The 127205-nt window shown below is 35.1% G+C and overlaps 5 protein-coding genes across 12 annotated transcripts; 1 reads left to right on the top strand and 4 right to left on the bottom strand.

The window, feature by feature from the left end:
- The first annotated feature begins 6140 nt into the window (after positions 1-6140).
- Positions 6141-51714, top strand: LOC136798483 (SRC kinase signaling inhibitor 1-like). 8 transcript variants are annotated; one of them, XM_067055098.1, is made up of 16 exons: positions 6141-6300; positions 6609-6659; positions 7157-7287; positions 24845-25119; positions 33958-34321; positions 35491-35689; positions 36601-37137; positions 40799-41012; positions 46283-46979; positions 47868-48392; positions 48843-48936; positions 49504-49634; positions 50403-50478; positions 50838-50921; positions 51123-51240; positions 51520-51714. In XM_067055098.1, exons 1-16 carry the CDS (start codon positions 6191-6193, stop codon positions 51553-51555), a joined length of 3642 nt encoding a protein of 1213 aa, XP_066911199.1. In that variant the 5' UTR covers positions 6141-6190; the 3' UTR covers positions 51556-51714. The 8 variants fall into 8 exon arrangements, with proteins under 8 accessions (XP_066911199.1, XP_066911200.1, XP_066911203.1 ...); XM_067055099.1 differs by lacking the exon at positions 6609-6659 and having other exon boundaries at positions 6143-6300; XM_067055102.1 differs by lacking the exons at positions 6141-6300; positions 6609-6659; positions 7157-7287 and adding an exon at positions 13827-13917 and having other exon boundaries at positions 51520-51713.
- On the bottom strand, positions 51191-81588 carry LOC136798516 (uncharacterized). The gene is made up of 9 exons (XM_067055146.1): positions 81329-81588; positions 80537-80649; positions 80106-80296; positions 74351-74539; positions 73722-73886; positions 73003-73134; positions 72330-72502; positions 71350-71454; positions 51191-51282 (listed from the first exon to the last, which is right to left on the bottom strand). Exons 1-8 carry the CDS (start codon positions 81355-81357, stop codon positions 71382-71384), a joined length of 1065 nt encoding a protein of 354 aa, XP_066911247.1. The 5' UTR covers positions 81358-81588; the 3' UTR covers positions 51191-51282; positions 71350-71381.
- Positions 81589-82063: 475 nt separating this feature from the next.
- LOC136798527 (SOSS complex subunit C-like) lies at positions 82064-83031 on the bottom strand. The gene is made up of 2 exons (XM_067055158.1): positions 82713-83031; positions 82064-82422 (listed from the first exon to the last, which is right to left on the bottom strand). Exons 1-2 carry the CDS (start codon positions 82945-82947, stop codon positions 82331-82333), a joined length of 327 nt encoding a protein of 108 aa, XP_066911259.1. The 5' UTR covers positions 82948-83031; the 3' UTR covers positions 82064-82330.
- A 132-nt stretch (positions 83032-83163) lies between these two features.
- On the bottom strand, positions 83164-84564 carry LOC136798521 (ankyrin repeat domain-containing protein 54-like). Its single transcript, XM_067055152.1, has 2 exons — positions 83796-84564; positions 83164-83617 (listed from the first exon to the last, which is right to left on the bottom strand). The coding sequence occupies exons 1-2, from the start codon at positions 84549-84551 to the stop codon at positions 83546-83548; spliced, it is 828 nt and encodes a 275-aa protein (XP_066911253.1). The 5' UTR covers positions 84552-84564; the 3' UTR covers positions 83164-83545.
- Positions 84565-115305: 30741 nt separating this feature from the next.
- LOC136798421 (uncharacterized) lies at positions 115306-120292 on the bottom strand. Its single transcript, XM_067055029.1, has one exon. The coding sequence runs from the start codon at positions 120279-120281 to the stop codon at positions 115347-115349; it is 4935 nt and encodes a 1644-aa protein (XP_066911130.1). The 5' UTR covers positions 120282-120292; the 3' UTR covers positions 115306-115346.
- Positions 120293-127205: the final 6913 nt, after the last annotated feature.

The following is a 127205-nucleotide window of genomic DNA, read 5'->3' as shown; positions in this document are numbered from 1 at the left end:
CGCCTTATAAACTGATTGTTAATTTTAACGTTTGTAAACCAAACCCTAACTCTCTTTTACCTTCGTTTTTGTGTTCCAGATGCCGTGTTACAGATGCTGCAAGACAAAAGTGTAGTTGGGAAATGTTCTACAGTCAATGCATAAAAGCAGTATGATGTATGAATCTTGAATTATAAAGTGTCCTCTTTTCAGGGTTTCTTCTAAAATTTAGTCTTAAGGCCGGCCTCCACTTACGTGCGCTGCGATCGCACCTTTTGGCTTCAATCCTTTTTGCTTGGAAAAACGATTACGTCATAAAAATGTAGCGTGCGCTCGAAATGAATTGAATTCATTTCAACTTTTTTAAACCGTTACGTCAGATCGCGCCAATGGAATTGTTTCATTTTTTCTTTTGACCAATAGCGTGGAAGCTTTGCTTGAAAAAGTATGATCGCAGTGCGTGCAAGTGGAGACCGACCTTTACACAATTCTGATTCTTCTATATGCCAAAGTGCTCGTGGGGAATAGGATTCGGCGGATGATTGCCATACGGATGGCGTGGACCAAGTTATAAATTACACATGTCTATGACTTAGCGTTTCCAACGTAAATTTAGTCGTAGGATCTTTCACTCAGTTTTTAGGATTATATGTTTCAATCTCGTTAACGTTAGTTAATTTATAGGATAGTTCCTCCAAGGCCATTTTAACATTCTTAAAATTTAAATTTTTAGAAGTCAAGTGCATTCCGGTGGTATCATAACCCTGTAGAACTCTCAAAGGTTGCGACCTTCTAGTGCTGTTCATTTCTTTAAGTTAAAAAATAGAATAACCCAAACATTTCAACTTCAAGAAAAGCCGTCATTCGCTTGACTTTGTTACCCTTTCGATGACGTCACAAAATATGAAATTTGCGATTTTTCGAGTTTTGATCGGTCTCAAGTGGCAATTTTTCGTTATTTGGGATTAAATCAGTCTATAGTTTCCCCCTTTACTATCCAAAGGGCTTATGATGCGTTCAGCTTATCTACTCCTCGCGGCGGGTGCGACGCCGGGTGACTTCAAGAAAAAACCTAATCGCCGTGTCAATTCAAGACAGCCTAAAGTCCATTTTTTCCATTTTGAGATAATTGACTTTAAAGGTTTCATTTGCTGATAACTAAAACATAAATAATGCCAAGAGTCCATACTTTTGATATAATGGGGGTATTAATAGTTATCTTTTTGTGGTTAAAAAGAGGATTTAATAGCTTGTTTCAGAGGCTCTAAAATGGCATTTATTGGACTTAGGGCTGTATTGAATTGAACTTAAAATCTTCACACTAAGCAAGTTTCAAGCTAAAATCGAGCTTTAAAATGCCTTAAGTCTATCAATCAGATGTGTTGGACTTAAGCCTACACATATGTTTCATAGAAAAATAAAATTTGGACATAAGGCTTCTCAAGACTTTTTGCCCTAAAATACAGGGCTTAAGGCTGCTTATGGTATTATGGAACTTTCTAAATTCCTATTTCTTTTTAATTGCAAAATGCACCACTTTCCTATGAGAAGTCTGTGGGCTTGAGCCCATTTTTGGAAAGCTTGCATGCTCAAATAGGGGGTTATGGTCTTAAGTCTATTTTCGAAAGAATGGACTTAAGTCTGTCTTGAATTGACACGGCGTAATAGAATTATGAAGTTTGTGATGTTGACAAAGTAACATATAATGCAAACTGTTTGCATTGTGCGCGTGCTTTTTTTTGCAAGCTCACATTTTTGAGCTCTAAAAGTTTTTGAATAAAAATCTGTTGTGAGCTGTGATCTGCATCGAATCAGTTACCACCTTTTCTCCCCTCCTCTCTCTATCGTCCGACTGATTTGACCCCCTCCTCCTTTACAGTAACAAGAAACGTTTTTTTATAAGACCAAACTATATAAGCCTTCGATGGCCAAAATCTTAAGAACATTTTAAGGCTTTGCGGACTGTAAAACACCCAATTTCTTGAAAATGGACCAAAATACTCACAAAATGTTGAAATTAAGAACATGTTAAAGAACATTTTTAGGCTTTAAAACTCCAAAAGTTAAGAACATTCAAACATTTTGGATGTTCTTATAAAAAAAATGTGTATAGTTTCATTGTCTGTTGTATGTTATGTTTTTGTCATTCGTTCTTGTATTTTGTAAGAACCACATAAAATCTAGGACAGTTTTCCAAAACCCTTTTTTCTGGACCAGACATACTATCTATTCAAGGGATTTGTTCAAAACATTGGGTTTTCAATCATGTCGAAATGACGAACATCTTCTTGGTCTTTTCGATTTGCATTGAATGGATGCTGATGTTTATATTCTTTCTGATCTCTCATTTTACTTCAATAGGAAAAACGAAGCTTTGGTTGGTTACATGAAATCTTGCGCGAAAATATGGCATACCTTTTGAGAAATGCGAGAGAAAGATGAGGTATATAGTTTAATTTTTGGCCAGGACAAGGAGACTGACAAATGACGCTCCCAATAATTTACTTAAATTATTGAGCTAACTACTTACTAATTTTGTTGTTTCTTAAACCACCTCAAAGTCTTCATCATATTAAATATTATCTGTGATGGTGTTCTTAATTAAAAAAGAAATATTCAAATCCTAACTGCTCAATTACGATAGTTTTCCTTGTCGGAAATTGTGCATTAAACACTGTCTTCCATTATGAAGTGTATCTTTGTTTCCACGATATAGTTTGCTCTACAGTGAACTAGGTCGAGAAGATAAAATGCTGTTTTGACAGGATTCAGACATGTGTTGCAAATTTATGTTGAATAGTATTTTGAGGCTGAGTAGAGAATTGATACTTTATTTCCAACTCAATTTTGCAGACTATAATTTCCTTTGAGTGTAACTATTTTTTTTTAAATTGTTTTTTACCCTACATAGTAAAAAAGCGTTTTACCAAAATTAAATGTTACCATGGTGGGTTGATGGAACGTTACTTAGATCACGCGGGAGGAAAACTACTTAAATCCAAGCAATAGATGCTTGAGACCTCAGTTTAGGAATTTTATTAGCCGAAGACGTTGATATTGTGGAGAGTCTACAGTGTCTTTACTAACTTATTTCCAACTCAATTATGAAGAAATTCAAGTACTATAGTTGACGCTCTCTAATTCGATTTTTTAATGGGAATTGGATTTTCATCGAATAAGAGAGCTTATCGAATGATAAAGCATCCCGAGTTTAGAATAGCAAGTTTATGTATTTGCACTTTGAGGACGGTAAAGTAAATAAAAACCTGCACTTCTGACCCGCAAAATCGAGGACGGTAAAAGTGCTGATTAACCGTCGTCCTCAGTTGGTCATGATCTAGTCAAATTAGAACCTTACCGTCTCCGTCGCTGAAAAAAACACATACAAAAACTCGGTAATATCTTGTCGATGGTAACTTTCAATAATCGAATAATGGAGTGTATCGAATAATAGAACGTCGAATTAGAGAGCGTCAATTCTGTAGATCCTCGAGGCAAGGTTCGTTTTTTGAGAGTTTGTCCAGTAGAAGTTGTGGAAAGTCAACAATATCTTTTCTGCGAAACCCAGATCTCTTTTTTGTGAATTATCTGAATGGAATATTCTCCCCTGGATATCAACAGACTAGTCATTCCTACAAACAACATAACATTAAGAGTAAGAGGGTTTTAATGAAATATTTCTTTATATAAAAATGGCTGTATACTATATGGACGAAGTTTTATTATATATTTTGAAGGTTTTTTTTAATCGGATATTTGATTGTCATTCTTGTCATTTTGTGCTTGTGATCAAACTTCAGTCATAAAAGAAATGGAGTTTTTATAATGAGAAAAGAGTTTATAGTTTGTTGTTAAAACATAAATACTATATTTATGATGAAACTTATACCATAATTGATATGTAATGTTTTTAAATATACTCAAGAATCGATCAATAATTTTTATAAAATTCGAAGTCTAAAAAAAAGAAATTTTATGTTTTGACTAACTCAACATTAAGAATGCATCATCAATAATAATTATAACAGGTCAAAGATATGTTGTTGACTACTATGACTACATATTGTATGTCTTGACTGCTCAGACAAGAAGATATTGAGATTTTATTTTGGCTTGTTGTGGTTGGATTATCGACATTACGACTTCGTCTCGTTGATGACTGCTTTTTTATCTTGTATTTTTTAGGGAATAAAATGAATAATTTTGGTTAATACATTTTGCTGACGGAAATCACAGACAAACCGACAGGTATGTAACCCGATTTTCCCGATTTCGGGGTGCCCAAAACAAAGTCGGTTAATTTTTAATTAACTGGATCGGATTTCTTGAAAATCTCGAATAGCGAAATCTCGACCTAAACATCGGAGATAAAATAAGAAAAGGGTAACGGGTGACAGGTGACTGGCTCGGGGACTGGCTTGAACACAATTATCTGCATCTTGTTTTCCTAATAAACTCTGGATTCGAATTGTTCTTTCCAAAGATAAATCGTACAATTTGAAAATAGTATGATTGGTTTTTATTGTCGAGAGGTTGATGCACTCTCCTGCAGATTCTGTAAGACTAGGTCACAGTGTGGATGTAAACCACACTGAAACGACCGCCTTCCATCACGCATCACGCTCGCGAGAGAGCGCGCGCACATTATTAACGCCTACATGTCATCTCCAGTACATTATAGATTATTCATTGAAAATAGATTACAATATAGTCATTTTTCATGTCTCGATTACTCAATTCCGAATAAAAGACGTTCAGGGGAAAAAAAGAGACACACCTGGGTAATCTAGTTAAAAAACCGAAAGTAAAGAACCAGAACCTCTTGGGAACTTGTTTTTGATCGATATTGAAGTATTTTGCAAATATTGCAGAAGTCTACAAACCTTTTGTCCATGATTGTACTGTACTTTCGACTTCCCGATAGGGTAAAGGAACTACAGAAAATCAGCTTTCTATCATTAACTAGCGTACCTGGGGGGTACTCTCCGAGCCAAGATTCAAAGATTGACACTTGGAGAGACTATTTTAAGGGAGTCGAATTGTGACTTCTTTGGTTAAAAAAAAGGACCCATGTGAGTACATACCCTACAGCAATATTCTTTTCTAAGTACCCCTTCCCCCGGATAGCGTATCATAATAATAGCTCACGAGGTATAGATATTTATTTAGATTGTAATTCTTGGATTTCTAGTAAAAAGTATTTAAAAGCATCAACCAACAACTTTATTGACCTATCCCTCTTCAATTCAACGAAATCAAGACAACGAACCTTTTAATCAGATTTCGCTTGGTATCAAACCTTCCAAATTATATAGTAATTATACAGGATCACTTAGATTCTCTCTTTGCACACATTGATCCGATGTCTGCAGGAGTGCTGTATGAGTATTTATAAGTCCATATAATTAAGCCGATGATGAGTTTGTTCGATAAAAGATGTTCATTTTCTTGATTATAAATCAAGCTACTTATTAAATATGATCATGGTCATCAACTAGGAAAGTTATCGCCAGATGTTGTCGAGTTGAGATTTCAGTACGTAATTTCAAACGCGTATTTTTATCATCAGGATTATCGTTTCAAAAACATAGTCTTCCCATATACGAGATTACCATCAAACTAGTAATTTCAGAGTTTTTCTTTCGCTCAGATTCTTAAATTGGTGTGTGTTTTAAAATACAGTTTATGTCTCTTGTTGGCTATTAAATATAGTTTAGATAGTTGATTTACACTTTATAATGTGTGGTCGTGTGTCAGTTTAGTGTTATTAGACGATTGGAAACGATGTCAAGGAGTCACGATTTTTGATCATATACAGCCGCGTTTATTTTGCTCTCCAAATGGATTGAGATGTTCTTGAGAACATATGTTTTATTGAGGAAGGAATAGAAATTGACTATATCTTCTTTTTTGACAAGACTGTGGTGTTTTTTCTCTTGATTAATTTTGGATTTTTGCTTGAAGAGAAAGTTGAACTGTATATCTACCAAAATCTTGTTGAAGAGAGAAGAAGTTTGTTCTTAAGTTACAAAGAGAACAATTTTCAGGATTGATAAAATTTCTTCAATTGAAAATCTTTCGAGGAAGAACTTGAAGATTGGTTTTGATGGTTCTATTGTTTCATAAAACAAGATTAGTTCAAGACTTGACAATAAACTTTCTTGGAGAATTATAAAGACGTGTTGCTATAGATTTCAACAAAAGTTAGAAGATGACAGCCAATGTGAAATACCCTTTCCCTCGAATGGAAGAAGATAAACATTTACGAAGCAGAGCTACTGTTTATGGTATTCGAAAGCCTGGTCAAGAAATAAGACAAAGGTCAGGATCATATATCAACTCCAAATCCACCATTGGAATACGGGGATATTACGATGATGGTTATCTGTTTTAAAGTGGAAAGATCGCATAGTAAAACTGAAACGAAATGTTACGAGCGTCCAAAAAATAATACAGTTTCTAGTTTGATTTGTTTAAGGTTTGATGAAGTTTGTTAGAACTCAAGGATTTAAGGATTTCTATTTTGGAAGATAATTTTGATGCATATTGACACTTCAGAAGTACAGATTTAACTAGTTAGTCATTTACAACCATCTAGTCAAGTTTCTAGTTTTCTTTTTTCTTTCAAGGTTGAACAGTGAGATTGAAGCCCATTACTTACAAAGAGAGAAACATCCAAGGTACTTAACGCATTTTCACCAAGTTTTGTTTCAGATTCCAAGCATTTCCCAGACTACATTCTTTATTTACGGACGAAATTTTTAATGAAATAGCATAACAATACTCATAAAATGGTGAAAATAAGAATATTTTAAGGTTACAACTCAAAAAGTTAAGAACATCTGAAGGCTTTGAAAAAATTGAAAGTTCTTATAAAAAAACGTAGATGTAAATATGAAAGGATGTTTAATTTGGCTGTTTGAGTGAGTGTTGGTCTATAAGCGAAGGCAGTGCCACATTTGGATCATAGTTTTACAGTAAACTTATTAGAATCTTTTTAACTCGAACCAATTTCCAGTCCCCGTCAAGGAAAAGCCCTCGTAAAATAATTTTTATAATTCGAATCGCTCTGTAATTCGAACAAATAAGATTCCCTGTCCGAGTTCGAATAAGGGAAAGTTAACTGTATCAAGAACTTTTCACCAATATCCTTTTCCATTTTTTTCATTTCTTTCAGTTCCATCACGAAAACAGGGATGATCAAGAAATGGAAAGTGACTCCCGTCTCTTCTACAGCACGTGTGCAACGTCACGTGACTTATGCTGATCAAGCTTTCGACCAATCGACGTTTGGCAGATCCAAAGATGGTATGTTCTTTTATCTTTAGCCTTCAAATAAGTCACGTTTTTGCCAGTCAATCCTGGTTTCAATTACTTGAAAAATCTAAGCCAGAATAAAGTACTTGTTTCTTAAAAATGCATGTTTTTTTTTCAAATTTCGTTCAGTTCGCTCTGAACTTTTCATATAATTGGACCCAAATCTGTTCTTGAGTATGATTCAAAGGGTATTATTGTTTTAAATTGTAAACAGTGATAAAAGTTGTTCCGTCTCAGCGAAGTATATCAAGTGGCTTTTCCGTCTCAAATTTCTCCATAATTCACCAATATTTCAAGACTATGCTAATTTGTTGTGTAAAATTGATGAAAAAAAACCTTGCTTTGTCACTGTATAAATCATGAGCCGGATAAAAGGTTGTCTGTACACACAGACTCTGTATCTACGGCTAATTTCAAAATTCATTTTCGGAGAGGTGCTACGAAGCAATAAACGCGAGGTACACTCTGAGTAGATAAAAGGAAACTATCAAATAGATGCACGTTTGTAAAGAGTCACTTTGGACTGTAAACTTTTAAGCAGAAGAGTGGCCTCTTTGATTTGAACCACTGAAAGTAAGAGAGTGTAAGATTCCCGTACTACTATCAGCCTAATCCGCTAACATTGCGCTTTGGTCCAATTTGTTATATGATCTTATTTTGAATCTCTTATTCAAAGTCGGCCCTAAGTGACTAAATTTTGGCTTGGTGACTAAAATTAGGGCCGATTAAAAATTTGGGCCAAATTAGCTGTAAATAGAACCGCTTAGTCGGCCCTTAGTGACTAAATTTTGACGAGGTGACTAAGATTAGGGCCGACTAATAATTAAGGCCGACTAAAATTAAGGCCGACTAAGTTTTGGCCGATAAGGTATACCTTTGTAGTGAACCGTAGTGCCGTATTCGAATACGGCGCGCAAGATTGTTATCTCGATTGCCAGCTGGGTCATACAAATGACTTTGTACGTTACAAAAATTGGTTTTTGATGCTTCTTTGCTTGCTACTCAGCAATTAATAGAAAGATCAAGGCTGAGTGTAGCAACCCAGGGAGAAAGAGTTGCGCCCTCGCCCACCTTCGGGTAGACAGCTACCTAAAGAGGAGCCTTTGGGTCGCCTCCGACTGCGGTCGCAGACTTACTTTCTTCATATCTTTGTATAAGAGTTGCAACCCTGTAAAGTCGATTTTAAAATGCCTTATACCAATTTTTGTTTGAGTAATATAATCGGTTGGAATTCGCTCCAACAATAAACAGGTGTATGTGTATATAGTCACTTCAATTTCCCACAATCCCTTCGTTTCGAAGTCGATTGCGTAACTTATAACATAGCCTATTCAAAAGTGTATTCGATTAATCATATTATCGTTTTGACTATACCCATCTAATTAAATGCTCATTAAAAAGGTACTAACAGCACAAACTTTTTAATTAAATTCATTAAATACCTTCGCCCGTTGATGTGTTTTTTTGTAAGAACACATAATTTGCACAAGAGTATCAAATTCTTATAATGGTTTTGCTAAATCTTGATATGGTGTATAATTATTTTTTTGCGATTAGATCTTGGTTGAAATTATCCAGTTACACATTTTCTTTAGAAGAGCTAACTATATGAAAATATAATGCTTCGATGGCCAAAATATCAACAACAAGCTTATAACATTTTAAGCCTTTGCTGCTTCAACCAACTTCTTTAAAAAATTGACAAAAGTATTCACAAAACATCTTCATCTTGAGAATATTTTTTTAGGCTTAAAACTCAAAAAAGCTAAAAATAGCTGAAGGCTTTAAAATTTTGGATGTTCTTATTAAAATTCGTGTAATCTTATGGATGTTTCATCTCTCAATTATCTGTGCTTAATTACGTAGGACTCTATAAAAAGTTAGTCAGTTGGGACAAGTGTGTCCTTGCTTACTTACTTTTTTTAATCATTGCTTCTGTTTTTGAAATCGTTAATCAAAGTTGATTAATTCTGTGTCCCCAGATAGAATATGAGAAAACGGGAGCCTTTACCCCGAAGTATTGTGTTAAGGGGGCTCCAAAGAAAGAGAGAAGAAACGATTTCGTGCTCAACACGATAGCAGCGTCCCGTAAATTGAGTTCCAAATTTGTGTGCTTAATTAATTAGGACTCTATAAGAATAGTGGGAAAGTATGTCCTTACTTACTTTTTTTATTTACTTAGTTTTTTAAAATCATTAATCAAAGTTGATTAAGTCTCATAGCAGGATACTCAATAGCAGCTCTCCTCTGACTTGCTAATCCTCTCCAGACATGTAGTGAATTAAACATCTGTTGATTAAATCCAGAGTTAATAGATCTATAAAATAACGTTTTGATATACAAATATTTCCATGATCAATGGAGTCATTTACCAATGATATGCTTTGCATCCCACGTCAAACTGTTGGGAAAAAATTTATCTCCCTTTTCGTTGTAACTCAAGCTCAAAGAATCGAATTCCTTGATGGCCTAGGCTTGTAGAGACTAGACCATTGAGTTTGAATACCATCCCCGAAGGGGCTAGACACGAACCTTAAACCTCGCTCAATCAAGAAAAAGTGAAGCCTTAACCCTATTCGGCCTAGGGGGGGGGCTCTTTCTGTTCGGAGGTCAAACTATTGGTAATAGTTCCTGAAATAATAGAGCTTTTGCCGTGAAATTTTCTGTAAATTCCTAACTTTTATTTAGCTTCAAAATAAAAAAAAATTTGACACGTAAATATTTTCACACCTTGAGCATGATGACATTTCTGACAGTAAGGTGTCACAAAAATTGACACTTTTCTAATACAAATTTATTTTTGATGTCAAATATATCTTTTAAACCGTAATTTATTGAATATTTAAGATAAAATAAGCATTTTAAACTCAGACAACTTTTTTCTAAAGCCTTTGTTAGAATACAATAGCTATTTATAAGAACAAAGGAAATTTTCGGTTTTTGCTCACTTTCGGCATGATGAGTGACGTCATCAAAAAAAAAATTTGTCAAAAGTTACCTTACGTGACAAGGATCTTGTATGCCAAATTTCATCCAAAAAGACCCACTAGATCAAAAGTTAAGGGGTGGTACAGGAAAAGCCCCCCCCCCCCTAGTTCTGAACCGCCCCTAAAAGCCTAGGTTGAATAGGGTTAAGTTTCCCCGAATTTAGCAATTTTGTTTGAAAAACATGCGAATAACGTGTTTTGGACGTGAAATAAGTGCCTCCATATCTAGCGCCTTCGGAGCTTTGAAATCATTAGACATCGCAATTTATCCCAATAATCGCTCTCATTAGAAAATGAACCAAGATGGTAAACTGACTTTCGATGCCAGTCCTTTTACAAGAGACTAGAATAATCATTTTATGACATAGCTTAGCTCTAGTTTAGACGGCCGACTTTCTGCCCTGTCTATACTTAATGTTGGATTAAACAAATAACGGGCAGAAAGTAGGCAAGTAAAAACTTTTGGTTGAAAACGATTGAAAGAAGTTTTTAACGTCAAAATCAGGGGAACTTATTGACTTCAGACAGCTATTTTATCCCACTTGCATGGTGAGAAATGGGCCGTCTAAATCAGAGGTAAAATAAAACTGATTGCCAAATATTATTGCCCCCTTTAACAAATTACGAATTAGATTTGGCTGATTAAAACATTTTGGATAATTAAAGAGTAGATTTCCTTCATATCCATATTTGCCTAACCCAATAAAATATTCTTCCTTTTATCAGACCAATTTTCTTTTTGTTTCCTTTTTTCAAACGGTCGTCGATAAAATGCTGGTCGTAATTCCGCATTTTTTGGTCGATCTTGTTTTCCGCTTAAATCTTCTGTAACATTAAATGTAGCGGCGGTTATTACACGCTTCCTCCCGGATGTGCGTTTACGTTTTTGTTCAAAAAAGAAAAATCAATGTCTTGAAGCATTGTTCAACGTTTTTTGTCTTTGGAGATTGGAAATAAGTTCCTGGAGATGATCACCTCGTCTTTTTGTGAGGAGTTGAAACAAACTTTGTTTTTAATTCTGTTTAATTATAATGTTCTATTTTGTCTATACTTACTTGCTTTTTGAGCTCAATATCAAATCATAAAATCCGGAAGGATCGTACGGGTTTGATGGTTGGATGATATTAGTCCTTTTCTGTCGGTGTTTCGGTGTTTGAAGAAAAATGTTCGGTGTCAAAAGGGGCCCTGCGGTGACAAAATAAGGATTTTTTTAATATGTCCTATCGGTGTTATCGGTGATTCAAGAAAGATGTGTCGGTGTTTCGGTTTTGGCGATTACCGTACGAAACTCACAATAAATGATTGTAAGCCTTAAAAATTTGCACCGAATTTAGGATGGCGGATTGAATGTAGAACTTTCTGCGTTTTACATCCCAGCTGGCACACAACGTTCTTTCAACGTTTATCTAACGTTCACAGCGTCCATATAACGTTAGATGAACGTTGAAACAACGTTGTGTGCCTGCTGGGATTATTCAAATTCTGACGGTAGATGGTACTTTTCCCAGCATTTGTATGAAAACCATATGGACCGAGCAATAAGTGGCTTCAAACACCACAAAGGAGATTGTACTCTAGTCTTATCGGCTATACCTTATTGGCTGGCACTTTATTGGAAGTTTTTAATTTAATTCAAATTTGGTAAGGCTGTAATAATCTTTAACGGTCAATACAAAAATTCTTTTCCTTAAAATGATATATATCTTAAAAAACGTAAAATATGTCGTTTTTACGTTGAACATTTTGACGTTAATCCAAAATATTGAGTGATAAGATTTAGTGATATCTTTTTTTCTTAAAACGTCCGTTTCAAAATACCTTTACAATTTGTCAGGCACTTTGTATTTTGGTGTTGGATGATGTTCTTTGTCTTTTAATGAAAGATTTTGGCCCTTGCAGGAATTAATTTGTAAAATCTCCAGACAAGTTGTAATGAGATTTTGAGCAAGACTAGACGATGCTATCGTCCGTTAGAGGGTCCAGTAACACGGGAAAATATACCTGCGCAGAGTTGGGGCGTGAGGGCGGTTTACGGGAAAAGATTGGCGGTAGAGTGGGAAACAAACATTGTAAACACTTCCGCCGCTGCTTATTCTGTCCCGTGCTAACCACTGTTTTCAAATTTATATCGCCTCCAAAACTATTCCCTTTTTTAGTGATCTTGTGTACAGACGATATGCGGTAGAGCAACAACTTTTTCTTAAACAATTTTGGTAGTCAACCAAATAATCCATGCTTATTTACTTATAAATCATTTCAGTGGCATTCCTGTTTATCCAAATACATTTTGTATACTCTCTAGTACTTTAAGCCAAGATTAGCCATTCCATTTTTAGTCTCATCATAGATTATAACACGAGTTTTTATTGAATTGTTGTTTTAATTTTTTTGCATTGTCTTGCTCATTAATACCTTTATGCGAGAGGGAGAAAAGTTGACGAGTAAAATGATTATATGTTACGTGCATATAGTATAATTCACTCAAAAGCCTATTGGTATTATAAAAATTCATCTAACATACTCATAGATTGTAAAGATCTCTCGCTCGAAGTTTTTTTGAAACACTTTGTGATTCTATTTTTTATTTCACTAGATTGTATAAAGAGATTCTTTAAATTTCAGTGGTGTCAATCATTTGAGTGAAAATGACGGTTTGGTTTTACTGGAGATTTGGGAGGGAATAATAATGATAGATCCTTAGATAAAGACGAACTGTATAAAAGAACACGTGACTAAAATGATTCAAAATACAGACCGGAGTCGCAGTGATGGCATCATGGAGCCGTGGCACGCGAATCACCCTACTTCAACACTTTTAATAGAATAGTCCAACACTGCTTTGTCTATTTCTCTATTTGTCATTTTTGGGATTTTTGTTTTCATTGTTTAAGATGACAACTCAAAGCATAGAGAATGCATTCAGTTCCGGATTTCGTACTCCATACACTTGTATATAAAGAGCGGAAATTCATCCGATTTCTCTTTGTCTCCTACCTTCTTAGAATGTATTACATTTTGTGTGGGTTAGGATCTATCTACAGTTACTAATTTAAAAACATCTACAAATATTGTCAGTTTTTAAACAATAGTCCTTTACTGTCAGGAGTAGTATCTCTGTAATGTTTACTTTCGCACTGTATGTTTTCAAAGTTTAATTTGATATTGCTATAGTTAGACTATGCCTCTTGCATATACACAAGATGCATTGCTGTTATTTTGGAGTTTTAAAGATGCATTGCCGTGTCAATTTTCTTGAAACTATTATATAGGTTATTGATTCCCGAGGATTTGTTATGATCTAATTTATCATGACTTATAGATCCTCGGGAATCATAACCGTTCATGTTTTAACAATGGTTTCTTCTCAATTCACGATATGCACCACTGGAGAGTTTTCTAAAATTGCACGGATTTTTATGGTTTTAAAATTACCTCAACAAATGAATTTTACCTTTCAGCTGTATCCTGAATTTTTCTTTACTAATTTCTTTTAAGATTTTAAAACAACCGAAGAAATATTTTAGAGCTTTTGTATATTGTTTGGTTCACCTGAAAACAATGGTTGTTCATTTTGATTTGGGAAACGATTCCTTTTCAAGAATATTGGAATTATGTAATAGCCCAGACACAGAAGGTATGTTTTTGCTTGTATTCTGGTCATTGATAATAAGTGATGTCATTTTGGCTCAGCCATATTGCCCGAATTGAAAGTGTATCGATTTGTCTCATACTATCATACTCTCATTATATCCAATAAGGAAATAAACAAAGTTATGTTTCAATTTAAATGCGTTTTTTGCATAATCGTGTCATCCAGCACTCAAGTCATCATTTTTTAGACTTAAAATTGTCTTTTTAATTCATAAAAATGGTATTCATTTTGTACCCCCTTCGATAATCTCTTTATAATTAATGTTCTTTCATATCTAATAAAATCGGTATATATTTCTTTACCAAAACGATCATCCGAAATGGCTTAACAGTCAAAGAGATTTAATGTCTAAGAGAAAAGGGATTTTTTTGAAATTTTTACCGTTTTTTTTTGGTCACATTTGTTGTTTAGTGCTGGCTATCGAGTCAAAGGTAAATCTCACTTTTTCGCGCATCTAATTCGTGTGCTACCTCACTTGAATTTGGTCTATATTTCGGATCGGTTTTTCTGATAAGTAAGTTGCACACGAGCATTTATTTCCCTTAGTTGTTTCTCTTCTGAAATTTTGAGCTTCCTTACTCTGACCCAGTCTTGACTTTCATCATTCATCAATAATGATCGTGTAATCTCAGCAATCACAACTGCTCTTTTATCACTGTAACGTTTCATTAACCTACAGTAGAAAGTCCCACCCAAGTTCCATCTATGACCTTTGCCACTTACACGCAATGTAAGATGACTTACTTTCCCTTGAGCGTTCACGTGCTTGAGTATTCGATAAATTACTCAGGTCATGCCTTTTCACTCAGTTGATGATCATGTGATTTTATAAAAAAAGAGAACTGGCTGGTCAATGCAAGGTTGGCCCAAAATTCCTATATATTTTAGCAGAGATGTGTTTCTCTCCAGATTGCAAAATCAAATTTCAGGCTTATTTCGCCTATTTTTACGTACCAAGAAATGATTGTGAAGATATTTGAGGAATAATGAATGGCTTTTGTTAGGAAGTTTCATATCTTCAAAACCTAAAAAAGGGTGCGAATGGATAAATTAAAAAAAGGGACTTTTCTTTATGGTACAATTTCATCGGATAATTTCATTGATTTTCTGCACCTTCCACGTTTTCTGATTTTAAAAGTCTACATACTTCCAAAGTTGCGTAAAAACTCGCTGGAAAGAGGATAAAAGTTTGGTTACGTTATTTGCACATGATAAACTTCTCACAATTAACATATATTGGAGATATTTCATATTTATTTTCTTCCTTCTCATAATTTGTTTGTTAGTTGTCTAGTATGTAACTTTGACTGTACATTATATTAACAATAATCAATTTTCCTTTACAGTATTTTGAAGGAAGACTCTGGAATCTTTTCTACAATTGGTCTTTCCAATAAATAAACCATAAACCTAGCCCGAGGTCCACTTAAAGCTTTTATATAGACTGGATGGCGCGAAATTCAATGGAATCAGCGTCATAAAAAATTATCAGAAAGCAAAGTTCAGTCAGAATTAGACTCTAGTCTACCATAAACTTGACATAAGTGATTTTTACATTTTTTGATAATTTGATCAATGACGCTATATCATGATTATCAGCTGATGACTTTTTATCTGTTCAATTTAAGTCCTTTTAAATCTCATTGGAATGACATTCTTTTTTTTCAAAATCTGATTCATCGCAAGATTAATTTGAAGAGTTTGAAATTTTAAGCCGTTTTTATCACCCAATATGTCACACTCAAAAGTATTTTTTCAAGGTAATGATTGGTGCAAGCATATTAGCAGTATTATAACACCCAAGGTCAGTTAAAGGTCTAGTTTTAACCCAATGTTACTGTTTTCAACTTTTTGAGTTTGAGCTTAGAATGCCTTAAAATGTTCTTAACTTATTCTTGATCGAAGCCTTATGTTCTTATATAAGTTTGTTCTTATAAAAAAAAACAGTCAATCTACCAATTATTTTGAATGGTCACTTCTAATCAAAATACCTCATCTTTAGATACTTTACTACACTGTAAATGCTATCATTGGGAAGTCCCCTCGAATGCTTTACATTTACCCAAAATATTTTCTTTAGGTTACACTTACAATCACTTTGACCGACCTTCTTACTCCAAAAAGTGATATCTAGTTAGCTAACGGTTACGTAAGACTTGTCAAAAAATGGGATGAGCTGGAGTTTTTACAAGAGACTTCACTAATTGGTTATTTGAAGTAATAGAGATGGCACGCTCTTTAGAAAAAGTAATAAAATTTTTTTATTACAGGTTAACGATCAACCAAATCAAACGAGAGCTTGGAAAAACTCCAGCTTGTCCCCAAAAAATGGTTATTATAATAAGATCCCTTTCAAAAGGTGTCATTCACATTTGTTGATTATTAAGTCATCTTAAAGTTTGAAATTTGATTTAAAACATTGGTATCAAGTAGTAACATTAGTTTTTATGTATATTTACAATCATGAAATCAATTTGAAATACAACCCCCATTTTCCTGTTACCCCTACTCTACTTTCAAAGGAAGCGATGTATACGAAAGCTTAACCTTTTTGGTCTCTTCAGAATCAATGACATCGAAAAGTGATGCAAGTATTTACAATAATTTGTACAAGAAACTTTCATATCTGTTATACCAACGTACTACAAATTGAGGACTTGACTACCATTTAAAAAAATGAAAAGAACATGAAATTATCAAAAGTTACAGAATGGCTTGAATTCATCCTCCTTTTTGGATTTCAAATTGAGATATCTCACACTTTACTTCGTTTTTGAATCTCCCGATTCATTACCTTTGACTTTCCAATCCACCAATCAGGATTGTACCTTATGAAAAAACCTAATCATCCATGTCATCCTTCTGACTGTTCGAAATCGTATTTCATTGACGAATCTTAATAGAAGATTCAATGATTCAGTCTTCAATGAGCATCGTACTTAAAGCTGCCACTATAAGTTTGAAAAATATATTCGACCACTGACTTAGTTGTTGAAAAACAAGATATTTCGTCTTTTAAGCAGACACTGAGAAGATCTTTCTCCATCAAGAAAGACAGATCCACCATGAACCGCTACAATGGGAAAGGTACGTGTTGGCTTTATTGGCTCGACTGTTGTAAGGTTTTCTATTTTATATTCCCGAAATTATTTATGACCCTATATATCTGTTGTTGTGGTTCTCAGTTTTTTGGCTCAGCATTGAAGAAATTCATCGGAAACGTTACCATATAATGTATACCGAGTTCATCGTTCTACATCTGCAAATTGAGCTTAGCTAAACTCAATTGACTTCAATTGAAACTACGATCATCAGCTGGCTTGAGAGAGAGATATTCGAGTGAAGGTGCACGTTTTTTTTTATAAGAAGAACAAGCTATATAAGAACATAAGGCTTCAATGGCCAAAATGATAAGAACAAGTTTTCACCATGTTTCCCTAAAGCCCTGTCTAGGGTTGGGTTTCGAACACAGTCCACTGCGGTGAAAGTCTGTAAACAGATTCTTCATACTACTAATCGGCAAAATATTAGTGATACACAGTGATAGCCTTATCCAGATGGTTAGTGAATGTATAGCGAGTCTATCGTTCTACAGCTACAATTTGAGCTTTACTAAGTTCAAATTTACCACATTAATCGAGTTAGAATCTCGCCATTCACCAAATACTCTTTCTTGAAAATGATCCATGAAATAATTAACCAGGAAACATGAAATGCTATAATCAGTTGTGTGGTTGGTTTAGTGGTATTACTAAAAGTAATTTAAGACTTCCCTAATTAAGATACATCAATGAGGTGTAACTAATTATGCTAATTATGTCGTCATGGTTACTTGATTAAGGAAGGATTGCTTTTAAGTTTTGGTTTGGCAGTTTGTACTTTGTGCTAATTATTGCAGGTAATTACTTGCAGGATATTAAAAAAACAATTTTTTTTGAAAAATGTTGCTGATGCCTTTGTTCCTGTACATTATAAAGTTTGATGTATTACTTTGTTACAGTTATTATTCTACTTTGATGGTTCGTTATTCCAAGTAACATTTCAATGTACATTTTGACAAATTAATGTGATAGGTAGGTATGGCTTGTGAAAAGTTCAATTATGCACTTACAGTGGTTAGTCTAATAGATCTTATCGCAGTTTTTGATTTTTCTAAAAAAGCGATGCATTGTGGGATTGTTTTGGGAGTAAATTACAATAGAATTCCCTCGAGGATTGATTGATTGAATTATCGATTTAATACATACAGCATACACCAAAAGCAAAATACAAGAGGTGCTTCTTAGAATTAGTTGTCATGACGACCCAAGATCCTTTGCGATTATGTACTCGAGATACTTTGAACTAAATAGGGATTGGAAATTTCGTAAGACCCTCTTAGGAGATTTTGGAGGTTTTTCAAGAATTTGATCTGCTTGGATTAATATGAAAGTTGTTTATGTAGCCCTCTCTATGAAAACAGTTCGTCTTTTCTTGACGACGTGAAATGATGCATCTCTAATGTAATGAAACTACACCCTAAGCACTACTTTATTTTAAATTCTTGTAGCGTGCAGTTCACACTGTTTTTGTTTTACTCGAATTTGATACTGTTTTGAAAAGTCATTAATTTTGTTTTTCGAAATTCGCTTTCTAATGCGACATTATCCGTAATGTTTTAGACCATCTAATTGAATCAAAGCTTTGGGATTATCTCCCAGTTGTTTGACAATTTCTTAAAAGTTTTAATAAGTTATCTTTCAAATGGAGGTTTTGTCAATGAGAGCTTTTCATTTTTTGTGTACACAGGTATTAACGAAATCAAGTGTACGTTCAAGCTTATTTGGGTCTCTTATATACTGTTGTGTTTAGAATTGACGCAAAAATAATAGCGGAAATTTTTACAATGATTTAGTCAATCGTTTTGTAGTAATCGTTGTGAGTATTAGAAAAACATTTCATATCGTCTACAAATTTCAGTCAATGGCTTGCAATGTTTTTACTACGATGTTAACAACAAGTTTGAATTTACTCCTTGTTTAGAGTTTCTATCCATTTTGAGAAATAGATTTTACTCACGTTGATTGGTTAATATCGTACTCAACTTAAAGGTCACAGTCTCGAGGGCAACTTTATAGATTTTGTATTTATCTGGTAATAGCAAAGCATTTGAATATTGATTATTCATTGGCAATATGCCTTTCCTTCGAACCAAAAGTTTCACGCGACTTTCGTTACGACGGAAACAGTCTAGTCAAGAGAGTGTGAAAAGTAATCAAAGTGATGGCAATAAATCGGTCGGTCAATCTTCAATCGCCTCAGGTAAGTCAATTTAATGTCGAAACTTTGCAAAGCGATTACATATTCTACTTCTAGCAATTGTGTAGTATCTATTACTCTGTGCCAAACGCTCTTACTTCGAAAATCGTATAGTTCATCCAAAGACACATCTCTGGTTTATTTGAAAAGGAAGTTGTATTCAAAACCCTTCAAGACTTGAATAGACCCTGATATCCACAAAATTCATTGGTGTCATCCACCACTTTTGCACCGGGGAAACTTACTCCCTGTTGGCTCTTAGATTTAAAGACACGGAGTTAAAACATAATTTTTAGAAACTATGTCATATCTCCTTTTCTTTAAAGCGGTAACTCCTACTCGGGTTAGGAATTTCAAGTAGAAGTGCTTATAGTTATAGACCGAGAGAAAGGCCTTACAGACTAGAGCTGTTTGTTGTATAAACTACTGGAATTCATACTTACATGTAAAGCTTTCCCAAAACGCATTCTGAAAGGCTTTTTCCAGACTTTTTCTATCAAAAATCTTGTGTTTCCTTAAACGTTCCTTATCAAAAGAATCATATTTACTTTAGACCTGCTATTCGCAACATTTTTCATATAAGAATTTATCCACTAACTATTATTACTTGAGTCTTGTAACCTTTTGTCTGATAAACTAGGTCTAAGTTTGACTAAAGTCTACTTCTGACTGAACTTTGCTTTCTGATGTCTTTCTGAGTCCAGTGAAGTAGAATAGAGGATTTCGCCATCTTGAATTTTTAGGGACTGGATCTAGTGGTACGGATTTGCTACCACCTCAAGCGAAACCAAAAAATGGAGCCTACCAAAAATTACACCGAGCCACCTATTAGCGTCATTCAGTTTATCAAAAAGCTATAAGTGGCCCCCGAGCTAGGTCTAAGTCCACTCGAAATGCAATAATTTACATTTATATAATTGCTGTCTCGTGAGTAAAGAAAAATGTTGTATGCGCATATCCAAATGCTCTGGATGATTTCCCTTCAAGATTAGTCTCGATTTCTAGACCACTGTTCTTTTAACACAAAACGTAGGAGCAGTACTGCTTCAAAGTCAAAAGGAAAAAAGAATGTCGTACGGGAAGTTGGAATATTAGTCTTCTACGTCATCATCTAATTGGGCCCTTCTTTATTACTCGATTGATAAAATTCTTCGAATTTTGTATAAGCCATAGAACAATTCTAAGTGACCGTGGTCAATTACAACGGATTGTAAAAATTCATGATACAGGGTTTTTAATGGATTATTAAACCTCATCTTTTTGGCCAAATTGTTCATTCCAGAAGAACTTCCTTCACTACCTTACAACTGCATTAAGCTTGTTTAGTTGTCTGTTGGTAACGTATTCTTAAGTATCTATTTTTGACATCAGAATTCGATGGAAAGAAATCGTATATCATCATCTATCTTTGCTATATGATATCATATCTCTTTATAATCAATTAACTATTAGCAGTTATCGTTGCTGTTACAAGTCGCATTGGCTTATCCTATGGCCTATGATTTTTATACCACAGTGTGTGCGTATTGATTTGTGTTTGTGGTAAAGCTAACTCAGCCTGACCTGGCTTTAAAAAACGATTGATCCACTAAAGTTCATTTGTTTTAAATGTTCACTCTTCTTTACTACCATGTGGGAACCATTTCATAGTAATTAGGAGTAAAAGCCTTGATTTTGGTTTTCACATAGCAGAAATAGTGCACACCTCAAGTGAATATGGACTTTATTTGCAGAGGTTTAGTGGAACAACTCTAAATGTGGTGTTTCTTATAAAGGCTTCTCTACACATCCGACCATCTCATGTTTGTTTATGCTCGTATTCAAGACTTCTTTCCTCGTTTCGATGTCAAGTCAACTCTACCATACACAAATATGAAATGACAAAATGTCAAACTTTACTACTATTTCTTGATACGCCAAAAATTGACAGTAGAACTTAATATAGTAAAATGATATTTTTTCAACAACGTACTTTTTAAATCATATTTGACGTGTTTAAGGAATCTTTCTTCGAATTTCTAACATTTTTATGTAAAACGAGTATTTTCATGTTTTATGGTTACAAGGTTTTATATGGTCGTTTTTTTTGCATAAAGTTTTGACGTTTTTTTCGATGTTGATGTTATAATAGAAACATGTGTATGGATTTTAACTTGCTAACTCGAAAATGATACAGTATATTTTGTTTTACTTCAGTGAATAAAAACACAGTCGTTTTTTTTTTGGATTCAAAAAAGATCATTGCTGTGAGGGATTCTGAGATTGAAAATTTTTTTCGTAGGATCATTATTTTTTTGATGGATTTCAAATGGGAGCTCTGGATGAACTTTGATAAAGATACTTGATCATTTTGACCTATCAGAAAATTACTGGATAACCTTGAGCAGTCTGATTTATAGACGGAGTAAGGTATTTTGATGAAATGCATATGCGACCAGTCTTCACAATACTATCCTAAAAACTTCAGACGAATCACACAAAAATTCGATTATTTGGTTTAACCAATCAGGAACGATCATTCGATCAATACTAACCAATCAGCATTCAATATGATGAAACACGTAACCAAGAAATCAACCTCTTCATCAATGAGGAGGCAACGGTCCAAAGAAAATAATACAAAAATAAGTATGTTTGTTGTGACAGTATAAACCTTTGTCTGTATTTTTATTCAGTGCTAATGAATTTTGGCATTATACCTTTTTAAGTGAAATGATAAAGTTGATAATATTGCATTGGTCTCTTAGTTTGTTTTTATCCACTATGTTATGGCGTTTTGAACATGCTTGAGTGGCATGGAGCTCAAATTTTAAACCAGACAGACTAACTGCGCACTGGTTTTTTATACTAATGGCGATATTGGTGACATGAAAAATGAGCTATGGTAGCATATACTCTTAGATGCCTTCTGCGACTTCAGAATGATATGCAATTTATGTCAAAATTTCAATAGTTTCAAATTGTTTTTTCTAAGTACTGTCTGTTCAGATAATAGCTGTCCGTCTCTATAAAAATTCAGTACTATGCTATTTCTTAGTAAAAACTGTTTGGGAAGACTTAATTTGGATTTTCACCGTCTATACAATCTCTCCTTAAAATGTGAAGCATCTGTATGTTAATCCTGTATTTAAGTTGGAAATGCCATAGTGATGGGTTTTGCATATAGATTCAAGATTTAAAACTTTCACTTCACATTTTACGATGTGATTGATTAGTGTCTTATATGTCCGCGTCCTAGTAATTAGAAATGTTGGTTTACAAGTTTTCCGCAAAATCGCAAAGAAAAGCTTGTTCCTTGGACCTTGTAAGATTGTAGCGTTGAAGTTGGATCAACTGTCTTTCCCCCGTGGTAGATTCTGTTTCAATAGATACTGTAGAAAAGTCACTATACATACCAGTGGATAACTTTGCATCCCTGGTTAGGACTAATCTTACCATTCGTTTCAACTGAATTCAACACCACCTAATTTAGCCTAAAAATCTAAGCCGGATTAATTCAGTCACTTGGTAAAATCTGATGGTAAAGTTGTAGCTGAATATTTGTTTTCCAGGTTAAAATTCCGTATAAATCATAAAAATCATTAAAGCGCCGATAATGCTATATTGCCGCCAGCGGTATCCTGACATTTTAAAAACTGTCTTGGTTAACCAGGCTACACTGTGTTTGCAAATGTTTCTCTCTTCATTCTCATCATGCTCTAGATTTATTACTTCCGTATTTCACTGACAAAATACTTCAAAAATTGTTCTCCCAATTTCCGCATTAATACATATACTGACATCTTCGTGATTGATCGGTATAATTGCATTAATAAGAAAGTTTGATGCTAAATGTGTCTGAAATTCTCATCATAATTCATAATGATTCTTAATGTACTGACCTCAATATTTTTATAGATTTTTTACTTTGTTTGTGTGGACTCAGAGAAGTGTATTTTTTTTTGATAACTTTCGGTTTTGTAGTCGCATCACTATCTCATTGACCCATAAGAATCGTTAACCACTGGCTGATAAAACGAAGGACTGTATGTCTCTTGCTTACACCTTAATCAAAATATAATGACGTATATGGGTGCCCCTGGATATGGGTGCCCCTGGATATGGGTGCCCCTGGATATGGGTGCCCCTGGATATGGGTGATTCAGCTGTGAAGTTTTTCTCAGTTAGGTTCGACTGAGCTTACTGTAGTTCTTTTTCACTAGGGATGGTTTTTTGACATGCTTTTAAAAGGTTTTATTTTTACATAAGTGTTCCCGTTTCATATCAGACACATGTTTCATATCAGGACAGTGTCTTGCTATTGTTATGTTATGCTTATATATAAGCAAAAAAATGTTTTTCTTTCCCTCTTTCTGACGAATTTTGCTCCACACCCGTGTCAATCTAATGTTAAAAAGCTTGTGAATTTAAATTGATGAGTAAGCAAACGCTATCACTCTTATTTAAAAACAAAACCTTTAAATAGTTCAATGGTTTCTTCCATTAACTCGACATGAGTGAAAAGGGTTCAAATTCTAAGAATTCTCCTTAGCAAAATATTTTGAAAATGTCTAGTTGTAACTTGTGAGACAAACATCATCGCTTGAAAACTTTTCATTCACCCGGAATTTCAAACCCTTGCTTCCGTAAGTGAGAGAAAAAAATACTTTAAACGTATGTCTGATAACTCCTTCATGAGGGATTTGAGTGTATCAAAATAACTTTTTTTGCTGTTTTTTTTTTCATTACCTTTTTAGCATTAGAACGTCAATGAATCAACAAATACGAAAGTGTTGTCATCACTTTGTTGACTTTGTCAGCCAATCAAGAAGTCCATTTGTTTACTGAAACATTGATCTTTTATAAGAATTTTAGATAAAAACTTTACTTTAAAATACCTTATCGGCACTCCTGGTATTGATAAGTTTAACCAGAATACTATTAATAACAGCAAAGTATGATATATTCAAAGTTTGTGTTTCTGACTGTATTGCTGCCGTCTTTGTAACCAATGAAAAAATTTCATGATGAGATAATACATCATTGATGATGATGGTGATTTGTAGTTCTAGTGATGGCCTATAGACGTTGGTTTGTGTCATACCATCTTCTATAATAATAAAGTTGTTTCTTACAAAAGATTGTCTGATAATTTTGAGGCTTTAATACTAACGAGAATTACGTAGTTGGCTCTCTTATCTCTTGTATGTGATGTATAATATCATGAGCAGTTCCATATACACCAATTTTGATACTGTTTTTTGTCTTGTTTTGAGGATATTGGAACGACGTGTAATTACGTCATCAAGACGAGCTAGCTTATTTACGTGTTATCCCACATATTAGTAGTTAATTAGATTTTCTCTTTGATGAAGTTTCAGTTTTTGACTACTAACTTATAAGACATATTAACTTATTGCTTTTATTGAATGCACTTATTGCTTGTTTTTTTTGGTATTAAAGTAAATTTGGCGGTCTTAAATCTTATAGTATCAACTGAATCAAGGTGCATATACCCATCTTAATACCAATCTTAATAGATTTAATGTGGTTTTCAGACTTCTTGCTTTACCCTTTTGGTCATTTTTGAATGCCCCAACCTTTCAAAGAATTTCATTTCATTTATTTATAGACGGTGCAGTCACGCCAACGAGCCGAACAGACGCTCGCCCTAAGAAGCCACGTCGTCACACAACTGGTAGCAGTAAAGAAGCACAAGAAGACCTTCTTATCGCAAAGCATTTCAGTACCGAGATGCAACAGAATGGCGGGAAAGTTGTCAACGAGCTTGGTCAAGAGATCGACCCGAACAGCACTCTGGGTAGAAAACAACTGATTGGAATGTTGAAACAAAGATATGGACAGGATATTGAGAATTATAGAAGCTCCATTTCCCCTGGTGAAAAGGTACCACAGATTTTTTACACTTAATCCTACTAAACTCATAACTGTACTGATCATCCATTATGCACATACCACGCTCTGTTCTAAAAAAATATGGCGAATGAAAATCAAAACCGTTTTGATTTTGCTTGAAAACGAAAGTGAGAGCGACTTTGTTCTAATGTTTATGTTTGATTGGCTTTTGATTTTGGTGCGATTTTTTTTGCTTTTGCCAATCAGCGTGCTCAAAAGATCATTTAATATTCATCCCAAATCTGGATGAAAAAGATCGAAGCGGTGCGCCAACCTTACCAGGTTCTCTTAAGTAGCCTTGGTTTTTAGAGTGAATGCATGCCATGCGCAAAGTATCCGAATCTGCTTGGGGATAGGCCATTTCACAGTCGCAAAGCGTAATGGGTAATCAGGACCACTGCGCGCTAATGACGACTTACTATTGGTCCAAAGTTTTGAAAATTTTTGAAGATTTTTGCGTCTAACCAACGGGAAACCGTTATCGGGGCGCAATCAGTCCTGATTACCCATGATCCATTTCGACTGTGAAATGGCCTATGAACAACAGTACGTTTGTTTAACGTTCATCTTGTGTTTTTGATGTTTCAACTGTTAACTGAACTTTCGCCATTCGAGCGTGTCATGCATTTTCTCTGAATAGGCGAGAAGGCTTATAAAGAATTTTCCGCCACCGCTTTTTCCGAGTGCTCTGTCTTCTAAGCGTTATGGATCTACGGAATACCTTATCGAGGAAAACTTCATCGGGAAAAATTTTTGTCGTCGAAAAATATTCGTCACTTGCTAGTAGTTGGTAAACGCATTAAGGCAAGGGGAAAATTTTCGTCACTTGGCTAAAATTTCGTCACTTTTCCCCGACGAAGTTTTCCCCGACGAAGTTTTCCCCGATAAGGTATGCGCCAAAATACTGCTTCCCGAGACAGTGTTGATTATTGCTAGAGATTTGTGTCTAATAATTGTATCGACAACTCATAGTGGGAATAATTCTCAAAATTCTTCAAGCAGTGTCGGTCTTGGTCGATGCTACTTTTAGAAAATATTTAGTTCCGAGACAAGAACAGATCATTTTTGCCTTTATAATCACTGATATAATTGTTAAGTTTTTACGAAGCTTTGATCTTTCCCGCTTTTTGTATAAGATCTTGAGAACAATCCACCGTTTGGGGGAGTTGTATAAAATGATTTGCAGATCGGGAGTCCTTTATTGACAGTTTATTCTTGAGGTTTATACAACCAGTGTTTTAAAATTCAGATTAGGTTAGTAGTATTGTAGCTTATTAAAGCTTATGGTAATCGAATCTAATTTCTTTAGGACTCTTTGGGATTAGATCTCATTCTTTTTAAGAGCTGTACAGGTCATTTTAAGTTCCAGTGAATGTCTACCTCGCTTAAAAACACCATGAAAATTCAGCTCCAAAAGTTTACAGTGAAAACCTAAACTCGAATCCAGTCCCTTAGTTGGCTTTTTGATGATTAAAATAGCGTCACGAATGTGTCACGTCCATCAGTAAAATCAAAAAGTGGTACTGGTGGCTCTGGGTACGAGATTGAGACCACGTTCGCACGTAACGGTTTCGTTTCGCCTCGGTACTAAATGAAGCCATTCTATTGGTTAGAAGTGATGTAAAGCTTTAATGTTTAATGTAAAAGCTTTAATAGAATGACTTCATTTCGTTTCGGAGTGAAACGGAACGGTATTGTGTGAACGAAGTCTGAGTGAAAACCCGTCTTACCATGGAGTGCGGGAGTAATTCGAAGGGTGGAAATACCTGCTTTTTCGCATTATCAATAAATAAGGCTACATCATTGCAAATCCCTCTATACACGTAACTGTCGGCGAAGCACAGTCACTTCACAGAGAGTGTAATCTTCACTGAGCTTTAAACTTCTTTTATTTTTATCGCATGCATCAACCCTTTTGATTTTGTATCAATGCTTTCAAATTGATTGCGTGCCCATTTAACTCTTTTATACAGCAATCCTGCGGATTAGTCGCATTGGAATTAAACCATGTTACTTTTATGTAGTACACGTTTTTTATAAGAATATCCAAATTTTTTGAAATCTTTGGATGTTCTTAACTTTTTGAGTTTTAATTAAAAAATTGTCTTAACATGATCTTATATTCACCCTTTTGAGACCATTTTTGTAAATGTTCCTGAGAATCAAGTAGTTTTTCAAAAAATGAAAATTTTTGTTGTTTGTGATCTGGCTCCGCATAGATTCATGGCAAAATCAATTTTCGGATTAAGTTTTATCTGCTTTTACTGAAGCTGTCATATGGTCAGAGTTTTTCCTGAGAAATCAGGTGTTTTTTTGAGTCCGCAAAGCTTTAAAATGTTCGTAACTTGTTCTTAAGACTTTGCCCTTTGAAACAATAATCTTTGCAATAATTTGGCTACAACCAGGGACGTACTAGCTCTTTCAAGTGTTCTTATATAGTTTGTTCTTTTAAGAAAACATGTAATCATGCTGTGTTTTTGTTCTCACTCTTTCAACAGTCTAATATTAAGATAAAACCTCAAAACACTGCCCATCTTTCACCCTGTCTATAATTGAGTTTTGGTTGCGTGCCATCAATGCTGCATAATGGACTTTTCTTCTAAAATCAAGATTCAATGTTTTCGTAGACACAGTGTTGTTGTTTTTGACTATGAAGCTTTGGTTTCGTGTTTATTGGATACTTTGAGGGATTTACTTGCTATCTTGATCTGTGATTTTTAGATTTAATTCCTTAATTTTATCGGTGTGAGGTTTATTGTTTGGTGTTTTGATTTATTACATAGTCATAGTAGTTGTTGGGTCAAAGTTAGGCCCTCATCGGATAAGTATGATATTAGAGTGTTAAAGTTGGTCAGCCTGCTTTAAATAGGGAACAATATGGGGCTTTACTTCTATTGGACTCTTCCATAATTTTTTTTTACATGGAGGTGGAGCAGGATATATTGTGGTGGATACTTTGTCCAGGGGGTAGTGAAAAATCTGCAAAATTTGCCTTGTTTTGGGGGTAATTTTGAATATCCGGGGATCAACTTATGCTTGTCCGGGGGGGTAAGATCTGTTCTCCGGGGTCATAAATTCACTATGTCAAGGGGGTAACTTTCCAAAAAACGTTGTTTCCTCTACTCCCCATATTTAATTTTTTTCTGGAAAAGCCCATCAGACTCTCTGCTTATACATTCAGTGAATAAAAACTGGTAGACGGGAAATAAACTTGTAACTTTTTCTCTCCTTGAAATCATGGTTTATTATCTGTTTGCTGTGTTGTATAAAGATAATAGGGCGGGTACAAGGATATCCAAATCAACCAGATCTAAAAAATCATGCTATGCTTATTGAGTTAAATTTCATTGAAAAAGTAATGGATTCGAGTTGAAATTCTCATTTCATACAAATGTCTGATCAAGCTTCAATGATCTAATGATGGCGGTACTTTAGATTATCTTTTATCTGTTATTTTTGGTAATATAATTGAGTCTCTCTAACTCGAACGCACTGGGGACAAGCAGGTAAGGAGGCATTTAAGTTATAGAAGTTCGAGCTAAAGAGACTCCACTATAAATTGACCTTCAAGGACTATTATCTAGTCGTGTTGCCCTGTTTAATATGGATCAATTGTTGGTGCTTATGCTCTTATATATTAAAAGGATCAACGATAACTGATAATTTTACACCAGTCTGTACTTGAGAATAGGTCTACGATGAACATTGCTGTAGCTACAATATTTTGATTGCATTTTCCGGCAATCTTGAACTTAGATTCTCAAAAAAATACCTCTGGCAAAACCATGCCCTAGCGGGGTCACTTAACCTCAGCTAATATCAAAATGGTTCCTACAGTACTGTCTGATTCATAGAGAGACACCCCTCATTACTTTCAGATTTCCTTTAAATCTTAAGCAGGGATCAATAAACTCCATTGCAATTTGTCTGTAAAGTGTTCATACTGTGTCTTCATTGATTGTATTTTCTCTTTAATTAGGTATTTAAAACAAAATGACAAAAGGGTATTGAGATAATTAGTTTATTGATTTATATGAACTGATCCTCCGGTATCCCTTTCATTATTTCTTGTGTGCACTGTAAGGAAATTATGCTTGATTGCTCAGGATTTATTTTTGTTTGTAGCACCACTGTGTTTGTGTTTGAATGAAGTTGATCGTTGAAACCTTTTTCAATCAACATTTTTGACGTTATGTATTATGACGTTGTGGTACGAACTTGGAACTAAGAAATAGTTTTATTTTTGGATTTTTAAATACAGTTGACGCTCTCTAATTCGACGTTCTACTATTAGATACTCTCCATTATTCGATAATATTGAAAGTCATCGTCAAAAAGAAATTCCCATAAAATACGCTTTACTATTCTGTACGCTCCCTTATTCGATGAAAATCCAATTCACTTTGAAAATTTAATCAATTAGCGGCAACTGTACCTGGTATTTTAGTACCGACTGCAGCACTTTCTTGTTACCCGGGGAGACTAATAACATTTTTTGAATCTTCTTTAAACTTTCTTTTCATAGCTTCCATGAAATAAGATTTAACTAAAAATAACAATAACCGTGTAATTGAATTTTTGTGGTTTTTGATTGGTTGGAATCTGTAGACCAATCAGGAGAAATTATCCAATCAGAGAGATTAACCATACTTGCTTCACGATGACACTGATAAGTGCTGACCAATATTGGGTAAAATGTATTTTTTTCTCCCACGGTTTATACAATATTAAATGTTGTAGTATCATCAACACAACCGACCCTAACTTCACGCCATCACGCCAATTTTTTTCAAAATTCACGCCATCGTGCTACGAAAAACCATGGATCACTCGATCACGCGAATGGCTAGGGGCCGTGGGGCTCATCAAAACATAGTTTTGAATTGTATTCGAATTCGTTTTTGTTATTTATGACGTCACTGACAACGGTTTTATTTATGATCTTTTGTCAAGATATCTACCGGGGGTAACGGAAATGGTATTCTATCTCTCTCTCTCTCCCAACATAGAATTAGTCCAAAAGAATTCCGGACAACGACTTTTTTGTCTTCAAATTTCGGGGTTTAATCCAAAAGCCTTAGATATTGCTTTCTTGTTTTTGACCTGTATAACAGTACGCTCGGGAAGAAAAATTTGTTCCAGTAATGGAAATTTTGAGTTTTGAAGTAAGGTTAAGGCATTGTTAACTGAAATGACCACAAGATTTGTTCGATTTGAAAAGGCATTCAAGTTACAGAGGCTCGGGTTAAAGAGACTAGAAGCTTAAAGTTCTATAAATGTCAAACCAGTTTAGCTTAGAATTCAGGACGATCGAAAGATTGAAAAAGGGAAAAAGTGATTCCAAAGCAAACCAACAAGACTTTTATGAGGATCTTTCTTTTTTCATTGATGGTTTTCGTAAAGATAATTTTCGCAATAATTTGACTACGGAGTAGCTCTATCTATCTAGTATAGGGTGTGGGTGCAATCTCTTATATAAGATAACTGTGATCCAACAATGGTCTCCGAAACATTCAGTGATAAGCTTAATAGCATGGTCGAACGGAGGCGATGTTTAAGAATCCCTTTAAAACCTACACTTGAAATTCACCACACAGTAAAAAACCACTTATTTATTTAACATATTTGTCAACTCTATACCTTGCGGCTTACAAGTTTGATCTCAAAGAAGTTTTAAAGCCAAGTTTCCCACTTTTTATATCAACATTACGCAATGTTTTGGTCACGTGATGTTTTAAAGCATTCGATTTTTTGATATAATGTGGTTTTACTTTGATGAAAAAAAAGTCGTATAAAATGATAGGGAATAAGGGTTCCTTATATATTCTTTCTCCTATTTGACATATGTTTTAGATTAAAATCTTTTTTTTCGCTTGTATGGAGATTGGTCGAAATTGGTCGAAAACTATGAGTTTGCTCCATGAGCTTTTCTACAATTTATGAGGAGCGAAGAGCAAGATGAATCTTAGTTTAAGCTCTTAGGAAAGAAGGTTAATAGTAACCTTATATAGCTTTTGAAGAGAAGGATAACTGTTATGATGATGTTGAGATGCTGTTAGCATGGTTTCTGCCCCCACCCCCTTAAAATAAGGGGGGAGTAAAAAAATTGCCTTTTGAAAAGGGGGATTTTTGTATTTTTTTTCAAGGAGGGAGTTTTTATCAAGGGCTGCAAGAATCGATCAAAACAAGAAGAAAAGGGGGAAGTAAAATTTGAAAAAAGTTGATTGAATTGCAAATGTTCTGTCTCTGGTTTTATTGATGATAATTTTATTTATCTAATATCTTCTTTCCCGTTTTTGTGCTCAAAATCTGCATCCTCTCTCCCTCTCTCTATTGTAAAAAATTGTTTGCTGAAGGGAATTAAAAAATCTAAGGGGGACTGCTTCTTTTTAATTTTAAGGGGGGGGGCATTTCTAACACTGGTAATTTTTGTTCGATTTAAGGGTGAGTTTTCTTTAAGGGTAAAATTGCACTTTAATAAGGGGTACTGAAAAAGTAGGCAGAAACCACGAGTTAGGGTTGAAGCAATTTTCTCCTTGATGCTGCTAATATGGTTGTTGTATGTTGTATGTTGCTAGTACTACCGTAGTATTAAACAGTTAATAAAGGATTCTTCTTGTGAGTTAGTCATTGAAAGGTGAATAGTTGACACGTGAAGTGACTTTACATGCTTAATATCAAAGTTAAAATAGCTAGGTACCACCTTATTCTCAAAATTTTCTCATGGGAAAGTATGTGACATTCGTTAGGAGTGTAACAATTCGAAGTCTTAGGTGGGTATCATAAGCTAAGTGTCCTCTTTTCAAAACTTATAAGTTCTTATGCTCCACAAAGCCCTTAAGACATACCCATAAACTAGGAAAAAAAAGTCAATAACAATAGGATGAACCAATGTAAATGGGCTTTAAAAGACATTTACTCTATTTGTTTTTAAAGTCTAATGATATGTACTATGTTAAAGCTTCGCGACAACGTTTTTGACATTTACCAGGAAACTCTGACAACTTTAGAAATAATCACCTGTCAAAAATTCTCATGATGATACTCATGACGTTGTGTTTTCAAAGAAACAAACCAGCATCTGTGATTTTCTGTAACAGAACTACCTTATCGGCCCTTTTTACGCTGGCCCTAATTATACGCCACGAGCCCAAAATAACGCCAATAAGGGCCGTGGTAAAAAGGGGCGATAAGGTATAATATAAAAAGCCCGTTTCATAGGCCTGGGAATGTGTTCTTCTGATATCCAAAAATTTGAATTTTTTTTGCTACTATGAAACAAGCTCAACAAAAGGCGACAGTTGAAACCAATCAATCGCTCATGGAGGAAAAAAAAACTTTTTTCCTGTCAAATTTCTTTTCACAACAAAACCAATGTCTACTACTAAACCGCCTCATTTCAAAATACATATAAACTTTTTCGACCCCTACTTTTCATTTTAAACCGATTTTGTCATCAATTTTGATGATCATTCTTGGAGAGTGGTGAAAACCACTAAAAAATTTTCATCGCACATGAAAAGACGAAGCTGTTTAGGCAAGGATATCCTTATAGTACGGAAACCTTCAATTCTCAAGATCGCATTACATCGATACAATATTTTCAAGAATTCAAGACATATAAGGTGTTAAAAAATCGTCGTTTTCTCTCTCTTATATTTACTTGTGGTTATCAACTTTGCGCATCCTGTTTTGAACAAAATGTCAGTAAAAACATATGTATTGAAAAAGGGGAAACGATTCGTACGCTACCTGAAAAAACATCCTGAAATTTCGAATAGTATGATTTCATTGACTATATTGGTTGTCATTGTTGTTCTATTCGCACCTTAGTATCCAACGGTGATGGTCACGGCTTAGAACTTAGTAATATATGTCCTTTAGAATTATTTGTCAGTTATTAATGGTTATAGAGAGTGTATATATTTGAAAGATTTTTAGTCAATTTGTTTTCACAAAGATTCGTCAAGAAGAAAAAAACACTTTATAGTGTACAACTTTATTTTTTTTGAATTTCATCCACATTGGGATTTTTACTGACAGTTGCGTTAATATAATTGATTTGAATTTCCACGTGATTTATGATGAATTGCGAGCCATACTGTCAAGAAATGGGTATGGATTATCGTGCTGATATGGCGCGTGATTATAAGGTATCTTTTTGATTGGTATGGCGCCTTCATTTGTTTGTGTCGATAACGAATGTGAATATGTATAAATCTTCCATATGAGATATTAAATTTTTTTGACGATAGACAATTTTTATTTAATTTGCTGGATTTGTATTTAGTTATCGGGTGAATCTCGGTGGGCTCAAACTTGTCTACCTAATACCTAATGCGGGACTACACTTTTTTTAAAGAAAACTGCTTTAAAGAAGAGACTGCACCTAAAGGCAGCTACAATCATGGTTGAAATATATCGAGAATCTCACTTACTTTAACGTTTTTCAAGATTTAAAGTTCCGGCGAGAAAGTCGATTTTGGGCTATCTCTTTAATTTAATCGAATATTTCAATTTGGGAGGGATTGGCAGACTTCCAGGCTATATTTTGAGCCTTATTGGACTATTTTTGAACTTTTGATCGTATTTCGTAAGTCTAGCGTTAAAACTCAGAGTTAAAACTCTACCCTTCGAACCTACTTTAGAGCACTTACAAATCGATTGTTTCAAAACTTCCCGGTGAATTTCCCTTTTTTCTCAAATATATGACCTTGATTGTAGAACATAAAGAAAGTATTCCGGTAAAATATACGAGATGGTAGAACCGCCAAAACCTTTCTTTGGTTTAATAAGGTTTCAGAATTTTTTTGATTTTTAAAATTTTAGGAGCGGATGAAAAGGGAGAGACAAATGGAGCGTGATCGTCGCCACGAGCAACGCTTAAAACATGGTCTTGACAACGACGACGTCGACCATAGATACATCAAAACAAACCCCGTCATCCATACCAACGGTATTGGGCATCATCGGCGCCATAGCGGTGGAAGTGCGGCCAGCGCCACAAGTGAAGGCTCCGATGGGTCGGCCTTCGGATCGTCACCTCAAGTCAGACGTACCACGATAACGAAATCTTCAACAACGGTGCATAATTCGTCTTCAAGACACCAATCATCGGACGATGAACAAGGCTATTATCATCGACAAATACCGACGTCGTCTCAAACGCCGAAAAGTAAAACACCGTCAAAAGGTTTGTTATACTTCTTTCAATTTTAGACGGTTGAGAAATTTTTCAAATAAAAAAACAATGGAAACTTGTCAAACACAAACAGAACAATTCATGATATGCACCATTACAATGTCTTCTAAGATTACATAACGGACCGAATAGCTGATTGGTTGTAAGCGAAGTAAAATCAGTCAGTACGTCACTTGCAACCAATCAGCTATCATGAATAGTTAAAGGCGCGAAATTTGAAAATTGTCAAGTGATTGTAAAATTTGGGCTGACTTATTTCACAAAATGCAAGAGAGTTTATAACGAATACGCTTTCTAACCGTGCCATTATCCGTCTTAACGGGAACTTAACATACTTACTTAAGCGCCTTTAGTTTTTACTTAGTATACTTCGACTGCAAAAACAAGCTTTTAAATGAAAAATTCAAACTTCTAGGAGCTCGTTTTTGAGACATTGTGTAAATTCGTATAGCGCCTCACGAGATTGATGTTACATTATGAACACTTTAAGCTTTATAAATGACGCTAGCTTTAATAACGGCCGTTTTGAAAGTCAATTTTTAGCTAGCGTTTCATTCAAAACTACCCAGTCGAATAAGTTTGATATTTTAAATTCTCTGCAAATATTTTATCTCTCAGATTTACAACATTAGGCTTTTTTACAAAGCAAAAGTTGTGTGTATGTAATAGTGCACGAGAAATTTTACAGCAAAGTCTCGTTTTCAGTTTTTTGAGGACTTGTTTTAAGCTTGGAAAATTGGCTTGAATTTTTAATTTTGTTGGAAATTAATGGCCACATCAAAGAGATTGAAGAAACTCTATCTTGATCCAAAAACGTTTACTGGTCCAAGTAAAAATTTATATTGCTATTTTTTTTCCGTTGAAATATAATTACCCCATTTTCCCCCCAAAATTCATGCGTTCATGCACTCTTTTTTTGAAATTGACGCAATTTCTGTTCATGCTTTCATGCAAACTGCTGGGAGTCATTGGTGTCTGACTTTAGAGACTCTTTCGTCAGTGTGAATGCTTCCCATTTGTCTTGAAGACAGCTCTAAAAAGGCTATCCATAACTGAATCACCTCTCTATAAAACTTAGTGGATAGAATCGAAAAAAATTAGAAAGTTTCGGTCAAAAGTTGAGATTTTGTTATTTTGTTATTTTATTTTCATTTTTACAGAAGTCGTGTTTCTTCAATTCCATGACGAGATGAGGCGCGTCAACCTTCCATCCAGTGTCAGCAGTATCGATGCTATCAAAGTTCTCTTTGTCAATGCGTTTCCTGGCAAAGTCTCCATGCCAGATTTCGAAATGAACGAAAAAAGTATTTATATCAAAGATCTGGAGACTGGCGTCTTCTTTCAGTTGGATGACGTGAGGTGAGTTGGGAAGAACGAGTTTGCTGTTTTGTTCTTGTTTGAGTAGACGATTTTCTCTGTACTTACTAGTGCATATATAAAGCTAAAGACCCTTCTACTATTAATTTTTACATTGATTGTACCTTTTTTCTGGCTGATTGTACCTTTTTCTGGGTGGTTGTGGCTGGTTGTACCTTTTTTCCTGGGTGGTTGTACCTTTTTCTGGGTGGTTGTGGCTGGTTGTACCTTTTTCTGGGTGGTTGTGGCTGATTGTACCTTTTTCTGGGTGGTTGTGGCTGGTTGTACCTTTTTCTGGGTGGTTGTGGCTGGTTGTACCTTTTTTCCTGGGTGGTTGTACCTTTTTCTGGGTGGTTGTGGGTGGTTGTGGCTGATTGTACCTTTTTTCTGGCTGATTGTACCTTTTTCTGGGTGGTTGTGGCTGGTTGTACCTTTTTTCCTGGCTGGTTGTACCTTTTCCTGGGTGGTTGTACCTTTTTCTGGGTGGTTGTGGCTGGTTGTGGCTGGTTGTTTTGGCTGATTTTGGTTGGTTGTGGTTGGGTTGTTGTGGCTGGTTGTGGCTGGTTGTGGCTGGTTGTGGCTGGTTGTGGCTGATTGTGGCTGGTTGTGGCTGGTTGTGGCTGGTTGTGGCTGGTTGTGGCTGGTTGTGGCTGGTTGCGTATTTTAGTATTACCCGTATTTCACAGCTTTGACTCTCATTTCTTGGATGGTTTCTTGACTTGAGAAACAACATTTCTCTGCTGTCCCTGCGTTTTTATTTACTCCTTCATTTAGCTCAAACGATTTCGATTTAAATGATAAATGACAAGATGCCACGTTTATTGTTCTTACTGTGACAATGGATTTCGGAATTTCTCTAGATAACAGGTTTGTTAACAGATAAAACTAATGTCTGTTCAACTCTCTATTTTCAGGGACGTTTTGAACCGCTCGTTCCTTAAAGTGCACGAGCAAAACAAACCGCTGAGTGAAGAACCACCACACCAACAACAACCAAACAATGATATCCATTCCTTCTCTGAATCAGAAGCTAACGATCTCCAAAGATACCACTCGTCATCCAACAATCATCAACAAAAACAATCCACCAAAATCAATTACGCAGAATCACTTCAAGACGCTGATCTATCGGCACCACGCATGCGCACTAGAACAAACTCTGGCTCCTCTTTACGGTCAGATAATGTGTTAACGCGACCAACGCACATGCAAAACTCTGCAACTTCCTCCTACACGTACGTTTCAGATGATGGTAACAGCCGCGTTCAACATTCTAACGAATCCTCCGCCATAAACCACCACGCCCCCGCCACCAAAAAATCCACCTCTTCCTCTACCAATATCACACCTTCCACATCGGCAGTGCAATCAACACATTCGATTAACTCTTCAACTTCCTACAATGCAGCACCATCTTCGAATTTACATCAACACAAACTCGAAAAAGAAAGGTATTTTGTTTTTCGATTACTTGCAGTCAGCTTTTTTAATACACCTTTTCGATCGTAGCCGCCAGTTACCGCGCGGGAAATTTTTTTGTCCGTTTTACCACCCTGAAACCGTCCAACTCTTTTTTTCGCACCTAAAAACAATAGAAAAAAGTGTAAAAAAAAGAATTTGATCGAGTAAGAAACTTGGATCGAGTTTAGGGTGGTAAATTAAATAATACTGTGACACGCGCCTGACCGCGCGACTACGGTCGAAAAGGTCCATGTTGCAGTTTATTAACGAAGAGATTGAGATCAGAATGGGTTTGGGTCAAATTACAAAGTTCACTATTAAATATTTTTCATAAAGGTGGTCGATCTGCGAAATTTATTGCTATGGAATGAAGAATAAATGACAAGATAATGACTGACCTGGTAAAATTTGATACCATTCTCCACATTGAGTTTCAAGCCCGGGCTAGAGGCGAAACTTTAACCCTTCTCAGGCGATAGAAATTGAAGCTACTTATCTCCCATCCAAAACGCGCATAGAAGGCGTCGTTATCATGACGACGGTGTGTATCTAGTGGTTCCTTTGTTTTGGAGGACTGCATTTTTTGGAATCTAGCGATAGATTTTAGTTTCAATCCGGCGTTTGTGTAAAAACTACCGCGTGGGAGTTCTAAATGGGAAATAAGTGGTTTCATTTCCCATCCAGGAGTCTCGCCTCTAGCCCTTCGGGCTTGAAACTCAATGATTCTCGGCCATGTTTTTCATGAAGTGAAAATCATTAAAGTGAATAGCAACTCTGAAAAAGAATTACGGCAATATTTTATGACATTACATGAATTCATAACATTGATGGGATATCTTAGGCAGGCCAATTTTGAAAGAGTCAGAAAAAGATTGTTATCAGCATAGATGCGTCATCTTTATTTCTTCATAGTCTCGCCTTATCTTTTTACTTGTGGTCAAAACTTTCCAGTCAAGTCTCTCTTTCCTTGTCTGTTTATTCAATGAAATGTAATTGTCAAAGCTAAATCATATTAAGAGTTTTATCTCGTGAGAGAGAGGCGATGGTCACTTTGGATATAAACATGAAGATCAATATTTCACAAAGTTTTCTCAAGTATGTTTAGATTTCGATTTCCAAAATTATTTTTATGTATAAAGGGTATTGGTTCGGTTTTAGCATATTTAAGGTTCACTTTGGTGTACGAACTATTTGCAATGTTAGCATCCTTCGAATACAATTTTTAGTTAGTTTTAGGGCTTGTGAATAAATGAGGCTCCTAGTCATTTGACATGGACTAAAACTAAGCAATTCCTAGCTGTCTTTGGAATTATATTTTTCTATCATATATGAATTTTGCACAGTTCGTGTAGCACTTCATGACTTCCTTGCTCTTCTGCTGTAAGAAAATATTTTACCGCAAAAAAACGTTTTGAAGTCTGAACAGTGTATTTTTCATTGAACACTCAAGAGTTTGTGGGTTCTACCTTTGTTTACTTTGTATTCTGAGGTGACGAAAACGGTTGTCATTTGTTCGTTGGCTTGACTGCTTGTGTAAAAAGCTTTTAAACTGTTTGCGTTTGCTTTTGAATTATTGGCATGGATGTGCTACGTTTGATTGAGAATTTTATCTTCTTTGCCAGGACTAGGAAACTTTCGCGAATTATCAAATTCGCGATACATTTTTGCACTTAATGCGTGAATTGATAGTTTTAGGTTCGTGAAGAGAGATACTTGTTTTGATTTTCTTTTTGTCCGAATACGACATATTTTAGACGATTCTTCCAATAGATAGGCGGATAGGCCTACCGGATCAAACTCATTACATACGTAGTGAAAGGGTTCAATGGGCCATTCCATTTTATGATGATACAGGGGGGTGGACGAACATTTCCAGGGGGTAATCTGAGAAGGATTTCCAGGGGGTCTAAGGAAGTATATTTTTTCATTTTTGCAGGGGGTAAAAAGTTATTCTTGAATTTCCAGGGGGTGAACAACTGATTTTACTTCGTCCATCCTCACTTTAAGACATGAAAAAAAATTTTCCAAGGGTTCTTTTGCAGATTTTACCATTTTTTAGGGGTATCTACACTTTGCCAAGAAATTTGTTTTCACTTGAAAAGGTTCGTCCACCCCCCCCCCCTATATGGAAATTTTATGGAATAGCCCAATACAGGCTTAATTTGCAGTAAATATACAAAGAAAAGTTGTACTGAAATCTCACTGAAGTTTTGTGATGCTCAAGTCTCCTCTGTATAGACCAATTCGGCAAACTCCAGTTAGGCACTATCTTCAAGCAAACCTCAAGCAAGCTGGCTGTTCCTAACTGGCATAAATTTCACCCACGAAACATCAAACTATGTGCAGGTCCAAGCGGGAATCATTTGAAGACTTTGAGTTATCAAATTGTTACTAAACCATCATGTACACAATCTTTCTACTATTTCTAATAAAAATGGCTGATCGTGGGTAAAAATGACGTCACACGGAATCGGTATATTTTCGGTAACCAGGCAGAAAGAAAGAGAAGTTATAATACCCGATAATACCTAATGAAAAGACAGAAAGACTTATAGTCTAGATAGACTTGAAGTCTAGATTTTATTCTTTTAGTCCATTATTCGAGACTTATCGTTTCAATGTTAATAAACTTTTCATCATGTTTTAATCAGACATTTCAATCCTGTAATGTTTTGTTCTGTTAAAACCGAAAAGTAAAAGAAATTAAAAACCGCAAAAGTCATTGCATTCCTCAAGGTATGTTCAACACAGAGTAACTTCCTTATTTGGAATTTCTCGTAGACTGTCCTGATAACGAAAGATCGTTTCAACAATAAGATGTAGACATTGACATAAAATCAAAATCTTTATGACGCTATCGTGACGGGAATTAATGTCATCGTTCTGTAGTTTTTATGTCGCTCTTTGTATATATTATCACTCCACAGAGTTGACAGTTTAGATTTTTTCTGGACAGGGTCATGGTTTTGATATATTTTAAAAATCATAGTAGTTTAGAAATGTTATAATTTATTGTAGAGTTCGTTATTTTAAAATGTTAGACAAGTAAGTTTTATTGTATTATTTCAAACCATGTCAGGAATTTCTATCCATAAAATAGTCACAACCTTAATTCTAACTTTACAAATGTCACGCTAAAAATTGATCACTTGTCGTTGCTGCCTTGACGATTGACAAATACTGTAGGATCTGAATAATTGGAACGCAGATTTGTTCGATTTATCGATAATTGTGTTGAGTTTATTAATTAAAGTGACTTGAAAATATGTTCGAGTAAACTGGAAATCAAGTTAAAAGAGATTTGAGTAATAGTATTTAGAGTTTAAGAAACTACAGCTGTCAATCTCTAATTCGTCGCTCTAATATTCGATACGCTCCTTCATTCGATAATATTGAAACCTTACCGTCAGCAAGAAACTCTCATAAACGACGCTCCAATACACCTTTTCGACCCTAGCCGCAAATTGCCGTGGCGAAAGTAAATGTCGCAAATTTCGCGATTTTTCGACCTCGCGAAAGTTTCTGCTTGCAAAAGTTTGTATACCTAAAGTATTCGATACGCTCTATTATTCGAAGAAAATCCTATTCCCGATGAAAATCGAATTAGATTCAATCGAGTTGTCATTTTATTTATCGTTTTTTCCCCAATAGAAGTATGAGCGACTCATCATCAGTGCAAGACCAATTGGATGATCTAACCGAACTTCTCAAAACAGCTCTTAACGATGAACAAAATACCCATAATGCACAGCAACCACACGACGATCTCTTCCATGCTCAGTATGGTGACGCAAAGAATCCTGGGAAATTAAATCCAACCTTTGTTGATGATTTACAAGTGAAAATGCAGTCTGCTGCTAAAAAGGTGAGTTTTATCATATTCTATCCTTAATTTGTGATTTGTGATTTGTTTGTTCTAACTGACTTGTTAATTGTCTTTTCTCTTATCTTACAGTATGTGGCCCCCATAACGGCGATCAAATTTGAAACTTCTCTCAAATCTAGAAGAAAAGAGATTTTACAAAAATTTTTGCTGCATGAAAACCTTTAACATCTTTACTTTTATTCCTGGAAGTTCTTTTTCAAAATTTTCTATCTTAACAATATTTTTCAATCGCTTAAAGATAGGTAGCTTTTTTCTAATGGCCCCCAAAACGGAGGTTTGAAATTTTAGCGATTTCTCGAGATATCTTTAATATATGAATACAAAATTTTGACCATAGTTTTGAAATATGATTTAGAGGGTCTTGGGCATAAATTTATTTGATAAAATTTTTACAGTATACCCCTGGTTGTCAAAATGCAGGTTTGGGGCCCCCAAAACGGAGGTGTAGCTAAAATCAAATTATTAAGCCCGGTAGTAAAAGGGGGAAAAATTATGAACATATTTGTGTTTTCCCTTAAATTTACGACACGATGGATGTAAAATTTATGATTTTTATGAAATATTTCAAGATTTTCAATATTGCAAAGTCCAAACTGAAAATTTCGAAATTTTCAAAATGACAATTTTGATTTAACAACGTCTTAATCAAGTTTTTGAAAATAAATCTCTTTTGAAAATAGTTCTATTCATGTATGGAATAAGCTGTGAAAATTTTAGAAAAAAAGCTTAACTGAAACTGAAAATATTAAGCTTTAAAGATATTTTTCTCCTATATTTTGCAAAAAAATGACAGAATTTGCCGTTTTTGCTGATTCAGCGAAAATTTTTATATATAATGTTAATTTTTTGTTATAAATTATTAACTCAAGGTGATAGGAATAGAATTCCAAGATTTTTTGCTTTTTCTCATATTTAGAATTTTCGGTTTTGTCAATGCTGATTCTAGGGCTCCAAAATACTGGTTGACCTTCAAGATGCTATATCTTTTACCCAGCCTCTAAAGTCACAGATGTATTTGCATTTTCTGAACGGCATTAGGTGTAGAAAGTTTCCTATACCCCGTTTTCATAACTTATTTTCAATATCCAAGGAGCTAGAGTGAGTTATATGCAATTTTTATCTAATTTTGGTGTTAAAATATTTCCTTTAGACGCAAATATTTTATTTTGCATTCGTCTCAAACCAGCAAAAACATGCTCATTTTTAAGTATAACCATCATTCTTTCAAAATAAACAAAAATCGTTTAATTCTGATAAATTTACAAGTCAGAATCTTCATTTTAATGAAAATCTGCGTTTTGGGGGCCGTTTCCGTTTTGGGGGCCATACTGTAAAGCTAAATCGAACAACCTTTTGATCTCGTTAGGAAGTTGGTAGGAGGGATTCACATCACAATTTGAATTATTATCTTAAGAGAAGAAATTTTGGCGAATGACCTACATTTCGCCAAATTCGCCAAACTTTCTTTCCGCCAAAATTTCTTCCCTTAAGGTATCTAAAGTACCTTGGTTTGTTTACCCCCATTTAATAAGTTAACTTTGTATTCTTTCTTCGTTTTTGTTTCGTTTTGGGAAAATGGAGAATAAATTTCAAAGGGGAACAGGCAGAGCTTACAAAACTAAACCTTTCCTTATAATCATGTGACGACGGTACAAAGATTTTCATGTTACTTTAATTCACAAAAATCTTATCAAAATTCTGTGGTTTTTTATTCACTTCGTCGTCACACATAACCTTATTTGATAATTTCATTTCATAGTTTATTAGTGCCCTACTCTAGTCTGTATGTTTTTGTGATTATACAAGTCAATAATGTTTCATCAAGAAGCTTGGTTTCATTGATAAATATTGTGATGTGATGTTATCTAGTTATACCCTGGAGCCTTGGTCTTCTCTTTTTCAAAGGGTGGGATAGAATTGGATTCTAGATTTGGGAAAACTGGCAACGAAGACAATGTCTTTATAAAAAATAAACAAGACGACTTAAAGTCGAAAATTTCGCATAATATTTGAACATAAACGATCAGCATTATGCATTATATATTTTGAATGAAGCGTTACACAAAAAATACACATTGTATTTTACATACAGGTCGTGAATACCCTGTTTTCTTATGAAAAATCTCAATCCATTAAGAACAAAAAGATTCCTAAAAAAATGCGACTAAAAAATTCCTTTTTATATATAAGCGTAAAAAAATCTTTCAATTCAGAAGAATAATTCAGAGAACTGTAATAAACTTGAGAAAATGAATTTTAAAATTCTTTGAAAATGAAGAAGAAAAAAAGAACTTTTCATTCTTTGATGCCAGAAACTTCATTTTGTGCTTCACTTGGGCAAAGTTTATCAACTTCTTTCTATAAACAGTAGAATTTTCTAAAATTGAGAAAATGGCTTGTCAGAAAAATCTGTTGTATACTATCTTCGCTTTTTGATATGAATGATGGCGCACCACCATCAAAATCATAGGCAAAAAAACAGTTGAATTGTTGAGCTCCAGCTTCTGGACTAGAAAATAGCAGGGTAAAAACTAGCCAACTTTATAAGCTTTAAAGAAATAATACTCCTTGAGATTAAAATTTGGCTATTTTTGCCAAAAATTTCCAAAATCTCAATATGCAATATCCATATGAAAATATATTAAGAAAAGCTTGTAACTTAAGGATACAGACTTCGGTCAAGATTTATTTACCACTGTTACTCAAATTTTCTCACCAGATACAAATTGACTTAAACCTCACTTATAAAGTAATACAATTATTCTTCTGATGCTGTAATAGACCCTTAAAATTATTTAATTAATTATTTCTAGGTTGACCGTAAACCTTACAAAATCATAAAATAAATGTTTACACACAAGTGAAAGTAGTAAGTGCTAAAAACAGTAAAAGAATCAATATTATACGTAATCGATTAATGGCCCTTCTAGCAAATCACAACAATGACTCCTTTGTACCGTCAACTGCTCTAACTTGAGACGATTGGCCGAAACATGGGACTGTTGCATATCTGGTCTGTATTTTCACTTACTGTAAAATCGAAAGAGAAATCCTGTATTTTTTAATACGCCGTTCCTTAACTCAAATCAAATGACTTTGGAGGTTTGGTGAAATGGTGGCCGAATTGCCGTCCCATGCTTTGACAGATAGTCCTAAGTTAGAGCAGTTGACGGTAACTATTTAAAATGCATCCCATTAAACAAACCCTCCCCAATCTCTTGCTGGTTATCCCGTAAAAAATATATAGGGGAAAGATTCCAGAAAAGCAACAAGAATCTTAGTACGGAAATGGGAATCTTATACAAAACAACGGTACCACTGGAGTTTTTTATATATCAAAATGAAAATCCAGATTAGCAAAAGGTGTATCAAGATCGGTGAAGTTTGATTGAAGCTCGATTAGTTTGATTTATTACCTTGTTGCTCATTCTTCTTTACATTCCGACGGCTTATTAGCAGACGCCCACGCTAAACCATAAAGAGCAGGGCAATATCTATCATCCCATTGGGGAGGAAAAGCTGGAAAAACTTACTTACCAAACCCATCGAACACCGATCAAACTTCATCGGATAAAAAAACTGTCATCAAACTTATATAATCAAACTAATCAAAAAAATTTCTTACCAAATAAGGTTCGGTAATCGAACAGCTATCGTTTGATTTCGATGGATACTGTGAAGTCCCAGTGAAGTCGGGTATAACTTGCATCAGTGGAGGGAAACTTACGATAGCCATCAAAATTTCAAAACAAAAGAACTGCACAGCTCTGCTCGAAGCTCTACGCTACCATTTAACTTCATTTGAGGGGCTATGCATTAGCCTCCACTGACGCAAGTTACCCGATCTCACAGTAGTTTGACAGTTCGATTACGAAAATGATCGCTGAATTTCAATTAACTTCTAAAGAATACTTGCTAAAACTGACTGTTTGTCACAACTGGTTTCACTATTAACACATTACTATCTGGTGAAAAAAGGAAAAAAATATCATACCTGCGCTGTTCGTAGTTTTAGTGAAGAAGAGGCAGGGTTTTATGTTGTTGTTGTGAAAAAGTAACTCTTTTTATTCTACTTACTGAGCATTATCAATTTATTGGTGCATTCAGTAACTACACAAACATAAAATACTTAGTAGTAAACGAATAATAAACCTCTTTAAATACTCTACAAAAGGCAAGAAAACATGATAAAAATTGATACAGCAGCAGCAAGTTTCAAAAGCAGCCATTATAATGATTAAAAAGTTCTCACGATGAATGTTTACAAAAATGTAGAAAGTTATGGAGCCGTACGCTCCAAACTGTGGAGCTAATAATACAGTCGTCAAAAAGGCTTGATGTAATTTATTATCTCCACAGTTATCGGACCACTATAAAAACGCGCGAAAATCGTCCGTGGCTAAACGAACGTGTAAAGTGTTAGTTAAATTTAGTAAGTTCGTCCACCGTATCGAGTACTTTCGTTTTCTAATTTTTTTTCCGAGGACACCGCCGCCGCCACCACCGCGAAAGGCTATCGTAATACTTCGCTAAGCGAAATTAAAAATATACTTTGTCAAAACCTCTTGTCGTAAAGTTGAGATTATTTGAATCGCATAAGTACTTTGAACATTGATATTATAAATTTGTTATCCAAATTTACAGAATTATTTTTTTGTGATATCAGGTGCAATGTTGTTCCTCTGCTTATGAGATCGTAGACAGTGTTATATCTAAATGAAATCGAACTCATACTATGAATCTCTCATTATCAATGTCTCACTGTTCTAGATTAAGCCTTTAGAAGTTTAAGCGCATTAAAAAACAGCACCCTTTTATATTGAACAGATGTAGGCACATCAATTATCTGCTTAAGCTCATCAAATTTGAGATTTTTACAAATGTTTTTCGTTGCTGCACTATAATTTGTTTTTTGTTGATGTACAACACTGTTACTTGAAGGTTGATTAAGTTTTTGGATCTTTCGGTGCATGTTTACGGTATTTTTTCAAGTCATGGCTTTCATGGATGGGTCAGGGATTAAGGCGCCTTACTTTTTTCTACGGAAAGCAGTTCATCTTCTACCGCCTGGATAATAGTTTAAAAGTTTTAAGGGAAAACCCTTTTCTAGCGAAAACAGTGAGAACTAAATACTTAAATCAAGGGCTGTAAGAAGAAGCTATTACCTAGATGATAGCGACATGCTGTTTTCAAAAGAAGAATGTAAATCATTTTTTTCACTTTTTAATGTTTTTGTTTTTCCCATACAGAATCAAGCATTACCGAAGCATTTCCAACCAACCATCATCGTCAAGGCACAGCAAGAAGCACAACACCGTTCCGACGTCACTGAAGATTTCAACGAACGTAAAGTATCTAGTAGCGGTACCACAAACAATTCCCCGCACGAACCACAGCACCAAAAATTAAACAAATCGAAATCCGTTCGCGTCACCGTACGTTCGAACGCTGCTAAAACGAACGCGATCGCTGATGAAAAACGCGCCCGGGACGATATGAGTTTGACGCACCAACATAAACCGCGCGTGACCGAAGGTTTTTTTACGCCGCCTAACAAACAGTCTTACGTCGAACACAAACAAACGACAAAGACAGTCATGCAAAATGGTAGCATTAATCTGCATCCGGCCGTTTCTACGGCTGCCGAACCAACCATCGATTTTGACATGTCTGAATTGGACGATTTGATGAATTACGATCCAAATTCTTCACCGGCGCCGGTGAAAAAGAAAATCTCGGAAACAAAAAATACGACCGAAGTTGCTTCGGACCTTTTGGACCAACTTCAATCTTTGGAAGACGAAATGAAGATTAATTTCTCGAGTATTGAGGACTGTGTACAGGAGAGTTTGAGATCGTCCAATTCCAGTGTGAATAGCAAATCAAGTGGAATGTATGCTACTGTACAGAAGAAAACACCAACAACCAGCGTATCCAGTGTTCCAGGTATGTTCCTTTTTGTAAAAGTATTATTATAATTTCGGCTTTTCTTCGCTAAGTTGGACAAATACGTTCGGACGTTTTACCAAACTCGAACCCAGTCTGTTTTCTCGCGTTTTGATGATTCTAATAGCACTCAAGAAATAATTGTACCACCTTCATCAGTAAAATCTAAAAGTGGTGCTAGGGCTTCTGGGTAGGAGATTGCAAATACTTATTCAAACAATATTGTTGTTTCGACGTTTATCTAACGTTCATAACGTCCATATAACGTGAAATGTGAAATGGCTTGACTGTGAATAAAGGATTGTATCACCTTCATCAGTAAAATCTCAACGTGGTGCTAGGGCTTCTGGGTAGGAGGTTGACATTTGACTTATTTTTGGTTCAAAACCAGTCGATGAAAGAAAAATCAGGGAATAAAGTCGTTGGTTTAATGCTCAGTTTGATTTGACCTTGAGATATATTTTTCAATCAGTGAAAAGAAAAAATTATCAGCGGATTGATTAGTTGATTAAATCTGATTCTCGCAAACTTGACATATGCTTAATTCTCAACAATGATAAGTAATTAGCAAGGATAACTTTTGAAAAAGCACAGCAGGGTGGCGATATTAAGCTTTATCCTTGACAACCTTGCTGTCATTCGCTGATCTAGGTTCCAACCTAAAAAAACTTCTAGTACTTTTTAGGAATCATTTTACACTAAGGTCGCAAAATGAAGATCGAGGTTGAATTTGCAGTTCATCAGTTCATGCACTAGGAGATTGTAATGAAATTTTTATTTTACTGGACGTCTTTCTTCTCGGTTATGCTAGGGTCTCTTTTGTTTATGAGTTATAAATCAGTTTTTTCCATAATCGATATTTTGTATAACAACTTTCATTCTTCTTAGAAACTCCACCATCGCCTCGTAAACCACACGCAAATACTGTTTCTTTCGATATGCATTCTGAAGCAGAAGCTGAAATCGCAAAATTACGAGCAATGACCATCAACGGGCCGTCTGCACCGACATCCAATAACTCACCGTCTTTGAGGACGAAAGCGAGACCGTTGGAGAATTTGAGTATCTCCGCTTCTTCGAGCTTTAGCGATCACACCGATGGTGTTTTTACGACGTCGGGGTCACGAAAATCTTCGTCGTCATCGTCAGCGAAAAGCCCGACTCGTAAAATGTGTCAACGTCCTTCAGTTACGGCACCCGATTTCGTTGAATTGGAAACGGCCGCAAATTTAGTACGCGAAAATATCGCAGATTTACGAAAAGATTTAAGTACATTACGAAAAATGCATGTTGATAATACGAGGCATTTTAAAAATGATATACAAAAGAAATTATTGGAGTTCCGTAAAAAAGCAAGCAAGGTGGATGATACTTTACAGAACAGAATGGATCGAAATAATAATAACATTTTTGGTAAGTCTTTCAAATTTTCTACAAGACATTTTTTGAACCATTATGCCTACCTGTTCAAAAACATTAGACTTTCATTCGTTAAAAAGTGATCGAATCTACCTTACAGAGTTTCAGGATTCCAAAAAAGAGATTAACTTTTCAACATTTTATTTTACGATTTACGTTGAGGTATAGAGGTGATACTTTGGGGATTTGCACACCCCTGTTTCAGTGACCCGGTGAGAATGTTTAAGCGAGTGAGGATAAAGTGAAAAAATTTAATGCGGGTGGAAATCTGTTGTTTTTAATAGATTGGAACTCTAAATTCTAAATTTCAGCTTATAAATTTGGCAGGAGCTATTAAAGCGTTAATGTATTGTCTTTTTGCCGGTGGGTTTCTGATACATCAGTGCTTTCTGTCTACCTTGACTTCACAAAGAAATTATCAAATTCTATTCTCTCTTATTTCAGCGAACGATCACCCGGTGCGTGAACAACGACATCGATTGACCAATGATCAAGGCGATTACAATAAAAAGACATCCTCCACAGAATATCGACTACAGTGAGTCCCTTTTTTTAGTTTTTTTATCCATAATTTGAAGGGTTCCACTATATAGTTCGGTTTCTGCGAACACTTTTACCTTTAGAAAGAAATACCTCCGTCTCTTCAATGTACCATCATGGACATAATATATGGCAGCAAAAGGGGGGATTCCCTGCAAAAACCAAAAATGTTAAGTGCTTTAACTTATGGGATATCGAGTTATAATTCAGAGACTTAAGAAGCTGTTTATCTTTGTGTTATGTTTGAATTTCCTGCAAATTTTTGAAAACCACAAATGACTTTTAAGTGCTACCTACCTACTTCTGATTTGCAAAGTTTTATCACTAGACCTTAATTAACAGGTAGTTTTATGATACAACTAATTTCCTTCATGTGACATTGATTGACGGTCGAACTAAAGAAATGTTAAAAGTGAATCGTAGTATCGTAAAATTCGAACTACTTCGCCAATCTCTGAACATTAATATGCTTCACCTTTGATATTCACTTTGATACCCCCTTTTCGGCACGAAATCTTGTCATGGTAGACGCCCTCCAATTGAATTTCTCTTCATCTTTGTACAGGACATTAGAAGGTGTTATGGAGAACGTTCGTTTGGAAGTAGTCAACAAGAAACGAGTTGACGATCCCAACAAACTTTTGGAGTTTGAAGAAGAGATTATCAACATAACGCGAAGTCTCACCGATGTGCGAAGTAAGTGTTTATCAAACTTGGAGCATTGGGCTCCAATTTTGAATATGGGGGGGGGGTGTAGGATATAACCATTTTGGAAATTTACTCCCCGGATATTGTGAATTTTAACCCCCCGGACAACAGATCTCATCCCCCTGCATCATCAGTTGACCTCCCGGACACTCAAAATCACTTCTAATTAGAGCAAATTTGCCCCCAAAACAAGGCAAATTTTTACAGATTTTTCACTACCCACGGAAAATATCCAATTTATCGAGATGCCTTGGAGTTTTTACAAGATACTTCACTAATTGGTCATTTAAAGTGATAGAGATGACGCGTTCTTTAGAAAAAGTAATAAGATTCTTTTATTACATCTTAACGACCAACCAAATCAAATAAGAGCTTGTAAAAGTCCAGCTTGTCCCAATTTATCCTTCACTGGGGGTGTACAAAAATTTTCTGAAAGAGCTCATTTTACTTTTTGCTGATTTTTTGTGTTATAGTTGACAACTATAAGAATCCGTATTATTATTTGTGGGACGCATCATACATGTTTTTTTCAAAAGCAGATAGGATTTTGAGACTTTAGGACCGACCTGCGAATAAGGCTAGGAAAAAAATTTTGTGACCGAAAGACTGGCGTGCGTGATAGGCAAAACTCTCAAATAATGGTTAAAAACTTGGTATTCAAATTTGCAAATTGAATGAAATTTGGGTATCTTTTCATTGGAAACGGTGATTTTTCTGTGACACATGGTTATACAAATATTTTTTTCATCTTGTCAGATAAATATCTTGGCATCAGTGACACAATGAAACGAGTCATGCATCTCGAAACTGAAATCATCCTCAAAGAGGAAACGTAAGTCTTTTACTGAACAAAGATGACTTTATTTTAGGCCTTAACGACCAGCAGATTTTTATGCCACTTGTAATTATATATTCATGGTATTAAAAGATCATTATAAAATGACATAAAAATCTGTTTTCTTATTCAAATTTTGTGTTCCTCTTGGCTACGCTACTGTAAACCTTTTTCGGGAGTTATGTGCATCGGAAACAAAAGCAGGCCGTGTTGTTGCGTGATTCTCAGTTAGAATATTTGTTTTGTCTTTCCTCATAACATCATTAGAAAAGCCTGCAAAAGTTGAACTTAAATTCAAAATTTGAAAAAAATCTGTTAAATTAATATATTTATTGCTTAACTGCCTTATTTTACAGGTTTTTGAAGGAAGAACCTGAAAAGTTGGATACATTAATCGAACGATGTAAAACACTATCAGGAACTCTGCAAACACTTCAAAAGTAAGATTTGTAGGCCTTGCTAACCTTTTTATAATGTGACAGTGACAGACAAATTCTTCTCTGGTTTATAATTTCTCATGTACCCTTTGTCTCCAATTTGTGAATTACAATTGTAAAGATATTTCTAATGTTGTGTAACATTTATTACAAGATAACTCGGTGTAATATAAATTCTAATTCTGTATAAAATTCTAAATTTAGGTTAGCAAAGATGCAAAGTGAAGTTGCTACGTCACGAAAACCATCGTCCAATCAAAATCGACAACGTAATCCGACACACTCGTCACCAGACTACCAAGAAATTGACGATGTCAATCATGTAAGTTTTTGAGCGGACGCGAAATATCACATCAAATTCAACCTACAAAATTAAAAATTGAATTAATTAATACCAATACCTATTTTTAAACCGGGGGGGGGGTACTCTTGCAAAAATAGGGGCAGAGTATAAGCGTAAGGGTTTGTATTTGCGTTTTTAAAAACAAGTTTGTATTTTTTGCTCCACACTCCCAGCAAAATTCTTTTTTAAGTATTTTTACCGTGAAACATGAACATACTATTAAAATTAATAATAAATATATTTTTTTTTCATTTTCAGAATAATATGCAAAGAGGAGTGAGATTTCATCGTTGAAAATTCAACCATAACTGTACATAATCAAATGAAATATTATGTGAAAAAATACATCGTATTTTGTATCCGAATTCCAAATACTGTCAGAACAGATAGGTCAGAGAAAATACCTTGAAGGAAGAAATTTTGGCGGAAAGAAAATTTGGCGGAAAGAAAATTTGGCAGATTTGGTGGATTTGACTGAAATCCACCAAATTAAGTTCCCGCCAAAATTTATTTTTTCCGCCATTCGCCAAATTAAATTCCCGCCAAATTAAACATTTTGAAAATATGATCTCTTTTAAGGGCTCTGACCATAGTCGGAAAATTGATTTTAGTATTTGAACATAAAAGTTATATTTTAGGTTCCTTAACACTTTTAACAAAGAATTGCCTTTATAAATTGCTTTTTAATCGAATCCCTTAAGAGTAATTAAGAATTTAATTACAAAAATGACGTTATGAACTTTAAAAAGACGTTAATAATGTGTTGCATCACCTTCTTTTATAAAAAGTGCTAAGTTTTAATAGGTAATTAACCTTTTTGTTTCAAAATTTCTTTACACTGTCCGCAAAGAATTGAACTATTTTATCTTTTGCGGAAAATTTTTCTAAAAAGATGTGTCAAAAGTTATGACTGTTTTTTTAAGCAAAATCCAGATGAAAAATTGATTAAAAACCACTATTTTGAAAATTTCGAGACAAAGAAGCATTTACAAAAATTTTCCGCAAAAATTTTTATTGTTCGGTAAAAGATACACCATCTACTGCGAACATTTTTTCAAAATGTTTTTTCTTCACCGAAACTAAGCTCTTCAAAGTTGAAATACTCTTCCTCGCAAAAGTCTTCATTTTCTTCTTCGTCAATTTTTTTCATTGCAATTTTTTAATTTTCAGATTCAGGAATAGTTTGTCTAACAGAAAATGTATAACATGCCATAGTTTTGTTGGTTACATCAGTCAGAAAACACATTTTAAACACGGCAATTATGAAAAATTCACTATGGTCAGAGCCCTTAAGGTGTTTTTGCTATTTTTTCGCTGTTTTGACGCCATCCTAAGGTTAAATTTTTAAGCGACCGCCAAATTAAATTCCCGCCAAATTTAGTTTTTTCGTCCATCCGCCAAATTGAATTCCCTCTGAAAAAACTTTTTCGTCCATCCGCCAAATTAAATTCCCGCCAAAATTTCTTCCTTTAAGGTAGGTTTTTCAATAATAGGCAAAAAACATGTTGAAGAAAATCGTTTTGAATTATTTTTTAATTCTTCTATTGTTAAATTTGCAAATCACAACTTTATTTCGATATGGATTTATTTACTTCGGCAAATCTTGTTACTTACTCTCGGGTACCTAATAGCCGGGGGGTTTGGAATAAGCGGGGGGGTTGGAAAAAATCTCAAAACTTAATAAGCGGGGGGTTGGAATAAAAATGTCCTGGGTGGAAAATTTTTGAAAAGGAGGCTAATACAGCAGAATTAGGACAAAAGAGGGAACTTTCAAAAACATTTTCCCAAAAATTAATAAGCGAGGGGGTTGGAATAAGAATGTCCTGGGTGGAAAATTTTCGAAAAATTAATTAGCGGGGGGGGGGACGGCTATTAGGTACCCGAGAGTATGTATTACGATATTACTTTGATAGAATATTTTTGTAAATTTTAGCGCAAAAAAACATGTATAGAATTTTATTCCAGTTGTAATATAAAAACTGCACAATATTTTGTTTATGCAAATTAACTTTTTTCACTTGACGAAAATAAAATCTTAAAATTCTATTAAGCACAAAACTTAGATCATTGCTTGTTCACTCTGAGAATTTTAAATTTATTTTGAAATCAAAAACTTCGTCCTTATTTATATTTTACTATCTTTTTTTATTTTGTATGAATTTAAATATTTTTCTGTGTATTTTTTAGTTTGATGTTTTATAAATATTTCACATTAGAAAGCAACGTCGTCTGCTTATATTTCTAGTTATTTTTTGAAAATAATGATAGGTTGAAATCATGACCCGGGGGAGGGGTCGATTTAAAAAAAGACCGTCCCAAAAAGTGCAGAAAAGATTTAGCCAAATTCGAGTAAATTTGGGCAAAAAATCGACGCATACATTTTCTTGAAAATATCGTTGGAAAGATACTTCCAGCAGAATTTTGACGGATGGTAAATTTGTACACGACACGCATATCAGATAAGATGCGCACAAAACAATTTTTTAACTTTTTTCCGTAAATTTTAATATTCGGTATCATTGACATATAACTGTTTTTAAGAGTTAGCGGGCAAGTGACTGCTCATTCGATTGAGCTTAAAGAAAATAAGCAGTCACTTGCCCGCTAACTCTTAAAATTGGCATTGGTGAAAAAGTTAAATGAGAGAGAGAGAGTGGTCCATCCTATCAGAGGAACTGGCCTAAAAAAAAATATGTTAAATATAAATTTTAGGAAATCACTACGCTAGGGACAAATAAAAAAAAAACACTATTATCAAAGATGTAAAAGCTATAAGAAAATCTAGCATTTCAACATTAAACATTTATCAACATTTTCCATACACCACGATCAAAAACCAGATTATACCAAGATGCTCTATTAATATCGAACCATTTAAGAGATTTATACACCCCTCTTCCATATGTAAACTCAGGGGAGCCTTTCAAACGACGATTGTGCACCCAACAAGACAACAATTTCCGAGGTGTTCTATCGAAAGACATACGTGCCACATGGCCCAACCAGGACAATTGACGATTGAAAACATAATACTCAATTGGCTCAATATTTAGCTTCTCAAACAGTGAATCGGTTGTTATTCTGTACAAAAATACATGTGAGCGATTGATGCGACACATCGAACGTAAACAAGAATGGTGAAAGTTGCGTAGTAGACGTAACAGGTATTCAGTTAAGCACCATGTTTCTGCCCCATAGATTAGAATAGGAAGAATCAGTGACTTGTAAACAGTGCTTTTAGCTTCTTCGGTAATAGAGCGAGAAGAAAAGATTGACTTTTTTAGAGCGCCAAAAGCGTTGCCAGCCTTTTTGATGCGATTGGTGACATCGGTTATATCTTTACAGTCCCTGGATATGTAACAGCCAAGGTAGCAAAACTTGTCACAAATGGGGAAGTACGTATACGTGGACAACTTAATTGGAGAAAGATCAGTGTTGTCATAACTTGTGGGATCATTATATGATTTAGGAGGTTTCGAGACGAACAGGACTTCAGATTTTGAAGCTTTATCAGGGCAACGGATATCACCAACATGGATTTCCATTCCAAATTTGAAGAAGTGGGTGATGAGTAGCGGGGAGTATGTTTCAACATCGGATCTACTATCAAAGAGCACGGCAGTATCGTCTGCGTATTCAGAGTCGTCAACAGGGAACTCAGATCCCTTGGTATTATACCTCCTTCCTGTTAACACAGAATCATCTTTGGTGCGGTAAACACACAATGGCCGGCTATGTATTTTCCTCCAGGTTTGCATTATTGCGGCAATGTAAATAACAAACAAGGCAGGCCCAAGAATGTCGCCTTGCTTTACACCAATGGTACACGGCATAGTGTTATCAACAGTTTCAACGACAAAGTTTACTACAAAGTAAAAGTTTCAAGATTGAGATCAATTTCTCTGGTAGTCCAAATTTTGACAATACTTCCCATAATAACGACCTTGGTACTCTGTCGAACGCTTTAACGAGGTCGAGAAAAAGTACCCAAGTTTCAAGGTTATGTTCTCTACGTTTTTTAAGGGCAAGTTTGACAGAGAAAGCGGCATCCATGCATCCTCTACCTTGTCGAAAACCACATTGGATTCGTGGTCAAGACTTTCTATAAATGGTTGTAATCTGCTGTGTATCAATATTGCTAAGACTTTATACGCGGTTTCAAGGAGCATTATACCCCTATAATTTCCTGGTTTTGAGAGGTCTCCTTTTTTGGGTAGGATCACAAGTTTACCCAGGTCCCATTGAGAGGGATAAATGTTCTTTTCCCATATATCGACGATAATCATAGCGAGATATTCGAAACAGAGTTCATCTTCAACAAGTGATTTAAACATGGCTGCGGTTAGACCAGAGGCTCCTGGTGCTTTATTTTTTAGACGTAAGACTGAGTTTTTAATTTCATCAACAGTTGGGGTATGACTGAGAGAGTTATTCACCATATGTGGTGTTATGTGGGATAAGACAGAGTTATCGAATACCTCTTTTCGGTTGTACAGTTGTACGGTTGTACGGTTGTAAGTTAAATGTCAATGTTGAAATTTACGGAAAAAGTTAAACAACTGTTTTGCTTTCCCACGAGCAGCTTATGCGATAGCTGTCGATAAGAAATCTTCAAGAACAAGACATGATTTTATTGGAAAAGTAAAATCAAAGTGATTCAGATTCCTTTAATAGGGAAGGGGTACAGATTTTTGACGATTTCTTTTGATATTTATCTGAGAGTTAAAGTCTCAAATGAACTGGAGAAACCAATGGTTCAAGGAGAAGGGAAAGGTCTAATCAATTGGACTTTAATTGATAAAAATGAAGAAACTCTGTGGTAAAAATATCAATCAAAAGTCTAATTAGGGTTGATGAAAAAACTGTAAACCAGAGGTTACTTAGATATCAAGAAAGGGCCTTTAAGGGGGTAGTCATATGAGAAATTTGAAATGTCATTTTTTAAACTTTTTGTTATATCTTCTGAAGTAGTAAATATTTTTCAATGAAACTTTCCACAATTGTAGCACAACTATAAAGGATTTGAAAAATTAAAAAAAAATTCTAAAAATAGCAAAGACGGGGGTAATATCGTCCAGGGGAAAAGCTATAAAAATATGTGTCAACCTTTTAAGAAAAGCTAGAAAGCTATTCAAAATTTCTTCTGGTTGAAGGTTAGTATTATGAAAGTCTCCAGAATGAGTGGAAAATTTTTTCAAAATTTCAAGCCAGGGGGTCTGGAACCTAAAATTTGTTACTTTTTCAGTTAAAAGTCAAAAAATGATTATTTTAAAAAACTGCTTCATTCATCCTGAGGCTCCCATAATGGAAAACTACCCTGAAAATTCAAGTCGATAGCTTTCTCAATCCTGAGAAAAGGCTGACAAGGTGCGCGAAAACCCCCAAAACGTGTTTGAGAAAACGGCGCAGAAAGTTGAAAATAGTGGTTTTTCTCAATTTTTCTGCGATACATAGACCGTTTTACAAAATTTTTGCTGTGGTTTGACTAAAAGGATTGACACATACTTTAATGTTGAAAGGTACTGGAAAATACTAAAAAAGTCCAAATTTTTTGAAAAAATGGCCTTCCCCGTGCCTCCGGGAATCTCCAAGTATTTTGCGTCAACTCTGCGTATTACGACGCGTAAAAATGGCTTTAAAGTCAATAAAGTGCATTTTTCATCAAAAACATATTGCCACAAAATATATCATCCTGTCTCTCTCGAATCTGTTTATATCATTTACATGTGAATTTCAGTGTTGATCTTAGGGAAACGTGTCTTCGGGTTGAACGTCAATCATGATGCAATGCATAGTTTTACTCAATTTTCCAGGATCGCCTCTGGCGCCATGATTCATCAAAGACTAGATTTCCACTGGATTTAAGACTCACAATGGATACATCATTGAATACGTTTGGTTCCTTTTATTCATAGTCTATAGTCCATCACTTTGAAAAGTTTTTTTCGGTGTACAAGTTTTACTGCTCGAAAACATCAGTTCGCAGAATCAAATTGTTGCTTTCACTCAAATTATAGGCTTCCAAAGCTTTCCAAGATGTGAGAAATTAAATGAAACATTCAATAATATCATAATTCAATCCAAAACAAGACGACTGAAGTCGAAAATTTCGCCTAGAGTTTGAACTACATGGGAAAAACAAGAAGTAGATGAAGCTAATCTGAAATCTACTTTACATCGAGCCTTGATGAAACAATTTTACAACAAGAACAACGAGGCTTAAAATCGCTAAAAAAATAAGACCAATTTAAGAACAATTGCTGTTTAATTTTTAAAAAATCTCATAAAGTATATGCTTATAAAAAATTGATATGCTCTTATTGCACGCCATCCCTTGTTTACTTTGTAAGAACTAAGTACCGAAAGGTATATCACCATCTATCAAGAGTTATTGATTTGATTCTTATAAAGTAAATGCTTATAAGAAAAATCAATATGCTCATATTGTGCGCCGTCCCTTGTTTCCTTTGTAAGAACTAATTACCAAAATGTATATCACCGTCTATCAAGAGCTATTGATTTGATTCTTATAAAGTAAATGCTTATAAGAAAAATAAATATGCTCTTATTTTGCGCCATCCCTTGTTTACTTTGTAAAAACTAATTACCGAAATGTTATCCCCCGTCTATCAAGAGTTATTGATTTGATTCTATAAAAGTATATGCTTTAAGAAAATAAATATGCTCATATTGTGTGCCGTCCCTTGTTTACTTTGTAAGAACTAATTACCAGAAGGTAATCACCATCTATCAAGAGTTATTGATTTGATTCTTATAAAGTAAATGCTTATAAGAAAAATAATATGCTCATATTGTGCGCCGTCCCTGTTTAATTGTAAAACTAATTACCGAAAGGTATATTACCGTCTATCAAGAGTTATTGATTTGATTCTTTAAAGTATATGCTTATAAGAAAAATAAATATGCTCTTATTTTGCACCATCCCTTGTTTACTTTGTAAGAACTAATTACCGGAAGGTATATCACCGTCTATCAAGAGTTATTGATTTGATTCTTATTAAAGTAAATGCTTATAAGAAAAAATAAATATCTCTATTGTGCCCCATCCTGTTATTTGTAAGAACTAATTACCGAAAGGTATATCACCGTCTATCAAGAGCTATTGATTTGATTCTTATAAAGTAAAGCTTATAAGAAAAGAAATATGCTCTTTTTTGTTGTTTACTTTGTAGAACTAATTACCGAAGGTATATCACCGTTATCAAGAGTATATGATTCTTATAAAGTAACTGCTATAACAAAATAGATATGCTCATATTGTACCCCAATCCTTGTTTACCTTGTAAGAACTAATTACCGAAAGGTATATCACCGTCTATCAAGAGTTATTAATTTGATTCTTATAAAGTAAATGCTTATAACAAAAATAAATATGGTCATATTGTGCGCCGTCCCTTGTTTCCTTTGTAAGAACTAATTACCGAAATGTATATCACCGTCTATCAAGAGTTATTGATTTGATTCTTATAAAGTATATGCTTATAAGAAAAATAAATATGCTCATATTGTGTGCCGTCCCTTGTTTACTTTGTAAGAACTAATTACCAGAAGGTAATCACCATCTATCAAGAGTTATTGATTTGATTCTTATAAAGTAAATGCTTATAAGAAAAATAAATATGCTCATATTGTGCGCCGTCCCTTGTTTACTTTGTAAGAACTAAATATCGGAAGGTATATCACCGTCTATCAAGAGTTATTGATTTGATTCTTATAAAGTATATGCTTATAAGAAAATAAAGAAAAATCAAAACTGTGAAGCTAAAGACACAAAGATATAATGACGTAATCCAAAGAAAACCTTCCGTGGTTATACGAGCGTGTAATTTGTAAATTGATTTTAGTGAGTTCGTCCACCGTATCAAGTACTTTCGTTTTCAAAATTTTCTTCCGATATCGCCGCACCATGCCTATTGTAATACTTTCGCTAAGGCGAAATTAATAAAACATAAGCTCAGTTTCCATGTCAAAAACACAGCTGATTGCCTCCAAAATGTGAATGTTTTGAAAATATCAATTCTTTGGTTACCATCTTTAATTACGTCATATTTAGAAATCCCGGGGAAAAAAGGCGGTATTGACTTAGACGCCCGAAAAGGGCGTAAAAAGAGCTTTCATTTGATATGTCATGATGCTATGTTTAGAGCAGCCATACGGAAATGAGGCCCTAGCAACGGATGCGATTTCCCGTTGCTAAGGAGAAAATTGTATACCAGGGCTCATAAGAAACCCAATATCTCGGCAGATATTTATGCTACTGTCTTGAAATTTTCAGGGTATGTTCAGGAAGGATAAAGGATCCTAAAAAGCTCTAAATCCCGAAATTGATAAATTTTTCACCAAATTTCAAAATCTCATATGACTACCCCCTTAAGGATTATTTTATTGCTACTCATAATCAAAATAAGTAGAAAAGCCTTGACAGATCTTTAGAAAAGTGTCATAGGGGCCAAAATTTTTATTGAAATACTTTTTGGTCATTTTGTGGTTCATTTTTCTTGATTTGGACCGAACAAAATATGGAGAAAAAGTGTACAGACAAAATTATGCAACTGTATGAACGAAAAATGGAGAAGAAGAGAGGAAAGGAAAAGTAACACTGGAAACAACATTGAGAGTTGAATTGAAGAATTTTTAAGATATTCTAAAGTCGGGTTGAGAAATCTCTTTTGGACTTCCTCACTCTGTAAAACCTAACAAAATCAATGTCTACCACGGATGAGTGACGTCAGATCCTGTGTCAATGTCAGTGAGTACACCATTTTACTTCCATCATCCTAGGTAGACTCCTAAACCTAACGTTTTTAAGAATTTATAGGCATCGAGTTTAAAACAAATCTGTATATTATTCTTTGGCGCATCCGGATCATACTCTAAACCGTTATATTTCTTAATGAGTGTTGATAATCAGATAATGAGTACCTGTTGAGAAAATCTAAGAGTATTTTTTGAAGGCTTTTTCCTGTCAAACTACGTTTATTTCAAAATTTATCTAACGTCATATGGATGCTGATGGATGTTGAAACGACGCTATTGGGACAGCAAAAAACGATATAAGGTGGGAGAATGGGGGAGAGGGGATTTAAAAAAGCGTAATTGTTTAACTGATGTCAATCCTATTATTCTCTACGTACAAGGGGGGGGGGAGGTGGCGGAAATCTGTGAAAATCTTTTGCGTACGTACTATGTGAATTGAGCCCCGAATATTTAATGACGAGAATTTCAAAAGATTTTTGCTTGGAATGGGTTACACTGTGGTATGATGATAAGAACTCGAGGCTATATTTTGCGCGAAAAGATAGATTATTGAAAGTTCAAAACAGTTGTAATAACCTTAAAAATTATAGCAGAATTAAATCCACTGATTGCTAAACACAGATCAGTACTATGAGGGTCAAGTCCATAGATTTAAAAAGCCCGAAGGGCTAGATTATTTTTTAAGATGTTCGTCTACAAATATTTTCTGAGAAGGGCCTTAAAAAGAGTATTTTCTGGGTAATTCCCTGAGCTAAATCAAACTCAAACTTTTCAGTAATTTGTCTTGTTAACGGGATAATGGTTTGAGATCTTTGGCATGCAAAAGTTGAAATATTGAAGTTACAATTTTTGACTTTTAGCAAGGAAAACCTAAAATTTTAGCGGTTTGCGAATTCATCATTAGGGATTTCAAATTTTCATATCTCATCTTTAGGAAAAAGTTCATTCAAAATATTTGGACCTACACAAGAATATAGAGGGTTCCTTTAAGACAAAAATCACGGACCAACTGATTATCCCTTGGAGTTTTTACCGAATTGCAGGTACAACTTTACAGTTCATGCAGCCTAATTCGATTTTCAAGGGGAATGAATTTTCATCAAATAAGAGAGCGTGGAATACACCTTTTCGACCGTACCCACCAATTGACGCGCGAGTATCTTTTTGTCCGCTTTATCCCACTAAAACCGTCCCAGTCCTTTTTCGCACCTATAGACAATATAAAAATGTATCAAAAAAGGATTGGATCGAGTTTAATGGGATAAATCTTGTTCCTAAGAAAAATCTGTATTAGTGATGGATCCGTTTTTTTAAATGCTTATAGTTCAAGTCGCTACCAGTTTAAGACAGGATGCGACTGCGAGCATTTTGGTTGTTCGGATTAAATAAAAGTCTATATTCAAGAAACTCCCAGACATTTCGAGTATGCCACTTTAGCTTTTAAGTATATAGTGAGGAAGAAATTTATTTGAGTTTTGTTGAGTTATACAGATCATTAGTAAAATATCATTTTGGATTTTTATGGATTGCAATAATGACACTCATGAGGCTGGACTTAAACAATGTTGGTTTTCCGTCAGCCGACCGACTCTTCTCTAAACTTGACGACCTAAATAGGAACTAACTTTGAATAACAAAAATTTTATCTGAAATCTTAGTTTACTTGGTCAAAGTATCTTAACGAAGAAATTTCATTATGTAATTCGCACGCTCAATCGATATGAAGCCGACAAATAACCCCCGAAAAAATGTCTACTTCTTAGAATTTTTTCGTCCCAGGAAAAATGTGATAAGGAGTACTTATATGCCCGAGAAATAACTAGTACTAGGGTATTTTTGACATTGCTCCCCGATATCCATTTTTAATATATTTTGTTAGTTTTTCTGCTTTTGAAGTGTTCACGTCCACGGCAACAAAAACTTTGAAAATATTCGACGGATATTTGATCACAAACTATGTTTGCATTTCGCTAAGTAACTGAACCTACATATAGAATTTCTGTTATCTTAAATATATCTTGCCTTAGGTAAACTTTTTTTAAAAGAATATTTCAGCTGAAATCTGATCATACTGATCAGTTGAAATGCTAAGATTCTATGGTGCGCATATTAGGTTGAACCAAATTTCTGCGCACATATGCTTTACAAATTTAAGGGAAAAAAAGTAACGAACTCTTTAATTATACGAAAAAAGTTAGCCGTCTTGTTCGTCAGGACATGATATATCAATAATTACGTAGCTGTGCGTTTTAGGCTGAATCTAAGCGAACAAAAGAGGTTTCGCAATTCCTTCAGCATATGACGATCAAAGATTCAATCTCATTAAACTCCGTCACTAGATATCAAGACTAACTTTCCCTTACAATTCACTCTAAAACAAGATGCTTGGTTTGCTCCTCGTGCTTAGACTAGAGTCTACTTCTAGTTTTACTTTGCTTTTTGATCATTTTTTGCTTGTGTATTTTAAGTAAAAACATTGCTTCATCTTAGAACAACTAGAATCGACAGTTCGCCTTAAAGCAAAGCTCAAAATTGAGTACTAATAACCTGAGTGCTCAATCGCGTCATCCAGCCTATCAAAAAGCCTTACCCCATAATTACTGTGTCATAAAAATCTGCTCTCCTACACAAATTTTGCGCTCCTCCTGTCTACGCTAGTGTTCTTTTGCCACAATTAAACTTTCATAATTCACAGCCCTTTAAGTGTCTTTCGAAGAGGCTTAAGGCTTTTAAAGGTCCGAAAAAGGGAGCCTTGATAAAAATACCTAGTATCAGCTTTGCTTAAAATAATTTTTGACTTTTGTTTGGGCAAGTATGATCGGAATTTTTGCCTTATAAACGGAATTTGCTTGGATAAGAATTCCATAAAGTATAAAATAACATTTCCTTTCTGTTAGTCTTGTAAGCAAAGATGTGAAAATAGACATCTGCTAATCAACTGATAGTCGAATGACGGTCGAAATTATCGGTGGTTTGTGAATCAATTACAAGAATGCGGGCAGACAAACTTTCTAATTATCATGTGCCATCATCTACTTTCTCATTAAATTGCGTCAACAATCTTCCTTATTAGCTAATCTCATTGTCCTTTGACAAGATATTGACTATTGATTAAAATCTATAATTTGCGAGTAACTTTTGTTTATTGCTTGGTCACAGTGGTTGTGAGATAGGCAAGACATGCACTGATATATAATGTCATATGACATCGAAGAAAATGAGTTAAGATAAACGATGAATGCAAATTTTGTCAAGAAGTTTTCGTTTCGACTGGTTTTGGCTGGTTGCAGAATATTATGAAAAGGGAACAAAGGAAATTCTAAGTTCACATTTACAAAGCTAAGGAATTCCAACAAAGTCTACAATAATTGTAAGTTTAGTAGTTGAAAAAGGAAGAATGAATCAGATGTTTCTAAATATATTCTGGGAAACCTATTTTAGAAAGCTTGTTTAAAAGTTGCTAAATTAAGCGTTTGATATTTATCAAAAAGCTTCAGCTACAAGCAACTCGATTCTAATGGTTTCTTTGAATCTGAATTGATTCTATATTCTTTAAGTAGTGGTTTATTACCAAGGTTGCCCAGTTTGAGTTAAAAATTGTCATTTTTGGTCTAAGTCGTAGGAATTGGATTGGGCTTTATGGTCAAGCAAAAAAAAACAATCAAAGTGCTCAATGAGTGATCCAAGAACCTCCAAATTTGGCCCTGCTTTACTTGATTCTGTTTTCCAGCGAATTGATTTGAAGTTTTACCACGGGGCACTTTTTTATCATTCAAGCAGGTCCGCAGCGGACCTGACTGCTTTGATTTCCCTTTCCTACCCATCTCCATCAAGTTTTGGTCGTTTATTTTTACCCCTCCCCCCTGGCTGAAAAAATCCTACCGGGTCTGTGAGAAGGGTGTGTTCAAATCGAAAGTTTGTGAATGGAATAGTTTTGTGGCAATCATTGTTTTCCGGCAGATGTCCAAAAAGTGAATTCTGAAATTCTGAGGTTTTTCTTCCAAAAATTAAAAGTAATGTCAAGCCTACAAGTCACCCTTTCTAAATCGTACTATATTTAGAGTCACAACTATAAAATCTTAATGGAATTCGGATCACCAGTAAATTTTCCAAGAAACCTGTTTGATAATTTAAGGCAGATCTATTATGAGGCAGTTTATGAACCTTTTAGGTTATGTAAGAGGAGACGGAATTTTCTATATATAGCGAGAACGAAAGAAAAAACGGTTACGTAAAATCAAACTGGAACTTACATGTTCCAGAGACTAAAATCTGAAAAATTAATATGATCCTAATTTTGAGTCAATTTTTAAAAATCTAGTCCAACCCATTTTCATTTTATTTATATTTCAAGAAATTTTGAAGAGAACTTTTTCTTGTTTTTAACCTGTTTTAAATGTTATCAGATAATATACAAAAAGTCCAAAAAGAAAGGGCAAATAATAAATAAATGAATATTTATCTGATTTCAAGTAAGGGGGTATAATATAGAATGTGTAGGAAGAAATTGAAGAAGAAGTGGGTTTAGAAAGTCACGATAGAGAAGATATGATATATAAAGAGTAGATTATCATGAAGCGGCAAGAATAGTCAAGGAAACAAACATAGGAAAAAAATCAATCATTTTGAACGATGGGATAAATTATTCTTGAAAGTCGTGTGTTGAGAAAATGAAGCTCTTTCAATGAGGTCTACTAATACGGATTTGAATATTTGATCAAGGAGGTTGAAAGTAAGTTCAACACAAACCTTCTTTAAAACAGTCAGGTCTTCGTTAAGAAGTGCTCTGTATCGCGAAAGAGTCTCGTGAGTTGAGTCTCGCCTGAGAGTATTGTCTGAGGGTATTGTCTTATTGACAATGCCTGTACACCTTTTCCTTTTCCGCCACAGTCGCGCGGTCAGGCGCATGTCACGTAATTATTTAATTAGCCCCCTAAACTCGATCCAATCCTTTTTTTACACCTTTTTTTATTTTTATATTATCTATAGGTGCGAAAAAAGACTGGGACGGTTTTAGGGTGGTAAAACGGACAAAAAATGCCCGCGGGCGGCTGAATACGGTCGAAAAGGTGTATTAGGAATGGGGAGAGTGAGAAGGATCGTACTGACCGTTAGAGCCATTACGTTTACAATTTATTAAAGTGGCCTTTGGTGCACGAGTATATATAGTCAAATCATTTACCTCAGTAAATTGGCAGCATATCTGTCGAGTGAACTGTGATAAGTAAGTTGCATGTTGTGATTCTGTATACGTTTTTTATAAGAACAAACTGTAAGGCTTATCGGACTCTAAAACACCCGATTTCATAGGAAAATAGACGAAAATGCTCAAGAAATGGCGAAAATAAAGTCCAAAACTCAAAAACTTAAGAGCATCCGAAGGCTTCAAAAATTTTGTATGTTCTTATAAAAAAAACGTGTACATAACGGTAAACTCGTTGTCATTAGCGCGTTTCATAATCTTGATTGTCTATTTCTTTATAACGCCTCAGTTTTTTGATAATCCGGCCGTAAGATTGCCGTCCGCCGCCTTTGAACCTATTTAGTTTTATTCTAAATATCCTGGAGTCAGGTAATGGTTGACGATGCACAGTTTGATTATTGGTGATAGTGTGAGTAAAGAAATGAAAGGATTTGATCGGAAATATCGCTTACAACAGATTATCACAGATTCGGCTGTTTTTTATAGCTTATAGGTGTTTTTATATTATACTTAAATGTTTTTCTTTGGTTCCGCTCACGTCATTTATGTCTTTTCTGTGAAAATGATGAATGTCTTCTAGAGCCTAAGAAAGAGGGTCAATGGTTAGGTCCTCCATCAATCACAGTTTGATATGTGTCAGTGGTGAATAAAAATAAAAAGTATCTGACTTCATATATTTACAACGGATTATCATAGATTTGACTGTGTTGTGCACATAGTAAATAGCTACTTGGCAGGATTCGTATCGTTTTTTAATGCGTTGTTTGTCTAAGTTTTATAATCATGCTATATTGTTTATTGAATAAAAATGGTTGCAGTAAAATAGGTATGTAGCAATTGTGTCGCTGTGTCGTTTTACGATTTAAGAGACTTCCAAGGTTGTTGGAAGCAATAGCGCTGATTGAATTTTAAGAGTTTCTAAAGAAGGATAGAAGATAGTATTACAAAATCAGTTCAGAAAGGGGAAGAAAATAGATAAAGAAAATCTTCCAAGAGGTCAGGGGCCGACTCGAGTAAACGGGACAAACACGCCTATGACGCCCAATATTTGACGTGGGCGTCCGAAAGGAGCTATCAAAGTTTCGACCTTTTATCGGAAGTTTTCTTGATAAGAATTGATCAATGATATACCTACATCGTTGTATAAAAATACACCATTCATTTTTATCATGAAGTGAAAAAGAAGTGTTTGAATATGATTTATTCAAAAGGTTCTATGCTAGTAACCCACTGTGGCAACCCTTTTTGTTTCTGCGGTTTGATGATGAACATTATGAAATTTTATTATAGTTCTGTTTGGAGAGAAAGCACTGTTTATTTTTCAATCGGCTTCCAACAAGTAAAAGGGTTTCTCTTTCATGAGAAGATTTTTTCATGAACTTCTATTTTCCTATTGAGATTTCTTTTTGGTTCAGTCAGTCAACTGTGCTTGTAGAAATGAAGAGGATTCTGAGGCGTATTAATCGAGACGAATGTGTTCTTTATGTTTGGAGATTTTTTTTTTTTTGCTCAAGTTGGACAAATAATCAAGGAGGATTTCATTTCAAATGGGTTGGTGCTCAACCAAAGTAGATGATTTTTGACATTGTTCGGTTTTATGCTAGAACCAGAAAAAGTGAGATTTATGGTTCAATTCCTCCCCCATTAGCTATTGTCAACTCAAATTTAGATTTTTGAATTTTTTTTTTCAGGTAAGAAATATCAAAGTAAAATTAAAAGAAACAACAGCACCAACAACGACATAATCAAAATGGTGTCGACAATCACTTCACTGACAACGCTGTCAACTGCAATCTTCAACCAAACATCAAATAACGCTACAACAACACAATCTTCATCACATAGCCATGGAACTTGTGAACTAGAAACGAAAACATATGTTGTGCTTCTAGGCTATGTGCTCATCTTCTTCATCGGAGTCACGGGTAACGGTCTTGTTTTGTTCTCATTCCGCAGTTTCTGGAGACGTGGACCTGTTATCGAATTACTTATCCTGTATCTGGCATTTTTCAATTTCTTATCATCCATGTTGGACCCAATGATGTTCGGCTACTGGCTAGTCACGTGTTATAAATCATGGCATTTGGGATGGTATGGCTGCAAGTTTGTATCACCACTATGTCGTATTTTCACCAATATCTCAATCGGTATAATTCTCATCATGGCGCGATCGATCGGTGTCGCGCGCGATCGTGTTCCCTTTCCGGAAAAGGCTAAGTAGAGGACAGGTACATTTGTTAGCCGCTGGTGCTATACTGCTTGGTTTTCTCAGTGAAGTTCATCATATAGTTGGGTCATACATTAATGATAACGGCTTATGCTCAATTGTTCTAGTACGGACTCCGACCTATCTCTACCCGTCACTCATCTCCATAAGCGGCCGTATATTGATCATTATATTTGTTTTCATCTCAACCACCTTGTTAGCACATATCAAACTGAATAGATCTCAACATCGGCGCTTTTTACAAAGAAGTTGTGCAAATCCTCATGGTATGACTCGAAGAGGTCGCAAAGTGACGCTCATGTTAGTGGTCATGTCAAGCGTGTTCAGTATAACCGTTCTACCACGTGATTTCTTTCACTTGATCTATAACGCCAGTTGGGGACTGGGCTCTGGTAATGGAATCATATTATCGTAAGTTTTTAATAATTTCATTTCACCAAATTTGGCACTCAAGCATCGCTTAACCTACAACATATAATGATTTCTATTCGTACTTTTGACCCATAACCTCACTCGGCTATTTTGGAGAGATTGTTATGAACTTCCTATCAACAGTCCGGATCAGAGGAAAAACTTTGTACGGACCATTTTCCCGTAGGATAATTGTCTGATCTTTTGTACACAAGGGAAGCCTGCTTATTTGAAAATATCTCTCATGAAAAGTTTCCATTTGAATTTTTCAATTGGTTTAATTTTTAAACATCTGTATAATATCAACCGTTCTCTATTTTATCATGACAGGCCAACCATGAAGTATATCAACCAACTCTTAAAGCTTCTTCAGACAAGCAATGTCGTGTACAACGTCTTCATATACTCACGCATGCATGAAACGTTCCGAAGATTCATGCTGCTTACCTAAGAGATATCTACGCAAGATGTTCACGCGGAGAGGAAGTGTTATGGTACGCCGGGACAGCGAGACGACAACGATGACGACTCCAGTACATTTGTGAACAACCAGATAAAAACGTGGACAGTTGATTAAACACTCAAATGAACAAAAAACCCTAAACCTTCTACTCACTGTGTGGGTTTTATGGAGAAAAAACTTTTTCAGAGTCCATTCATGAGAATTTAAACTCTCACGTCTCACGGGTGAAAATAAATCAAAATACACGTTTTTTTTTTATTAGAAACACCTAAAATTTGGCTGAGCCTGGGTGTGCTTTTTTTTTTAGCAATTTTCAGCCTTAAATGTTCTTAAATGCGTTCTTTTTTTCAGACTACTCTAAATCGATAATATGATACAAAATAAAGAGCACTTAAATTGGCAAAATTTGGATAATATTTGACTCTCGAATTTTGAAGATCTACCCCTAAATTCGGTTAAAACTGCTTAAAAAGAGGAAAAAATTGTAGTTTCTTGTCATTTTTCCAAACTGAGGCTGGGCATGTTCTTAAGATGTTCTTAATTTTTCGACGAATTTCAGCCTATATGTTCTTATAAACTAGGTTCTAATAAAAAAAAAAACGTGTAAGTGAAGTGTTTTTCTTTTCTTAAACTGTCAAAAGTTTGAACCTATGGCAATGCCACGGATTGTGCTTAACTTTTTGATGATGTAAGCAAGAGAGTTTGGGCAACATTGGAATTGGAATAGTTGATGTTTATACACCCGTATTTTCGTCTGGTTTATTTTGAAGAATGGGATGAGTTTTAAATTTTTTGTTTTATTATTCAGTGTTATCACAGCAATCTAAAAGTCATCATTTAAGAAAAAAACTTATGAAACTGGAAAAAGACCAAAAACATCGAAATAAAGGTTGAAACAATAAATTGAAGTTGAGATAAGAATTGTTTGACATAAAGGTTTAAAAAGATAATCTTCGAGAGATAACCATCCGTCTTTAGAGAAAGGAAAGCTTTTAAAATTTATCTTAAAGGAACTAGAGAAGATTAAGTATCATGGCGAGCAATCAGTTTCCTGAGGAAATTCTAAAAGCATCCTAGACTTTCTTTGTTCATTAATTCATGACCTATCAAAGGCAAAACAGACGGGCAAACGAAAGCATTTTTTCTCAACTATGATTGCTTCCATAAGTGTTTATTCACCTTTTGGACACCATTTTGAATACTGAAAATTTATGGGCTTTGAGATATATATGACATGAAAACTAAAAAACATCCGTTCGCGTTATTATTTATTATTCATACAAAATTATTTTTTAAATTATTGAAAGATTTTACTCAATATAAACTTTTTTGTAAATTCCAAAATTTATTATAAACATGAAAAGATATGGAAAATACCAGTAACTTCTTTCATGAATCTTAAGAAGAGGAGGAAACCCTAGAAATCTCATCAATTGTCAAAGTAACAGTCCAACAAGTCATTCAGTCTATGGTTTTGCAAAATTCAACCACACATTTAGAATTCAATAGAAACAGTCAATCGAGGGTGTGAACTTATTTAGATTTTACTTGATCCAAAAATAAAACAAATTTTGCATGAGACTGGAATAGCACACCGCTATTCAAACCTCGTAATTATTACTTTTAACATTTGACCGAAATTCAATCCCACAATCCTTTTCGTCTAGATTCGTAATGCATGCAAGTTATTACTTTTGAATTGCCAATAAGTGTAATTGACTTCCAAAAGCAATTGATGCAAAGGACGATGGGATTAAAACAGTAAATTTGATGTCTATTTTTAGAATCACTACAGTGTGCTATTGACATACCTGTACCAGTGAAGACCCCCATCCCAGACTAGAAAATTCGGCAGAAAATCCGTCCCATGTGGGAAAAATACCATAAAATTTCAGTCACGCTGGAAATTTGATTTTTTTAAAGTCTATTTAAAATTCTATGGAAAAAAAACACCCCTAAACAATTCTCCTAGATCTTTTGACCTGAGAACAATAGATTTTCTATCCCCATTTAGCAATTCCCCATTACGTCTTCACTGTGGGGAAAGGTGGGCTGTGAGACAGGGGTGTATAAAGGCCATCTACAATCGTGCTTAACGTAGTCGTGAGGCATCTTTCTCTAATAAATACATAAACCTTTAAAATATACTTCAAATTACTGTTTTTAATTTTCAGTTTTACGTCAGTAAACCCACCAAAAATGGTCATTTATTGATATAATGTTACAAAATAAGATAATGGGCGTGGTCTTAACTGTGTGGGAGCTATTTCAGATATTTAAATGAAGCATTTATTAATTGAAGCAAAAGTCTTAAATTATTCATAAAGTGCTATCAAAATGTTACCCTTTGACGTAAACATTGATTCAAAACTTTCAAATGAACAAAAAACCCCAAAACTTTCTACTCACTGTGTGTGGGTTTTATAGAGAAGAGACTTTTCATTCACAAGAATTCAACAGAGTCTCGCGAGTGAAAAAGAATCCAAATAGTTACAAAAATAATAGACATCACGAGACAAATAAAGCAAATCTCTACTATATAATTTTTATTGATTATTCCCTCTAAAGATTCAGAGAGTTGAAAGTGAGAGAGTTGAAAGTGAGAGAGATGTTGTCTCTCGTCATACCGGATGTCTCAGAAAAAAGTCCCCCTCTTTGAAGTGAATTTTCTCGAGTTCTATGAACTTTTGAAGAATCAATCCTTTTGCATCGGAAAGAGGAAGGATAAACTTAAACTTTGGGGGGTCGTTTGTCAAAATTGGTCAACTAGATCAAAAGTTAAAGTCTAAATGTTAAAACATTACTTTTCAAAAAAGTCGAAAAAAGGCGAAAAATCACCTTGGTAAAGTTTCGGCGAAATTGTCCGATTTTCAAAAAGTTTCAAAACTAAGCTTTTTTCCACTAAAACCAAATGGGCTTTAAACACACTTAGCCCAAAATCTTCTTCATAATTAATTATGCATGGTTTCAAGACTTTTCTCAAAGAAAAGTATAATAACAACTTACAATCAATCGCTTTCATCTCAACCAGAAAGACCTCATCCGATTTCAGCACGATATTTTGCGACCTCTACTCCTTCCCAGTTGTGGTTTTTTAAGGGAATGAAATATCTGTAAACAAAATAAAAAGTAGTTAAGTGTGAAGGGTTTAGTGCTAAAAAATATATTAGCGAACAATATGGTTTGCTGACCGTGATGTACGAAATAAAAACAACAGGTACTCTATCATAAAAAGAAACTCTTAGTCATTATCTTTGGTCAATGTTCCTCCGACGATTTCCCCCGAAATACTGGCTGTGTAATTCTTGCAATGACTTCCATAAGCATAAAAATACTCAAATTACTAGAATAATGGCTCTATTGAAGAAAAATACAATGTCAACCGGCAGATACAGTATCTTAAACCAGACAAACAGGAAGGCATTTGTTTGGGAAAGCAGTGTACAAAGTTCTTTCGTCTCAGCAAGATACAAAAAGAGGCTTTTCAGTATCAAAATTTCAATTTGAATTGACTAATTGGTAGCGAGCACCTCACTAAAAACCGGGATTTTTCATCTCGTTTCTTAGTGTACAAAGTTCTTTCGTCTCAGCAAGATACAAAAAGAGGCTTTTCAGTATCAAAATTTCAATTTGAATTGACTAATTGGTAGCGAGCACCTCACTAAAAACCGGGATTTTTCATCTCGTTTCTTAGTGAGTTCCACTCTGACGATTTTCGAAAAATAGAAGCCTTTCAAGTGTTTTGACGCAAATTCGATTTTTTTGCTGCTGCAGGAGCTTCGAAAGTTAAAAGTGACGTCAATAAATCGAATGTTTAGAGCCCGAAAACCCGGACTCAAAACATTCGAAAAAGTCGCAAAATGGAATAGAAGTTAAGAAAAACGCGGGTGACGTCTAGTAAAGGCTAACTAATTGGCAGCTTTAAGTTCCATTCTTACGTCTGAGATAAAACACTTTGCTTTGACCAATGAGAAAGAAAAACTCACTTCGTTCTCATTTCTTGCTGGACTTTCTTTTCGTGATCTGTTACACCGTTCAGTATAACATGCAGGTTGCTTTTCATGTAATCCATCCGACTGGCGGATACTAACGTTGTATGGACGTCCGGATGACTACAACTGAAGTCCAATGCTAACTTAGCTGCTGGTACTGAATTGCTCTAAATAATAATAACGAGGAATTACACATCTTTTAATATAAGAACATTCAAAACTTTTGAAGCCTTCCAATGTTCTTAGCTTTTTGGCTTTTAAGACTCAAAATGTTCTTATTTTCACCATTTCGTAAGTATTTTTGTATCTTTTCCTAAGAAATCGGGCGTTTTCTAAATATTTTGGCCATCAAAGACTTATATGTTTGTTTTTATAAAAACCGCGTAGCATCTTCATTTTAAAAAGAGAACGACAAATATTTGGTCAGTGCAAACACACCTACAAGAAAAATTCAATAGTTTTCCAAAAATATATTCATAGTACCTGTATAAAGACAGCTGTCACGTCTGTCATAGACGACCAAGCTCAGCTCCTAGACTGGGAGTACTGTACTGCTCATTCAAAGTTCAAATATCTTTCCGGGTTAACATAGATGGGACTGCCATTGTTTGTTTCGACCGTATTTTGACAATGATTCTAATGGAGATTATATGACTGAAAACCTTACCTTGGCATACTGTAAAGCTTGGCCGCACATATTTTTGATGGTGTCATCAGCAGGATGCCAATCTGGAGGGCCATCACTTGATAGCAAACCCATACTGTTGGGTGAGGCGTTAATAATACCAACTCCTTGTGACTAAAAAGAAACATTGCGAAACGGTGCTTTAAAATAATATTTTTTATGATATAGAAAAGGGGGCGCGTCTCTTCATGCTGACAATGCAGAATAAACAGTTGGATTTCTCACAATTTGCGCGAAGAGCCGAGATGGAACGAACTTTTTCTTTCTCTTTTTAAAAAGTGATGTGTAAGCAAATGGTAGGAGATACGTCAAATGACGTAACAAAGCAGAGATTTTTTGTGGATTTGAATACAAAATCGTTAAAATTAATTCGTATCGAAAAACAGAAAGCCATTTTAGTTAAAAGCCAGATCCATTACGAATCAATGCTGTTGAGTGGCCTGTGGTTAAATAGGTCAAATGTTTGGAGGTTGGTCATATGGATTCAGGCTGACTTGTTTCGGTGAAATTAGATGAATTTCAGAAGCTCTAAGTAACTTATTTCAACTATTTCACTATTCAAAAACAGGGGGTACAATTAAGTATAGCTTCTGCAATTGTGAGCCATTCTAACCAGTTCCAACAAGCTTTGAGTCGGCTCACCACCTCTGTATGACCAGCCTTTTATTCTACATGAACAGAAATCCAGCAAAGTGACTTACCTTAAAGAAGGGTAAGTAATCAAGTAAAGATGTATCGTTCATGGAATAACGACAATATGAAAGAATTGTATCGATTTCAACTGTACTTCGTTTCAACACACTTTCCAATACGTCAAGTGGATATCCTGTGATACCAATGTGTCTGATCAGACCTTTCTTTTTAGCCTGAAAGCAAATAGGATACAGAAAGATTAGCTTGATATTTAAACCGCAAGTGTTTCAAAGGCAACGTTGGTTAAAATCTATTAAACGGGGGAATGACGAGTGAGCTAATTCTATTACAATTTAATATTAATAGCATCTTTCCTCTCTCACCAAGAAGGTAACTTGTCTGTTTGGGCACACCAATGCCATGTGGACACTAGAGATTTTCCCAGGGCCACTTAGGCGGTCAGTCAGGCGGTCAGTCAGGGTCAAATTTTCAACTTTTCCAAGTACCTGTTACGCGTTACAAAACAACAAAAAGTCGAAAAAGTCTCTCTAAGAGTAGAGAATTTTAGGAAATTGTCTCTTAAAGGGTTACTTTTTTGCAAAGATTTATTCGCTCAAAGGTCCGGTCCAACCCTAGAACCCCCTTCCCCGGGGAGATTATTCACAGATATTATCTGGAAAACGTCAGAAAAGGATACCTCGTTCAGTGCAGGCAGCGTCTCGTTAATAATGATATCTAACGAAGGTGCAAACTCCATGTCATGAACTTGAACCAGATCAATATAATCTACACAAAGTCTCTTCAAACTTTCTTCAATGCTCTTTTCAACACGTTCTTTGGTGAAATTGAACATATCTTTCACGCCACCATCTGGATAACGACCGACCTAATAAAAATTTTCAAAGCGAATATGAAAACCATGAAAATAATGCAAAAACCATGAAAATAAATAGTTTCTGGTGAAAAAAAAAAATGTCAGGCCAGAAACGATAAAAATACGATTTTGTTGATCTACTTTTTCTCACGCCAATTTGAAATTTTCTACGCCAAAACTTGAATAGTCTCACGCCAATTTGAATTATTTCACATCGATTTGAATTTTTCCGATTTGAGTAGTTTCACGCCAAAAATTTGAATAGTAGTCTGAAATTTTCACCAAAAATAGCAAAGTAACAAAAAAGCTATATCTTAGTCTTAGATACAAAGAGAATAATAGAATGCTGTTGCACGACAAGGAGGAAAACCTAAAATAACATGGATAAAGAAGGAATTTTGAGATCTTATTTCAACCAAGGCTTTGAATACTTTAAGGACAGAAACTTTTGCGGGCAGAAACTTTTGCGAGACCGAAAAGTCGCGAAATTTCGCGGATTCAAGTGTCGCGACTTTTACTTTTTGAAGAAAATTTCTTGAAAAAATGCCGAAAACGCAAAAAACGCGAAAGTTTCTGCCCTTAAAGTATAATGAAATTCTTAGGTTCTTATCTAAGTACCATGGAATCATAATAAGCTATAGTACACTTTTGAGGAAATTACATGGCTATGGTTTGAAGAGAAGAAATATAGTGAAACATAACAATCTAACTCTTGATCAAATCAGACATCGGGTTCGTCATCTGATAAATACCCCAGGATCAGCTGGTGGTTATAGAACGATCTGGCGTTCCCTTCAAATTAGTGGAGTTAGAGTAGCACGTAAACTTGAAAGTGAAATTTTGAAATTTTTGATCGCAGTATTGTAAGTTGTTTGAGAACTTGTTCGTGGAGAAGCTTTTTTACAGATCTAGAATGACGGAGCAGAGGTACTCTAACGTGATTTGAATGAAGTTTGATTTCACTTTATTTAACACTCGTATTCGAAAAAGTGAATTGCAAATGACTGCTTGGCGTCCTGATTCGCTTTACTACTTGCCTAAATTGGCCGGGTCAGAAGATCGGAAACAAGTAGTTCCAAAACCTTTTAGAAAGTTTCCGAAAACGTGGTAGTGAGAGACTATCGAAACGAATACTTGGAATATTTTGATCATATTATGGAGATAAACCGGTTAGAAATCCAGAAGATTGACTTTCTGCATTAAATTCATATCGCTTTTGTTAGATGTTATGTAAAACATTTATTTGATGAAATGTAATTTTAAGTACCATTTTGAATATATAATGTGCTGTTTTATCAACTCAAATATTTCAATTAACCTTCTACATCTTTTCTTCTTCCAAAGAGGCCGTCAAATAGGAAGGGATATTCTGCTGAACCAGCCCTGAATTAAGGGTGCTTATTTGATTAAAAAGATAGAAAAATCACAAAACTAAATCAAAAAATGATTACAAAAAATGTCAGGCTGAAAATCTTACTATCTTGAGGATAAAATAAATTCAATTTGCCACTTGCCTTGCTTAATTTCGAAGCACTTTCCTTATCAGCAAAAAAAAAAATCCAGTGCAGGCGCATAGGCTACGGGAAGTAATCCTCATCGAGTTTTGGGCCCCTGATAAAATCCCACCGGGGCTGTGAGAAGGGTGTGTATGAAGCAAGTCCGAGCCACTATGTCCTTCGTGTGCAAGTAAACTAACTAACTAACCATTTATGCCCTAAACTTCACAAAAAGTGATGGTGAACTCGATTTCGAAAATTTTACAGGTCCCCATGTGACGTCATCACTTTAGCTGGGGCTTTAAAATGAAAGTAAAAATTAGCTAGAAGCTCAAATATAGCTTAAATGAAAGATCTTCATCTCAGGATTCCAAAAGATATCACAACACGGGTCTGAAAATCAACATTTGAAGAGCTATAACACGAATTATGTCTCAAAATGTCTATCTGAATTTTGGCGTCAGACTATTCAAATTTAGCGTGGAAAAATTCAAATTGGCGTGAGACTAATCAAATTTTGGCGTGAAAGAAAATTTAGGCGTGACAGTTGTGGGCCAACGTACTGATCAAATTCCAAGAAAATAATTACTTTTTGTTGATCAAATTATAAGTTTTTAGTGATCGAAAACAATAACTTTTTGTTGATCAAATAATAGGTTTTTGGTCTATCAAATACCGTAAAAACAATTACTTTTTCTTGATCAAATAATACGTTTTTAATAATCAAATGCCATAAAAATAATAACTTTCTGTTGATCAAATAATAGGTTTTTGGTCGATCAAAAATACCGTAAAAACAATTACTTTTTGGTGATCAAATAATACGTTTTTAATAATCGAATGCCATAAAGATAATTACTTTCGGGTGATCAAATAATATGTTTTTTGCGATCAAATGCCATGAATATAATTTCTTTTGGTGATCAAATAATACGTTTTTAATAATCAAAGGCCATAAAGATAATTACTTTCGGGTGATCAAATAATACGTTTTTGGTGATCAAATTCCATGAAAACAATTACTTTTTGGTAATCAAATAATACGTTTTTGGCGATCAAATGCCATGAAAATAATTACTTTTTGGTGATCAAATAATACGTTTTTAATAATCAAAGGCCATTAAAATAATTACTATTTGTTGATCAAATAATATGTTTTTGGCGATCAAATGCCATGAAAATAATTACTTTCGGGTGATCAAATAATACGTTTTTGGCGATCGAATGTCATGAAAATAATTACTTTTTGGTGATCAAATAATAATTTTTTTAATGATCAAATGCCATGAAAATAATTACTTTCTGGGGATCAAATAATACGTTTTTGACGATCAAATGCCATGAATATAATTTCTTTTGGTGATCAAATAATACGTTTTTAATAATCAAAGGCCATAAAGATAATTACTTTCGGGTGATCAAATAATACGTTTTTGGTGATCAAATTCAATGAAAACAATTACTTTTTTGTGATCAAATAATACGTTTTTGGCGATCAAATGCCATGAAAATAATTACTTTTTGGTGATCAAATAATACGTTTTTAGTAATCAAAGGCCATTAAAATAATTACTATTTGTTGATCAAATAATATGTTTTTGGCGATCAAATGCCATGAAAATAATTACTATTTGTTGATCAAATAATACGTTTTTAATAATCAAATGCCATGAAAATAATTACTTTCGGGTGATCAAATAATACGTTTTTGATGATCAAATGCCATGAAAATAATTACTTTCGGGTGATCAAATAATACGTTTTTAGTGATGAAATGCCATGAAATTAATTACTTTTTGGTGATCAAATGCCATGAAAACAATTACTTTTTGGTGATCAAATAATACGTTTTTGGCGATCGAATGTCATGAAAATAACTACTTTTTGGTGATCAAATAATAATTTTTTTAATGATCAAATGCCATGAAAATAATTACTTTTCGGTGATCAAATGCCATGAAAACAATTACTTTCGGGTGATCAAATAATACGTTTTTGGCGATCGAATGTCATGAAAATAATTACTATTTGGTGATCAAATAATAATTTTTTTAATGATCAAATGCCATGAAAATAATTACTTTCGGGTGATCAAATAATACGTTTTTGGCGATCGAATGTCATGAAAATAATTACTTTTTGGTGATCAAATAATAATTTTTTGATGATCAAATGCCATGAAAATAATTACTTTCGGGTGATCAAAAAATACGTTTTTGGCGATCAGATGCGATGAAATAATTACTTTGTTGATGATAAATAATACGTTTTTAATAATCAAATGCCATGAAAATAATTACTTTCGGGTGATCAAATAATACTTTTTTTTGATGATCAAATGCCATGAAAATAATTACTTTCGGGTGATCAAATAATACGTTTTTGATGATCAAATGCGATGAAAATAATTACTTTCGGGTGATCAAATAATACGTTTTTAGTGATGAAAGGCCATTAAAATAATTACTATTTGTTGATCAAATAATACGTTTTTAATAATCAAATGCCATGAAAACAATTATTTTCGGGTGATCAAATAATACTTTTTTTGATGATCAAATGCCATGAAAATAATTACTTTCGGGTGATCAAATAATACGTTTTTAGTGATCGAATGTCATGAAAATAATTACTTTTTGGTGATCAAATGCCATGAAAACAATTACTTTTTGGTGATCAAATAATACGTTTTTGGCGATCGAATGTCATGAAAATAACTACTTTTTGGTGATCAAATAATAATTTTTTTAATGATCAAATGCCATGAAAATAATTACTTTTCGGTGATCAAATGCCATGAAAACAATTACTTTCGGGTGATCAAATAATACGTTTTTGGCGATCGAATGTCATGAAAATAATTACTATTTGGTGATCAAATAATAATTTTTTAATGATCAAATGCCATGAAAATAATTACTTTCGGGTGATCAAATAATACCGTTTTTTGGCGATCGAATGTCAAAATAATTACTTTTTGGTGATCAAATAATAATTTTTTGATGATCAAATGCCATGAAAATAATTACTTTCGGGTGATCAAAAAATACGTTTTTGGCGATCAGATGCGATGAAAATAATTACTTTTTGTTGATTAAATAATACGTTTTTAATAATCAAATGCCATGAAAATAATTACTTTCGGGTGATCAAATAATACTTTTTTTTGATGATCAAATACCATGAAAATAATTACTTTCGGGTGATCAAAAAATACGTTTTTGGCGATCAAATGCGATGAAAATAATTACTTTTTGGTGATCAAATAATACGTTTTTAATAATCAAAGGCCATTAAAATAATTACTATTTGTTGATCAAATAATACGTTTTTAATAATCAAATGCCATGAAAATAATTACTTTCGGGTGATCAAATAATACGTTTTTGGTGATCAAATGCCATGAAAATAATACGTTTTTGGTGATCAAATGCCATGAAAACATTGCTTTTTGGTGATCAATAATACATTTATGGTGAGAAATAATACGTTTTTGGTGATCAAATACAATGAAAGTAATTAACTTTTTGTTGATCAAATAATAGTACGTTTTTGGTGATCAAATAATACATTTTTGGTGATCAAATGCCATGAAAACATTTGCTTTTTGGTGATCAAATGCCATGAAAACAATTGCTTTTTGGTGATCAAATGCCATGAAAACAATTGCTTTTTGGCGATCAAACACCATGAAAAGAATACGTTTTAGGTGATCAAATAATACGTTTTTGGTGATCAAATGCCATGAAAAGAATCACATTCTGATAAGAAAATTTATATTTTAAGATCTTATATGCGCGGGTTTTCTTTTTTATTTTGAATGTAAAACTATAATTCTGCATGAGCCTTTGAATCTTGTCTTATCATACGTTGAAAATGTACTTCTTATTTCTATCTTTCGCACGCGCATAAAGATCTCATACGTGAAATGGCCTTTGACACCACTCGAAATATCCATGCACGTGAAATGGCCTTTTTTCCTCCCCAAAAAAATCATGCCTATAAAATGGTCATTTCCGCATGGGTTTTTGAGATTTTTAATTTTGTAAAAATTTATTTTCATACTAAAGAAATATACATACCTTCGTGGCGATATAATAAGTATTTCTTGGTATTTTCTTAGCGGTTAATCCACGGCCAATGACTTGCTCTGAATTACCATACCATGGTGCAGTATCTATATAATTAATTCCATTTTTCAAACAATATTCAATGATATCATAACATTCTTGTTCATCCACTGTACCATAAACACCACCAAATGCTGAACAACCTGCAAAGACGAGATAAAACCTAAGCGATTTTATAATACAGATAATACAGATGTTTCTGGAATTCAATTGGAGAAATTTGATACTTGTTGTGTTTAATACCGTCCACCATCAGACAACTGCAACGGTCAAAATCTGGTTATAAAGAAAGAGAAGCTTTCATGCATGCGTAGACAAATAAAAAAAGTCCGAAAGCATAATCTCCTACAACTAACATATAAAAACGAAGATTATTTTCCTACCTAAACCTAGCTTAGATACTTTCATACCAGTTTTGCCAAGATCATTATATTTCATTTTTGTACACATTGACTCATCTCGATAACCAGAGATGAAGGTTGATGGAGGATCACCCCTGGTATGAAAAGAAGAGAACGTTTTTTAAAGATACTCTTTTGAAGCAAATTAACCCTTAGACCACGAGGGACGCGTAAATGCGTCCAAAACAAGCCAAAATACTGAGTGTCAGACTTGAGGACATAGCTCCTGACCACTTGATTTAAAGGGACATAAAATGCTTTTAGAAAGAGTATAAAAATAGCTTTTTAATGGTACCACCAAAACCATCTTCTAATTCAAAGGTACTTTAAAGTTTTGAGTTTCAAAAAAAAAATTTGAATTTTTTCAAAAAAAAAGCGGGCACAAAGGTTTAAGAAAAAATATTTGAAAATGAAATGGGCTCAGATCTTCTATCTAGTGTGTATCTTCTTGATATCACTTGTGTTTATTTTTATTTGTGACACGAGACTGATAACAATAAGCCAATCCATTAAATTTTCATACAGAGGGAGGAGGTCAAAAACCATTTCCTGGAAATGTGTGGATACCCCATGGAAAATTTCTTTTCATACCTTGGTGGACGAACTAAAATCAGTTTTTAGACCCCCTGAAATTCTGCTTTAATAACCCCTGGAAATGTTCACCCCTGTATGGCTATTAAATAGAATGGCCCAATATCTTTATTGACTCAGATTGACCAAGGAGAGTCTCAGAGAAATGAGAATTTTAAAGAAAAAGAAAATTGAACAGCTTACATGTCAAAGCAGAACCCAAGAAATCTCATTCACCCATCGCAAACAAGCCGTTGTGATGACCAAAATTGCAACACAGAGAATTCGTGATGTTGGTGTCAAGGTACAACAATGTGTAACTTTATTAAAGAAAGTCTCATATTTTTTATGTTTATGTATGCTGGAAAAGAAAACATCAAAATATATCAGAAGTACAAAGTTTTTGTTTTATGTCTGATGCAAAAAGTTCAAATTTCAATTATGTAAATTTTGTTATATTCATCTGAGTCTCAGACCCCTTCCAGTTGGGGGGGGGGGGGTACACCCTCCAAAAAAGCCTAAAAGAAGGTGGGGGCTAATGAAGTTTCAAATATTTGGGGCGACCTATAATGTACCTATAATGTCTTAATGATTGGCTTGAATTACAAAAACTTGAAGCTCGTGAAGCTGAAAAATCGCAATATTTTTATATAAAATGGGCAAAATATTTTATCTTAACTTTCGAAGTGGAACCTATAATTTACATTGAAAAACCCCTTTTTGTGGAACAAACTTTTAAAAGTGTCTTTGGGGGGACTTAAAACTCAGGGGGGACCGAATTTTTGTCTGGGACCTAAACCCAAGCTTATCAGCTATGTTTCATTTTAGGTCTTTCTATCAAGAGTTAACAACATATAACATAATGACAACATACTTAAATGCTTTTCTAATTCCTAGACATCAAAAATAAAACAAATCTTTAACAAATTTCTTTTCACGCAATACGGTTGGAAAATTCGTTCATCTCCTTTGTTCCATCGTTAACTTTCAGTGTTGCAAATACCGATCTATCTATCAAGTGATTTCCAAGGGTCTCCAATAATATCGAAATTATTTGTTAAGTTCTTTAAATCTGTGAAGTCCTTTGCTTTGTATCATTTCGTTCATTGTTCAAATTTGGGACCGAATGTGAAGTCAAAGCAATATGGGGCTCAAAGAGATGCTTTTAATTTTTGCAGTTCTTCATTTTCGGTGTTTCGATACCTCTCATGCAACTTTGTCATCAACTCTTGGGATGACAGGAAGTATAGGATTTCCAACTGTCGAATCTGATGCAATGAAATAGCCTGAAGAATGTGCTGGAAACGAAGAAAATATTTTTTCATATTGACAATAAAGTAGAATAATAATAAAAGTCTTTTATATGTTTCTTGCGATATCTTCGTAGAAAAGTTTCTTCTGTTAAATGTCTTGCCGAAAATTCGGCATGCACTTAAAATTTTCAAAAAGTAAGGTTTTCAAATAAAAACATAAATTTAAACGATTACAAGGATTCACCACCGATTTCAACATAATCTTAATATTAGAGCTTAAAATTTCAAACTATCTTTGTATCAAGAGTTAACATACAAATGACTTATAAACTTACCAGAAGCATATTCTAAAGCACCACGTCTATTCAATGGCATTGTTGTCATGTCATGCTTAACAGGTGGACGACCAAGCATTTGGTGTGTCATTGTGGCGCCCGATGAGGAGGGCGGTAGCATGGTGGTTGATGAGGAACCACCTTGAAGTAATTGTTGTTTTTGTTGCTGAAGATCTTGTAAAATGTTTTGTCGGTTCCGCAGATCAGAGCCGAGATTTGGTGGGTGATATGACATACTTGGCTTTATTTCCTTTTCAATTTTTGTTTAAATATTTTAGAATATTGTTTATTCTGTGTTTTTCTAAAATGAAAATGAAATAGTATTTTTAGTATATTTTGTTTCTTTTTTCCTACTTTAAGTTAAAAAAGATGCCTCAGTGATAAACTTTCTCCATACCAAGTTCTGTATTAGAAAATTAGAAAACAAGTAAAGAGGAAACAATAAAGGACGTACTACATAAGTTGTCATTAATTAAATAGCTTACAAAATAGACTGATACAAAATATAGATGTGTATAAAAACGTAAGTAAGTAACTTAAAACCTCCAGAATTTAACCCTATTTTATTCATACTAGGCTTTTAGGGGCGGTTCATAATAAGGGGGGCTGATCCTGTATCATCTCTTAATCTTGAAGCTAAATAAAAAAGTTAGTAATTTACAGAAAATTTCATTCCAAAAGCTCGATTATTTCAGGAGCTATTAACAATAGTTTCATCTCCGAACAGAAACAGCCCCCTATTACGATTAGGGTTAAGGATTTATATATATTCTGTAGCTTAACAAATATCTAGAAACCTATGCAATTGATTTTAAGAGTTAACCAAATGACTATCACGGTTTGTTTGATGATGCGTCAATGTTCATTTGAGTAAAACTGGAAAGCAAATTGTTGACTTCATCAACCTAAAAGAGCATAAATCGACTAGTCAAAAAATGATAATGACAAATTTAATTATTGCAATCGACGATATAAAGGATTATAGTATACCAATTGGTAAAGTAGATTGATAAGATCAGTTTTTGTAATGAGAAAACTTTTAGTTTATTCCAAAAAATAGCATCAAATCTAATTAAAACTTACCCCTTGTTCTGTTTGAACAGCTAGCAATTGCGTTTTCATTTCACACATTTTAAAATAATCTTCTTTCTGTCCACACTTATCAAAATATTCCGTCAACATTGAAATTATTTCCAAAACCTCCGCTTTCCTTTTTTCCATTGTGTAGGCTGAAAACTTTTTACTATCTACATTGCGCTCTCTAGAAAGCATCTTTAAACGCGAATGAGATAAATGTAATGGTGTTTTTCCAGATAAATCTGTCATTTTAACATCTCCTCCAAACCTCAATAATAATGTTATAACTCGAATATGGTGAGTACAAGCTGCTAAATGTAAGGGTGTATTTCCATTACAGTCTTGTGCGTTTGGGTCAGCTCCTTGCTGTAGCAGCAAGTGAACCAATTCATCCGCACCTCTAGATGCTGCAAAATGCAAAGCAGATCGTTTCTTATCATCAGACAAATTCACATAATCCTTTGCTCTTGGATATTTATCAAAAAATTTTTGTAGTTCATCAGCTATTCCATTATTTGATAGTACTCTAAGTTTCTTTGCTGTTAACTCTGTCGAGAAATAAGTCCTTCGTTTGGCATAACCACAACGTTTTCGCTTTTCAACTCTTGTGTATTGTTCTTGGGCGGGTGCGGTCTCAAGAACTTGGTACCCACTACTTTCACTTTTATCAATGATGGTGAATGTCGATGGAATTATATTTGTAAACACAAGACCAGCAGGTGGTTCAACCTCATTATTCTCATTTTCAGTCCCTTCTTCCATTATTTTATTCTTTTTTCTAGAAAATTAAAAATTAAAAAATATTGTTTTTAATTTATCGAAGAAGGAAATCAGTTGGAAAAATGGTTTTTTTGCAAATAAAAGCACAATTATTGTCCTTCTTAATTTTACTGAAGCAACAAAACCTTCAAATTTAGATACACCCCCTTCTCACAGACCCGGTGGGAACCCTTCCTACTGGAAAAACTCGCCAAAATATTGCCTCCGTTGGAAAATTATCCTCCAATTTTTGTCCCCACTGAAAGAAATCAAATAAAACAATCCTCACTTCGGAATATTTATCATTTTTCCCATCCCCACTGGATTTAATTGACTTGAAAACAAAAGAATTGAAATCCCAATTCATAAAAAATATGAGAATATCAATCCCCATCCAGTTTCAGTTCGTTATTTATATCCCGCTGGCTGAAAAAATCCTACCGGGTCTGTGGGGTGTTTAGATTAACCTAGGAGGACACCAAGATGCTTCACCACTCTTATACTAATGTGTTAAAATTTCCCAAAAAGTTTAATACCTTGAATGCAGTACATCTGAAGCCACTGGGAAAGGAAGATGGCAAACTCAGTTTTATGTGTTCTGTTCTGAGTATTAGGGATATTTAATTGGCATTGAGCAAGCTTACAACAGAGACTCCAAACAGTTTTGATCGTGTTCAAAAATAAAGGCCTGTTTTGTGACATTTTCAAAGTGGCTGACAATTTTGTTAATAAAATGAGTATTTTTGGTGGCTAACAGTTTATTTTTTCACCAAGCATAAGTAGAACGATTAACCTTTCCAATTGTTTTGGAGCGAAATTAAGTGGCTCAATTGGTTACAAGATATTTCAAGATAAGCTATGAGTCGTTTATGTGGCTGACAACACTGGTGGCTTTTTGAAACCAACCAGTTTCAAAATGTTGCTCCTTTATCTGTTTTGATTGATATGAATGATACCTCTAGTTACCGATTCAAGTGTCATTTTCAAACAAACCATTTCCTCCTTTGAGGTGGCTGACAAAACACATATTTGGACATATTTGGACCTGGAGCCACACATTTTACTCATTTTACCATTTTTTTCATCAAAATATGTTCTTTGTGTAAATACCGATCATCATATAAAATTTCAACGTTTTATTTGAAATATTTCCCAAGTTATTCAAGAAATACTCAATTTTTGAGTTCCCTAAATGTCACACTATTTTTGAACATGATCTTTTAGGCAAATCAAGTAAATGATATGTTTCAGGATGTTTCAAATTACTACAGCATACATTACTTCCCCTGAGCCTGATAGAGAACGTTTATTTCTCTGAAGATTGCTTATATTATATCCTAGATGGCATAGCTTCAGCCCCCCCCCTTACCTTATTTTTTTGGGGGGGAGCTAAGAAATATTTTGGCCTTTAAAGAGCCTGGGGGCTAAAATTACCAAATTATTTGAGGGGACCTAGATTGTTGGAGGTGGCCTAGATGATCTGACTGAGACTCTGGGGGCTGTTCCGCTAATTTCAAAAGATCTCTTATATTAAATCAAATATAAAAAGCAAAAGATTAATAAACATAAATATTGATACAAGTAAAATTTAGTTTTCATTTATCAGTACTGTACTCGCATTAACTTTTTATTGACTTCTCTCCACGGGGGCGGGAGAACAATTTTTTGTTTTTGTTTATCTTGGGACCTGAAGTGTTATGGGACCTAGCACAAGGCAATTTTTGGGGAGCTAAATTGTTGGGGGACCTTACTTTGTTGGGGGGAGCTAGAAACCTGGCTGAAGCTATGATGATGGCACCAAACCTTGAGTTTGAAATTAACTTGAAACTCGTTTTCTTTACTCAAACTAGTAAATGACGCTATCATTATAAAATTTGAGCTAAAGTTCATTCAAACATCACATAAAACGGCTTTGGTGCAGACATAGGGTCCTCCAGGGTTCAGGTACACCCAAAAATACAATAAAGGGTTTTGCGCTCTTTTGTCATTCCTGGGAAAATACTTCCATGGTGAACATCTTTTTACCACAAACTTTCTAGAGTTTTAGTTGATCTTTGCTAGCTTTGAAGGATTTCAAGGAAATCTGTCGACAATAGGAGAAAAGTTCAATTTTCAACTCTCATGGTTATATTTTCAACTCTCAAGGTTAAATCCTCAACTCCTTAAAATGCATAAAATACGTTTTCTTTAACAAAATCATAAAAACCTTGAAATCTTTCGGACAATCAGTCTTTTTAATCTCCTTGATTTTGAACAGAACCTCAATAACATTCTTCTTTATAGTTGTGGTAAAGGAGAGCCCAACTATAGTTGGGCCCGACGGAGAAAATCTTTGATTTTCAGTGCTTTACATTGGCTGATAATTGATAATCTTACAACCTTATTTGACATGATTTCTAACCACTCTGTTCTAATGTGATGCACCGAATGCTAACCAACATGTTTTCCCACCATTTTTGAGGGGGTCCATATTGGGGTCCATATTAGGGTCCATATAGGGGGGGGTCCAGGTTATGTCTTCTCCCTCCAAAGTGAGTCCATTTTGCTACATGACATACATATTTGAAATCAACGAAGTTCAAAGTTTCAAAAAGTATAATTTCAAAATTTTTAGTCAAGTAGAAAAAATCTCCTTTTTTTTTCATCTTAAAAATTTCCAAAATTTTTGAAAGGTTTTGAAATCATCCAGTTAAGATTATCTTTTTAACAAGTACTTTTACGATCTTTAAGAGCTTAGACCTTCATCTTTCATACTGTGCAATTATCTTTCGTATATTTATGGTTGCTCCATTGTAAGGGAAAGTTAATGATATAGTGACCCTCAGATCTACGGCTTGCGCTATGGAGAAAAACTCTTACCCCAAACTTCCCGCGCAGATTTTTTTTTGAAACACTTTTGATTTCAGTGCCGTGGAGACGTTAGATGGCAGGAGGTTTTTGTACAGAAATCTTCAAATAAATGGAACTTCAAAATACCGGGTACGCCACAAAAAAGTTTCTCTCTTCGAAACTAATTTTCTTGAAATCTAAAAATTTTTAAAGAACCATTCCTATTTCGTTGGAAAGAAGAAAGATAGACTTAAACTTTGATGGGTCATTAATTAAATTCGATTAATCAGATCAAAAGTTATACTCAATTGACAGGAGAAAGTTTTGGTACATAAATTTGCTAATTCTCCCACTTTTCCCATCAAAAAGTCAAAGTTTTGTTCTAAAAACGTTGTAAAAACCATAAAAGTTGTAAAATATCTTACTATTTTTCCCACCTCAAAAGAGGTTCCTTGAAAGTTGTGAAGATGTGAAAAATAGGACTTTTCCAAACTTTCTCAGCCAACAACAGCAATCATTTGGATTTGCAAAGTTTTGGTATTTTGGTGGGAAAATTGGATCTATGATGTCATAATTATTCCAGCCTCGGCTGAAAATTATGCATATCATCCTCCAACTTTCACTTTCGATTTCATAAAATAATAAATTATAGAGGGCATGAATTACGATTTTCCAAGGTCACTTTTACTTGAAAAAATTTATGCAAATATTTTCTATTTCGTGCTTTCGTGTTGCAACCATGGAAAATCCCCCATTTTTACAAACATTATTTACAAATTTTTGGTTAGGAAAGTTGTAAAAGTGTGAAAGATTGGAAAAGTGGTAATTTTTTTCCCCAAAACTTTCTCCTGTGAATAAAAATATTACTTTCAGAAAGTCCTTGAAAACGTTAAAAATCGACCTATCAAATTTTTACTTGTTTGGCAATGGCAATAGCCTTTACATGATTAAGAGCATTTTTCATTAACTAAACACATAAATTTTGAAACTGAAGGGTGGAAAGGGTTTAAAATCCTCATCAAAATTAATTTAATTCAGTTTTACCGAAATTTTCCTCAGATCTTTGGTTCTAGACTGGATAAAGTCTATGTAAGGCTGGATCTACCTCGAACCCCATATTTGATGTATTTTTATGAATTCTACCAGATTTTTTGGCCTTTTTTGACGAATTTTCTTCCTTTCATTGAAATTCAACCGTCCTTTAAATAACAAAAGGTCATTTAGACAGCTAATTACGAAAATACGAGACAAAAATTCTGATATATCATATAATTATGCTACTGAATAATTTGATAGGTCGATTTTTAACGTTTTTGAGCACTTTCCAAAAGTAACTTTTTTATTCAATTGAGCATAAATTTTGATCTAATGAATCGAATTCAATAAATGACCCATCATAATTTAAGTTTTTCTTTCTTCTTTCCAATAAAATAGGAATGGTTCTTTTAAAATTTTTAGATTTCGAGAAAATTACTTTTAAGGAGAGAAACTTTTTTGTGGTGCACCCGGTAGAATATCTGAAAAACTAAAGGATGAAAGATAAGTGATCCCCATATTTTTCTGAGCATACTGTATGTGGGCTTTTCATAAACTGGATTTGACATTTTGAAAATGAGTTTGAAATTTTGACTGACCTTCTCCTATTAGAGAACCCCCATTTTTGTTTTGTTCTGACATGCTAAAGGGTAAATTTCGTTAAAGACACTTATTGTCTTTAAATAATCTATTCTGAATTTTTTAACTGGTAAAAACTAATACGGTCCAAAAATATGTCCTGTCCGCATCGGCACAAAAGACTTAATTTATTGCTTTTTGAGACAACTTTAATGTTCTAACTGTATCAAGCCAATAAACTATAGGGAACTACATGCTTTTTGCAGCAGTTTTCTTTTTCTTGACTTTACATGTACTTACTATCAGTCTATGTTTAAACTCCTATATCAAGATTACGGGAATTGGAGTGCTGGCCGATTTTCCTTTCATTTTCAGTGGTTTCACTTTCTTTTAGACAGGGAGAAACACCATACATTTACGAGATCTTTCGCTCATTTCTTTGAGCATTATCTAGTCTAAAAGTAGAAAAATTAACAGATTAGTTAAATAAATCAAGAAAATCAAAAAATAACAAACTAGAAATTCACCATGCCCTCTTCCACAAAAACATCACTTAAAACAAGCACAAAGGTACAGATTTTTTCTGCACATTAATAATGTCAGGTCTGTCTTTAGAAATTAATAATGACTCTTATGAAATTTATTTGATGCATGTCCACCAATTTTAAAGTCATTAATTGAGCAATTATGTCCATTGTCATGGCAATGTTTCTTAATGGCGGTCACATAAGTGTGGTTGTATTTCAATTCTTTGCTAGTCAGAAGAGGGATCCCCAAATGCTTCCAATTTCAACAAACATCTTAGCAACAGGGTGCTTGCCCATAGTTACAGGAGTTTGTGCAAAAAACCAAACATAGAAAGTTTTCCAAATCCCTTATTTCTATTGAACCAATAAAAAGTGAAACTTTTCCATGTTTCACTTTTTTGCACCAATTCTTCAAAATGAAAATGTTTTTAAGATTCAAAGTTTTTCTTTTATTCAATGATTTTTTATGGCACTTTGTTGACAATCTAACTCTTGCATCAAAATTCCTGCTTTCTGATCTGTGATTGAAGATGAGAAAAGAACCTAAGCCTTTAGGATCACGGATTGAAACAAATATAAAGGGTGGGATTTTACAGCTGCCCGTGTTGAAGGCACTGAGAGGCCACGGGTGCCAAAAAGCTTGTCCAAAAGAAGGGCTGTGTGAAATGCAGCAATTTCATTGGTGGAAATTTGATAAACAGTTGCGAAGGAGCATCGGGAAGCAATCAGTAGAAGAGACCACTTTCGTTTTTGTTGCAGATTTCGATATAAACTTCTCTCACAGTAGCCTGGATATCCAGACAGTAAACTATTTCACCGTCTAGTTTTTTATAATCTTCTTATAATCTCTGGTTTACTGTCTGGTCCAACTAACTTGTCTGCAGGGATATTTGTCCCTGCATATCAAGTGCATCTGACTGGCCAATATGCGACCAGTCACTGATCCAAATTTCTGCGGGATTTTGTATATTTTTCTATGCGCGTGCATAATTTATGGAAAAAGCTGACCATGCAAAAAAAGAGAAGCAAAAGAAAATGAAAATACAGGTTCATTTCTAAACAAAATGGCCGCTGGAAAGGAGCCTTTTTATAAATGTGGCTGATGTTTTGAAAAAGTAGTTTTGAAAGTTTTTTGAGTTTGTAAAAGATTTTTTATAGTAAGTTAATCATGTGCCTGCCGGGGTTTACAAAGTTTTGATAGTCTGTCAACAAGGGTTCACTCACAGGCAGAATCAAATAAACTGTAAGTACCCAACTTTTTTAGTTGGCACCAGACTCTAAAATTTTAGAAACTTTGTATAATGAGGTAAAAGTATTTTTTATAAAATTTTGAGTCTGGATACCCAGGCTAAGGTAGCTTGGTTGGAAGTCGCGTATTTTCCCGTGGTACAAAAGACGCGGCAAGGAAAAATGTATAAAAATGAAATTCAAAATTTAATATCTAAAATGATAAAGTAACATATCTACATGTTTGTTTCTTCTTAGTAGAAAATAATCTATTCACCTTTGCATTGCAAAAAACCAGAAGCTATTAACGATCTTTGTTCATTTGCAATCTTCGATTTTCAAAGCTAGGGTAGACCTGACTTTTGTGAACAAGATCAAGGAACCCGAATTTTGAAAAACCACGGACCTAGCACTCTCGGGTAACTTAATGCATGTCCCAGAATTGAATTAATTTTTCAGCCCCACCCAGTTTCAGTCCCTAAACCATGACAAACTATATATTTTTGGAAGCATATTTGGATGTAGAATACCGTATAGACCTTTTCGCCTTTCTATCCGCCAAATTGAATTGTATGCAAAGATTATGGTGGCTGAATTGCTGTGGTGAAATTCCCTTAGAAAGTATATATGCAAAACATATGCAAAAAGAAAGTGCATAATTGGCATTATATTAAAGTGTAATCTTGTAGAAGAAAGATTAAATTTGCTTCTTTTGAAAACTAGAAATAATCAAATTCGCTCATCTCTTAGAACAAGCACTTCAAAAAACCATAACATAAGACATATATAAACTCGAGCTGAAAGGTCACCCGCGAAGGTACAAAAATAATCCTTATTCGGCTGACGGTAAATTATTCTCGTGGGAAAAGAACCGTCACACGATCAAATCAAAACATTGATCTGAAGCCGCTGAACGTGTGACGTCATAATTACTGCTTTCAGTTTGCGTGTTTGAAAGTTTGTGTGTGTACTCCGTCTTGGTGGAATTTTTTAATGGCATGAAAACAGAATATGCAATGCCTTTAAGAACAAATTTCTAAAAGGCTTTTGTTGTTCTGTAAATATTTCTTTTTGGATTAAGAAATTCCGGATGGAAAGGCGAAATTAACTTAATTTTTTTCTAGCAGCAGAATTGAGTTTTTTTAAGAAAACGTGATTATGACGTCATTATTTATGAAGATAACGTCAATTTGACGTTATGCGTTGTCAAATGAATATGGATGGGTCCCCTTAAGGCGGCCATCGAAAAATTGTTCTATTTGCGTCACCCGCCCGCATCATATTTTTTGCGGATTTTCCGGTGCGGAGAAGCGGAAAAAAATCCAGGAAAAGCAATTTGTTCATTTAAAGTATAGCTTTTTTCTTAATCGCTCTGACGGCCATCGAAAAATTGTTTTGTTCGCGTCACCACTGGCCCCCGAATTACTGGCATAATTTAAAAATCCCCGGGAATTTTTCCGACCGCCGGTCCACCCACATGCATTTTTTACACCCCTTACGACGCAAACAGAGCATTTTTTCGATGCCCGCCTAAGGACCAGCCATGTCATCCATTTGAGGGCTATGCATGTTAGCCTCCACTGATGCAAGTTACCTGATCTCACGGTAGGAGTTTAAGCTTAGACGATTATGAGTGAAAATTTTTTGTCCCATCCACAACAAACAACAGTGTGCCGTTCATTTTTCTCAAGATTTGTTCCCATTGAATTGAATTGAATTGAATATATTTTCGCTGCAATACAGCAGGATAACCCCTTACATAAAAAAATAGATTTCTCTAATACATTACAATGGGGAACCTAGAAGAAACTGAAAAATTATTACAGAACTAAAGAAAAAATGAATAAACGATTATCATAATATCAATAGCGACACAAAATAATGAATATAAGAAATATTTTTACTTTCATTTTATGACAATTTCTTTGAGTAGTTTTATCTATAAAATTCTTCCTGTTACACCACCCAACCCCTCCCACCCTGGGAAAACACACTAGGTTCACGCACACACAATACACGCACACACACACATACACAAAAAGAAAAGATTATTCGTCTTCAGCTTTGTATTTGTCTAAATAGAATTTTGTAGCTAAAGATTTTAGTTCATCAGCATCAAGGTTGTGAAAATCAGTGTCAGGATGATTTATTAGTAACTCATTCCATTGTTTTGACGAAAGACGAAAGACGAGAGAAAGAGTTAAGTCCAAAATTTGTGGTTTTGACCGTTGAAAGTTTTAGTAGTTTAATAGCTTTGCCCCTGGTGTAGCAACTCCAGAAGATTTTTCAAGTTTTAATTTTTTTTTCAAAATCTATCCTATCTTGTAGAGCTTTGAAAAAGAAAGAAAATGAGGGGTCATAGGCCTCCAGAGGATTAGTGGTTGCAAAGATATTCAAATTTTAGTGTCAAAAATTTGGCTAAAAATGTCAAAAAAAAGGTTAGGAAAATAGCTTGGAAAAATTTGAAAAATGTGTCAAAAAAGAAAAAAAAGAAATTTTCCAGTCATGCTTCTTAAATTTTGCATATCTCTTTTTCTAGTGTAGCTAGAGACCTCAAATTTGGAGGGAGAATTCTTTGATGGTGTTAAAATATTATTATATAAAAATATTTGTAAAATATTTAGTATATTTATCAAAATAACGAAAGATATATCTTTTTTGAAAAAAGAAGACATTGCATTGTTTTATTTTTGTTTTTGAAGAAAATAGCTTGGAAAAGGTTGAAATGAGTCAAAAAAGGTGGTAGGACCCATTTTCAAGGGGCCTCTGGAAATGGAGGAACAAAAACTTATGAGTATAGAATAAGTTTTTCTGAAAGGAGAAACCCCAAATGAAAAGAAAATCCATTTCAGCAGAAATAAAAACTTTTTTTGGGACATTCCCATGCTATAAGAAGCAAAAAAGTTAAAAAAACTACATGAAAATGAAAGAACTAGAATTAGCAATTGTGATTTTTGAATTCCTCACCCTTTTTCTGATAAACATACAAAGTTTCAGCCTCCAAATACATTTTCCTCCGTTTCCAGACACATTTGTTCTTCGATAGTTGCAAATTTTTTTTCTCCCGTCGGCAAACAATTTTCAAAATGTTGCAAAACGTTCGGCATTTTACCAATTTGCCGCCTAGCCCGTGTCCACAGTGTTTTATACCGCTGGAAAGCTAAGATCACGGGATTTCATTTAGTAAAAACCGGAACGCTTTAGCATACATAGAAAAAAGTGCAAAGGGTTCAAAATCAAAGTTCACGGAAAAATGAAACATTTGGTTTGACGTCAACGAAAGTTGCATGACTTCTGGAGTCGCTACGCTGATGCCAGTTTTGTGATCAATTTCATCAAAATTAAGTGTTGATAGGACATCAGATGGAAGATTACCCTGGAGGTATTTTTGAATAAATAAGATATTCATTACTTTCACCTGATCAAAGATTTTGAGTAATTTAAGCTCAGCAAACAGGGGAGTGACAGAAGTTCTTATCTCACTAAAGGTCATGAGTCTTAGTGCAGTGTTTTGAAGAGTAAGAATTCTATGTGTGACAGTATATTGTCACACAGTCCCCAGAGTTGACTAGCATAGCGAACATTATGAGAAGCAAAAATTGCATGATAAATGTTTAGAAGGATGTGAATTGGAAGATAGTGACGAAGTTTGGATATTGCCCCCTTTGCCCTTCTCAATGTAGCAGCAACGAAAGAAGTAGGAATCTTCCAGTTTAGATGATTGTCAAGCAAGGTGAACACCCAAATACTTCACACTCTTACTTGGTGATATAATTTTCCTGCAAAGCTTAATTCTTGGAATACAGTCCATCTGTCTCCAAGGGGAACGAAAAATAACAAACTCAGTTTTGCTAGCATTCAAAGAAATTTTGTTGGCATTAAGCCAGCTGACGAAAACTCTGAGATCAGCATTAACCCTCCCATTGCATTGTCAAACAATCAAGAGCAATGTATCAAAATGTGCAGACTGTCAATTTTTTTTAGGTGAACATGTGGTGAAAGACTACAACTAAAAATTCAGATAAAACACTTACCAAAATTTGCCAATCATAAGAAAAAGGCGAAAAATGTCGCGGCAAAAACTCTTACAAGAAAATTACTTTCCACCTTCAAACTGCAGAAAGTACATTCGGGTTCAGTTGCAGAATACTACGAATCGAACTTTGAAGGCTATGTACTGGTGAGCTGCGATCATCTCTTCATATAGACGAACACGACTGAACTTACTCTCGTTCGGTCTGCCATTTTGGAATTTTTGCTGAATCAGCTAATTTGAAGGTAGCATGTCTTTGATCTTGCCGCAAATTTTACTTTGCGAAATTTTCTGGATTTAATTTCGCGAATGAGCCTGAAAGCCAGCCGGAAAGCTAAAATCCCGGGGGGGGGGGGTACTAGGTTTGCGAGGTGACGGGTATGTCCGAGCCGAAAATCGAAAATCGACCCTTTGAGAGACAAAATTTTGGTGGTTTGGGACCCTTTAAGAGACTTTTTCCTAAATTTTATCCATTTTTCCAAATTTTGGTTTGATTTTCACCAAATTCTGGTCAAAATTTTTGGAGATCGTGACCTTTTGAGAGTTGAGAGAGAAATTTTAGATTTTCGTGATTTTGGGACCCTTTCAGAGACTAACTTTTGAATTTGAACCCCTTTGAGAGACTTTTGAGGAATGAGAAAAGGTACCCTTATGGCTCGCACATACCTGGCACCCATTTTGCCTAAGTATCCCCCCCGGGCTAAAATAAAGGGTAGGGGAATCAAAATAAGGTGCCAAAATTAACAGAAGCAGCTGTTTTGTCCAGTTTTTGCCCTTTTTAAAGCTGAATATCTCGAGTTAGGTACTGAAATCACTATATATACTAGCAATATTATATCTCTAATCTTAATTTTTTGAGAGCTTTCCAAAATTATACAACAGGTCTCTATTTTCTCAAGTTAAAATTTACATTAATTTTTGAACCTATAATAATTTTTGCCTGAGACCATCATATTTGTCCGAAAATCACATCAAAGTGTTCGAAAAAAAATTGGCACAGAGTTTTTTTGAATTCCCCTACCCCTTAGCTTTCCAAACATGTATAACAAGTGCTTTGACTAAAGAAATCCAGCCATTTTACAAATAATTTCCCCCTATTATAGGCTGGAACGAATAAAATTCCAATTTTTTACTTAGATTTCAAAATCTGCGTCAAAATTTAGCTAAAAATGTCAAATTCTTATTTATTCAAATAAGTTTCACCAGAGATTTGGGTAAAATTTGATTGCTCACGGGTTAGTGACCGTAAGAAGCGTGGAATTTTAGTAAAATCAATCCATTAAGTGTTTCATTTCAGACCCAATAAAAGGTTGAAACGATTCAACCTTAGCCATTAGTCATTTGACGTTTTCTTTCGAGTTCCGAATAGATACGGGAATTGTAGAATGCAGGGTGGTTTTTCAAAAAAACAAGTGATTTTATGGACCTACCTGGTTATGCATTTAACACATATATAATTGATATCTACTTGAGCGTGACCGTTGAAACAATCTTCCGGATCACAAATAGTGACAATTTATTAAAATTCGTCGTTTGTTTTCATCATTGATTGTCCCCCGTGCCCAAAATTTTTTTTTCGAAAATTAGGCCCGTCACTTTTTGGGCATTGCCATTTTGCGTCATTGTGCAAAAAATCAGAAACAACTAATGAGCCAATCTCAAGAAAGGCTCATAACGAACGGAAGAAGAAAAATCTCAAACTATTAGTGAGATTGTAACAAAAGTGTCCCGAGTCTCAAGAAGAACTCAAGAAGAATTAGGGCAGTGATATTTTATTACTGGTCGTCTATGGGTTTAAAAAGAAAACAAATTCATTTGGAATGTTGTTAAAATTTCAATAATATAATGAAAACTATTCTTTTAATGTCATCAAAATACAATATAAGAAAAACGCTAAATTAAATTGATTCAGTAAAAATCAATAATCAGTCATAAAATCAGTCATAAAATCAGTCATAAAATCAGTCATAAAATCAGTCATAAAATCAATCAGTCATAAAATCAATCATAAAATCAATCAGTCATAAAATCAATCATAAAAGCAATCAATCATAAAATCAATCATAAAATCAATCAATCAATCAATCAATCAATCAATTGAAGTTAGAAAATATATAATTAGCTTGAAAATTCATGAAAATAACATCTTCTACGCTCGTTCATTCAAAAGATAAATTGAAGCAAAGGTAAGCGGGAAAAACCTAAACAGGTAAACAGATAATAAAAGATTCCCAGGACAGGCTAACAAATTATGTGGACAATTCTTTTTTGATATGGCTCAATTAAGCATAAAGGACAGAAAGTGGTCATTAAATTAATGTTAATAATATCGAGTTACAAAATAGTGTTCTAACTGTGCCTTAACTTCATCAAAATAATTAAATCAATTATTATTAACTAATTCGATACTCAAGAGAACGACAGTGACGAGGCTCTAAGAGAATTCTACTTTCAACGGTTCAACTTCCAATCGTCTTTCTTACAATCCGTATCTAAGGAACAGCTTTTGTCAACGTTTTAAACTTCTGCTAATTACCTTGGAAGGTCAAAATCATTAATGTTGAGAAGATAAAAAACATAAAACCTAAATTTTATTGGACACAAATTCAGAAACTGAAAGGTAGCTCTCAAAAACAGTACACAATAAACGGAAAAACTGACAGCATTGACATCTCCCAAGAATTCAAAGACCACTTCGATCACGTTCTTAATACTCCTAGGGTTGACGGATTTGATAACACTCTCTCAAACCAGGAACTCCGCCGTCTCTTAGACTCGTTAGACACCAACAGCTCAGACTTTTACGTTACAGAATCTGAAACACTGACTGCTTTGAATAAATTAAAAAGTGGTAAAGCCAGAGACCCGTTCAGCTTGAGATCCGAGCACTTCATTTCTGCGATTTCTCCCACCTTTATCACTCACCTCACACGTCTTGCAAACAACATCTTTCAATCAGATGAGGCACCACCATGCCTGAGCTCATCCATCATCATACCCTTAGCGAAATCTTATAAAAAATCGTTGAAAGATTCTAACAACTATCGGGGCATCAGCCTGATTCCCATTATCACCAAAATTCTTGAACTGATTATAATTGAAAAGTGTCCCAGCTTAAAGAGCAACAACGCCTCGCAATTCGGTTTCACAGCCAACTCGTCCACTCTCCATGCAGAGGCCATCCTTCTCGACACTGTTCAATTCTACAACAACCAGGACTCCCCCGTTTACATATGCAGTCTCGACGCGGAGAAAGCCTTTGACTGCTGCAGTTGGCTTTCATTATTTCAGAAACTTTCTCTAAAAAACATACCACGCATCGTTTTGGCTTTTCTTATCAAACTCTATCTCAACGGCTCAGCCTTGATTCACTATGCAACACACAACTCTGAAACATTCCACCTATCACAAGGCGTTAGACAAGGCAGTATACTCTCACCGTATCTATATAACGTCTACACCGAGGGACTTCTTGAATCAATTAAGCGATTGAAAGTTGGCACGTTTCTTCCAAACGATTTCCACTCAGCAATTATTGTATATGCTGATGACATCATCCTGCTCAGTCCGTGTCTTAGTCAACTTCAGATGATGCTCTCCCACTGTGAAACATTTGGTCAGAAAAACGGTATCAAGTTCTGCCACTCTAAGTCGAAAACGAAAACTCAGTTTATCATCTCGGGTACATCGAACCTCCCAAACCCATCGCTTACCTTGAACAACCTACCAGTTCTCCCCCAGCGAGAGCTTACTCACCTTGGTTTCTGCTGGAACCTGAAACGAGACAAACTCAGCCTCAATGCTCACAAGGATCAACGCCTATCTGAACTCTGGTATACGATACTGCCACCCCAACGCAATTGTCACGATATTCTATTCAATCATTATTCCGAAACTGCTATATGGCTTAGAGCTATGTGATCTTTCAAGATCTGATTTACTCCAACTTAACACCACTGTTAGATCGTGTTTAAAATCGTTATTTAATGTTTCGAAAAACAGTAGGAACTACATTCACCGTGTCTACAACATCCCAGACATATCTCATATTCTGGAGAAACGTAAGCTAACCCTTGTCAAGCAGCTCTTTACAAACCCATCGACTTCACAATACACCTACCACATTGCATCCTCAAACAACCAACAGAACTATTCGCTTATATCGAAAGCTCTATTAACTGCTGAAAATCACAACATAAATACCCCAGAGAGCTTATTTTGCCGAAGCATAAAGCTGACGTCTGTGGTTCTCCCAACTTCTACTGATCATGAAGCTGACATTGACAGATTACGAGAGCTAATTGATAACTGGCATATCTATGAAAACCGTATTGAAATGAAATTTATACTAGAGCAATCAATTCCTAGCAGTAGATATATTTGAATCTATATAATTTAATTAGCAGTATTTCTAGTCATTATACTAATTTTTTCTCACAATCATCCAGCCAATTCATTTCAGCACAGTACTCTTTTGTACCTTTACTTCTTTCGAGTTTGTTTTGAATTTAGTCTACCATCTTGCGGTTTTCCTCCCTTCCCCTGTTTGTTTTATTCCCAGCTCTCCCTCGTGAGTTCCTCACAGGGGCGGGATAATTCGGTTGTCCCCCCTCTGTCTTACGTTCCCACCTCATTGCTCGCATTAGCATTAACCTCATAATTACAAACTAGTATTTCTCATCAAATTTTCCTCAACAAAAACGACAACTGTAAATATTGTATTAAAGATGTTTTCTTTTTTTCTATATACCATTTATGGTGAAATCAACAAAACAAAAAAAAACAAAAAAAAAACATTTTTAAAACAGAATTTTTAGCGACTGAACCGTTAATGATTTTTCAGAAATCGAAAAAATTTTCGGAAAAAATCGGGGAAACATTGGAAAATCGAGAAAACTGCAGATAATCGGTGGAAAATCGGGAAAATTCACTTATTCACGCACAAAATAGCACAGATTCACACATTCACGCAATCAAAAAGTGGATTTTAACGTTCACGCAAGCAAGTTTTTTCAATTCACTCATTCACGCAACCGAAAAAGCCCATTCACGCATTCACGCAAACCGCTGGGGGGCGTTAATGTGTAAAGTGTGCCTGCTGAAGAAGATTTGTTTTTGTTTTTTCATGCTGTGTAAGCAATTGGTAGGAGATACGTTGGATAATGTTTTTTAAGGAAGACTTGTATCAGCAATTCCAAGAATTCAAGGACAACATCGCTGACAAAAAGAGCGACAAGAAACAGAAAAAATTTATTGCAAACATCCCCGACATTGACCTCCAAAGTGAGGGTCATGGAATCAATGAAACACGACCAAAATCTTTTTAAATCCCTGTTATCCAAAGAACAACCAATCCTGTTGCAAAGTGTATCACCCGTTAAAAGTGGCAAGATCTTCTTTTTTTATTTATAGAAGTCAGTCCCGTAGCAACTGGGGGGCAAGGGGGGGGGCTATGCCCCCCAATAATTTTTTCAAAAATGTTTATTTTGCAAAATGCAAAGTTTTTCTTTTTTAATTTGTCATAATTGTCTTTTATGTGGATGTTCTGAGTGTATTTTTAAGCAATCTAGAGCTCAATTTTCAAAATTTTCCCCCTCGGCCCAAACCAGTTGGCCCTCGCGGTGTCACTAAACTTCAGCCCCCCCCAATATGAAAATGCTTCCTACGGCACTGTAGAAGTGTATTCCTCAGGTCTATTGATCTCCATGAAACAATCTTACATCTTCACAATTTATAGATCTTATTATTCCATCTCTTTAATGACAAAACGGGCAGCTCTTCGACTCCATTGGCCAGAGAACTTAACTTTAAAACAGCAGAGCTTACAAGCATCTCTATTGCTGAATTGTTGACACTAAAACCAGAAAATAAGGTACAATCACTCACAACCACCTGGGAAAAAGGTGTGACCACCCAAAAAAGGTATAATCACCCAGAAAAAAGTACAACAACCCAGAAATTGCTCATCTCACAAAAATATTTATTTTTCACCTAAAGGTGCTAGGTGTCGACATGGAGACTGCTGTTTTTAATGGTTTTCAATCCTTTAACGAAGAACTAAATTGTTTACTGCATCTTAAACAAAATCCACAACTTTCAAAACTTTTGGAAAAATCAACGAAATCGTAAAAAGAGAAAGCGTCAGACAAAAGCCAATTAATGAAAGATAAATATGGCGAGATGATTGGCCCGACATGGGAGTATGGACTGGCAGAATCATTTGACGAAGATAGAATTTGGGAGAAAACTAACAAGCAAGACAGTACAGTGCTAGAAAATGTGCAGTTGAAAGCATTTTGAAGCTACCATCATGCATACAAATTGTGATATTTTATTAAGCACAGAGGCTGGTCGATGTGATAAGTGCCAGATCAACAGAAAGTCCCTCCAAACCATGGAGAGGCGTAAATTCATTGAGGATAATCAGCATAGAGCAAAGATAACTCATAGTTCGATGACTAAAGAACAATTAAAAAGTAGGCTGAAAACTGTTGCTAAAGAAAATAGGGAGCTTAAACGAAAGCAAAAGAGATTGGAGAAGAAGATTGAGAACTTGTCAAAGCAGAGTGGGTGAAAACCAAGGACAAGGGAACGCAACAAGTGGTCGATGATGTCTTGAAGGGCAAACTTAATCAATCTAGGATTGTGATTGTTTTATGCCTCATCCTTTTACTATGCACTTACGAGCAACTCAGAGCAACATGCTTTTTCCAACTACTCCATCGCTTAACACCTCAACAATAAATAAGTTCTACATCACTTGATACTTCTTTCAACCCAGATGTATAATAGAGAAGTACTGTAAGGAACTCAAAATTCCAAGTCTGCCAACATATGAACGCATATGTTCCATATTGTTTGACCAACGATGTAAAAATAATAGATAACCAACTTGCCTTTATTCTCAAAAAACATCCGTGTTACGGTTGTAAAAATATTAATGACATTTTGCATCGTAAAAAGTGCAATTAAATAAAAACCTTCTATTGGACAAAATCGATCACGTGATGTATATTTTTCCAAAATTTGGGTTAGAAAAAGTGTATTTTCCTAAAGGCAGCCTCACAGAAGGAATTTTTTAATTAGATATTATTGTTCTATAAACATCCATCTGTTTATGTTGTATCATGCAACCTTCATGCACTTTTCATGCGTGAGATATCGCATTTCAAATCACACATATATTTTTCAGATAACAGCATTTTATGAGCGTTTATTTATCCAGATGAAGATTAAGTGGTATCAGGCCGATCCCTTTATCTTTTGAAAAAAAATCCAAAATTTGCAGTAAATAACAATTCAAATTTTCTATCAATTCAGTGGATGTCAAAAAGTGTGTCAAAATCTAGCTAAAAGCATAACACGCACTGCACACAGAGCTTTTTTCAATAGGAAAACAATTATTGTTCTCTTGGGAGAAGTGCCTTCTAGAGGTAGTTGGTTATCTATTATTTTTACATCGTTGGTTTGACGAAATGAAGATTAAATCCGGTCTTGTCTTCAGTAGATCAACCGGGATAATAATTGGCTTTACTGACCTTGGCCGAATTTCTAATGAAATTGACAGTTTGGAAAGGTCGTTAGAAAAGGAAAAAAAGAAGGTCAGGCCACTGGGAACACATGTTCTGGCAATTTTGGTCGGAGGATTTTTCAAGCACTTTAACTTCCCTTTAACTCTTTGCCATCATCTCGTCGCTAGTTCTTTATTATCATTTTATTATTATTATTAAAGTTCAAGTTCAAATAAGGTTTTTACTTTCTTTTTCATCAGGAGAAATGGATCAAACGATGCAGAGAGGATTTGTCAATATTACAATCCAATACGGACTGCTCTCCCTAAACTCAAGAAGTGTGCAAGAAAGCGTAAATTACATTGTTATATGCATACAGCAATTATCTCATCCTTGTTGAAATCTAAATCGATTTTTGTGCTTCCCAATTTCGCTGTTGAAAGATCGTCTCGTTAAATTCTTTTTCGACGGTCAAACAGTTAATTCTGAGCCAAGGAAAGTATACCCTTTCTGATCACGACAACAACACAAGGGCGAACCTGGAATCTTTTCAATTCTTTTTATCTTAACGAACTTTGCCAGCATCATTTGAACGTAAAAACTAAATGGTCTCCTTCACCACAACCTACTATTGGAGATAATGTTACCATACACTTGCCACGTCATCGTTGGAGATTAGAAAGAATTATCTCTCTTGTTCCTGTCAAAGACAATAAAGTTAGACGAAGAGACGAAAGGAAGAAAGAATCATAACAACAAGGCTTGCATCAATGCAAGTAACTATTGACACGCAATATTTATGCCCGAGAAAGTTTTTACCCTAATCTTCTTGGGAAAAGAGCCAAAGCTCCCCAAGACATTACTTTACCTCGCGTGAAAATCTCTGAACTTCTGAACATGCGATACCTCTTCTTTCATCTGTGCTCAGTTTGCTACAAGACAAATAAATTCCTGCAGTCAAATTCTCTGTCTTCGTCGCATTATCGAGGAATCGGATCGGTGTAAATTTGATTAGATCTATTTTTTATATTAAATACATTGTTTTACTTTTTAGTCGTATGGTGACAGAAATTACTTGGAAATTGAAAAGGGAAGGAAACCGACTAAATATGCTTTGGTCATTGCCAAGAAACTATTGGGGATGAGTTGCAAAATGGTATAATAGAACCTGGACGGACGGTTGGTGGAAACATCACAGAACCATTTCACATGAAAAAGACTTGCCTTGTTGAAACGTATGTATATTGAATTAATAAATCAATTATTAACCCTTACTACAACTAACTTTTTCTTGCCTTTCCTTGGTTTTCATGATTGCATTAGTATTTTAAGATTCGTATGTCCTCTGCTCTCTTTGGGATTTACAAATCTGAAAATGATGAGGTAAGCCCAAACGAATATTGCTTTTTCCTGAAGTATAGTGCATTCAATATTTCTCACGGCAATTCAAGCTTTTTTGTTGTACGAATTAGTTGATGAATTCAAAGAAGAAATTGAAGAGATGGGATTAGATCCGTATCATAAGACAAACTAGAAGTGGCACCAAGTTTACGTATGTGACAACAACGATTGCAAAGAAGAGCCCGCAAATATGTTTGTTTGAAGATGTCGGTGCTGATTGTAATACGTACTGGAATATTCCTTTTCATGATGGAAATTCTCAAACTGATCAAGTATTTGAACACTAAATTTCAATATACAGAGCATGACATCCGGACTGACGTTAGATGGAAAGATGGGTGATGACGAAGTCTTGCAACATTTTTGGAAGAAAGCTGGTTGAATCTGGACGTGTTGTAATTTAAAGCATCCCGATAAAGATTAAAGATGACATTTTGATTATGCCAAAACGTGGCATAAATATTTCTACTACGGAAAGTAAACAGTAAAGTATTGCCATTTGTTATAGTCAATTTTAGTGCGATGCAAGAACATTTTTTTTTCTTTTATAAACAGCATATCTAGGCTTAGACATGGCAAAATCTAAGGCATTTTCAAAGTATTTACCTTGAGCCTTCATTTTCCGATTTTGGCTGGAAAATTCGAAACTTTTCCCAAAGATTTGGGCTGGGATATAAAGCATCTTATAAGGCGTTATACTTACAATGGAGAGAACTATTTGAATAATGGGCTCATCACAGAAGACCAACATTGTACGCCAACAGCATCACGAGAGAATTATGGAGTATTGAGGGAATAACGAAATTATTGATAGATCATACAAAATGCCAAAAATGGCGATTCACAATCGGAAATGTTGATTCACCTTCATGAACGCTTCTTCAAGGCCTCAAAAACTGGTGGTTTAGAGTATTCTGACTGCTCAGGGATTGTATTATCGTCTAATTTCAAGGAAGCAAATAGGTACTGTCTAGATATCATTATCTGAGCTAGATTTTTGCGTTTCATGACTTTTTAAAACATTATTTTGCTGAAAAATAATTTTTCTACTGGATTGAACTTTATCTTGCTGTCTTGTTTTTTAGCCTTAGAGGTTTTTTCCATAGTAAGAAAATATATTTTTGAATAAGTTTTCCATTCTTTTTTTGCATGCACTGGTCATCTGAACACGATACAGCTTACATCAGAGAAGTGCTTCTCTTCGAAACTTGGAAATACAAAAAGGGTAGTCCAGAAAGAGGAAACGTTTGGAAGGCAATGGCGGAAAGCTTAAACCAAATGGAGAGTATACATTTCAAAAAGTTAGCGATCGATCCTTGAGAGACCGTTATAATCATTTGGAGAAACAGTATAAAGCAAAGAGAAGTAGACAAGAGAAAACATCTGGCATCGATAATCCCGAAGAAACAGAGGTAAGCTCTTAAATTGTAGATTCTTTTCCACCTTGAGTCAATGTATAAAAGAACATAAGGCTTCGATGGACAAAATGTTAAGAACAAGTTAAAAACATTTTAAACAGAAGATTTTAATAATTGATCTTGATAACCATGAATTGGGTCATCCAATTGTTGTAAAAGTGGCTGAAGTGTATGCTGTCACAGCATTTAATTCAAATGGTACACCTTTGAATTATGCCCATGTCAAGCTGACTTTTGACAAGTCATCAACAGGACAACTTCAAAACCCCAGGCTGAATTGTATAGTGAATGCTTGTCGTAAGAAAGTTGGTAAAACTAAACAGGTACCTTTTTCGTTTAAGATTCATGTATTTTGTAGACAACACGACTATCGAAGAGTATGTGCATTCCTTGGAAACTAGCAGGGAATGGCAGGTGAATAACGTGGCCGTTAAAGCTCTAGCAAAAGCATTACATTAAACATCGAAAGTCTATTACGCTAGTTCCATATCTTCTGAGCAGGACTAAGAACAATAGTGATAGGCCACAAACTGATCGTAACCTTAGGTAAACACTCATTTTAAAGAATGTACCATACGACCCTAAAGAAGAAGACTTCTCCAAGTCACACCCTCACCTCACACCAGGATATCAGAGGATGTTGAAAATGGTTACGGTGTTAACAAATAGAATGCTAAGTTTACATTTGCATTTACTCTATCCAGACTGAATAACCTTATGAAAACTTTTCATTATATTATAAAGGTAAAATTTATTGAAATTCTTTGAAACGATTTTCTAATTATAAAAGTGATATTTTTATGCAGTGATTGGACCGTTGGACCCTAACCTAAGGGACGGTAATATGATGTACCAGGAGATGAGTTAATTTTTTCTACGGAGTTTCCTACAAGCCGTATGGTTTAATTGTTGAAGAATTTAATCTCTGAGTGAGCACGTTTCTAGCTCTCTTCTTATCACCCTGGGAATCCAAGCTCATAATGACGAAGAAAAAGTTACGGTCGACCCTTTGACCCTCTTCCTACGCTTAATAGTCCTTGCTGAACGAAAACCCGAGACAAAGAAATCAACCAAATTGTGGGAAAAGGTTTTGATAGATTTTATTTCCAAAAGTAATTCTCAGGAAATTATGCGAATAGATATAGAAATTTACCTAATTTTAACTAATATATAAATTTCTGTCTTAGGACCAGCAACTCTTTCCAGTGCTGCTTAGTTCAAATCCAATGGTCAAATGCAACACAGACACTCTGGCCAATGCCCGCAGCATGTCGAGTGGAGGGGCATCATTGGTCTCACTCCTGAAGCGATTTTATAGTATGGACCGACTAGCAAAATCAACAACGGCAGCGAAAAGCAAGTATGGCTACGTCCAACTGCCTGATATAGAAATTGAAACTATGAAATGTAAGTTCAACAAATTGAATTTTTATATTACATTAATCCCCCAAAAACTTTAGACGCTAACTTTTCGGCGAAAAAACTTCAGAAAACTTTCGGACGCATTTTTCTATATTTTAACAATATTTTCAGTTGAAATCAGCCGAAAATGGCTCAGGCGCTACGTTGTTTTGTTTTTGAGTTACTGAATATTTTCTAATCTGGTTTACAGGATGGCAAATGAAGATTTTTCTTTCAAAGTTGAGAAGCTGACGTAGGAGACAAGAAGCTTGCATAAAAACTAAATACTCGATTTCACAGACAATCACCTTTATCCAGTCGAGTACACGATTTTCAACACTAAAGTGATTAACATCGTTAAATAAATCTAGAAACTTATTGACAACTTAAGTGAGAGCTGTGATGAAGAAGGCTTGACAACTCAACTGAGTTGTGACGAGTGGGACCTCTTCACTGCTACCTCGTGAAACGTTTTATTTTGATGTTGAAATCTTCGATCGATTGAACCTTGAAGTCCATATTTATACCTTCTTGTGATAATTATCATTAATTGTCGGCACTTTGTCTACAAATCTCAAGAGTTATTTTCTCTTAGAGATGAAATCAAAATAACTCTCATCAATTAGTGATAAATGGTAAACCAATTGGCAACTTAATTAATTGTTTGGACCGCATTTTAGCACCCAATACAATTACAGACAAATCACGTGGAAACAGAACTCGTTAAAATTGCCATATATTTTACCAAAAATTAAATGAGTCAAAAAATCCCCGACTATCTTTTTAAAATAATCTCCAGTAGAAAACCTTGAAACTTTAGTTAAAATCAAAACACGATAGAAGAAATACTCGGAAATACTTTAAACAGTTTTCTATGCTAATTTTGAGTTCATCTACTGCATAAGAATGTGAAAAAAAGCGAAAAAACTTTTGAACGACCGAAAAAGGAGGTCTGGTATAAACTCCAAATGTAGGTTTTTTACGCCCAACCTTTGGAATTTTGGGACATGCCATAAGTTTTGAGGTCATTTTGTGTAATTCTGTCAATTTTGGTGTCATTATAAAATGATTGATAGATAGGAATCGTTATATGATCATACTTATTGAAGCACACAGTACTTCCAGTACAACACCTGGAACACACATTATCATACTTGAAACAAATTTGCCCGAAATACACACTACTATACACACTATTAGTACACTAGAAACAGAGAATCAGAAGCCATGATCTAGAGTTTTTATTTTCCATGAATGGTAAAAAATTTTGTCATGTAAATAGATGTCAACTTGTAAAAACAGCATTTCTTGCTTCAAAAAAAAAAAAAACTTCAATCGTGAGCACGTGTCTTTGAAGGCAACTCCAGCTCTTTACATCTTTGTACCAAAAATCACAAAATTCCTATGATTCAATACCGAGAAAAGTTGGCAACAGACGGACGGACGAACACAGGTCATAATTCATAGGACCTCCAGGTAGGTCCAAAAATTCATTACTATATGGTAAAAGCCTAGATTCTACACTGAAAAAATTATTACTATATTGTAAAAGCCCAGATTTTGTATCGAAAAAAAATAACCATATAGTAAAATGTCAAAAATTCTTGAAGGAATGAAATAAACGAAAAAAAAACAATTATTCCTACCTAGTAAAAACGCTGAATTCACATGGAGAAATTTATTCCTACCTCCCAAAAAATCAAATTTGACATGGAATTTTCACTTAGAAAATTTGCTTATTTCCTATCTAGAACCTTGTGACACTTTTCCTCGGCCAACTCCTATCTTGTAAAAAAAGAAATTCCTATAGAAAAATGCCATTTTACCGCCTTGGATTTTGATTTTTTTCCTGTGTCAACTGCTTGAACCCCCCTGCTCAGGAGTGCTTCATGGGAACAATATGGTACAGCTGGGGTGTTGATGTGCAAGCAATTTGAGTTTCATCTCAATGGGTACAAGTTTGCAAGGTTGGTAAGATGTGTTTTTGCTTTTGCATTTAATTTATGTAACAAGCTCCAAAGCCAAAGTTCCGTCCAGAATTCCAGTCGCGGCAAAAGGGCAATCGAGCGTTTGTGTTGACATTATTTTGTATCCCTGTCAGGTCCCTTTATATCAGCTCAGAAGAGAACTTTTTTTAGCTTGTCGGGAAAGAATTGAAAAGACAGGCAATGGAAGGATAGATCAGCCCAGAAAAACAAGAAGCATTTGTTGCCCGTAAGAAACCCTTTTTCAGTTGTTTTTTTTAATTGCATCAAATTTGATATTGATAGTCATTTACAGAGATTTATCATTGGGCCAAATGGGAAAGTTGAGTCTACATTCCAGAATAAGGATGACAAGAACAAAAAAAACAGGCTAATCGAAAACCTGTATCAATTGCGCTTGCCCTAAAAACCGAACTTTTCGAGAACACAATCGAAACGGCCGAATGTGTCAGAAGAGAGCAGCAGATCGATTTATCGAAACTTTGAAGGATAGGTTTAGGAGTTTTGAAGAAGAGGAGGTTTTCACGAACCTAGACTGGTGCAACCCTTCCACTTGGTTGGATGAAAAAGATCATGGCTTGGATCAGATTCAGTCATTTGGCAAGCATTTCTCAGTTCCACTTTCTGGTACAAATTACAACCCAGCCAAAATTCAAAAAGAGAGGAGGGATTTTCGTCGACATGTCAAGTCTAACTTTCCTAAAATTGCACCTAGAAACGCTATAAAAGGAAAGACTTTCCAAACATATCCCTGCTTGTAGAACTCATGTTCTGCCTTTCAGGATCTAATTCATCTGTCGAAAGTGCATTTTCTATAGATACATTGCTGAGTGACAAGCGTCTAAAGACATCGAATAACCTCCTAAATTACAGACTCATCATCAAGGGAAATGACAATAAGCAATGGAGTGGTGGAGAGAAGGCTCAAATTCTAAAGAGAGCTCTTGAGATTTATATGTCAAACACGATACGACGAAAACGAAAGATAAATGAGCCCACCGAGGAATCGCAAAGTCAAGTACCAGTACCACCAGCACCAGAAGAAGCAGCAGCAGAAATCGAGGTTGTCGAGTGGTCAGATGAAGTGACTACGAAGTGAGAAGTGAATCGGACAACGAATCTGACTAATACATTCTTATTTAAACTTTGTATTCAATGTTTGTAACATTTTGCTGTTTCAGCTGGAATTGTCTAGGTTTTCACTTTTACTTTATATCGCAAATAGAAACAAATTTTTAATCTGATTTTTGATTTAAACGCTTTTTCCTGTTAACTCTTAAAATTATATAAAATGTATCTTTTACACCCTGTCTCACCTTCTAATGAGAGATGAAATAACTAATTTTACTTTAAAACGTTCACACGCCATCGCATGTCTAAAAGGATTGGGGCGTGCGATGAGTCGCACGCCTAAATGGCTCAAAATTTTAATCTAGGCGTGCGACGATCTCACGTCATCTTTTTTCTTATGCCATGGGGTGGCAGAAACATTTGACAAAAATCTGAGAAAATGTGCAGTTGAAAAGATTTTCCAATATTGAAGATACCATCAGGCATACAAATTGTGACATTTTATTAAGCACAGAGGCTGGTCGATGTGATAACTACCAGATCAACAGAAAGTCCCTCTAAACCATGGAAAGGCGTAAATCCATTGAGGATAATCAGCCTAAGGCAAAGAAACCTCGTATGTATATTGAAATAATAAATCAATTATTAACCCTTACTACAACTAACTTTTTCTTGCCTTTCCTTCATTTTCATGATTGTATTAGTATTTTAAGATTCGTATGTCCTCTGCTCTCTTTATGATTTACAAAATCTGAAAATGATGAGGTAAGCCCAAACGAATATTGCTTTTTCCTGAAGTATAGCGCATTCAATATTTCTCACGGCAATTCAAGTTTTTTTGTTGTACGAATTGGTTGATGAATTCAAAGAAGAAATTGAAGAGATGGGATTCGATCCGTATCAAAGACAAACTAGAAGCGACACCGAGTTTACGTATGTGACAACAACGATTGCAAAGAAGAAACCCCAAATATGTTTGTTTGAAGATGTCAGTGCTGATTGTAATACGTACTGGAATATTCCTTTTCATGATGGAAATTCTCAAACTGATCAAGTATTTGAACACTAAATTTCAATATATATGACATCCGGACTGACGTTAGATGGAAAGATGGGTGATGACGAAGTCTTGCAACATTTTTGGAAGAAAGCTGGTTGAATCTGGACGTGTTGTAATTTAAAGCATCCCGATAAAGATTAAAGATGGCATAAATATTTCTACCACGGAAAGTAAACAGTAAAGTATTGCCATTTGTTATTGTCAATTTTAGTGCGATGCAAAAACATCTACATTTTTTTTCTTTTATAAGCAGCATATCTAGGCTTAGACATGGCAAAAATTAAGGCATATTCAAAGTATTTACCTTGAGCCTTCATTTTCCGATTTTTGCTGGAAAATCGAAATTTCCCCAAAATTTTGGCTGGGATATAAAGCATCTTATTATACTTACAATGGAGAGAACTATTTGAAAAATGGGCTCGTCACAGAAGACCAACATTGTACGCCAACAGCATCACAAGAGAATTATGGCGTATTGAGGGAATGACAAAATGATTGATAGATCATACAAAATGCCAAAAATGGCGATTCACAATCGGAAATGTTGATTCACCTTCATGAACGCTTCTTCCAAGGCTCAAAAACTGGTGGTTTAGTATATTCTGACTGCTCAGGGATTGTATTATCGTCTAATTTCAAGGAAGCAAATAGATACTGTCTAGATATCGTTATCTTAGCTAGATTTCTAATACTCCTTTGGCGTGTTGATAAAGAATATTTCGAAATCTTGCTATAAAAAGTGCCACACCCATATATCTTTGAGACTTGTGTCACGTCGTTTTTTATTTTGATGGTTGCTTGAACAACTGCAATGTTTATTTAAATTCAGCGTTATAGAGGCAACGATTAAAATAATGTCAATCTGGTTTTAATAACGTAATTAAGATACGAAATGACATTTGGTATTTGACTTTTTGGCTTACTAACAAGCTGAAACATAGTTCCATTTAATATTTAATTATTAACCCTTACTACAACTAACTTTTTCTTGCCTTTCCTTGGTTTTCATGATTGTATTAGTATTTTAAGATTCGTATGTCCTCTTCTCTCGTTAGGATTTACAAAATCTGAAAATGATGAGGTAAGCCCAAACGAATATTGCTTTTTCCTGAAGTATAGCGCATTCAATATTTCTCACGGCAATTCAAGTTTTTTTGTTGTACGAATTGGTTGATGAATTCAAAGAAGAAATTGAAGAGATGGGATTCGATCCGTATCAAAGACAAACTAGAAGCGACACCGAGTTTACGTATGTGACAACAACGATTGCAAAGAAGAAACCGCAAATATGTTTGTTTGAAGATGTCGGTGCTGATTGTAATACGTACTGGAATATTCCTTTTCATGATGGAAATTCTCAAACTGATCAAGTATTTGAACACTAAATTTCAATATACAGAGCATGACATCCGGACTGACGCTAGATGGAAAGATGGGGTGATGAAGAAGTCTTGCAACATTTTTGGAAGAAAGCTGGTTGAATCTGGACGTGTTGTAATTTAAAGCATCCCGATAAAGATTAAAGATGGCATAAATATTTCTACCACGAAAGTAAACAGTAAAGTGTTGCCATTTGTTATAGTCAATTTTAGTGCAATGCAAAAACATCTACATTTTTTTTTTATATAACCAGCATACCTAGGCTTAGACATGGCAAAAATTAAGGCATATTCAAAGTATTTACCTTGAGCCTTCATTTTCCGATTTTTGCTGGAAAATCGAAATTTCCCCAAAATTTTGGCTGGGATATAAAGCATCTTATAAGGCATTATACTTACAATGGAGAGAACTATTTGAAAAATGGGCTCGTCACAGAAGACCAACATTGAACGCCAACAGCATCACAAGAGAATTATGGTGTATTGAGGGAATGACGAAATGATTGATAGATCATACAAAATGCCAAAAATGGCGATTCACAATCGGAAATGTTGATTCACCTTCATGAACGCTTCTTCCAAGGCTCAAAAACTGGTGGTTTAAAGTATTCTGACTGCTCAGGGATTGTATTGTCGTCTAATTTCAAGGAAGCAAATAGGTACTGTCTAGATATCATTATCTGAGCTAGATTTCTAATACTCCTTTGGCGTGTTGATAAAGAATATAACCTAACCTTATTAATTTAGACGAATGCCTAGTTATCGAGATGAAAACCGGTGTAGACCGGTTTTTCCTTTGTGTATGTTACCGTTCTCCTAGTCAGAATTCTGACGAGTTTGAGGTTTTCACTCATAAATGGGAGACAACCATAGTAAATATTAATAACTGCTCTCCTTCTGCTTCGATATTTCTTTGGGATTTCAATGTTAAGAATTCTGACTGGTGGGATGGTGACGTCACTGATGCTGCAGGCAGGGATATTCAAGATCTAGCAACCCAACATGGCCTGAAACAAACCATTGATGGTCCCACTCATTTACCTGATAACTCATCTTCTTGCATCGACCTAATCTTTTCATCAGCAGATCATTTGGTCATGGATTCTGGCATACTCCCCTCCTTGCACCCTAAATGCCACCATCAAATAATCTTCTGTAAGATCAATTTCAAGATCCCCTTGGCACCTACTTACGAGCGCAAAATATGGGATTTTTCTAGAGCATATTCGGGTCTTATTCGAAGGGCAGTGGACCTGGTTGACTGGGATGTGAGTTTTGAGGGGCTTGATGTCGATCAGCAGGTTTCCCTTCTCTCTGATACTATAACAAATATCCTCTCGAACTTTGTGCCGAACAAAATTATATCAGTCAGGAACAAAGATGCGGCGTGGATGACGGCTGCGGTAAAGAGAGTTCTTCTTGATAAATCTAAAATCTACGAACGTTATGTCAAAAATGGGAGGAGACGTCAAGATCTTGAACTCCTTTCCCAAAGTCAATCTAGATGTAGAAGGGTTGTCAGGGATGCAAAGAGAAATTATTATTCCCGTCTAGCTACAAACCTTAATGATCCTAAGATAGGATCAAAGAAATATTGGTCTATTCTAAATCAATTTCTTCATAAGAGGAAGAAACCAAGAATTCCACCTATTCGAGATACCAGCAACAATCTTGTTGCTGATGTCCCGAAGAAAGCAAATATATTTAATACATTTTTTGCCAATCAGTGTTCCTTGATAAACACTGATAGTGTGCTACCACAAGAAAACTTTAAAACTAACCACAGATTAGACAATATTCCTGTAAATGCCAACGATCCAACTTAGGAAACAAACGTAGACATTTGTACTTTACCACTTGGTTTCTTTGACGCGTGTCCAACATAGAACACGGCTACAAAATGAATACAAAAATACAGAATTATTACAAGAATACTAGAAGAATATTAGAAAGAATAAAAAACAACTAATCATTGACAAAATCATACAAGGACAAGATACAGAAATAAATAAATAAACAAAGTTCTACTCACTAGAAACACTGTGGTTGAACGTCACTTCACACACACTGAACAGTTTACAAAACATTGACAACACACCACAAGACTGAACATTTATAACATTTACAGAATACACAGAAATTCCCGTAGGGATCATAGTACAATACAATAATATATAAACATTACACTATAAAAAGTAAACCTAATACACATGAGACATAATAAATGACATAAAGGAAACAATTATAAGAAATCTAACTACAAAAGACCAATTAAATACAAAGTAATAATTGTAAGAACATCAAACAGGTACACAAAAGAACAAACATAAAATCAATGCCAAAACGGCATTAACACTCCCCACCGTCAAGATGCCGATCTTGACTACAAACAAGCTGACTTTGCCAACATACAGAAACAAAACAAAGAAAAGAAGAGCTTGTTGCTCTTGAGTTCATTCTCTTTAAACTCCTTCATTCTTGTGGTATATTTTCGGACACGACTTTCTGACATTGTACTGGCCTTCCCCGTTATTGTTAATTTACTGTTGGTGCCGAAGAAACTTATCTCAGGACAGGAAATTGATACTCAATCGCTCCGATAAACGGTATATTGAAACGATAGGCTAGAACAAAAAAAATACAAAACTACTTTAGAAAAATGTACAAAACTATAGAAAATCTCTAATCCCAGGTACTGTAGAACAGAAAAAAGGCACTCAAAGAAACAAATGAACTAAACTGAAACCTAATATACTAATGCCAAATAAATAAAATATACTTACTAAATTAACAATGTTTTGGGGCTAGAAGCCGTCAGCAGTCACATTCAATCAAGTGTCAAAAATACCAAAAACGTTTGTGAACTATATCACTTCATCATTCAACATCTCTCTTACAGTATTCAGATGTGAATGAATGATTTCTACTGACAACTTCTAGTTTTTATATTAATTACTAGATAATTACCGTATGTACAAATTAATTACTTTAATAAAAGAAAATGCGTAAAATAAACGGAACGTAATTCTCAAGACAAAATGAATGACACAAAAAACAAAGGAAACCAAGAGCAACAGAAAACGAGACAAAAGAGACACGAAACAAAAAGACCAAAAGATGACGTAAACCAAGCACGAGAGCAGCCAGGTTTCGCTGCCGTGCCTCGGCAGTTACATCTGGCTCCCCTCAAGATGGTTTACACATCTTGACAAAAATGCACTCAAAAATTTTTTTTTTTTTTTTTATAATAAATACCAAAATAAAGTTAGGCTCCTCGTCGGGGAATTCCATAACTATTGACCATTCATTTAACTTTCATCAAACCAAATTTCAGTATCAAGTTTATTCAGTACATTCACTTGATTTCAAAATTTTGACATCATTTTCAACAAGAAGAACAAGTTTATTTGTGGGTCTATCATATGTATTTGCCCCTTGTTTGATTTGAACAGATCTAACGTGACCATCTTGACTCCCGTGTAATTTTTGAACAAGAGCGAGTTTCCAACAGTTTCTGTTGGTGTCCTCTTTCATAAGAACTACATCACCAATCGCTAGATCTCGTCTGGTATTGCACCATTTTGATCGAGCTTGTAAATTTGCTAAATACTCTTTACGCCACCTGGACCAAAATTCGTTTGCGATGTGTTGTACGCGTCTCCATCGTCGTCTGCAGAACACATCTTCTTTGACAAAGTGACCAGGAGGAGGCATTACCACGCTGGATTTCATCGTCAAGATGTTGGATGGTGATATCGGCGTTAGACTAGTTGGATCGTTGATACATTCGACTGTCAGCGGGCGTGAATTGATTGTAGCTTCGACTTCTACCAACAGTGTACGGAATGATTCGTCATTGAGTGATTCACCATGTGTCATCATCAGTGAGGATAGAATTGCTCGTGTTGTTCTGATCATCCTCTCCCACACACCACCGTGATTGCTTGCTGTAGGTGTGTTGTGCTTCCAAGAGATGAAGTCAGCACCTAAACTCAAAAGAAAATTAGTAATGGCTTGTTCATCCATCTCTTGAAGAGCCTTGGCAAGCTCATTCCTTGCACCAACGAAATTGGTGCCGTTGTCGCATCGTAGTAGACGGATGTTGCCTCTTCTGCCGATGAATCGTCTCAAGCATTGGATGAACGAGTCTGTATCCATCGTGGATACACACTCAAGATGAACTGCACGACTGCTCATGCACGTGAAGATGATACCGTATCGTTTGAGAAGACTTCGTCGTTCTTTGATCATAAACGGACCGAATAAGTCCGTTCCAACGTAGGTGAAAGGTGCTGTTTCAGCCGTTCGATCCTCTGGAAGATCGGCCATTTTCTGAGTTGACGGAGCTCCACGGAGACGACGACACGAGACACACTTCGAAATTATGTGTCGCACTAACGAGTTGCCGTTGATAACCCAAAAACCTTGATCTCTCAATCGACTTAATGTTGCATTTCTTCCTCCGTGTTGCATCTGTTGATGGGCTGCTCGAACGATCATCTTGGTGACGTTTGATTCCTTTGGTAGGATGATTGGGTGTTTGAGTTCCTCTGGTACGTTCGAGTGAGATATCCTTCCCCCGACACGAATCAAGCTGTTTGAGTCGAGAAAGGGTGAAAGTCGCCATAGTGATCCATGTCGTTTGACTGGTTTCTTTGTCGTTAGGTTGTTGATGTCATTGGCGAAAGCTCTCCTTTGAATCGATTGGAAGATGACCGTTTCTGCACTTTGAACGATCGAAACGTCGAGTTTTCGGCGATACCTAACCAACCATTGAAGCATTCGAGCGATGACTCTTTTCATCTTGGTCCAACTACTGATTCGGATTTCCAAGATGGCGATTGCGTCGTAATTTACCTTGATTGTGTTGACTTTAACGTGTTTTACTTCTCGATCGTCTTCACCGATTGACAACTTCTTGGGTTGATTTGGCCATTTCGATTCGTCACGATAAAGGAATACTGGTCTCTTTAGCCAACGTTGATTCTTGTTAGTGGTCGATAGGTTGAGACCACGCGATGTATCATCAGCTGGATTTTCTTTCGATGGTACGTACTTCCATTGATCGATTGTGGTGTGTTCACGAATGAATTGAACACGATTGCTTACGTATAGATGGAATCGTTTGACTTCGTTCAGTAAATAACTCAAAACGACTTGAGAATCTGTCCAATAGTGGTTCTTGTCGATTTCCAAATCAAGCTCGTTGTTGAGTGACAAGGATACCTTGACTGATATAACTCCGGCTGTCAATTCGAGACGTGGGATAGTTGGTCGCTTTCTTGGTGCTACTCTTGATTTTGCAATGACGAGCTTGCAGATGATTTCGTCTTGGCTGCTTTTAAAACGAAGGTAGGATACTTGACCGTAAGCGTCTGCAGATGCATCAGAGAAGTGATGAAGCGAAGTTGATACAACGTCTTTGAATTCCTTGGGACGAAAGCATCGGTCGATTTGAAGTTGTTCAAGCATTACGAGTTCCTTCCTCCATTTGATCCATCTTGATGATTGATCGGAGCTTAACAGTTCATCCCATCCACATCGTTCGGAACAGATGAGTTGGAGAAGCTTTTTGCCTTCGAGAAGATATGGTGATGCAAGTCCTAATGGATCGTAAACAGAGCTGATGGACGATAACAACCCTCTTCGTGTCAGTGGTTTCTCTTTGGTTGAAAGCTGGTAGGTAAAGATATCGTTCTCTGGACACCATTTCATTCCTAACGCACGATCGGATGGAAGTTGTGTACGAGACATATCGAGGTCTTTCAGGGACTTGGCTCTTTCTTGGTCTGGAATGGTTGCAAGGAATTCTCGTTCGTTTGACATGAATTTGGTTAGTCTGAAGCCTCCCGAATGACACATTTTCGTTATGTCAGAAGTCGTTTGGATGGCGGTTGATACATTTGAATACGACTTAAGAAGATCGTCGACATAGAAGTTTCGATATAACGACTTGGATGCTTCGTCACCGTACGTTTCTTTGTTGGCGTCAGCTGTCTGTCGTAACGCGTAGTTGGCACAGCTAGGTGACGATGTGGCGCCAAATAGATGAACACACATTTGGTAGTCGACGGGCTCCTTCGATAGATCGCCATCTGGCCACCAAATGAATCTAAGGTTGTCGTGAAATTCTTCTGGTACACGTACTTGGTAGAACATTGATTCGATGTCTGCCATGACTGCCACTGGATATTGTCGAAATCTTAACAGCACTCCGATGAGTTGATTGGTGAGGTCTGGTCCTTGGATCAGTTCTTGGTTGAGACAATATCCTTGATATTTTGTGCAATCGAATACGACGCGGATTTTGTCTGGTTTGCGCGGGTGGTATACACCATGGTGAGGGATGTACCATGTCTTGTTTGGTGTTGGTGAATTTGAAGCAAGTTTGACGTAGCCTTTTTCGATGTTTGTTTGCATAAAGGCTTTGTAATCGTTGAACATTCGATCGTTCTTTAGAAGTCGCTGTTTTAACCATGCTGCTCGTTGAAGACATTGCGATCGATTGTTGGGTATTATCTTGTGTGGATCTCTCAGTGGAAGTGGTAAGTAGTAGTGTCCATCCTTGTATTTGATGTCTTTCATGATTTCGAGAAAGCGTTTGTCGTCTTGAGACAGGGATATAAGCTGGCTGGATTCGTGGAAGTCTAAGGTGGATGCCTTGATGATCATTTCCTTTAACGACAAATCTTTGAATGACTCTCTGACTTGAAAGTATTGATCGGTTCGATCTTGAACTTGAATTCGATGACAAGACGTGCTTGATGAATTTGACTTGACTTGACCAGTGATGCACCAACCAAGTCGTGATCTGAAAGCAAATGGACCATTGTCTCGACTATGAACGATTTCCATTGGTTCAAGAGCTTTGGGACAGTTTGACCCAATGAGTAAGCCAACTTTTCCTCTGATTTTAGGTAAGTGATTGGCGATTTGGTTGAGGTAAGGCCATGGTTGTAGCTGAGCGGGTGTAGGAATATCAGCCTCGTCTGAAGGTAGTGTTGATCGGCTGTACACTTTCGGAAGCTTGATTGACAAGGGTATAGGTTGATCAATGGCACAAACGCAGAGACCATTGATTATAGAGCTTCTCTCTGTTGTGGTTCCAGATACAGTGTTGATTTCAAGGTTAGTATCGGTGGGTGGCGCATCTAGGTTGGAAAGGACGTCGTCGGTTACGAAGGTAGCTTGTGAGCCGTTGTCAAGTAAAGCAAGTGTTTCGACGTAGATGTTTGGATTGCTGGTATGATGGACCTTCACTGCAACGATGCAAAGGGTAGCTAATTCGTTGACACCTGTCGAACAAGTGGTCAGTGTCGTGGTCGTAGTTTCTGAAGTTGATGATGGATTCGTAGTTGCTGGTGGAGGAGTTGTTGTCCTTGGTTGGTAGCTTGGATCATGAAGAGTGGTTGGATGGTTTCGTTTGCAGACCTGACATTTGCGTTTCTTTGGGCAGGTCTTGGCTCGATGAGAATCTGATGTTCGATTAAGACAGCAGAAGCACAATCTCCACTTGTAGATGAACTTTCTTCTAGACGGCAGGTCTAGTGCAAGGTACAGTTGACACTTCTCCAGATCGTGTGATGACTTCTTGCAGCATAAGCACAATTTCTCGTCAACACCGGTTCGAAATGACTTTGGAGGTCTCGGTTTGTTCGAATCTGACGGTGCTCTGTTCAACATCTCATTGATTGCTCCTCTCGAGAAGAAAGGATCACTCATGACTACCGTTTCTTCTGATACAAAGCTGATAAAATCTTCCAGCTCTGCCTCTTTATCTTGCCTTCTCGACTGATAGACTTTTCTGTTCCATCTCTCTTGTAGGAATGGTGGCATCTTGCTTTGAAGTAGTTGAATCAGTTCTAAGTTGCACTGACTCTTCTTGCCAATTGCTCGCATCGAAGCTTGATACTTGATCAAATAGTTTTCGAATCTGTCGAATGCTTGTGTGTCATTAGCCTTTAGCTTTGGCCATAACACTAACTGTTTTCTGTATTCACTTGCTATCGTATGTGGACTGCCATACTTCTTCTTCAATAGCTCCTTTGCTTGTTGATAACAATCTTTGTCGTCTAGGTAAACACACGACTTGACCAACTCATGAGGTTCCCCTCTGGTACAATCAATCAGCCTGGTTAACTTGCCTCGTTCGTCTGGAACGTTTTCGTCAACTGCTTGAGTAAAATTCGCTATGAAGTATGGAAAATCGACTGGATTTCCATTAAAAGAGTCAATTTTAACCGCAGGTGCTCTGGCTAGTTTTACCAACTTTGTCATTTCCTCTGTATGACTTGCCTCTACAACTTGGAATTTGACTGATTGTCCCGCTTCCTTGACTTTGTTTTTGAAAGGCTTGTCAACTGATTTGAATATGTGATGATGATTTTTGCTTTGATCGCTGGATTGTAAATTAACTTGATCATTATCACTAATGTTTTTAGTTGCCTTGTTGACGCTACACTTTTCGCCGTGTATGGATGATTGCAACCTTTCTATGTAGTTCACAGTGTACGATTCGTCGACTGGCAGCTTATTGGTAATTTCGTCGAACTCGCTAAGCTTGCCTTCTTCATCTTGGTTTTGTTGGTAAACTGACATTCTTGCCTCAGATTTCTTAATTTCCAATTGAAGTTTCATTTTGTTGCGAGCTTCTTCAATTTCTCTAAGTTCACGATCCTTTTCTTACTTTTGTAATAAAAATTCTTCTTCAACTTTAAGTTCAGCAATTCTAGCCATTTCTTTCAACATTAGACTAGAAGCTTTGCTCGAATGGGAACTCTTAGATGACTTGGTTTTTGATGACTTGCTGGATCTTGATGATTTGGTTGATTTTCTGCCTGCTGAATTACATATAGATGGTGTTGGATTCGCAGGCTTGCCTTCATTTGTAGATGGTAATTTGTTTGTGGATTTCTCGCCTTCAGTGGATTGGATGACTATGTGATGCGCATCAACTCCTTTTACCCAATGTTCGAATTTGGCCTTATGCTTGCCAAGATCCTTTTCGACTCTTTCCAACTTGCTTTCGCTTACTTTGGAATCATCGAATTCGAGAAGATTTTCACTTTCTTCATGGATACTGAGGAGTTCACTGTATACTTTGTCGAGTTCACGACCTTGGTCCAATCCCTCAGACACATTTCCACCTTGAGATATTAACTCATCGATACTGTGCATAACTTTATACATTTTCCTGATGGTATTATCTCGCCTTGATTTGAGCTCGTTGCTCTTGAGTTCATTCTCTTTAAACTCCTTCATTCTTGTGGTATATTTTCGGACACGACTTTCTGACATTGTACTGGCCTTCCCCGTTATTGTTAATTTACTGTTGGTGCCGAAGAAACTTATCTCAGGACAGGAAATTGATACTCAATCGCTCCGATAAACGGTATATTGAAACGATAGGCTAGAACAAAAAAATACAAAACTACTTTAGAAAAATGTACAAAACTATAGAAAATCTCTAATCCCAGGTACTGTAGAACAGAAAAAAGGCACTCAAAGAAACAAATGAACTAAACTGAAATCTAATATACTAATGCCAAATAAATACAAAGTAATAATTGTAAGAACATCAAACAGTTACACAAAAGAACAAACATAAAATCAATGCCAAAACGGCATTAACACTCCCCACCGTCAAGATGCCAATCTTGACTACAAACAAGCTGACTTTGCCAACATACAGAAACAAAACAAAGAAAAGAAAACTAGTCAACATCGAAACAGAAAAATCGAACAAACTAAAATCTGCAAAGGAAAAATATAACCAAAACATTCTCAATGTCACTCGATCATAGAATTTCAAACACAAAAATGAAATGTTCATTTTGGAAATTTTAATGAAACCAAATATGATCGCAGTGTTCATAACTTTGGGACAAGATTTATAGCCATCAGCAACACTTGAAAGTTCACAAGAACAATTTTCTGTTTCACTTTTAACAGTTTCCATTATGCAAACGGGTTTGCTCGAAGCTTTGGTAATTTTATTGAAAACACTTAAAACATTTCCACGACAAATTTTTATAAAAGTTTTAGGTTTTTCTTTGCTAAAAACTGTGAAAGCACGACATAACTTTTCGATTTTACATTCGACACTTTGAGTTTCTTTCGGTGAGAAATTTTCGACTTTTGGAGCTTTCAACAAATTTGATTTCAGAATAACGAATAATTTCAAAGGTTTTTTAACAACGACGTTCGAATGTTTTTCGATAGTTTGAGAATGAGCAATTTTGACATCATGAGCTTTAACTTCAACGACACGTTCCACTTTATCAACAGTATTCAAAACGGGAACAACATAACAGACCTTTAAGATACTTGGTGCAGATTCCAAAACTTCCCATGCTTCTTGAATCACATCATGACCTAATTCATCTGGATATTTTAGTAGCACATCCTTGTAATCTGTGTACAGCTGTTCGATTCTACCAAAAATATTTAAAAGTAACTCGCGTTCAACTTTGTACGTCAACTGATCGATTTTTGTAAATTGCCTTTTTCGATAGACAAGCTTTAAGAATTCGATTGACTCTTCAATCCAACCAACATAACGGTTTTGTTCGGTTAAAAACTCGTCGAGCCTTTGAAGCATCAGAATCGCACATTCCGTTTTGACTTTTTGAATGTCCTTTTGATATAACATCATCACGCATACTTCTTTACTCTCGACTGCTCAGACGGTAGCGATGCCCAGCGAGTGTTTCTACTGTAAATGCCAACAATCCAACTTAGGAAACAAACGTAGACATTTGTACTTTACCACTTGGTTTCTTTGACGCGTGTCCAACATAGAACACGGCTACAAAATGAATACAAAAATACAGAATTATTACAAGAATACTAGAAGAATATTAGAAAGAATAAAAAACAACTAATCATTGACAAAATCATACAAGGACAAGATACAGAAATAAATAAATAAACAAAGTTCTACTCACTAGAAACACTGTGGTTGAACGTCACTTCACACACACTGAACAGTTTACAAAACATTGACAACACACCACAAGACTGAACATTTATAACATTTACAGAATACACAGAAATTCCCGTAGGGATCATAGTACAATACAATAATATATAAACATTACACTATAAAAAGTAAACCTAATACACATGAGACATAATAAATGACATAAAGGAAACAATTATAAGAAATCTAACTACAAAAGACCAATTAAATACAAAGTAATATTTGTAAGAACATCAAACAGTTACACAAAAGAACAAACATAAAATCAATGCCAAAACGGCATTAACAATTCCTCTAGATGAATCTAAAATATTAGCCTTGATCCGTGCGCTCGATATAAACAAAGCTCATGGTTGGGATGACATATCCATCCAGATGATAAAAATTTGCGATGAATCCTTGATTAAGCCTCTTATGAAGATCTATCAATTTTCTCTTGAGTCTTGTATTTTTCCTGATAAATGGAAGAAAGCAAACGTTGTCCCAGTATACAAAAACAAGGGGGACAAGAGCGTAGTTAAAAATTATAGACCAGTGTCTCTTTTGCCTATTCTTGGTAAAATTTATGAAAAATGCATCTTTGACTCCGTCTACAGCTATTTCGAAGAAAATCAACTTTTCACAAATTCCCAGTCAGGTTTTCGTAAAGGAACTCTTGTGTATCTCAGCTGTTATCCATAACGCATAATATCCTCAAAAATTTTGATGTAAACACACCCTTAGTGTCTTTTTAGACATTTCCAAGGCCTTTGACCGAGTTTGGCACGAAGGCCTTCTTTTCAAGCTTAAAGGTCGTGATAGACGGTAACATTTTTGTGTAACATTTGCTAACATTTCTAAAAATAGAAGATTTCAAAAATGTGCTCAAGAAATGTTAACATATGTTACACGCAAACATTTTGTGCGTAACATTTGATTTTTTTTATTAAAAAAGAGAGAAAAATCGGCGAAAAAACACGTGCGCACTTGAAGTATCCTTTTAAATTCCCTTTAAATGGCGGCATCCTTTGATTCAAAATGTTAACCATGAGAGCAAATCATTTTTTTCTGATTTGCTATCTGCGCGTAACATTCGTTAACATTTGAATGTTTCTGAATGTTAATCGATGTTACACGGTATTATTTTGTACAACATTTGCTATTTTTAGAAAATGTTACACAAAAATGTTACCGAATGTTATCGTCTAACAAGACCTTAAGTCATATGGGGTTTCTGGCTCTCTCCTTCTTTTGATCCAAAATTTTCTATTTGGAAGGTCACAGAGGGTAGTTCTTGATGGTCAATCCTCTGAATGGACCCCAATTTCAGCAGGTGTTCCTCAGGGTTCCATTCTGGGAACCCTCCTTTTCCTGGTATATATTAACGATCTCCCCGAAGATATAATTTCCTTGATAAAAATATTTGCTGATGACTCTTCTTTGTTTTCCTTGATTCTTGATCAGATTCGCTGTTCTCAAGAACTGAACAGTGACTTGCAGAAGATAAATGAGTGGGCTCATCAATGGAAGATGTCCTTCAACCCTGATCCTTCTAAACAGGCCGTTGAAGTCGACTTTACAAGGAGGGTAAACCTAGATCCTCCAGTAATTACATTCAACAATTTACCCATTGCGGTTCAAGATCATCAAAAACATCTTGGTCTCATACTTGATCTAAAGTTAGCCTTTGATCGTCATCTTGATGAAAAAATTAAAAAAGCCAATCGAAGTTTTGGTCTCATCAACCGGCTTCGCGAATTCCTCCCACGGGACTCACTTCTCACTATTTACAAAACCCATGTAAGACCACATCTTGATTATGGAGATGTAGTATACGATCGTCCAGGTAATTCCACTTTCTCTGAAAAAATCGAATCAATTCAATACAATGCCTGTCTTGCGATAACAGGATGTTTCAGAGGAACATCTATAGAAAAAATTTATCTTGAGCTAGGTCTTGAAAGTCTAGCGGACAGGCGACTTAGCCGCAGACTTATTCTCTTCTGTAAGATCATTAATGGCTTTGCGCCAACTTATCTTTCTAATATCCTTCCTCCCCAGAGGGGGGAGGAGGTTGATATAGATGAAGATGAGGATGCTGATGGAAGACGTAGGATTAGACCTCCTTTTGTGCCACCCTTTTGTCGAACCGAACGATATCGTGCTTCCTTTTTTCCTTTTTGTATCAGTGAGTGGAATAACCTGGACGAGAACATACGAAATCTTCCTTCAATCTCTCTTTTCAAAACCGCGATACTCAGATTCTTAAAACCCAATGCCAATTCGGTTTTCAGAATTGATAACAATAGAGGTGTGGTTCTACTTAACCGTTCAAGGTTCGACTTCAGTCATCTTCGGGAACATAAATTCAAAGACAATTTTGCAGACACAGTTGATCCTTTTTGCAACTGTCGAAATAACTCTATCGAAACTACACAGCATTTTCTGATGCATTGCTCTGATTTCTCCGATGATAGACATGTAATGTTTGACAGCCTTCTTCAACTTGACATATGCTTGCTACCATTAAACCCAAGAATACTTTCCAGAATACTTCTCTTTGGGGATTCGGATTTTAGTAACAACCTAAATCATGCTATAATAAGTATAACCGTAAAATTTATCCAAGATACCGGTCGATTTGAGGGTCCGTTGTTTTAATTGTTCACAATGCTCATTTAGTTTGTTTTTTGTTTAATTTTGCCTAAGTTTTCTATTGTTTTTTTTTCTTTCTCGTTTTTCTTTTTATAAGGTTCCTCTCTCCTGGCGGTATAATCGGTAGAATATTTCGAAATCTTGCTATAAAAAGTGCCACACCCATATATCTTTGAGACTTGTGTCACGGCGTTATTTATTTTGATGGTTGCTTGAACAACTGCAATGTTTATTTAAATTCAGCGTTATAGAGGCAACGATTAAAATAATGTCAATCTGGCTTTAATAACGTAACTAAGATATGAAATGACATTTGGTATTTGACTTTTTGGCTTACTCACAAGCTGAAATATAGTTCCATTTAATATTTAATTATTAACCCTTACTACAACTAACTTTTTCTTGCCTTTCCTTGGTTTTCATGATTGTATTAGTATTTTAAGATTCGTATGTCCTCTGCTCTCGTTAGGATTTACAAAATCTGAAAATGATGAGGTAAGCCCAAACGAATATTGATTTTTCCTGAAGTATAGCGCATTCAATATTTCTCACGGCAATTCAAGTTTTTTTGTTGTACGAATTGGTTGATGAATTCAAAGAAGAAATTGAAGAGATGGGATTCGATCCGTATCATATGACAAACTAGAAGTGGCACCGAGTTTACGTATGTGACAACAACGATTGCAAAGAAGAAACCGCAAATATGTTTGTTTGAAGATGTCGGTGCTGATTGTAATAAGTACTGGAATATTCTTTTTCATGGTGGAAATTCTCAAACTGATCAAATATATGGACACTAAATTTCAATATAAAGAGCATGACATCTGGACTTACGTTAGATGGAAAGATGGGGTGATGACGAAGTCTTCCAACATTTTTGGGAGAAAGCTGGTTGAATCTGGACGTGTTGTAATTTACAGCATCCCGATAAAGTCTAAAGATGACATTTTGATTATGCCAAAACGTGGCATAAATATATCTACCACGGAAAGTATACAGTAAAGTATTGCCATTTGTTATAGTCAATTTTAGTGCGATGCAAGAACATCTACATTTTTTTCCTTTTATAAGCAGCATATCTAGGCTTAGACATGGCAAAAATTAAGGCATATTCAATGTATTTACCTTGAGCCTTCCTTTTCCGATTTTGGCTGGAAAATTCGAAATTTTCCCAAAATTTTGGCTGGGATATAAAACATCTTATAAGGCATTATACTTACAATGGAGAGAACTATTTGAAAAATGGGCTCGTCACAGTAGACCAACATTGTACGCCAACAGCATCACATGAGAATTGTGGAGTATTGAGGGAATGACGAAATGATTGATAGATCATACAAAATGCCAAAAATGGCGATTCACAATCGGAAATGTTGATTCACCTTAATGAACGCTTCTTTCAAGCCTCAAAAACTGGTGGTCTAGAGTATTCTGACTGCTCAGGGATTTTATTATCAATTTAACATTTAGGTTATTGAGTCAGGTTCTATCTTTGGATTTTGGTCATGGAAGCTACCACTGGGCGAAATTATAAATTTCCTAAGTCGGAAATATATAGGAAATATTATATTTCAAGGGTTTTCGAG

Source organism: Clytia hemisphaerica, unplaced genomic scaffold (genome assembly GCF_902728285.1).
Source record: "Clytia hemisphaerica strain Z4C2 unplaced genomic scaffold, Clytia hemisphaerica genome assembly, whole genome shotgun sequence".
Taxonomy (NCBI): domain Eukaryota; kingdom Metazoa; phylum Cnidaria; class Hydrozoa; order Leptothecata; family Clytiidae; genus Clytia; species Clytia hemisphaerica.
Note: the sequence above shows the minus strand (reverse complement) of the source record. Positions and strands in the feature narration are given on the sequence as shown.

Bases quoted from the DNA above. Each gene is read 5' to 3' on its own strand.
- LOC136798516 (XM_067055146.1), bottom strand. From the start codon at position 81,357: ATGAGATTTCTTGGGTTCTGCTTTGACAT. The intron at 73,887-74,350 runs GTATCCTTTTCT...ATTTGCTTTCAG, and splicing joins CGCTGCCTGCACTGAACGAG to GCTAAAAAGAAAGGTCTGAT. The intron at 71,455-72,329 runs GTGAGTTTTTCT...TTTTGTTTACAG, and splicing joins CAGCAAGAAATGAGAACGAA to ATATTTCATTCCCTTAAAAA.
- LOC136798521 (XM_067055152.1), bottom strand. From the start codon at position 84,551: ATGGAAGAAGGGACTGAAAATGAGAATAATGAGGTTGAACCACCTGCT. The intron at 83,618-83,795 runs GTAAGTTTTAAT...ATGCTCTTTTAG, and splicing joins CTGTTCAAACAGAACAAGGG to GTTGATGAAGTCAACAATTT.
- LOC136798483 (XM_067055098.1), top strand. From the start codon at position 6,191: ATGACAGCCAATGTGAAATACCCTTTCCCTCGAATGGAAGAAGATAAA. The intron at 35,690-36,600 runs GTGAGTTGGGAA...CTCTATTTTCAG, and splicing joins TTTCAGTTGGATGACGTGAG to GGACGTTTTGAACCGCTCGT. The intron at 50,922-51,122 runs GTAAGATTTGTA...TTCTAAATTTAG, and splicing joins ACTCTGCAAACACTTCAAAA to GTTAGCAAAGATGCAAAGTG.
- LOC136798527 (XM_067055158.1), bottom strand. From the start codon at position 82,947: ATGTCATATCACCCACCAAATCTCGGCTCTGATCTGCGGAACCGACAA. The intron at 82,423-82,712 runs GTAAGTTTATAA...CTTCGTTTCCAG, and splicing joins TGCTTTAGAATATGCTTCTG to CACATTCTTCAGGCTATTTC.
- LOC136798421 (XM_067055029.1), bottom strand. From the start codon at position 120,281: ATGACAAAGTTGGTAAAACTAGCCAGAGCACCTGCGGTTAAAATTGAC.